At 39.9% G+C, this 144,179-nt stretch overlaps 2 protein-coding genes and 1 pseudogene across 5 annotated transcripts; 1 reads left to right on the top strand and 2 right to left on the bottom strand.

Annotated features, from left to right (window-relative positions):
* Positions 1-25,296: 25,296 nt before the first annotated feature.
* Positions 25,297-93,847, bottom strand: PDHX (pyruvate dehydrogenase complex component X). Its single transcript, XM_020963840.2, has 11 exons — positions 93,687-93,847; positions 83,610-83,690; positions 73,449-73,549; positions 58,799-58,998; positions 53,306-53,404; positions 45,440-45,632; positions 44,699-44,846; positions 35,052-35,110; positions 31,012-31,170; positions 29,185-29,249; positions 25,297-28,162 (listed from the first exon to the last, which is right to left on the bottom strand). The coding sequence occupies exons 1-11, from the start codon at positions 93,832-93,834 to the stop codon at positions 27,904-27,906; spliced, it is 1,512 nt and encodes a 503-aa protein (XP_020819499.1). The 5' UTR covers positions 93,835-93,847; the 3' UTR covers positions 25,297-27,903.
* Positions 37,767-41,704, bottom strand: LOC144455335 (malate dehydrogenase, mitochondrial pseudogene; annotated as a pseudogene).
* Positions 93,848-93,948: 101 nt separating the features above from the next.
* Positions 93,949-128,160, top strand: APIP (APAF1 interacting protein). 4 transcript variants are annotated; one of them, XM_078148337.1, is made up of 8 exons: positions 94,280-94,598; positions 112,160-112,260; positions 114,615-114,726; positions 118,489-118,537; positions 121,047-121,164; positions 122,114-122,249; positions 125,347-125,514; positions 127,659-128,160. In XM_078148337.1, exons 3-8 carry the CDS (start codon positions 114,671-114,673, stop codon positions 127,756-127,758), a joined length of 627 nt encoding a protein of 208 aa, XP_078004463.1. In that variant the 5' UTR covers positions 94,280-94,598; positions 112,160-112,260; positions 114,615-114,670; the 3' UTR covers positions 127,759-128,160. The 4 variants fall into 4 exon arrangements, with proteins under 4 accessions (XP_020819500.1, XP_078004463.1, XP_020819502.1 ...); XM_020963841.2 differs by lacking the exons at positions 94,280-94,598; positions 114,615-114,726 and adding an exon at positions 93,949-94,091; XM_020963843.2 differs by lacking the exon at positions 114,615-114,726.
* Positions 128,161-144,179: the final 16,019 nt, after the last annotated feature.

Genomic DNA, 144,179 nt, shown 5'->3' with positions numbered 1-144,179 from the left:
CATTTCCTCTACCATGGTGATTCCAAGAAAAAAAAGAATCTCTTACTTTAAAGACCTCCAAAGAGGGAAACTCGGTTGCTTCTCACTAATAGCATTATTGGCATTTATACTAATACTTCTAATACTAACACTCTAATACTTAATACTGATATTGAGGGAATGCTTTCTTATACCTTATATCTAGCCTAAATCTTTTTCCACAATAATTAGTCCTGCTTTCTTTTCCAGGCCAAAGGAGATGACTAATAAAATCTTGTTTTTCAGTTGTTTTTTGGTCATGTCCAACTTTTTGCAAACCCATTTGGGATTTTCTTTGCAAAGATACTGGAGCAGCTTGCCATTTCCTTCTCCAGCTCATTCTACAGAGGAGGAAACTGAGGCAGACAAGATTAAGTGACTTTCCCAGGGTCACATATCTAGTGTCTGAGGTTGGATTTGAACTCAGGTCTTCCTGATTCCAGGCCTGGCGAGCTAGCTGCCCAAATGAATCTCACCATCTCTGCAAGAGAATGCTTACTATTCACCGAAAACAGCCACAAGTAAAAAATAGGAGATCTCTCAGTCCTCCTGAGTTGATTAATCCCTGTTCCAGACCATCTTTTAAATTACATTTTGTTTTGTTTTCCAATTAACAAACATTTATTTCCTTTTCTCCTCCTGGGGAAAAATAAAAGAAAGAAAAACTAACCCACTGGCCATGTGCAAAAATGTATCTCTCTTTCCACAAATTTAATCTATCACCTTTTTGTCAGGAAGTAGGGGTGGAAGGACGCACAATAAATCATCATCAGTCCTCTGGAATCATGGTTGATCATTTGCTGATCAGAATTCTTAAGTCTTTCAAATTTGTCTAGTTTTATACTGTTGTGATAGAACAAATTATCAAAATGAGTTAACACACGTAAAGTGGTTTGCGAACCTTAAAGAGCTACATAGATGCTAACTATGAATTAATAATAATACATTCTTCTTGGTTCTGATACTTCACTCTGGATCCATTCATAAAAGTCTTTCCAGGATTTTCTGAAACTACCCTCTCTTTTTCATCACTGCAGCATTATATTATGTTCACGTATCATAATTTGTTCCACCATTCCCCAATTGATGAGCACTCCCTTAGCTTCTAGGTCTTTGTCACCACAAGAAGAGCTTTTGCCTTCTTTGCCAATTTGCTGGATGTGAGGTGAAACTTCCAAATTGTTTTGATTTGCATGTTTTTTATTATTCATAATTTAGAACAATTTTTACATGGGTCTATTTTGCAATTATTCTTTTGAGAACTGCTTATTCAGATCTTTTGACCATTTGCTCACTGGGAAATGACACACAGTCTTAGACACTTGTATTAGTTCTCTTAGTTGTTGTTGTTTGTCCTTTGTCTTCAAAGAGGACCAGTGACATTGCGGGGCAGTATCTGAGACTTCAGTGAGGCAGAGTTGCACAAAGTCATCAGCCTCACTCTTCCAGAGTCATCGAAGTCCAGCATCAGGACAAGAGTTGGGACAAATGGTGATGGATGCAGTGGATGACCTTGGCATCTTCGATGTGCTTTCACAGCACTGTTTCAGCTGCCTTTCTGGCCACTGGAATAAATTGTTCTCATCCTCCCATTCCACTGGGGAAAGTCTTCATACACTTGGGGTAGGCACTCCCTACTCAATGACTGGGTTTAGCCCATCTGCCAAAACGGTGTGGCCACTGCCACACGCTGCCAGGGTACAGCTGCTGCATGTGCCGCAGCTTCTTGGAGCCACAGGTGAGAGTTGAAAGCCAGATGGGCACCAAAGGTGAATGAGCAGCCCTGAAAAGGGGTTTGCAACCCCTCACACCAGAGGTTCTAGTCCTCCCCGAACACCCATACACCCCAATTTCTTTGTATATCTTGGATGAATGAGATATTTCATGAGGATTTTCCCCAAGTAGCCATTTCCTTTTCTCACCCTAGTTGCTTGATTTTGTGTCTGCAAAAGGTTATTTTCATACAATCAAAAATTATTTTATCTTGTGTGATTGCCCCTGTTCTTTGTTTGATTAAGGATTCTCCCACTTGCCATGTCTGTGAAAGGGATCTCTAGGCTGGTTCCCTTATAATTTTTAAATTTTATTTTATGGTAAAGGTGGCCTTCAAATATTCCAGTCCCTATACTTTTTGAATTTATTGTGGCATGTGGTGTAAGATATTGGCCTAGATCCAATTTCTATAAAGTTACTTCCCATTTTTCTTAATCAGGAATCGAATTCAAGTCTTCTTGACTGCAATTCTAGTAAATAAACTATTCTCAGATGGGAACACAATGTCCCTTTTTCTTGAACCAAGTATGCATCATTAAAACTATGAAGTATCTTTTCCCCCAACAAAGCCATTTCTATCGCTATCCAACTTTGTAGCTCTGGCAAGACCATGAGTCACCCTCTTTGATTTTCTCAACTTAACAAAGGGGCTAAGTTTAATGCTATCTCTTGTTTGATTAAATTTGTTTGTTCAGAAACATGACTCAGATAGAGGCAGAGCCTCCCAAATGTTTGTTCAGTGTTTTTTTTTTCTCTACCCTAGCTCATGAGCCCCACTGCTTCAGGATTACATGATTCATAGTTTCCAAGGAATACTTGATCCACAATTCTTCAGAATTATAAACTGCACCTGCCACTGTTCATTTTCTTTCTTTCTTTTCTATTCCATAAGTACGTTTTATTGATGCCTTCCAGCTTTCTACTGCAGTCATTTCTAGGAAAATCCCTTTTCCTTCCCCCTTCAAATTGAATTAAAAAAAAACTGTAGAACAAAAATGTGATGGAGTGGCTATCTCTGACAATGTAAAAAATATTCCACTCTAGTAGTCTCCCACCTTTCAGCTATGAAGAGGGAGGTTTATTTCTTCACCATCCATTCTCCAGACCATCACTGGTCTTTCAATTACTGTGAGTTTGGCTTCCTGTTGAGTATCTTCCTAGTTACATGCTTGTCATTATCTGTGTTGTTCTTCTGTTTTTTTATTTCCCCCTGAATCAGTTCATCCAGGCTTCTATGAATTGTTCATAGTCACCATTTTCTATAGCAATCATTTCCTTTTGACTTTTGTTTTATTTTTTCTTGGTGTCTCATGGAGTCATTAGCTTCCACTTGCCCAACTCTCATTTTTAAGGGATTATTTTCTTTAGCGAGCTTTGTACCTCTTTTTCTATTTGGCCAAATCTACTTTTTACTTTTCTTAATTAATCAATTAAGTTTTAATCTTCAACATTCACTTCCTCAAGATTTTGAGTTCCAAATTTTCTCATCACTTCCCTTCCCCCAATCTGCCCTTCCTTCTATCACACACACCCCTTCTCTCATTCCCTTTCCCCTTCTATTTTCCTTTAGGGCAGGATAGATCTCTACACCCCATTGCCTGCATATCTTATTTCTCAGTTGCATGCGAAAATAATTTTTAACATTCGTTTTTAAAACTGTGAGTTCCAAATTCTCTCCCTCCCTCCCTCCCCACCCATCCTCATTGAGAAAGCAGGCAATTTGATATAGGTTATACATGTGTAGTCATGCAAAACACTTCCATAAGTCATGTTGTGAAAAACTATATTTCCCTCCATCCTATTCCACCTCCCCATTTATTCTATTCAGTACTTTGACCCTGTCCCTCCTCAAAAATGTTTGTTTCTGATTACCCCCTCCCCCAATCTGCCCTCCCTTCTATCATCTCCCCCCCCATAGTATCCGTTTCTCTCCTATTCTCCTATAGGGTAAGATAGATTTCCATACCCACTTGAGGTGTATGTTATTCCCTCCTTAAGCCAAATCCAATGAGATTAAGATTCACTCATTCCCCGTCACCTCCCTGCTCTTCTCCTCCACTGTAAAAGCTTTTTCTTGCCTCCTTTATGTGAGATAATTAACCCCATTCTACCTCTCTCTTTCTCCTTTTCCCAGTATAATCCTCTCTCAACCCTTAATTTTATTTTTTAGGAAAAAAAAAGAAAAAAATTTATTGTTTAGATATCATCAAATCTACTTTTTAAAGCAGTTCTTCTCTTCAGTGGATTTATGTGCCTCTTTTACCAAGCTGTTGGCTCTCTTTTCATAATTTTCTTACATCACTCTCATTTCTTTTCCCAATTTTCCCTTTATCTCTCTTATATGATTTTTAAAATTCTTTTTGAGCGCTTCCAGGAATTCTTGTTGGGTTTATACATGATTCACATTTTTCTTTGAGGTTTTCCTTGTAGCTGCTTTGACATCATTGTCTTCTTCTGGGTTTGTATCTTGATCTTCCCTGTCACCATAGTAATTTGTTATGGTCAGGTTCTTTTGTTGTTGTTGTTTGCTCATCTCCCCAGACTTTTAAAAAAAATTTTAATTAATTTATTTTGAATTATCAACAATCACTTCCATAAGCTTTTGAGTTTTAAATTTTTCTCCCCCTCCCTCCCTCCCTCCCTCCCCAAGATGGCGTGCAATCTGATATAAGCTATATACATACATTCCTATTAAACATATTTTCCCATTATTGACGTTGTAAGAATTAGAAACAATAGGAGGAACCACCACAAAGAGGAAACAAAACACAACAGAAAAAAAAATAGCAAATAGTATGTTTCCATTTGCATTCAAACTCCATAGTTCTTTCATCTTTGTGGATAGCATTCTCTATCATAAGGCCTTTGGAGATGTCTTAGATCCTTGTATTGCTGAGAAGGGTTAAGTCTATCAATATTAGTAATTGCACAATGTGGCTTTTACTGTGTACAACAGTACAATGTTCTCCTGATTCTACTCACGACGCTCACCATACAAGTCTTTCCAGGTTTTTCTGAAGTCTGCCTGTTCATTATTTCTTACAGCACAATAGTATTCCATTACATTTATATACCACAACTTGTTCAGCCATTCCCCAATTGACGGGCAACCTCTCAATTTTCAATTCTTTGCCACCACAAAAAGAGTTGCTATAAATGTTTTTGTACATGTGGGTCCTTTCCCAGATGATTTCTTGATTTTAACTCTCACGTAAAAGTTGGGCTCTGCTCCTGGGACAGAGGGGACATTGTCCCAAGCTTCAGTTTTTTCACACTGCTGTTTTCAGAGGTAGTTCTGGAGGTGTGTAAGTTTTTTGGTGCTTCCAAGGTGATATGATCTAAAGAGAGATGTAGTCATTGCTATCCTGGCCTGTGCTCTGGTCTTTACAAGAAAGGGCTTCTTCTTTCTTATAGCTGGCCCTGGACCTGTGACCAGGTACCCTCTTCTCCTACAGGAACAAACATTAATGCTTCTTTCTGCCTTGGAACTGAGACCAGGATCTCCCCTGTGAGTGACCACAAGCCCTGGAACCATGTGGCCACTAGCGCTATCGCTGCTTTTGGTCCTAAGACCGCAACCCAGAACTGTGCATGAGCAATGTAACAGGGTCCTGAACCCAGCACCAGAAAAGGATCCCCTGCAATCTCCTTCTGATAACCCCACCAGCACCAGCACCAGCACCAGCACACCATCACCATCATCATCCATGGGCATTGCTGCTGCTGCCAAGGCAGCCTCTCGCAAGGCATAACCTGTGCTGCATGCACTGTAGCTATCATTTCTCATTTACACAGCACAGGTTTTTATTTTTTTTAGCCACTCTTCACCTGATGGACTCTTACTTTGTTTCCAGTTCTCTGACATCACTTAAAAAAAAAGTGCTGCTCTGGTGACATTGCCATATATGGAACCTTTATTTCTGCCTTGGATCTTCTGGAGTAATTTCTAGTAACTGTTGCTCATTTTCTTGACCTGATACACACTGGGCACCAGTATCCCCAGTGAGAGGGGCCCTCCTTCCCCTATCTCTGCTTTCCTTAAGGATACAGGTTTGCTGGGAAGCTCACACACCTTGTCAAGGCTTCTTTGGCTTTCAAGCTGAGCTGGTCACTGGAACAGAGTCTTGACTCCCACAGTGGCACAAGCTAGCTGTCAGGCTGCAATGGGGGCCATTGTGCATTCTAGGTCTAAATCACTTGGTGAGGGATTAGAACCAATATAATAAATGGAGCTCATTTTGTGATCTGATGCGACAGGAAGGTTCTGAAGGAAGAATAACAGGGAACGTATTCAGGAAGCCATCCCATTTTTGTAGACTGTCTCCTACAATGACTTTCAGGCATCTCACAATTAAGTGCTGAGCATCTCCAAACTTAGCAAATACGGTCTGCTCATTAGTCCCAAACTGAAGCATTTCTATCTTACTAGAACCGACCAGAGTTTGTGCTCTCCTGCTCAGGCTTTGAAATTCCATAGTCACCTCCACAAGCAGAGGCACGCTGGAGCCAGCTCTTACTGGTTTTTGAGAACCACTTGTTAGATTTTCGGTGTGAGTGCTGACCCTTCAAAACTCAACCAATCCTATAAGTGAGGGCTTCATTTATTGTTGGATTGATTGTCTAGACTAAGGAAAGTGACGGGAAAAAAAATGTTTAATAATGCAGATTAAACTTAAAAGAGCTCTGTCTACATTTCCCTCAAGAGAACTGGTCATTAAACATTTGCCAGCACACCCTCATCCTAATGAGGGATTAGAGACAAACATTTGTGGGTGAAAACAAGATCACAGGTATAATTTCCTAGCACTTTCTGCTGCTCAAAGACCTCTCCACACCACGGTTCACAGAAGCCCGAGTTCCCTTAAAATCAGCATATAAGTGCCAGCTATTACTATTATCATTACTGCTACTACTACTACTACTACTACTATTACTGTTACTACCATCACTACTACTACTACTACTACTGCTACTGCTGCTGCTGCTGCTGCTGCTACTACCACTTCATCCTCAGGACCAAACACAGGGTCTTGCTCTAAAGGGATTAATAAAAGCTTATTGCTGAGTTTGACTGTCCACACTGTTTCAACTATCTCAAATCAAGGACTATAACCAGTAACAAATATTTCCATTTTGAAACCTAATACATGGAGATTTTTGGTACAGCAGAGTGAAAAATGAAATTACTTGGGAGCCTGAAGATCTGGGTTTGAATCTCATGATTACTACCTGTGTGACCCTAAGCATAACACATAACCCCCCTGGGCTTCAGTCTCCATATCTGTAAAACAAAATAGCTGGACTTGGTAGCCTCTGCTCTCCCTTTCAGCTGTAGATCGAGGATCTTTTGACTTTTTGTCTTGATTTGGAGTTAGAAGCCCTGTGTTCAAATCCCAAATCTGCCACTTTTTACCTGTGAGATTTCAGGTGCCTCACTTCACCTTTCCTGGACTCTGTTTCCTCACCTGTAAAATAATGAGGTTAGACCAGATACTCTCAATGAATTCCATAAAAATAGAATTTGATTATGGCTGACCTCCAGGGTCTATTTCTTCTTTTTCAGCTGAAAAAGAGCCTGGCTCTGGTATGCTACAGAGTGGACACAGACGGCCTTGTTTGAACACAAGGTGTGTCCTTCGAATGATATGCTGTAAATGGAACCTGGATAAATTAAATCCATGTTTTACATGCACTGGAGGATCTCTTTTTGAGTGCCACCCTTGTCCCAAAGCTCACTGGTATAAGCCTCTCTTCTTATTGGTCAAGATGAATGCCCAGCTCTGAGTAATCCCCTCAAAATCCTTGTAAAACAACAACATAAACACTTTGCCAAGAGGAAAACCATCCCCTAGCTTGGGACTTCCAAGACAGTCTGACACAGTAGATAGACCCCAGAGTTGGAAACGGGAAGATGTGTTAGAATCCTACCTCGGTTATTATTTCCTGTGTGGTCCAGAGGGAGCCAAGGTAATTCTCTGAATCTCAGAGTCCTTTTCTGTAAAAGGGGAGGCAGGTAATAGCACCTAGCTCACAGGGATGCCATCAGGATAAAAAGATAACTTCCATAAAGCAGTCTTTAAACCTTACATTAGTGATTACTAATTATTATTACAGCACATAAATAGTAAGCTCTATTTAGGACACCAAGCATACTATAGAGAATCTAAAGATATGGGCAGAGAACTGTGGTCTGCAGAGGCAGAAAATTTCCCCTGTGAGTCAGTATCAACACAATGAATAGACCCCATCATTCCACCTAATCAGCCCACAGCCTCTCACATCCCGTTCTGCTTTTTTCTGTGGTCTCCCCTAGCTGAGGTTCTGCCCAATGGCAGAGGTACTGGATCTACTTTCCCTTCAGCAGCCCATGTCAGGCAAGTGTTCTACCCTGCCCTAGCTGGTGTCTGCTTGGCACGAGGGACCACAACCATTTCCACGTTCCCACCCACAGTTAATATTTAATCCACTTCAAACAAAGAAGCCAAGGATGATGGCACATGCCAGTAACCTCAGCTCCTGGAGAGGCTGAAGCTGGCTCTCTTGAGTTCAGGAGTTCTGAGTTATGATGGGTTAGGTTGGTTGGGTAGCTATACTAAGTTCAGCATCAACATGGTGACCACTAGAAGTGGGTAGCCACCAAGGTTGCTAAAGGAAGGGTGAACCTGTCCAGGTCTAAAATAGTGCAAGTCAAAGGTTCTGTGCCCATCAGTAATGAGATGGGGCTCAATGAATAGCCCTCACACTTCTTGAAGAGACCTAGTCTTTTAAAAAATAATTCCGTCAATAAAACCAAAGACCCCAGCTTCTGGGATAAGGACTCATTATTTGACAAAAACTTCTGGGAAAACTAGAAAAGAGTATGGCAGAAACTAGGCATAGAACAACATCTTATACCATATACCAAAATGAAGTCACAATGAGTACACGGTTTAGATACAAAGGCTGATACTAGAAGCAAACTGAGAGAGCAAGAAATAGTTTACCTGTCAGATTTATGGAGACTGGAAGAATTTATGACTAAACATGAGATAGAGAACACTATGAAATGCAAAATGGATAATTTTGATTACATCGAATTGAAAAGTTTTTGTACAAACAAAGCCAATGCAACCAAGATTAGGAGGGAAGCAGAAAACTGGGAATTTTTACAACCAATATTTCTGATAAGGGCTTCATTTCTAAAATATAGAGAGAACTAAGTCAAATTTATAAGAATACAAGTCATTCCCCAATCAATAAATGGTCAAAGGAAATGAACAGGCAGTTTTCAGACGAAGAAATTAAAGCTATCTATCGTCCTATGAAAAAATGCTCTAAATTACCGTTGATCAGAGAAATGCAAATAAAAACAACTCTAAGGTACCACCTCACACCTATTCAATTGGATAACATGACAAAACAGGAAAATAATAAATGTTGGAGAAGTTGTGGGAAAAGCGGAACACTAATGCATTGTTGGTGGAGTTATGAACTGATCCAACCATTTTGGAGAGCAATTTGGAACTATGCCCAAAGGGCTATAAAAATGTGTATATCCTTTGACCCAGCAATACCACTTCCAGGGCAGTATCCCAAAGAGATCATTAAAACGGGAAAAGGACTCACACATACAAAATATTTACAGCAGCTCTTTTTGTGGCGGCCAAGAGTTGGAAATTATGGGGATGTCCATCAATTGGGGAAGGGCTGAACAACTTGTGGTATATGACTGTAATGGAATACTACTATTGTGCTATAAGAAATGATAAGCAAGTGGACTTCAGAAAAACCTGGAAAGACTTGTATGGTCTGATGCTGAGTAAAGTGAGCAGAACCAGGAGAACATTGTACACAGTAACAGCCACACCGTGCAATGACTGACTTTGATAGAGTTGGCTCTTTTCAGCAATGCAAGGATCTAAGACATTTCCAAAATCTGCCAATATCCTAGTCAACTATGTAAGAGGATAAATTGATGGAAAATGCTATACACATCCAGAGAAAGAACTATGGAGTCTGAATGCAGATCGAAGCATACTGTTTGCTCTTTTGTTTTCCTTTTGTTTTGTTTCTTCTTTCTCGTGGTTCCTCCTATTGGTTCTAATTCTTTACAACATGACTAATGTGAAAATATGTTTAATAGGAATGTATATGTAGAGCCTCGATCATATTGCACGCCATCTTGGGGAGGGAGGAGGAGAAAATTTAAAACTCAAAAGCTTATGGAAGTGAATGTTGAAAACTAAAAATAAATGAATTGAAAAAATAATTCAATCCAGTAAATATTTAAGTGTCTACTAAGTGTCAGACTTTGTGCTAGGTGTTGGGAACAATTGTTTAGGATCAGATAGGAATGAGAACTACGTCTTTGATTTCACTATTAGGGAACTCCAGGATGAAGAAAATCCCCCCCCCCCAATTAATGCCAATTAGCATCTGCTCTGCAATTTATCCTCTTACATAGTTGACTAGGATATTGGCAGATTAGGTGACTTGTCTAGGTCTGACTCATGACTTGAACCCAGGTCTTCCTGACTCCAAGGCCAAGTCTCTACTCTGCCATATTTCCTCTCTTAGAATCAATTTATCTGTTTAGGACAAGCTCAGGTTATTCTTCCTTTCAAATGGATGTTGCTTATGACTTCATATCATGCCTTTCAATGATCATTATGCTAAAGATGGAAAGTGCAAAGTCTGAAGGTCATCATGGGAAAACAAAACACTGGACCTGGAGTCAGAGGACGTAGGCTCAAATTCCAGCTTTACCAAAGAGGAGAAAAGGAAGCAATGGTTAGTACTGATGGGTATGCCTTGAGGTGACAATGGCATGGTAGGTAGCAGATGAACCATCATCTCTATACCTTCCTATGTTCCATCACTCCATCCCAGGATCACGGGATTTACAACTGGAAGGGATGTCAGGGGCCATCCAATCCAAACATCATTTTGTGGTTGAGGAAATTGGGACCCAAAGAATGTAAGAGACCTTCCCACAGATAGGGTCTCCTTTTTCTCCTAGTCTGAGGTTGGGTCAAGCAAACTTTGGACTCAATATATTAGAAAGATCTGTGATCATAACTATGTCAGTACCTACCTCCAGAGGTACCAATTACAACCCATCCATGTCTTCTCCTCCTTCAGGAATTGTGCTCCATGAAATCCTCTACTGGAGGGATCCATGCAACATGTTGGGAAAGGCAGATTTCCTCTCTAAAGCAGAAAATGAACCTGGGGTCCACAGATTCACATGGATAGATTTTAGGGGGTCTTGGATGAGGAACAATTTCATCTTTATTGTAATATAATTGATTCCCTTTGTAGTTTTTGCATTTTACTTTATAGGTTTAAAAATATCATTTTGAGAAGGAATTCATAAGCTTCACCAGACTGTGACCCAGAGCACATGACCCACACATGAAGGTTAAGAAGTCCCTGCTGTGGAGTCCTTTACATTGTATGGAAACAAAAGAGCACACCAGCTTTCCATGAATGATTCCTCCCTCATACTGTATGACCTCTTCCAGTAGTATGACTTTTCCATTTGTGCAATTCTTCAATGATAATATGCTTCAGTCTTTCCACTGTCCTTTGGATGACCTTCATTTTCATTTCTTTGGAGACGATGGTACTCCATCTTCACAGCCACACAGACTCGATGGAGGAATATTGGTGTGATTAGCCTTTGTTTCAGGGAGAAATTATTCAAAGTACCATTCCCCAAAGAAATCCAGCCATTTCTCCCCATCTTCTTCTGGTCTCCCAGTTCATTTTCCATTGGCAATGACTGTCCAAGATATATGTACTGATAAGCCCACTTCATGGACTACATATCATCTTCTGGACAAAAGGCATTCTTCATCCACTTGGTCTTTTGTTTGTTTTCCCCCAATGTGGAGCATGAAGTTGAACACTTTTAAGACACTGTGGATTTAATTTAGAAAGCTATGAAATGTTAGGATGCAACAAGTACAATGTCTTCCATTGTCATTTAGAGGATGCTCTCCATCTACTGGGAATCCCTTTCCCACTGGAACTTCGTGCTGGACAACCTCCATGACCATGGGAAGACTTCTGATATAAATAGATATCTTTTTGTGTCTTGTTGATATTATCATTATTATCATTAATAATAACAGCTAGCCTTTCTATAGTGCTTCAAGGTTTGTAAAGCACTTTACAAATATCATCTTGCTTTATCTTCACAATAACCCTGGAAGGCAAGTGATTTTATTATTTTCGTCTTATAAATGAGGAAACCAAGGCTGAGACAGTTTAAGTGATTTGCTCAGAGTCACACATAAGTGTCAGAGGCTGGATTTGAACCAGGGTCTTTCTGAGTCAAAGGCCAACACTAGCCACTAGGTGCCAAAGCGATTCCATTGTGGCATGTTTCAAGAACTCTCTGGGTATTTTAACAAATGCACAGATCTCTCCCTGAAGAAATAGCTTTAAGGAGGCATTTTGCTCCATAAGCCAAATGCTGCCCTCCCCCCCATAATAAACAATCAAGAATATGAGATTCCAGCGGGCTTTGCAGTCAGTTTCGTGAGCAGAAAGATGCGATCTGCTGTAGGATTTGTTTCTTTTAAGCCCCAACCCATTTCTGTTAATCCTACTGATCAGTAGAAGGTTGCAAATGATTTTTTTTTTTTTTGCAGAGATGCAAAATGTGAGAGGGAGGCTAAAAGGTGATGCAGAGCTGTGCTCAGCCACTCCCCAGAACCCTTCTCTGACACAGAGAACTCCCACTGTGGGAAAAGATGAGGAGGGAAAAAAAAAAATTTTTTGGTTCCTTTGCTCCAGGACTTCTTACCCAAGGCTAAAAGCCGCATTAGTGTCAAACCAGTTGTCCTCGAAATATTAGGTGAGTCACTGCTCTTACCATAACATGCTCAGGTTCCCACCCATCATGAAAGGAAAACCAGCTCTGCAAATGTCTTTCAAAATCATGACACTGGGGGACAATTTACACCCAGGAAAGCTTTTCTTGCCTTAATCTGTGGGTGAAGCCCAAGCTTTAGAACACCTCATAAAATAAAAAAAGAAAAGAAAAAGCCATGTCAAAGGAAATGTGTTTGAAAAGAACAGAAGGAAGGGCCAAAAGAATCTCAGACAAGCAGCACAGCTTTGAAAGCTGCGTGTTGCGGTAGCCCAGTGGTGCAGTAGATAAAGCACTGGGTGTGGAGTCAGAAAGACCTGAGTTCTAATTCGGCTTCAGACACTTACTAGCTGTGTGACACTGGGCAAGTCACTTAACCCCAATTGCCTGGAAAGGAACAAAGAAAGTTACATGTTGAATTTATTACATACTTTGAAAAAAGGAAAATAGATACTAGAGATTCATGATTTTATGTATCATCCTCTTCTGTGTATGTGGTGGTGCTTGTTTTATTTGGAGTTTAAGGTCAGAATTCTTAATAAAAGAGAATGTTACTCTAGTGAAGGTTGAACATAAAATCTGATCTTTTGCCTCTTGTAAACTAGCAAAGGCAAACTGAAGTATAATTTTCTCACTTTATTTTTCTTGCCTTTTTGTGACATGACTAACGTGGATACATGTTTTGTCTGATTTCACATGTTTAACTGATGTCATATTGCTTGCCTTCTCAGAGGTGGGAGCTAAAGGGAAGGAGAGAATTTGGAACTCAAAGTTAAAAAAAAAGAATGCCAAAAAAAATCAAAAAGGAAAAATAAAAATAATCTCTGCCACCTAATAATTTAAACTGCTATTTTCTCCAAGTCAGACGGTAACAAGTGACTTAGATGCTTTGATGGGTTCAATTTAATCAAATAGTGCAAACAATGCACTCAATAGTGCCAGTTCTCCCCATCCTTTTCTTTAAATCCCAGATTCAGCACATGTACAGAATGCAACCAGTACGACTACACACACAGAGCAAGTCTGCTAATCATTCATTATTTTCCTTACACTTTGGTATGATGTGAATGAGTAGGGAGGCCGCTTGAATGCTTGTCAGGAGTTCCTGAAAACATTCCACTACTTTAAATTATATTTGCCTGAAAGGACTGTACCCATTGACCAAAACATTATTTTTGTTTCATCTGGATTGCATTTGGTCATGTAATTGATATTAGCCATCCCACAGATAGAGTTTTAACCCATTAAATAGCTCCTGGAATCTATAAGGTTATTTGATTTGGAGGGAAAAAAGAAATCTTGGCAATCATGTGATATGAAAGAAGAAAGAAGGAAAGGGAAAGGAAAAAGAGAAAGCGAGGGAGGGAGGGAGGGAAGGAAGGAAGGAAGGAAGGGAGAGAAGGAGGGAGGGAGAAAGGGAGGGAGGAAAGGAAGAAAAGGAAGGAAGGGAAGGAAGTTAAGGAAGGGAAGAAAGAAAAAGAAAGAAAGAAAGAAAGAAAGAAAGAAAGAAAGAAAGAAAGAAAGAAAGAAAGAAAGAAAGAAAGAAAGAAAGAAAGAAAGAAAGAAAGAAAGAAAGATGTGCAACAAGTAACAACGGAAGCAACTGAACTTTCAGTTGGAACCTGGGCTCAATACTAGCTGTGCCATTTCCACATGGTGGCCTCAGAAGTCATTTCATGTCACTGAACCTCAGTTCCCTATCTATAAAATTACAGGTGAAGTTTAGGTTCCCTTCCAGTCCTAAACCCTATGATCCAAGCCATCTTTACTGGCTGATAGCTTTTCACAGAGAATCTGCTGACTGAACAGAATCTGAATTAGAGTGTGTATTCTTAATCCTTTATTCTGTTGATATGTAGGTCATCTAATTTTCTTGCATCACTCTCATTTCTTTTCCCAGTTTTTCCTCTATCATTCTTATCTCTTTAATGCTGCCAGAAATTCTGGTTGGGCTTGTGTCCAATTAGCATTTTTCATCGAGGCTTTGCTTGTAGTTGTTTTCACATTGTTGCCTTCTGAGTTTGTGTCTTGATCTTCCCTGCCTCTGTAGTAGCTTTTTATAGTCAAGTTTTTGTCGTTGTTGTTTGCTCATTTCCCAGCCTATTTCTTGACTCTGAAATTTATGGGCTTTGCTCAATTGGTGGGGGAGAGGACACTACCCCAAGCTTCAGGCTTTCTTGTTTTGCTGTTTTCAGAGCTAGTTCTGAGGGTCTATCTTCATTTCTTCTAAAGCAGGGGTTCTTAGCATAGCAGATTTCAGGGGTTCTATGAAGTTATATTGCAAAAAAATTTACAGCTTTATTTTTACCAACTTTTGCCTTCCTCTATAATCACATGTATTTTGTTTTAAATACTGAAACCATTATTCTGAGAAAGGGTCCATCAGTTTCGTCAGACTCCAAAGGTTTCCACGCAGGGGTGGGGGTGTGCTTCAGTGAGCTCTAACTAGACTGAGCCAACTGTTAAAATTTCATTGTGAGCATTTATACCTTGGAATTCCCAAACAGGACAAATCAGGGATTAATTTATTATTCTGTTGATTGTCTAGACTTAAGACAGTGACAAAGAAAATGTTAGTGAGGCAGATTAAGCTTAAACAGGCATCCTACACACATTTCCTAAAAGAAGCTCCTTGCTAATTCAGCATTGCATAGAACTCAACAAACATTGACTTGGTATTCAGGGTTAACTGCTCAGAATATTAAAAAGAAAACCTGACTTTCACATATTTACATATCAAGAAAGAGACACAGTTTCCTTCCAGCTTAGGAAGCCGGTAGTGTGGGCATGATTAGAATTGCATAGAAAAAATGAAAAAGACAAAAAGAAGATGGTACCCATCCTGCTCCTTTTTTGTGGATGATAAGGGGCCCTTGTAGAAGATCTCCACAATAGCTCACTTTTGCACAAGTGCACACACGCATACATGCTCATACACTTGTGTTAACCCTTCATATGACAAATGCACTTCTTTGATACTTGACTGGACCTGAGTTTGTGTGAGTCCTTCTTCCTACAATGCCTGTCCACATCAGTTCATGCTGTACAGTTCTTGGTCACGTCTTCCTGTAACAAGCTCCCTCTAACTCTCAAACGTTTTGCTCCTTGTCCCACCACCGCTACCCAAAACATCACATGTGACTCCATGGGCTGGAGAATTAAGATGCATTAACTGAAATAAGCAGAGGAGCTAACCCGTAAGCCTTAGGGGTCCTTCTCTTGCTTTTGAAAGGGATGCCCTGGCCAAGATGACTTTGCTTGCATCAAGTCAGGTAAAAGGCTTTCTCTATACAGCTATCACCACCACCTCCACCTCCATCTGGGGGCTACTGTTGGAATAATAAGGCCGCTGCAGAACACAGAGAATACAGACACGGGTTTCAGCTGTATATTAGAAATAAAGTAAGCTTAGTGTTTCCTAAGAGTCTTGGACAAAATAATAACAAGTAACACTTTTATATGGTAATTACTATGTGCCAGGCACTATGCTAAGCACTTTATAAATAATTCCTTTGATCCTCATAACTATGGAAGGTGGGTGCTATTATTATCCCTATTTTATATATGAGGAAACTGAGGCAGACAGAGGCTAAGTGACTTGTCAGGGGTCACAGAGTGAGAAAGCGTCTGACACACTTCCAAAAAACTCATGATGAAAAATGATCCATCCAAAGAAAGAACTATAGAGTCTGAATGAAGATTGAAGCACACTGTGTTCTCTTTTTTTAAACACTTCTTCTTTCTTATGGTTTTTCCCTTTAGTTCTAATTCTTCCTTACAACATAAATAATGTGGAAACATGTTTAATAGGATTGTACATATACGGCCTATATCAGATTGCACGCCATCTTAGGGAGGGAGGATGGGAAGGCGGGGAGAAAATTTAGAACTCAAAATCTTGTAAAAGTGGATGTTGAAAACTAAGAATAAATAACTATAGGAAAGAGAGAGAGAGAGAGAGAGAGAGAGAGAGAGAGAGAGAGAGAGAGAGAGAGAGAGAGAGGAGGGAGGGAGGGAGGGAGGGAGGGAGGGAGGGAGGGAGGAGAGAGAGAGAGAGAGGAGAGAGAGAGAGAGAGGGAGAGAGAGAGAGAGAGAGAGAGAGAGAGAGAGAGAGAGAGAGAGAAACAAAGAAACAAAGAAAGAAAGTGTCTGCGGCTTGATTTGATTTGAACTCAGGTACTCCTGACTTTAGGCCTGGTGCTCTATCCACTGCACCGCCTAGCTGAACGGTCTGTGCAGTGAAATCATCAGTTAGGATGATGGGATTACAGATTTACAGCCATGAGGCCCTTTGGAGAACATCTGATCTAAAGCCCCCGTTTTAAAGATGAGGAAACAGAGGTCATAAATGACAGGCCTAGCAAGGACTTGACTCCATTCCACACTACCTCGGGAGACTTTAGGTTGTAAACAGCAATCACTGACAAGTGCCTTGAGGTTGGCTGAGCACTTGACACATGTTCTGTGTGTAGTACCAGCAGTACTGTCCCCAGGTTTCGAGAGGAATCCGGAGCTCCAATCTGACTGGCCTGTGGTCACACATCTAGAAAGTCTGGGGATTTTGGTTTTGTTTGGAGCTATGATTTCACTAGTAATGGGAATTCCATCAACGAGGAAAACTCCTATCAATGCATCATAGTCTTAGAGAATTACCTAGAGCAACTGGCATCTCCATTTCCTTTCATCTCCCTCTGCTCTCAGCCATTGGTTTCCGAACTCATCATTCAGCTGGCACTGCTCTCTCCAACATTCCCCAGGACATCTTCGTTGCCTCATCTCAGTCCTTACTCTTGACCTCTCTGAAGATCTGGCCCTGTTGATTACCTTCTCCCTTCTGTCTACTCTTCTCTCTTGGCTCTCCTCCTGCCTGTCTGAGCACTTCTCTCAGTATCCTCTGCTGGGTACTCATCTACTCGGTGCCCACTAATCTAGGTGTTCTTCTCTTCTCCCTCTCCGTTATTTTTCATAGTGATTTCATCAGTTCCCATAGATTAAATCATTACATCTACACAGATGATTGTTAGCTCTATCTCTCTAACTCCATCCTCTCTTCTGATGCCTGGTCTTGCATTTCCAATTGCCTACTGGACATCTAGAACTTGATGTCCCACAGTAACAGAACTCATTATCTCTCCTCCACAAACCCTCCCCCCTTTCTAACTTTCCTCTTACTGTTGAGGGCACCACCATCCTCCCAGTCACCCAGGCTCAAAACCTAGGCATCTTCCTTGACTCCTCACTCTTTCACCCCCCATATCCAATCTGTTGGCCAATTCTATCATTTCCACCTTCCTGATATCTCTCGTATACTTTCTCTTCTCTCTTCTGACACTGCCACCACCATGCTGCAGGCCTTCATCACCTCACGCCTGGACTACTGCAACAGCCCCAAGTCTCTTCCCACCCCAATCTATCCTCTACTCAGCTGTCAAATAGGTGTTTCTAACACACAGGTTTGACCATGCCCATCGCTTTACTCAATAAATTCCACTGGCTCCCTGTTAACTCCAGAATCAAATACGAAATCCCTGGTTTCTCAGGCTCTTCCTAACTTGGCCCCTTCCTACATCTCCAGTCTTTCCCGCCTTCACTGCCCTCCTTGTTCTTCATACAAGACTCTGTATGTTTGCCCCATGCATCTTCACTGAATGCCCCCATCCCAGTAATGCTCTTCCTCCTCATCTCTGCCATCTCAGCTGAGGTATCACCTCATGCAAGTCTTTTCCAGCCCTTAATTCCTGTGTCTTCTTTCCGAGATTATCTTCAGGTAATCTACCCATCTCTTACCCATTCATGGCTGCTTGTATGTTGTTCCCGCCTTTATACTGTGAGCTCCTGGAGAACCTGGACTTGTTGTCTCTAATGCTCAGCACTGGGCTTGGCATACAGTAGGCATTCAATAAATGCTTGGGGACTTGACTCTGACTGGCTGCAGCAAAGGGGGATCTTTGGCTTCCCAAATGAAAAGGTAGCTACTTTGGGTTTTTCTTGATTTGGGTAAGATTTGGAGCAACTATCTCTAGGGGAAATCCTCTGTCGGGTGTTTTTCTACCTGAAGGCTATTGAGCCACTAGTTGTGGCATTCTGTTCTGTTTTGGTTGTTTTGGAGACCTCACATACACATATACAAGTCAGAACACCCTGCATGAACATTTCAGGGTGACATAGCTACCTTCAGTAAACACAAAATCCCTTGACTTCTTTTTTTACAGCAATGATCTATGCATACTATTACTCCATAGACGGGAATATAAGGCTCTCACACAGGTGTGGTGCAAAGACTACTGGGACTGAATTCAGGGGACTCATTTGAGTCAGGCCACTGACATTACTGACCAGCCATGTGACCTCAACAAAGACCTCTGCAGCCTTGGTTTCTTCTGTGGAGTGGGCAGGACAGCCCCTTATGGCTCACATTCTAGAATTCCACAGTGTTCTCAGATCTGCTCAACTCCAGTGGCCCGTCACACCATTTCTGTTCTTCATAAGACAGAAAGAAGTCATGCTCTCCTGGTAACATACTCAAATATTCCAACAGATCTGTGACTTTTATCAATGTGGGTAATCCTCCAACGGTGCAGATGCTGCCTACTCAGGCCTTCTTATCCTGGGCAATTCCTGTCTACGTCCTCCACAGAGGATCTTCCCAATGTGACAAAGCCTTCCTCGAGATCTCCTGTTGATAATGTAGGGTTTGGCATTATTAGTCACATCCTTTTCCCTGTCTATTCCAACGACTGCCTCCACAGCATGGCCCTTCTTACCATCAGCACAGTCTATTTCAACAACATCCTCACTGTGGGTCTTCCCAGGTTTCACAGCCCTCCTTTATGCTATAGCCAGAAAAATCTTACTTAGGTACAGGATCTGATTGCCACTCCTTCTGTCAGAACCTCTTAGCCTGATCCACAGGACTGAAACGCTTTAGTCTGTATAGCCAAGTTCTCTAAATTCCAACCCACCTCCCTTTCCCACCTTCTCTCACTATTCCCACTACGCTCACAGTTTAGTCATCATCCCCTTCACATATATCCTGCACTGTCCCCCTCCAAGTTTTGTTACTGTTGGTTTTTTTGGCAATTGGGGTTAAATGACTTGCCCAGGGTCACACAGCTAGTAAGTATCAAGTGTTTGGTCTGAGGCCAGATTTGAACTCAGGTCCTCCTGACTTCAGGGCTGGTGCTCTATCCACTGTGCCACTTAGCTGCCCCACACCTCCAAGCTTTTGCTCATGACCTTATCCCTCCCAACCTCTTGACAACATCTCTTAAAATCTCATCCATTCCTTAAGGCTTAGTTCAGATGCTACCTCCTTCAATAATTAAATCTAACCTAGCAAGCATTTATTAAAATGCCTCCAAAGTGCAAAGCACTGGCTATTGGAGACACAAGAAGAACAAAAGCCATTTCTACCTTCAAGGACCTCATGTTGTTCCCAAGAATACAAGTGGGCACATAAGTCAATCTGATATAATTTAAGGAAAGAGCGTTAACAACTGGGGGCCGAGCTATATACCCTAAGCCACATTCGGAGTTCTAAGAGGCGGAGGTGAACGGGGAGAACAAAGCCGGTGTGGGGAGCAGTTTGGGCAAGTGTGGAGATGGAATGGCAAATATGGGGAGCAACCCTAAGCAAGCCAGCTGGAGTAAAATGGAGAGGGCAAGACTGAGAGTAACAGGAAATACACCCTGTGTTTCCAGGAGACTCTTCCGATGGCTCTGTGGAGGACTGAAGAGGGAACAAACAGAAGCAGGACCTCCCATTCAGAATCTGAAGTCCAGGTAGGAGGTGATGAGCTCCTGAGTCAGGCTGGTGGTTGGGCGAGTGAAGAGAAGGAGCCAGATGCAAAGTGGGCGAAACCACCACCATCTCAACCACCCTCAGACCCTGATGGAGACAGCCCAGGCCCCCAAACCTTGCCTAATTTTTCTATTTGTATCCCCCATGCTTAGCACAGTGCTTTGAACTTAGTGCTTAATAAATGCTTCATTTGTTCAAGAGGTGTGGAGAACGATCATAGATTTAGTGCTGGAAGCAGCCTTAGAAATCATCTTGTACAAGAGCACAGGAGCAATCACTGATTAGAAAGACAGTAGACATCATTATTCCTGTGCGCTTGGAAAGACAAAACATACCTACTAAGTTATGAATTCTGAATACTGGGATGACATCTTATTCAATTTTTGTAGCTCCCCTCCTTTCACCTCCTCGTCTAACATAATGCATGGATCACACAATTTTAATTAAGGTTTCTTAATCCCAGTTGATACAACCAACTAAATTTAGGAAATAAATCAAATTGCTATTAAAGATTAAACTTGGGCCTCACAAGTAGATTCAGAACTTGCTAATCTATTATCCTATTTTAACCTAGAAGCTAAGTGCCACATTTATTTTCTTATGACCCACCCTAAGCCTTCTCTCCTTCAGACTGCCCTCCATCCTCTCACACCAGTTTTTCCCAGGCTTCTCATCACCCTCAGTCATCCATGGTCAAGGATTGTAGATCAGCAATTCCCAAACCAATTTGTGAGGCTCCAAGTCCTTTTTTTTTGACCCTATAATTCTTAGGCACTTATCACTTGTCCCCAGGTTCTGCCTTCAAAGATATTTTCCTCATGATGTCCTTGTATGGGGAAATCACCACGTAAGACAATGAGAAAATCCCCAGCCAAGGCCACAAGGTTTAGCTGTAGTCTTGCCCCTTAAAGGGAATTTCCCATCACATAGGCCTCTGATGGGGGGCAGCGAGGAACAAAGAGGGAAAGAGGGGGACCAACCCCAACTTCATAGTCCTTCTCCTGGCCTGAAAGGTATCAAAATCTGCCCTCATAAGGGGACCACAGGTCACTTAGGCCCGGGACAGTGGTCCTTGTATCTACCATACCCTCCTGGTTAATGGAGGCCCATCATATACTCCAAGGGTTAGAAATCTGTGTCATAGCTGCAGGTCGTTAGGTCATTAGCATAGGGCTCACGATGACTGTACCAGTGAAAGGGTTAGTTCTCGGTATCTTTGTAATACATAGGATTGCAATACACTGCATGGGGTTAATAAGTTTCAGGTGCATTCATTTCTTCCCTCTCATAATTCAAACCAAACCCTACTTGGCTTTTCAGGATTAAATAACTGCTTCTAGTATTTTGTACCAGCTTTATGTACTCTAACTTCTTCTTCTTTTTTTTTTTTGGTGAGGCAATTGGGGTTAAATGACTTGCCCAGAATCACATGGCTAGTAAGTGTTATGTGTCTGAGGCCGGATTTGAACTCAGGTCCTCCTGACTGCAAGGCCAGTACTCTATCCACTGCACCACCCAGCTGCCCCCTACTCTAACTTCTTAATGGCCTTTCAAAACAGGGCACCCAGAATGGAACACAATTCTTAACAAGCATTGATGATGGATCTACAAAGTGCCAACAGTGCGCTAGGTAGTAAAGCTGCAAAGACAAAAATGAAATAGTCCCTGACCTCATGGAAATTCCATTCTACAGTACTCCAAATGTGATCTTCACAGAGGAGCCTAGAGCAGAATCAGCATCTTGTTCTGGGCAGTGACTTTCTAAATGGTGCCTAATATTGCATTAGCTTTCTCTCTCTGTATTTTTTTTTAACAGCCAAGTCATTGCTGACTTATATGGAATCTGCAATCCACTAAAGCCCTCAGTTCACACGAGAAGTTGTCTAAACATGCCTCTCTCCTTCTGTACTTAAGTTGTTACTCATTCCTGTAGCAAATGGATATCATCATGTGATGGTCAATCTTCTGGTGAGGACAGGACTTTATATTTCATCCCTCTTAAATGTCATCTTATTAGATTGAGCCAACAAGCATCATTAAGCACTTACTCTGTGCCAGGCACTGTGCCAAATGCTGGTGTCACAAACAAAGGCAAAATGTAGTCCCTATCCTGAAGGAGCTTCCATTTTAATGGTGGAGACAACATGCATGAAGTGTGCACATACAAGATAAACCCATGGGGGCAGCTAGGTGGCACAGTGGATAGAGCACTGGCCCTGAAGTCAGGAGGACCTGAGTTCAAATCCCATCTCAGACCAGACATTTGACACTTACTAGCTGTGTGACCCTGGGCAAGTCACTTAACCCCCTTTGCCTTGCCCCCCCCCCCCCAAAGATATACCCAGGAAGGCCACCTTAGGAAAGGACCTGGGGAGGGATTGGGGGGAAGGCTTATGGCCAAGGGCTCTGGCGGAAGGCAGGATTTGAGATGCATCTTGAAAGGGAACGCAATGGGCAGAGGTGGGGACAGAGTGAAAAGGCCTGGAGTCAGGAGCAGTGCCAGGTGTGAATTACAGGAAGAAGGCTGGTCTTTGGAGATCACAGAATACATGTCAAGAAGTTAAGTATAAGAAAAGTGAAAAGATAGGAAGGCGTGAGGCTGTGAAGAGCTTTAAATGCCAAACAGGGCATTTTGTTACTTGGTCCTGGAGCTCACAAGAAGCCGCTGCAGCTTTCTGAGTGTGGGCAGCTGGGGTGATACAGTCACCTGTGCTTTAGGAAGATAATCTGGCAGCAAGGGAAGGATGGATCAGAGTAGGGGAAGAGATTTGAAGCAAGAGAGTCCAACTAGCAGGCTACAGCACTAGTCTGAGCAAGAGGTGACACTGGGATGGCAGGCAGGGCTTGGCAACAGACAGGACATGGGGACATGAGCGAACGAGAGACGTGGAGGATGACGTCAAGGTTGGGATGAAGGTGGTGCCCTTCCCTCTTAGTTCTAGTGTCTTTCTGTTCCTTCCCATATATTCTCCAAACAGTTTGCTTTGCACAGACAGGCACACCTTGTTTAATCGTGCTTCACAGATATCGTGTTTTTTATAAATTGAAGATCTGAAGCAACCCTGCATCGAGCAAGTCTATCAGCGTCCTTCTTCCAACATCTCATATAATGTCTGTCACATTTTGGTAATTCTCACAATATTTCAAACTTTATCATTATTATTCTATCTGTGATGGCGATTTGTGATCAGTGATCTTTTTTTTTTTTTAAATATGCAGTTGGGGTTAAGTGACTTGCCCAGTGTCACACAGCTAGTGTCAAGTGTTTGGTCTGAGGCTGGATTTGAACTCAGGTGCTCCTGACTTAAGGGCCGGTGCTCTATCCACTGTGCCACATAGCTGCCCCCATGATCAGCGATCTTTAAGGTTTCTATTTTCATCGTTCTGGGGTACCATGAACTGCGCCCATATAAGATGGCAAACTTAATTGATAAATGCTGGTTGTGCTCCAACCGCCCCACCCATTGCCTGTTTCTGTCTCTCTCCTTTTCCTCTGGCCTCCCCATCCTTAGACGCACAACATTACTGAGGCCAGTTAATAACCCTAAAATGGCCTCAAAAGGAAGAGGTAATCAATGTGATAAACTTCATTGTTGTCTTATTTTAAGAAATTGCCACAGCCACACCCAAACTTCGGCATCCACCCCCGATCAGTCAGCAGCCATCATCATCATCAAGGCAAGACCCTCCACCAGGTAGGTACATCTTTTTTTAAACAATACTACTGCACACTTAATAGACTACAATATAGTGTAAATTGTTCAGTCATGTCTGACTGTTTGTGATCCCATTTAGGGTTTTCCTGACAAAGATACTGGAGTGGTTTGCCATTTCCTTCTCCAGCTCATTTTTCAGATGAGGAAACTGAGTGAGGCAAACAGAGTGAAGTGACTTGCCCAGGGTCACACAGCTAGTAAGTCTCTGAGGCCAGACTTGAACTCAGGAAGATGAGTCAGGCCAAGCATGCTATTCCTGCACCACCTAGCTGGGAAAGCAAAAAATTCTTTTGACTTGCTTTTTTGCGATATTCACCTTATTATTGTGGTCTGAAACAATATCTCTGAAGTATGCCTGTATTTGTTTGCATGTTGTTTCCCCTATTAGACTGTAAGATTCTTGAGGGCAGGAACTGTACTTTGCCTTTCTGTATCTCCAGCACATAGCACACTGTAGGTGCTTAGTAAATGTTTGTTGATTGATTGCCCTCAATGGTAATATGGAAATTTGTTACGAGGGAAAGGTCAGGGGAAAAGATAAGTTGTTTGGGACGTGTTAAATTTGAGATGCCTACAGGACATGAAGTTTCAGATGGCCAAGAAACAGCTGGTGATGCGAGATGAGCTCAGGAGAGAGTCCAGGGGTAAATACGCAGAGCTGGGATTTGTCTACATAGCGACAATATTTGAACCTACGGGAGTTAAACAGTACAGTGTCAAGGGAGATCTCTGTTCAAAGGGATATGTGAAGAACTGCATCTTGGTTCCAGGGCCGTACCTGATTTTATGTGAGACTAAATGAATAATGACCTAATTACAAATTGGCCTATATTTTACTGCTGTCTTCTGCTGTCACACACACACACACACACACACACACACACACACACACACACACACACACACACACACACACACACACACCCTCTTTCAGTGGTTGTCACTGAGAGCCTTATTCTCTAGCACCAAGACCAAGAAAATACATTCATGCTTCAATTCATACCAGTCAAATGCATTATTCAGACTGGGAAATTCCCATTTACCCATTCAATTAGGGTCTGACAAAGCAGCATATTTGTCCATTTTATGCACTGTGTGGAGGTGAACGAGGTTGCTAAGATAGGCATTAATAATGACAACGCTTATCACTTTAATGGACTGTAACCATTTTGACACCGAAAATCTAGCCATACCAAATCCCTTCTACCCTAAATTTAGAAACTTGTAAAAGACTAATGATATTTAATCGAGTAAAATAACTTTACTGAAAGGTTGGGGTTTTTTTCCAACAAGTTTAAAGATTTCCAAAACAAATTCTTTGTAGTATTTTTTGAGAATCCTTTTCTACCCAAGCAGTTCTACATTTAAGTAGTTAATTCTTACCTGTTAACTCCTTGCCCTTCCATTTCTTCACCTCACCTAAGCTTAAGTCCACCACACTGCAAAGCATGATGAGGACAATCTATCTGAATTAGGGATTTAAAAGCCTGGTATATTTTCTATGGTTGGTGTCTGCAAGGCTCTTCAGAATATTAATCCATAGCACCACCTATCTTTCAAAAGAATGGTTCATTTTCAAGACAGAATCAAATCTGATGTCAAAAATGAGCTCATTCTTATTGTCTTGCAAAAAGTATCTACAACAGAAGACCTACCTAAATTGACACTGACATTTTGAATTGGATGTGAACTACTGATCTGAATCTGACCAAAATCTGTAAAGTGTAAGCTCTAATGGGGCAGACACTGTTTTTAACTCTTAAGTGCTTTATGTGGATCTCTAATAGGTACTTAAAAACTATTTGTTACATAAAGCCTCTCACTGGTGTAATTCACAGAGGTCCCGACATATGCCATTTCACATCTTCTCATATCTATCAGAAGGAGATAAGGGGCAGATGGCATCTTTCCCATTTCACATAAGAGCAAACTGAGGTACAACAGGGTTAGGTGTCTTATCTAAGTCACCAAATTCATGAGAGGATAAAATTGACTTCTCCTCATCCCCCAGGCCAGTGCTTAAGGATTTATGGCTGGCATCCCAGCTGACTCAGGCCTAAGAACTGGAAAAACAAATTATTTCATTGAAAATTGTCTGGAAAGTAATGAGTTAATCTAATTAGCATAAACTGCCTATTTTGTTATTTTCGGTTTCTGACAAATTAAAGATGTCTACAGAATCATGCTTCCAAGCATCTTGGGCTTCCCTTTCTTTAGTGCACTCTTTATATTCTATAATGTCTTAATTTATTCTTTTTACAAGAGTGTTCTTCTCCCCCTAAATGCCCTGTGCTGGGGGCCAGGGACCCTCTCTTATAAGTCTTAGAATCTGAGTGCTTGGTAGGATCTCATTAAGATTCTTATTAAGTGAATGGATGTTTTTACAACTCTCTTACTAAACTGTAAAACATTATAAGAGATACGCTACAGACTGTTTCTCTTGGGGATCCCTATCAAGGTAATACAAAAAGATCTTTGGAGATTTTTTTCTTTGTTACAATCTTGCAGCAACTCATTTAAATTATATGCTTCTTATGAGGGAGAGTCATTTTGGCCAACTACTGGGATGTATTTGAAACCTGGCCATAAATGGTGAATGACTTAATACTGATAACTTGGTAGAACAGGCATAGTCCTCACTCTTCTAATCTGTCCTGTTTTGTTAAAACCCACAATTTTATAATTCTTATCAGATGTTAAACTCATCTACAAAAACAGTCTGAGAGCCCTCTTCATTTTGTTCCTGCCTAGGAATGTTGAATGCCTAGTCCACCTCATGATGCCAATAACTTCTAACCTCCATTTTATACATGCATTTATTTTCCAAAAATATACTGGTTATTCAGTCAAGAACAATTCAAACACACAAAGTAATGTTTTGTGTTTAAAATGAAGAATCTTTTTAAAAAAACTTTGAGCGAGAGATTGTGGTGTATTTTAATATGTGGCGACTTAGCATCAGAGTAAGCACTTTAAGATTCATCCACTATTTCTAAGTTTCTACCAGAAGGTAAAGGTGTTCTAGCTATGGTTTTCCATCCAAACACATCTTGTGACTTTTTGGTCTTTGTTTAGTAGAAATATATCTTTTTCCCCCCTTTCTCAAGAAACTCACAGTTATCAATGTCAACACCAGAACAATAAAACTGATAGAAACCACCTTGGGAAAGGTATGGCTTTATATATAGAAATGACCTGACAATGTGGCCACAATCCATCAAGAGATGCAACCCTAATTGCCTGGTGGTTTGTCCTTAGCCAGAATGCTTCTCTCTGTATTAAATCGTTTAGGAATACTGCCAGAGCAGCCCTTGTAAAACTGAACCTCGGCTGTCAAATTGCTGAGCTATCTCAACCAAGACTGGCCCTGCTTTCAAGGTTAAAAGTTAGTCTCGGTCTTCCAATGTTTTCTTTTTTGGATATTCAGGCTCTCCGACATTCTCTGGACACCCTTCTAAACATATGATTTAAGTTACATCTAGTTAAGTAGAACCCTTTTGTACAGCACCAAAGTAGTTTTAAAAGAAGCCAAATAACTAGATGTGCTCTTCCTTTGATTAGTCTTTAAAATAGGTTATCTTTAAAACATAGAAATGAAGACAACAAAGTCCAGGTTCTTTCACCCCAAATAAATTAAATACTCTGTCCACCTTATACTAAACATTCAAATTGTTATCCTTACAGACCGCCACCTCTCTTTTAGTCACAGCCTGCACGATCAGCTGGTCATTTTGACACTAGTAGAGCCGGGCAGGATTCTCTAGGTTTGCTTTAAAACGTTCAAGAAACTTGGTAGCCAGTTCGTCGTCCACCACTCGGCTGTCACTGGACATGGAGACGGTCACAAGGTCGTGCTGCTGTAGCCTGACATTCCCTTCCTCATCTTCAGAGAGTCTCAGCTGAGGTCGGGATCGGCCCACAGCCAAAATGCAGGACTGAGGAGGATTGATCACAGCTCGAAACTCATCGACACCAAACATCCCCAAGTTAGAAACACTGCAAGAAAAATAAAAGGCATAAAGGCACTGAGCGGGAAAATCCTCAAGCAAATGACTTTTCTGACCATATAGCAAGAATGTGCTATTGAACCCTAAAGTAAACATTAATTTCAGATACCAAGAAACATACACCCAAACAAACATAACGGTTTTTGTGAACTCAATGACAACAGCAAAAAGGTCTGAAAAACTTAAGTGTTAACATTTTTCTCCAAGGTAAGGCCACAATTAGAAATAAGCGCATAGAATTGTTTGCCAGTCTTTTAAGATTATTTGCACATCTGACATAATTCCTTAATGGTCTTTCAGTTGCAAGCGGGAAAGGATCACGTTTTAGCTAAACTTTTTATCTCCCCCAGCACCAAGCAGAGAAGACAATTAAATACATTCTTGCTGAACTGAAGAAAACAAGTGTGTGTGTACTAATTTCTTATAAAAATAGCATGGTGCAGAATTTGGATTTTTTTTTTCAAATCATTGATATTTAGCAACAGCTATGTTACTTCCAGAGGTTCGGTTCCCATCCACATTCGTTTATAAGTACTAATGGGCTCTTACTAGCTTTCTTGCAACTTTTGGTGCTGTTTAGTTGTTTCAGTTGTATCCAATTCTTCGTGAGCCCTTTTGGGGTTTTCTTGGCAAAGATACTGGAGTGGTTTGCCATTTCCTTCTCCAGCTCATCTGACAAATGAGGAAACTGAGGTAAACAGGACAAAGTGACTTGCTGAGGGTCACACAGCTACTATATTCTGAGGCCAGATTTGAACTCAGGAAGATGAATCTTCCTGACTCCAGGCCTGGCACTCTATCCACTGAGCCACCCTGCTGCCTTTTTATTGTGACTAGGGGCTTAGAAAGGTACATTCTAACCAGTCAGAAGAATGTTTCCTTTCTATATTTCTGTTGCTTAAATATAGAGAAACATAAGGATGTTTAGGTAAATAAATAAAACAAATCTACACCAAGTATGTAAGTCTTAGGTGTAGCTGACAGTGATTATAATTAATGTTTCCACTTTACCTAAAAGACCCTCCTTGATATTCTTCTGGTAACAATTTTCCATCTCTTGCTTTCTTTGCCAGAGCCTTAAAAAAACAAAAATAAAATAAAATAAAATATTAGCACCAAAAATATTCCGGATAGTTACAATTGCCAACTGAAGATTCAGCCCACAAAAGGTATGCAATTTTGCTAATTAAGTCAGGTCGTTAATTTTTCATGATGTGCTATATATTTCTTAATTTAAACACAATTAGGAGGGAAAAAAAAAAGTAGAGCCTAGCAGATTTCCCAGACTAAAAAAGTGACTTTAAGAGCCTAAGGGCAACATTCCTTTCTGATGTTTTTTTTCTCCCTTTGTTTTAGCAGAGCTAGGATAACACTTCATATTTTTTAATTTCCAGTCCGATGTTACTTTAATTATGCTAAAGTGCCTCCCTGTTCCAGTGTTCTGCATATTATTATTTCCCATGATGTTTCAGTGTTGTTTATAAGCAAAGCAATTTCCTGTTTTGAATGCAAAATGTGTTCTTGTGAACAACAGCAGCCCCCTTAGAGACTCGACTCCAGTCCCCCTCCGTCACTTGCGGCCGCCATGACCTTGGCTCCTCGTCTCTCTGGGCCTCCATCTCCTAATCTGTAAAACGAGGGGGCTGGACCAGACAACCTCTGAAGTGCCTTCTGGCTCTAATGTTATCAAGTCTATGAAATCCCAGACATCATTTCAAGTTTATTTTTCGGTGTTGCCTTAAAATGTTGAAAAGGTGGGAGCGAAGAAAGAAAACCCCACCTTCAGAAGGGCGGCAGCTCTATTTCCTCCAGGCTTCCATTTCCTTTGCACTGAAAATTAGCGACATTCTTGGCTCCACATTTCCCAGTGTCTCAGACACAAGACACAGGGGCAGGGAGGCTGGTCCACAACCAACCTGACAGACATCAAATACTCAGCGGCCAAATTTTGGGAGGTGTGGAAGAGTGCAAAATTATCAATCACAGTTGAAAAGGTCTGGAGTTTAATTTACTGTAATTTATCATAAACAGAATGAACAGGATACCACAGATATTCACTAATTAACAAAAAGAAGCCACAGGTTATTTTTTTAAACTTAATCTCCCCTTCCCACCATCAACATGTCATCACGAATTGCTGCCAAACAAAACAAATCACAAATATATACTTGTTGCTTAACAAAGGTATTTGGATCTAAAACCTCAAATGAAAGGAGATGGGTTTAGACTTGAAATAGTCCTTGAAAATCAGGACAGAGAAAGACAAACTAGAAACATGTTTTCCCACCTTAGGCAAGAACACTAGTCACATGATTTGATCAAATATATCAAATGGACTTAACAAGGAATTTCTTTAACGGCGAATGATCTCATCTTTTCCTGACTACCATGAACAGACTACGAGGAACAGGAACTACTTAAGAGTCTGAAAGAAAGCAGCAGAATTCTCCGAGGATTTCAGTGGAGGCAGCCAGGGGCGCGGTGGATAAAGAGCCGGCCTTGGTGCCAGGGCATCACCTGACACACACCAGCTTCCACGACCCTGGGGCGTCTCTTCTTCACTTCGCAGGGCTCCAGACACGTGGAGGTGCTGGTCAGCATGGGGGGAGGGTCTGTCCTCCCCTGGAAGCTCCCCTATCAATGAGGTCCCCAGTCCAGGCCTTCTCCCTATACTTTTGCTCTCTCTGTAGTCAAGGGTCCTGAGTTCTGGAAAGCTCTGATTCACAGAGGGGTATCTAGCAGCATGGACTTATACTCCAAGGTGGTAGGCACTGAATACACATTTCCAGAAGAACACCGTGCTGATGGAATCAAGCAACAAGACAGCGTCAGCCGTACCTTTACAGAAAGAGCAATTTCCTGTATTCCTTTGGCAGCAGCATCTTTTAAGATGGGTGTAATGAGACCTCTGTCTGTTGCCACTGCGACCGAGATGTCAATGGAGGACAACTGTTTTGGGCCCTCTCCATCCCAACTCACATTCACATCTGGCATTTGCTGAAAGATAGAAGTAGAAGAATATTAAACAGAGTAAAGTTTGACAGCAGTGAATGACTCAAAAGACCCAAAATGCATGAAAACATTCTCCATGGCAATTAACCATGCCAGGCTGAGGCTCCTGACTTAAACGCATTAGATGAACACAAGAAAAATGGTGACAACATTTTCACTGTCTAACTGTATGACTGGAGGCCAGTCACGTCATCTCTGAGACTCAAATTTCCTTTTAAATGGGGATAACACTTTTACTAACCTCCAACTAGGCAGATATGTAAGAACAAAAAAACACATTTTTAATGGAAGATGGAGAATACTAGAATAAAATGGTAAAGTTATGCTATAAAAATGAATTTTATATGTCCATAAAGCAGAACTCATACTTAGGATGCAGAAAGCAAAATAAGCCTCCCTAGTTCATGAAAATGAATTAATGTAGATAATGTGAAAGTTTAACTAAAGAAAACTTTAAAAAATAAAGGAAAAAAAAACACTGCTGATGGATATCAGTTGGAAACCATCTAAGAAAACATTGACTTCTAAAAGCATTAATCTGTGTCACTGCTGTAAATTCTATCATTTTCAAAATTTGGCAGAATGCTTTGGTGGTAGGAGAAGCACCACCCCTGACTACACGCTGCTCTACTTGACGGGGCCCTGAAATGGGAATGGGAATGTCATCTAGCAATACATTTTATCTTTTTTTCTCATTGACGTGAAAAACTGTTTTTAAAAGAATACAGTATGGAAATGGGGCATTCTGCCTAAATCAGGGGTTCTTCACCTTTATCAGTGTGGTGAAACGATTTTATTGCCTACTTTTATAACAGGAGGAAATGCTAAATAAAAAGTATCATTGTTTTGCCCTGTTCAAGTTCACAAATGCTCTTTAGTCTCTCCACGGATGCGCTGGAAGTCTGGAAGCCCCAGGTCCAAACCAACCTGCTTTGATGCAAACTCCATTTCTTCAATGGCAGGGGAGGGATGAGGGTGGAGTAGGGGGTAGAGGGGGAAGAAAGAAGAGGAAAGAGGGAGGGAGGAGATGCTTCCAATGCTTCTAAGCTACTGCACTGGGCATGTTCATTCTATTCTATATACTCTCCTCATGCAATCTGATGGCCCCGGGATAGTAACAGGACACCATATTTCATTAGTCTTTGATTCTTCAGAATTGCTCTGAAACACATTAGCAGGACTAAAATAAAGCAGTGTATTTTATTTTATTGGGGGGAGGGCAATCAGGGTTAAGTGACTTGTCCAGGGTCACTCAGCTAGTAAGTGTCTGAGGCCAGATTTGAACTCAGGTACTCCTGATTCCAGAGCCAGTGTTCTATTCACTGTGCCACCTAGCTGCCTCAAGGAATATATTTTAAAAGGTTTGCCAGCACCCCCAATCCCCCGAACTGTTAACCCTTAGAATCACATACAAAACCAGCCCACATCACAAACACACATCTAAAGCAACGGGTGGTGGAGTCCCTTGACTCTAGGTTTGATTCTCAGCTCTGGATGACTTAGGCCAGTCAGTTCACTGTTCCAGAGATCACTCATAAAATGGCCAAGATCATCTCAAAGAGTCCTGCCAGTTCTAAATCTTAGGATCCTATTTAGGTTAAACATGGGTGAATGAAGTACTTCTAGCAGCTTATGCTCACAAAGACAGGAAGTCCAATGCTCTTCACCAGGGCAAATGGCACCCACCCCATCACATGATCCTCAGGCTTGAGGCGGCCCTTTGGGACTCCTCGGCTTCAAGGCTGACAGTGCTGTTTATTTTAACCAGGTTTCACATGTTTACAATTTTTTAGAAGAGAAGAGGACTTCTGCTTAGGATAGACGGAAAGAGATGTGAAAACTTCCTTAAGTCATTATATCCCTACTGAGCTCTAGAATACAATTTACAAACCTGAGTTTTAGGAAACGATTTAATTAGAAAATAATTATAAACTTGAACACCTTAAGTATAGCCAGTAACATATCGGTTTAAAATTATAACTCCTGAATTCTGCCCCTAGCTATACCAATGACTCACTAAATGACCTTTTATTTAGGATTATAATAATTCCCAATACACAATAGTTTAGTAAAAAGCTATTTAAACCAAAGTTACTATATAATCTTATTTCTGCCTTAGGTCAAAAGATCAAAGGAGTTTAAATCTAAAGTCATTCAAAGAGCAAATAAGAAATCAATTTGCAATCACTTTTATATCACCACTGTGCATAAAAATATCAAGCAAGAAAGTAGAAAACTAATCACATGGCCCAACTATTTATTATAGTCTCATAATTTATAGCACAAGCGTAGGGCATAATTACATGTTTAAAACCCACACATGAGAAAAAAGAACCGTGTCGTTAAATCTTCATAGAAGCATTCCTAAATTATAAACTTTCATTTCTTTTTCCGAGGTGAGGGTGGTAAGACAATTGTACTGTCTTACATTTAGATCTATTTTGAGAACTCTATTTATTACAATATCGGGAACTTTAAGCAGAGTTAAAATTGCTTGAAACCAAGCAAACGAGACTACAAATAAGCATGTGTCAATATAGGGAGTTACTTCTAAAGTACAAAATATCCAAAAGACATAAAAGTAAAGAAGTACTTTTCTATACAGTGCTATTAATAATACTTTTAACTTAAATTTATAAGATGGTTATAATAGATATTCCTTAAGAATAAGGCCGGGGGGGGGGGCAGGCAGCTAGGTAGCACAGTGGATAGAGCTCCAGCCTTGAAGTCAGGAGGACCTGAGTTCAAATCTGGTCTCAGACACACAATACACAACATGTACTAACTGTGTGACCCTGGGCAAGTCACTTAACCCCAACTGCCTAGCAAAAAGCAAAACAACAACAACAAAAAACCCCAAAAAGCAAGAATAAGGCCTGGGTATTTAAAGTTCATAACTGGAGTTGAGAAACAAAATGCTGGTTGACAGCAAGGAAAGTATAGTATAAGAATGAGATTTTCCATATTGGATTTAAGTAGTTGCTATTAATGAGTTGTTCAAAAAAATACTCTCAAGATATACCTCTGTTCTATTGGTTGAAAAGGAAGACAATTCCCAGAAAACCAAAAAGGCAAATGGAATAGAGTTTACTGGCTTTTTTTTTTTCAAATGCCCATCAGAACTAGCTAAGGAATGATTATATTCCAGTTCTAGGAAGTTAATTTACAGCGTGCTCTGTTAGATAATTTGAGTGGTAATCATTTCCCCCATAATGGTTAAAAGCACCTAGGGGCAGGTTAAATAAAAAAAGTCTATCTACAAGTTCTTAGGAGATATTTCTAGTCTTTAAATAGCTTTTCAAACTACTCCAGGAAAAATACGTACTTTTAACAAAATACAAATAGTGTTGTAAAATACCAAAATTGAAAGAAACATCTACTAGAATACGTTGGTCCCAAATGTAATCTCTTTATGTTGCTAGTAAAAGAAGAGTAAACACTAATATGTATTCAAGAACTTTTGGAGAACAAGGTTTTTTGGAAGATCATACAGATACCCACATGATAGCCTATATTCCTTCAGGAAACAAACAAAAAAGAATTCCAAGTATAAATATAACAAATAAGCATCATTATAAAAAAGCAGACAATGGGGAGAGAGTTTGAAACGGCTTAAAAAGGACTGGATGGAGGCTGTTAGTCCTAGCTCTACTATCTGTAAGACCCTGGACCACTTCTCCTTGGGGTTTGAAGCTATGACATTTAAGAAAATAGTGACTCTGACTTCCAAACTCCCTCCCCAACAAACCCTCGTGAAGGCAAACTTCGTTACACACGTGTGTATACTGCATGTGGGTTACACAAAGCACACTCCCCAGAAATGAAGCCAACAGATAAATCCCAGGTGTCTGGGCTTTGTTACTTACTTTAAGGGTTACAGCTATCGCCTTGATAATAAAATCATTTACTGATACTTTAATATCATCTGAAACAAAAAAGAATATTAAGATCAAGACCACTGCTTACATAACTTGAAGAAGTAATACAATTATGGCTCTCAACTTGACAATTATAAATTGTTTTCTTGTACTCTGATAACGTGTACTTGATAAAATAGAAATTCCATAAAGTGTGACACAGAATGGACAGAATATAACTTCCTAGGATGCAAATTAACATTAAGCTATATCTTGGTTATCACTTAGGAGAAAAAAAAAATAAGTGCCCAGCAAGCACACTTGTAACCAAATTCTTTCAGACGCTTCCATCAAAGACAAGAACTCATACGAGTCTGAGTGGGGTCCTAGAAGTACTATAGTTGACCACTAAAAGCCTACCTATGGAACAAACCAGGGAACAGAAAACAATGTCTGAAGAGATGAAGCAACATTGGCATAGGTCCTAGTGCAAGGAGGGTGTTTTTCTAATTTTATGGTGAAAACACAGAGATCCTTCCGGTGAACATAATGTCTCCTGACAAGGCTTTTTTGTTTAGGCCCATATAAAAACAGTCGTAAAAGCGGATCCCTGCTCACCTGTACAAGCTTTGTCTTTCCTTTTCCCAATGGGAAAGAGGACGGCAAACAAGGCAGGACTTCAAGGTGTTTCTGGGAAGTCTGACATCTAAGCAATGACCAAAGTGCAGCTCAGCGTCAACTGTGTGTCTTGGAAAGCAGCATTCTGCTGACTCTGTGCCCCACTGGACACCCCTGTTTCTACAGGGGGCAGGCGACCATAGGGAAAGCACAAGAACTTCCATTAGCTGCTCCTAGAGGGCCATGTAACTTCACAATGACCTTCCCAAGGTATCTCCTTCCCAAAGAGAGGTAGGAGATTTTTAACTGAGATGAGATGAATTCTCAGGAAGCTACACTGTGCCACCACTATTTCAGTAACTGCTAACTGTCATGGAATACAGTAAGCAGAGCTGGCTCTGGAATCAGGAAGAACTCGCTTCAAGGCCCCTCTCTGACACATGCTGTCTGTGTGGCCTTGGGAAGGTCATTTAACCTTCCAGTGTCTCGTCAAACAATTCTCTAAAACTTAAGCTGCAGAGAAGGTGCTGAACGGAACTGGGAGAGGAACCTCCTTACCCAGCACTTCCTAGACTAGCGAAGTCCTAAGCCCCAACAGAAAACAACCCTAATCTTTAGGCTTTAAAAAGGCAAACAGAAATATATCTCAGTGCTGATGAGCTTAAAAATCAACTGTGAAAGACTTGGCTATTATCAAGAAAATGATCCAAGACAATTCCAAAGGACTCATGATGAAAAATGCTAGACAGCTACCTTCAGAGACAGAGCTGATGGACTCAGAGTGTACATATTTTTTTCTTTTTCTTCCAGAATATGGCTGATGAGAAAACATGCTTTGTATGACTTCATTTGTATAATGAGTATCATATTTCTTGCCTTCTCAACAGAAGGGGGAAGGAGTATACATAGGGAGAGAATTTGGAACTGATAACAGAAGTTTAAAAAACAAACAAAACCCTACTATTTCTACTGGATCCAAGTCTTTATTTCTATCCTTTACACATATTCTATCACAAAATTTGTATGTGGCCAGGACTTATTCAAAGGCTCATCCTATTAACTTCTTGGTACATTTGCAGAGAAACAATAGAGACTTCCCAGGCAAATTTCCTAACACTAAGTTACTTTTTCCCAGTTTCCCCAAAACTAGCAATCCAAATATCCCACTACATGTCTAAGAAAATAGTTGTGAATGAAGCAAAGACTCACTAACTTTAAACAAAAATGAACAAATTCATATTTTAGAGAACCTAAAAAATACTGAGGGAACAAGACTATTAGAGATGATGAGCACAGAAATTCTACTCCTGTAACAGCAAAAAGTAAATAGCCACCATCAATCTCATAGGAAACTGCCATTTTAAAATGAAGTTCTATCAACAAGATTTCATAATTTCTACAACAATCTAAGCTTCAGTGTACATAGTTGTTTTTGGAAGATTCCTAGCTCCTAGAAAATGACAGTTTCTAAAATAATTTCTAATAATACTTCAAATTCATGTGGAAAAGGAAATAAACATTCACAGAGTGGGCTGCCTTGGGAGGTGGGGGGCTTCCCTTCATTCAAAGAGCTGGGAGGGCCCTCCAAAGTCACTTAATCCATGACTGCACCTCTTAGAGTACTACATAAATGTGAATAATGATTTTTAAAAAACTGAATAACTAAGAACTCAGCAAGTTTTCCCTAGCCACAATAAAATTTTCTGAGTAAAACTCAGAAAAAAAAGAAGGCACTTTTGACAGGCCCCTATTCTTTCAGAGCCATGAGTAGTCACTTTCATGAGTGTCATTTCCTGCACTGATTCCAACAGTTTTACATCTGGTTCTCTGAACCTTTAGCAGCTCTCAGGCTGACCTTATCAGTGACGCTGAAGATTCTTGCTCCAAACCCTACTTATAAAAAGTTTAACCTAGATCTTGATTATACTAGCTACTGGTGAGAATGAGACAATATTCCTAGAACTCAATTCTGCAGCAGATACCAAGTTTGTAGGAAAGCCCTCCCCTACCAGGTATTAACAGCTGCCACATGAGATATGCATAGTTAAGCAAAGGCCTTCATGAGGCTCTAAATTAGACCGCCCAACATACAACGAAAGCTTACAACAAAGACCACTCTCTACCACACCATAAGACTGCAGTATAAGCAAATTAGACAAGGAAATTTTTCCCTGAGACAAATACATTTTTTATTCAAGTTGGCATAATTACACAGATTATTTACAAATTGAAAATGCAAATGCTTCAAACCACCCTCTGCTTTTTCCTACTGCACCTATAATTCTCTTCAAATCCTTCTCTCTGGTTGTCACTTCTGCAAAATATAGAGATCTACTGTGTCCTAAAAATACACAGCTTTCTCTATTTACATAAAATTAGGTGAACTGAGTTAGGTGAATAATAGGATGCTTTGTAGTATCTAAAACACATGCAAGAAGTACACATCCCCACTGCAGAGCACAAACATTAAGTACCTATTTAGGTCACCTCAGTAAAACAAATTCAGGAATGGAGTTATCCATATATTTCCAGTTTATTTCTCTACCTTCCACCAAGAAAATTTGTCATCTTTGACCGAGTTTATTGCACTTTAGGAGCAGAGCCCCCTTGGCCAAAAGGATCACCCAACTTGGTCCCACTGACAGGCTGACAGATGTCCAGTTAGATGGCCCTTGGTCAGACAAACAAGGTATCATCAGCCTGCATGGTGAAGTCACAAACAGAGGACTTTTCATCAGGCCCTGGGGTCCTGCCCTTGACATGGACGAGTGATGTGACCACTGGCAGTCACCAACCCCCGAAAAGGCTCACTGCACTCATCACTAACAGGAAGAAAATGACACCGGCACATACTGCACAGAGCTGGTATGCTCTATGAAGGTGTGACTATTACTGTCACACACTCCCTACGAGCAGTTTTTAGAAGGCAGTCTTTAGTTCACTGCTGGCCCACTATGACTGGCTGCCATCACCACTGTGGTGCCCATGAAATCTGAGGGAAGGGGCAGGGAGGTACTTGACTGGATCAATACCGGCTCTCATTCTCTTCTTTCAAGGTTACGCTTTGTGTGTTCTTTGACTCAGTCTTCCCATAAGGTGCGAAAGCTTCTATTTCCCAGCCCAACTTCCTCCTTTCATACAGTAAACCACAAGCCCGTCAACAGCCTTATTTTTTTTTAAAGGATAGTTTTGAAGAAAGTGAACAATCAGAAAGGAAGGATCTAATGTAGTCAAAATGAATTCTAATCTGGTAGAAAAAAGAGAGCCACTTCTTTCTATACCCACCCAAAAATCCCCTTGCAGTCCTCCAACGTTCTTCAAGCCAATAACACAGCCGGGAGTTTTCTAACTGCTTTAAGACACCGAGATACCGAAGCTGGCTTTGTTTGGTTATTACACAAAAGACATTCACGAAGTCATAAAACTTCTTCAGCGAGAGTTCAGTAGTTCCCATTTGTTTATATAACCTTTTACTTATAGGAAGCTGGGAACAAAAATCCACTTCTGAAGTCTCTGTTCTTGCCTTACAACAAAAGGAATTCATAAAGATACTAAATAAGAAATATGAAGCCTGTGAATTTTCAAATTGCCTTTCTGAGATGGCAGGGACAGGCACTGCACGAAAAATGTTTAAGACGGCACCGGTGGGGAATCTGCAGCCTTCGAGCCACATGTGGCCTTCTGGGTCTTTAAGTAGAGCCTTTTGACTGAAACCAAACAAGATTTGTTCTGTAAAATTTGGAGTCAGTCAAAACACCGCAGTTAAGGACCTAGAAGGCCATGGGTTCCCCACCCCTGAGTACAGAACATTTGCAACTGGACTTGAAAAATGAAGAATAGCCTTTCCAATACACAGCAAGTTGACCAGACTTTTATTAAGAAAATAAGACAGTGTTCCAATAGTTTTATAAAGATTTATCAAATTAAACTGAACAACTGGGGCAGCTAGGTGGCGCAGTGGATAGAGCACCAGCTCTGAAATCAGGAGGACCTGAGTTCAAATCTGGCCTCAGACCAAACACTTGACACTTACTAGCTGTGTGACCCTGGGAAAGCCACTTAACCCCAATTGCCAAAAAAAGGAAAAAAAAATTAAACTGAACAAATCACTGCATAGCATGACTTGAATAGGATTAGTCCTTTATATGGAAAGCAATGATATAATAATGCCATTTTTTAAAAAAACGTCAAAGAGTAAACTCTTATAAGCTAGAAACTCTTACTCAGCCTGGGGGAATATGAATGAACATGAAGTACATTAATAATTATGTTATTATATATCATATATCATATAAGATAATTTTATATCAAATACAGTCTTACGATCAACAAATTATAAACATCTGTTCAAAGCAACTGATTAGCTCATATTCGAGCATTCCTAGAAACACTCAATTAGAGAATTCTCAGCTAGATCTGAGATCTCCTCCATTTAGATGTCCTTTCCAGTGACATGGCACATAGCCCATCCATGCCCAACCTTCCCGGGCTGGGTCTTCCTGCCACTCTTCTGACATATTCAAGATAGCAGAAGGGCACCAGGCTGTCCACCTGTCATACCTCGCACGTGCCATGTGGCCAGTTCACTTTTTTTTTTTTTTAACAGTCACACATTTTGCTGATGAACTTTTTTGAAGTTCCTCCTTGCTGGTTTTATGGCCGGTCACACCCACAATGGGCCTTTCTTCAATTGCCCTCTCTGTGATTTTCAATTCTCCTGAAGGTACGCTCTAATCCATGCAACAATTACAACTCAATAATGGTAGGAAGAAGCTGGACTCATGCTTCTGAGAGAAGTTTGGGGTTATTAAAGGATCTCTGCAATTTCCTGAAGGCAATCCAGCCCACTCTCCTGTTTCCCATTTAGTTCTGTGCCTAAATTGCTGGGCATGTCTGTCCCACATCAACACATCACGGACAAAGCTATATAGGTTGTCCATTCAGACAGGAAAGGACACGTTACTAATAGATGAGTCAGCATTGATCAGACTTTTGATGGCTTCCTTTCTTTTCTTTAATAGATGACGTGCCAACATACCAACTAACAATGTGAAGGGGTGATAATACGCTAATATAACCCACCTCTGAGCTCAAGGAGGACACATTGCATACGAAATAGCTTTCAAGTGAGACGATGACTGAATAAATTAAGGAAATAGATTCCTCTTTTCACATTATAGTTTTTTCATTTCATGCTCTTCACAAAATCCTCTTCTTTCTTGATGGACGCTTTCAGATCTGGAATGACCTCAGTAACCATCTTCTCCCCAAAAGAGGAGAGCTTGACGACATGCCACCCTCCTTCCTGTTCACTGCATCCACATTAAAGAAAACTAGTCTGGCACCAGCACAGGCCACTGAAGGGGAGCAGAACCTGCTGCAGGTGAGGATCCTTCCTACCACGATTTTCAGCTGATCTTCCAGAAAATCCACTGTCGGTGTGCACCGAGAGACTGGAGGATGACAGTCTTCCCTGCACAGCCACCAACGACAGGCACACTGACTCAAGCTGGATGGAAGCCCTCAGTTCTGTATGAAAAGCACTTGTTCTGATGATATCAATGTTGTTGGGGTTGCACACACCCTGTTTCTTTAAAACTTGAGATGACAGGGATGATAGAGTTGACCAGGTTTGCAAGATACAGACCATGGCTTCTGGGCAATGCTTTGCCCAGGCAGCAGCCAGCGTAGCAACAACTGTAGTGTTGCCATTGAACAGTCATCTTGAGTCGTCTCTGGCTTCCTGGAGCTCCTGCAGGAATCACGACGACTTCACAGCCTTTCAAGTAATCTGGCTCAGGTCCCATATAACCAACCTTTTACGGTAAGCTCTGGACTCAAGATGGCTCAGCTCAACCACTACACAAGGAGTGTGAGGATGTCAGAGAGTGATAGGAGACTCCACAAAGGGCTATTTTTCAGAAGCAGCGAAAGGGCTGTTCAATTGTTCTAGAAGCACCTAGCACAGCTACATTTGCATTATTCTGTGCAGAGGGGCTGAGGCCACGGGGGAGGACCAGCGCCGGGACAGCAGAAGAAGGACAACAGCATTAAGGGTTGGATAGAGGGTGTGGGAATAATGTGGTCCAGGAGGGCAGCCTGTGACTCCAATGACTTCCCATTGTCCCAGAGGTCCACAGACCTCTGATGTCTTTCAATGATGCTTTTTGAGGTCATTATTGAGGTCTTCAAGTAAATTGCTCTCCTACTTCTGCTCAATTTGCTCTGTATCAGTTCAAACAAGTTTTTCCTAAGTTTCTATGAATTCTTATTTCCAATGGAATATTATTGTACAGTAAGAAATTAAGTTCTCACATCACAATTTTTTCAACCATTCCAGAATTAATGGGATCTTACTTTCCTCCTTGTTCTTTACTATTACAAAAAGTATTGTTCTATTTTGCTTCTATGTGACCTTTCTTTCTTTGACTTTTTGAGGGTTATATACCTAGTAGTGCTATCAATGGGTCAAATGATCTATACACTTTCATGGCGTTTAAGAACAACTTGACCAATTGGCAGTTCTGCCAAGAGTCTATTCGTGTGTCTGTCTTCTCATAGCCTCTCCAACATTTTTTTCCTCTTCTATCACCTTTGCCAATCCAATGGATTATAAGGTGAAAATTGAGCTGTTTTCATTTGCATTTCTATTCTCAGTGCCTTATAGCATCCTTTCTTCATAAGGTGGCTGGTGACTTGCAAATCCTTCTTTGGAAAACTACCTATTCAGAGCTTTTTATTACTACACCATTTCATTCCCAAAAGGAAAATTTATAAGCAAGCAGTTATGGAGGGAAGTGGAATACAAGATGTCACCAAAGAAATGTAAGATTGGAAAAGAACAGGGGCTGGTCATGTGACAAGAGGAGGGTTCCGCTGATGGATGCTGTGAGCTCTACTTGTGCCTCTGCAACATAGGGAGAAACAAAGCAAGACCTCTGGCATGTTCAGTAGTCCCCCTGGCAAACTCATGGAAGTGAGACAGATGGACAGGCAGGTTAAGACAACTTCACTGGGACTTCTTTAAACTCAAGTCTCCTAGCCCCAGTTTATTGTGTGTAGTCTCACAACTGATACAATATCATCTTTTACTATGCTTTCCTGGAAATATTTTCAGCAGTGTTTCATAATTAGTATATTAAGCTGTTGTGTCCCTTGGCTGCCTATTATCTCTCCACTAGGCAAGGAAGTCAAGTGTTTGTTAACTCAGGAGGGTTTTTGTCACTTTGAGACTCATTACGGTAACTGATTTACAATGGTTAAATTTCCTTGTGAAATTATTAAAAATTACCTTCCTTCCATCCATTTCCCATTTTTCAATGTCAATAACTTGTTTTAACAGGCCAGATTTTTTCCTCGTTTTTATTTTTTTATTTAGATCTAACAAGTTCATCATCTGAGTATATACAAATACTTGATTCAGTAATTACTCCCATATCAGGAATGAGCTACTAATTGCCTGTTATATAAAATCAACCCTCTGTGTGTGTGTGTGTGTGTGTGTGTGTGTGTCTATGTGTGAAATTATTCTGTGCTCGCCACATCCTGGGTCTGTCACACACTTTCTCAACGAAAATTTTCATGATGCACAGGCATGAATTTTCTGTAAAGTCTAAAAAACCTTTAGTTCCTGATTAGTTATTCTTAAGCCATATTTTGTAATATACTTTTTGTAATTCTTACCCATCTGACACTTGCACTGAAGTCATCAAGGATCAAAGTACATGGAAGTATATTTGAACTCAGGAAGAGCTGAGTTCAAAACTGGCCTCGGACATTAGCTGTGTGACTGTGGGCAAGTCATTTCACCATGTTCTGCTTCAGTGTCCTCAACTATAAAATGCAGTTAATAACAGCAATTCTCCTAGGGTTGTTGTGAGGATAAAATGAGATGACATTTATACAATTCCTTCCTTTCTTCCTTCCTGTTGTTTCTGGTTTCCTCTGAACATACAATACAATGAATTATTTTAGCTGATTCTCCAAGAAGAACCTGTGAGCTATTTTGCTGTCTTTCCATTTTGCTGCAACTTCTTTTGTGTTCTGGTTCCACTCATAGTGAGACTGTTAAGACTTGGTATGATTCAGTTTCTACATTAGCCTGTCCTTCTGCTGGTCCCTGGACAAAGAATCACACATTTAGAGTACCAAGAGCTAAATTAATGTTTAAATGACCAATTAATAATAATGAATTAATGTCTCCAGATTATCTAAAACTGAGAGAATTTTTGCATCCTCTGCCTTGCTCTTTGCTAAAAAATATATTTCAAATAACTACAGCAAAATGAAGCATGATAAATGTGTAAGGGGGCAGGAGGAGAGAGCTGGGGTGGACTGGAGGTTAGAGAAAGCAACAATGAAAAGATAAGATATTCCAAGGTAAAAACTGTTCAAAAATTGACGCTCCTAATTATGACAATGAATTGTCTTCTGAATCAAAAAGGATTAAATCTTCTTCAATCTGGTTTTAGTTTTCATTATCTTTGAATTCCCTGAAAAACAGATAATCCATAGGAGCTTACTATGTGTTGCACTGATTTTTTAATATTACTTTTATATCGTGGCAGAGGAAGAAAGATGATAAATTGGAGAGAAGGAGAAAGCATCAAGTGATTTAAAGGTTCCAGAACCAGGGTAAGTTCCTTTCTCTAGAATCCAAGGATTTGATGTATTTCTTCCTCTAAGTGAGATAAAATGTCATGCAACTTCATTTATTTCTTAACTTTAATATAAATATAATTCCATCACCCAGAACACTGGAAAGAGTTGGGATATGAATTCAAATCCCACTCCAACATTCATTACCTCTGTGACTTGTGGCAAGACACTGAACCATCACGGGTTGCCATTTCTTCAAATGTAAACCAGGGGTTGTTCTTTCTAATTCTAAATCTATGGCGTTATGACTTCAAATCATCTTCTAAATGTTAAAGTTATATATGTATATATGACAGAGAATTTGAACTTCACAAATAATATGATTTCATAAGAGAGAAATTAGATATGCTCGCTGAATTACCCAAAGTCACTTTACTAACCTTTGATGAGACTTTGTCTTAGTTTTAAGACAGCTCCAAGATCACAGTCAGCAGTAGCATATGCATGAGGTATAGTACTTTTAGATTCAGTCAGCCTCTTGGCAATTACTCTTCTAACATTGCTGGCAGGGATTTCAGTGAATGTGCCCTGAAAATAAACAGTAATCTATCTGTTAAACCATGGGTGGCAGAAGAATGAAAAAGTACCCAACTGGGATCTTGTCCCATTTACCTTAACTTATAACATTAATTGAAAGTTAATGTAGAAAGTAGACCATTTAAGAGGGATGAGGTAACCTCTTGTTTCTATGAGAAAAAGTAGAAAGATATACAGTAGGCTAATAAAACAAATTAATAAAAATAAGAGAAAATGAATTGCATCTTAACTATGTACTAGCATGACCAGAATAGACAACAGGGAAAATCAAACTTGCAAGAAGTTAGTTTTGTATTACTGGACTGGAGATTACAAAGAATACGTGGAATTTCTGTGTCAAACAGGATTACAGTTCAGTGTGTCAATTTCTATGCAGAAAATAGCTTAAGACTTTTAAAAAACTGTATGCACTATATTATTATATAATTATTATTTAAAAAACTGATTTCTTTATAATTAATGCTTAAGAAACATACATGGCAACACAGTTAATTTCCATTTTGTAATATTTCAATCTGTTTTGGTTTTTAATTCTTCGTGGCACATCATTCCTAAAAATGCAAAATTTGCACAGAAGGTATTACCACTGCATTAGGCTGCCCTGGAGTAGAAACTGGTGGAATCATTGGCCTTGGATAAGATGGTGGCCCAGTAGCTGGAGGAGCTGGAGGAGCCTGAGGAGGTGAAGGCACTGCAGTTGTAGTAGAAGGTGCTGGAGAAGGTCTTGATTCAGCAAGTTTGCCTGATTTTTTTTGGTGCACAAGTTTAAGGGCATCTCTAGAGATAAGAGAGATTTCAAGGACACTTATTGGCAACAATGCATGGATAACATTTCACATAGGGGAAAAATTCTGACTAAAAGAACAGCTAAAGGTAATTATCAAAATACCTTTATTCCCTACCCCTCCCCCATTTCAAGGAATTGCACCTGTCCACTCTCCCTCTCCCAACTTGAAAAGTCCCTAATCTTTCCTCTAATTAGAAATCAAGATTACCTAATTTTGTATCCTGGTTAATTGTTGTCATTTAATTAACCGATCTTATTTAATTGTTTTTAATACAGAAAAGTTTGCTCTCCCTGTATTCGGGGTCCAGCCTTAACCTGAGAAGGTATATTTGTGATTTGTTATGCAATTGGCATGCACTGCTTAATAAATCGATATGCTCAGAAACTCAAACTTTTGTCTCCTCAGTCATTTCATCTTTCACCCCCACATATGTTTGCACTCAACATAAAGTTATAAAAGAGAATACTTCAATTCAGCATGATAACCTGCAATGCATAAGAAGGTTATTACATTAATCTTAATTACATATTTTATGATGTATATACTTTTACCAGATATTTAAGTTCTCAAGACATTTTAAGTCTGGAGTAGCTTTAGCACAAATCTTGATTTTTTTTTTAGCTGACATTAAAATGATTTCCAGTTGACTCGAGAAATTTAGTATATAAAACAAGACATATTTTTAAGTAGTCTACTGATGCTCTAGTAAGATGTGGGGTGGGGAGAAGAAAGACAAATAACTTATTCTGAGTTTCAGATGCTTTAGAAAGAATATGGACACACACAACTAAGTTTAAGAAATTCATATGAGTGTTTCCTTAACGCTTTTATTTTTTCTACTGTTTCAAAATCAGAAATGAATCACATGTAAAGATGAGAACATGGAGCTGCCTGAAAAATGAAACTACTATAATTTAAGAGGAGCTCTTGGGTTCCTAAATGACAAAAGACTGAAAACAAAATGTTCTGTCCCCCAAAATCCAAAATAGCTCATCTAAGGTGGAAGAGGGGGATAAATTGTGTTTGAGTAGAATAGGTTAGTTAAGCAGAGGTGAGTGTCAGGCACAACAGGATCTCAAAAAAAATTTAAAAGCCTAGCCAAGCTTAATTTTAAGAAATACAGCTCCTGACAAAGTTATTCTATATTTAACATATAAACAGAAAAAGTAACAGTTAATGGTTTTAAGTGCAGTATACTCAGAGTTCTTGGGTGTAGGGGAAAGAAAGTTTTACAGAACTTCCATTTCCATATTACTTCCACTTCCATTTCCAATATTTCATATTCAATTCAGAGTTGATTGACAATTTTTAAAATTAAAAATTAGACAATCTCTTGGTGGTTTATCAATTTAGTCCCATTCTCTCCATTAAGATTTTAGGATGTAGCAGCAGTTAGGCTAAAGAGTCCCTATGATGGATTTTGTATTTTGTCAAAGCAGTCATCAACATGATCAATGTTTTGAGATTTTTTTCCTTGTGTATACAGATTTGTGTTTTTATTTTTTCACATTAATTCCACAGAAGTCATACTCCAATGTTATCTCATGGCACAGAAGTCAGCCTAGATTCTTAAAAACCATGTCAGCAGGCTTCAAGATAACATGGCAGGATCATCAAAGCTAGAACGATTTCTTGTAGGGACCCTGTCTAAGGATGGAGTAAAAAGTGCTGACCAAAGGTGAAGAGATGGCTAAGACCAATAATTTAAAAGTTATATAGCAAAACGTGGTTTAAGATCAAGAAATGAAAGAGTACAAAGTCAAGTTAACTGGTCAGAAGGTTCAAGACAGTACTTCGTGAGTACCTTCTTCAATAAGATGGTAAAAAGCAAGGGACAAAGTCAACCTTCAGAAATGAACCGGATCCAAAACGACCACTTTAAATGACCAGTTGGCACTGTGAATGATGGTAACTCCAATCCAACTTAAAAAAAAAAAAAGAGTCTCCATCATAGGAGAGATGCAAAGATAAATAAGATAATGATTACCATCAAGGAGCTCTAATACCCATCTACTTGAGAGGATAACATGTATGCAAAGTATTACCAATCAAAATGCAGTTAAGTGCTATTTAGAATAACAGAGGGAGAAAAAAAATCACTTTTAACTTCTGAGCAAGGAATAGAGATCAAGGAAGTTTTCATGGAGGAAGTGACATTTGATCCTGCAATTAAAAGATGGGTTTCTACTTCAATACATGAGCTAGAAGGAAAAGGATATTCTAAGTATGATAGGCTAAGCACTGGGGATAAAAAGAAAAGCAACAATCCCTACCCTCAAGGAGCTCACAGTCAAACAGATGAGACAACAGGTGAACAACTATGTAGAAACAAGATATAACACAGGACAGATTGGAAATAATCAATAGAGGGAAAAGACTAGCATTAAAGGAGATTAGGAAAGGCTTCTTGCAAAAGATGACATTTTAACAGGTACTTTAAAGAAGCCAGGAAAAGCAGGAGGTGAAAATGAGGACAGAGAGCTGAGAGATGGAGTATCTTGTACAAGGCACAGAAAGGAGGCCAGTGTCACTGGACTGCAGATGATATAGGAGTGAGTAAACAGCAAAAAGACAGGAAGTGTGTGTGTGTGTGTGTGTAGGTTATGAAAAGCTTTAAATGCCAAACATGATTTTGTTTCATCTTGAAGGTGACAGGGAAGTATTATTGGAGTTTGATGAGGACAGGGCTTGGAGGTTACATGGAGCGTTTTATTACAGGGCCAGACTCACACTTTAGGAACTCACACTACACACTCTGACAACAGAATGCAGGGTGGAGTGGTGTGGGAAGAGACGTGAGACAGAAACCAATCACTAGACTACTGTGACAGTCTAAGCACAGGACTACTAGTGGTCATGTCAGACATGACGGGAGTATATAAGACATGTCAAGAAGGTATATACTACAAATCTGTAAACAGACTGAATAAGGAAGAAAGAGGGAGGGAACTGAAGTTAACACCTAGGCTGCAAGCCTGGGCAACTGGGAGGATGATGGTACTACTGACAGCAATGGAGAAGTAGGAAAGAGGAGAGTTTGTGGGGGAAAGGTGAGTTCGGAAATAATGATAAAGTGATTTATTTAGAGGACAGCAAACAGTTCACTTTGCCTAAAACATAGAGTACATGAGTGGGAGTAATGACAGCTTAAGGTACTAAATAAGTGGTTGCTGAATTGAATAAAGCACTTGAGTTTGCAAAATAGCTTCTACATTGTGAGATAGGTCTAGAACAGTAGGTAGGTGCCACACTATGGATGGGCTTTGAATGCCAGGCTAAGGTAAGTATATTTTATTTGGTTGGCAAGAAACAGTCGAGCTTGTTTTCTTAAGTGATGAGTGATATGAAATATCAATTCACCAGGAAGATTAATCTTTTAGTAGTGTAAAACATGACCTAAAAAGAGAAAACTACAGGCAGAGAATCTTGTTAGGAAGCCACTGCAATAGTCAGGTTAGGAGCAATCAGGGCCTGAAGGAGGGTGATAGCAGAACGAATAGTAAGGAGGTCAAAGTGACACAGCCTGGGGACTATCGGATATACACGGCAAGAATGGGTGGCTTTTAACCAGGTGTCTGAAAGAATCATGATGCCTGTCATAGAAATGGGAACATCTGGATGAGATGCAGTTTTAAGGAAAAAGATGAGGAAGTCGTCTGGAGTTTGACTGACTCCAGGATGTTACAGTTAAAAGAAAGAGAACAAGAGGATTTTGTAATGAAATTATATAAAATGTTATTAAACAATGGTAGTGAAACAATGGTCATAGTTCTACAAAGTAAGTGACAACTGGAATAAGAAAAAAGTAAACCACATAAGAGAAAAAAAGGGAAAGGGATGAATTTTAGATAAGGATGACCAGAAAGGATTTTCAGGAGAAAAAGTCCAGGTCTTTCCAAAATTCTCAATAAAGGATCCACAAAACAAGCTGGAGGCCTTTCGCTATCTCAGGGGTCAGTCCTTGGCCAGTTTATCTGTTGTCTCCCAGGGCTCTGGTGAAGGACTTAAATGGGCACACTGCTTTGTTAACTGATTCTCAGACCACTTTTTTCTTTCAATGTACGACCAGTTTGTTTTACTTTTTCTTAAATTCTCGTCATAAGGAACGGCTCCCTGGGAGGAGGCAGGGAATGGACACAAGAAGAAATCTAGTTCCTGATGACAGATGGCTCCTCAAAAGAGGGGACCCTATGGACTTCTGGGACAATGAAACAACAACTGCTGCTTTTTCGCAAAATGAACAGTAGTAAATCACAAAGTATGAAGCAGCCTGATTTCAGCTCCTCATTATTATTCTAAACATTACCTATGGAATTTTGTGTTCCATTAACACATACTTTGTTAAAAGTAGCCAACAACAACAAAAATACTAGGTGCATTATTATTTTTACTAAAATTTTATTATTCTTTTCACCATTGCTTTCCCATTCCCTTCCCCTAAAACTCTCTTTTGTAACAAAGGAGTATGGTTAAAAAACAAAAAAAGTCACCACATCCACATAACCATTTTTAATGCGTGTGTATACACACCTACTTTCAGACCTATCATCAGTGTTCCCTATGGAGGGTGACATGTGTTTCCCCACTAACTCTCTAACCCAAGACTGATTTTTGCAATGAGCCCATATTCTGGTATCTCTCGATATTCTTCTCCTTTACAGTGTGAGGATCACTGGGCAGACTGTTCTCCTGGTCTGGCTTACTGACCTCTGTCACCTTCTACTTTTTTCAAATGTGCCGAGTTTTCGGGCACGATGCTATTCTATAACATTCACATGCCACAATCCGCTCAACTACTCTCCAATTTATGGTCAGCCATTTTATTTCCAGTTTTTTGAATTTTTAATACCAAAGCAAAGTATTTCTATAAACACTTACTTAACATGAGGGACTCTGACTTGTCTTTGATCTCCTGGGATTATGTGCCCTGTAGAGGTATTGCCCAATCCAAGAGTATCCACAATGCTGTGACTTTTCTAGCATTATGCCAAAGAGCTTTCCAGAAAGGCAAACCAATTCACAATTCCACCAACAGGCCTGCAGCCTACCTGATTGGTCACTTGCACGAAGTTTGCTGAGAGTACAGAACAGCTACATCTTTTAAAAAATGTGCCCTAGGATATTCTGGGAGTGCTTTCCTCCAAAGCCTGAAAATCCATCATCATTAGAATCAGAAAATGGCTACTACTGATGGGACATCAGGCCATATGTTTAGTGTTGGACTTTACATGGAATTACAGGCATAAGAATGTTTTAAATGTTTCATCTTAAATATTATAACTGATGCACAATGAAACAATTCACAAAATCTTTTCTTAGTGACATTTCATGATCTGAATGACACCCTGCTTTACTCAGAAAAGGAATGTTAGAGAATGAGATGATAAAAAACGACTAGCCAACACTAATTCTGTTTGTTCAAGGGGAGCTGGACAATTAGAACCAAACATGGGGCACGAGAGGTCAGTCACCTGAAGCATGAATTCATTCGCTTTACTACATGACTTGTAAATGCATCACCAAGACTTCTATTAAAGCTCTCTTAGTAATAAGGAACTCAGGTACTACTGAGGCACTACATTCCACACTAAGAGGCTTTCCTAAGAGGTGTGTAACACTTTTGAAACCTCTAGGACACAAATGGCATAGTAAGACTTTGTATCCTCAAACTGCCCCTCAAAAATAACAGAAACATGGAAAATAAACCACAAAGTCTACTGTGCTTTTTGACATAAGAAGTAAAACTCAAAGAGAAAATGAATAAACGGAATAAGACCTCCGACAGATATTTTTAAAAGTATTGTTTCTTTCAAATAAGGGGGAGGGAAGCTAGAGTCCAGGAAAATGTCCAGTGAAATAAAATCAGAAGTTACATGAAAAATAATGCCAGAAACTGCAGAGGACATGTTCAGAGATACACAATCAAAGCCACAACTACTACTCACTGTCCACACATGACCTGCTTGGAAGATTTAGGATCACAGACTCTAACGCAGATTTATTAAGCAAAGAATGGATACATAACTGCTTAGAGCTGAAGAAATACCTTCATTAACACACTAAAGCATATTATGTAGCCACATCTGGCAAAGAACTAGCAGCTAGACAGGCCAGCTTGAAAGAGAAGCACTTTTACTCAGCAAATTTGATTGGCAATTTAACTGTTACCAGGCAAAGCTGCAAATAAATAGGGCTGCTACTACAAACCAAGGGAATGCCTTTATACGTGCAGTGTGCAAAGTACTAACATTTGGCCATTAACCTGTACGTAGACAGTGATCACTATCCGTAGCCTCTTGCTCAACAAGTAGGCCAATAATAGGCTCAATGTTTTAACTCTACCAAGTACTCATCTCTAATAACTTAAATTACTCTAGAAGAGCTAGTCCCCTCTGCATTCTGCTCTCATCTGCCACACACTGACAGTTATCTGCTCCATAAAACTAAGCCCAGCATCATTCCATCTAAGATGGAAATCCAACAAGACTGGAAAGGTGGCTCTTATCCATCTGAAATGTCCTCTCCTGTCCCCCGCACTGCTCCCACAGTATGTGTGTATCTACAGCTAAACTCGAAAGCATGGGCATAATCTCCCCCAGACATACAAAATACACAGGGCACAGTGGGGAGGAAAGTCAACGTATGCATGGCTTCAATCCCCCACCATTGATCACAGTCCCTTTTTCTCTGGTTTACAGTTCTCTTTCCTTTCCCACCTTTGAACAGTACTGGGGTGACACTGCTCAAATGCATACGCTGCCAGACTTTCTTTAAACTGATTCTACTCTTTACTGGTTGTCTTTGCTTTACCAGACGATCCTGCTCATAATCATCTACCATTCTTCTTCATCAGACCTTACAAATGAGTTTATATTTTAATTCAGCATCGCCTTTGGCAGCTCTTTCTATTTAAAAACTTAGATGTTTGCTGCTTAAGCTGGTTTCTAGGCTGTATTGTTCCTGTTGTAGGGATGAGTTTAGCATGGATTAAAGTTCTGAGCAAAATTAGTACAGGTAGTGCCAGTGTCCCTTCTGCTGTCCATTTCTGACTGTTAATTGCTTTAATTCAGGACTAAGTTGCTTTGCTGTATATCTTACCTCTTTTTCATTCTTAAATATCACAGTATCAATATTCTGGTTGTATAGTAACTCTCCAAGCAGACTTTCTTCAATTAAAGCTATTTTGTTATTTTCTCTGGACATTTTAAGACTTAAATATCCCTGAAGAGTTAATAGGGCACATTTGTTAAGATGAAATATACAATAATTCAAGAGAAAAAAAAATTCAAGATGATGCAGGACACAAACGGCTTCACGTAATTACTTCACAATTTCTGATATTAACTTAATATATATAAACCATAAATTTCACTATTCAGCATCATCATCTGTAATAATTTCACTAAAACCAAACACTTGGAGACAACCAAAATCATACTATTTTGTGGGTATCAGACATACTTGCACACACACACCTATTCTAGATTTAAAGAACAATCCTTGGACTATAACAAATATAATTAAAATATAAAAGGCAATAGAGTTTCAAGGTGATTCCACTGATAACTTCCAATTGCATTACTATCTTCAGTGGACTCCTGCTTTTAGCATAAAAGATCATGAGAACTAGATGCTCCATAATTACATAAAATACATACGTACTCTTTAGTAAATATTCCCCGAGGTCCTGTAGGAGTACCCTGGCTGGCATCAATGTTATTCATCTCCAAAATGTTTCGAGCAGCAGGACTTAGCCGGAACCTGAATAAGAAAACGCAGGTAACATAATGCAAAAATTCACAGTTATTTCAAATAAAATGATCTAGATCTGAGCTGTCAAACTCGGACAGAACCAATGCCCTGCCGGTTGACTTAGAAAACCACAAATCAGCATTATCTGCGTTGTATTGTATTTTTATTTATTTTGTGGAGTTTAATGATTATAGTTTTAATGATTCACAAAACCAGTTTGTAACCATACATAAAGTTTAAATTTCAAACTGTTTCAGGATATTCAAAATAATCTCTGTTACTCTCATGTATTTTATAGACAAAATATCTTTGTAAAACATTTAACTAATCACTGGGTTAACATATTTGTTAAATAATGGTAAATAAATTTATAAATAAAACCAAAGACTTCTTTTTCCAATTCTCACTTAGATGATTTAAATATTGCAAGGGAGATATGCACACACTACCTACTGCCTAACAATAAATAAAGCTTTTACATTTTACAACCACCTCAAAAAGTAGGAGCTGAGAGCATCATCCTGATTCTACAGAAAAGGAAACTGAGGCAAGAACAGGTCACGTAACTAATTGGTGGTGGAGCCCCAGCCAATGGCACTTTTACATCCACGTAATACCATTAATACCTAAAAGTTCTCCCATATCTGAAACACTCTTCCTTCTTATCAGTGCTACTTAGAATCCCTAGCTATCTTCAAAGCTCAATTCAAGTACCACCTTCTAAAGGAGGCCTTTCCAGATACCTCTCCAACTACTAGTGATCTCCCTCCCTCCAGATTATCTTGTCACACACAGAGGTTTTTGTTTTTCTGATGTGTGCATGCATGCATGTGGGGGTAAAGGGGGGGGGGCGCGGCTACATGTTGTTTCCCTGACAAAATGTAGGCTCTTTGGGGACAGGGACTGTTTTCATCTCTTCTTTGATATCTCAATGGCTAACAGAAGGCTTAGAAAATAACAGACATTTAACACTGCTAGATTAATAAAGCACCTTACATATATTATCTCATTTGCTACTGAAAATAACCCTATAAGTTTAATGCTTCACATATTATCCTCATTTTTACAGATAAGGAAACTGAGGCTGAGAAGGTAAAATGACTTTCCACTGGTCACACAGCTAGGAACTGCCTAAAGCGGAACTCAAATCAAATCAAGTTCACTTTGACAAAATCCAGCACTTTATTTGCCAGAAATCAGAGGAGAGAACACAGTTATTTGTATTGTTAGATACTGTACGAAACTTTTTATGATCTGACAAGCAGAGGAGAAGCTTTGTTGGAAGAGAGCCTAATTATGGCAGCCTTTTGCTTTATAGAATCAAATATATTTTTATACTCAAACAATAAGCTCACTAGGGTTCGCTATACTTTTTCAGTTGTGTGACTATAAAGATGTGATTTGCTGTAGCATATTATTTATGAAAGTCGATCTATTCCTTCCTCAAAACTTCATCAAGGGGTGTGTGTGTGTGTGTGTGTGTGTGTGTGTGTGTGTGTGTAGATTATTCTCCTACTTTGTAGAGATGATAACGTAGACAATTGGGTTGTTAGTAAATATATTCCTGAGTGCCATAACTGGGCCAAAGTCAGACATCTTTCAATGTCCTCAAAATTGTTTTGCCTCCAGCATAAACTTCCTCTGTGTACACTTGAGTTAATTTAAGTTTTCCTCTCATCTTTGTTTTCTTTAATGTCTTTTCTTGAAAAAAAAATATTGCTGCTTTTTACTCTTACATCATATTTTTTGTTAAATATTTCCTCTCCACTTCATGCTAGCTTCCCCTACTGAGAATTTTCTTTATAATACTCTATTTTTTCATTGGTATTAGTGCTTCTAATTTGATGTTCATTTTTATTTTTGCTTTAACAACTTGGTTGTGTGAATGGAAACAGAGCAAAACTAACCTAGAAACTGACTGCATTTGCCAGCACATGTGGTATTTCATGCCTAGACTTCCACAATGGAAGCATTTTCCCAACATATCTCTTGGGCCTAACTTGGCAATTCCAAGGACAAACATCCAGTTTTCCTTTTACTATTCTTTCCTTTGACATTTTTATATTAGTTGTGTATACAGCTTTCCTGGCTCTACTTGCTTCAATCTTCATCAACAGTTTTTGCCGTTGCGAGCAGTGCAGTACTGTGACATGCTCAGCGGCTCTGCTGCTATTTCTACTTCCTTCTGTAGCACACTAGGGACAAGGCTGCTAGACTGCACAACTGTGGCTTCTCTATTGACAGTGACAGAAGAAACAGGCAGAGAAACCTCGACATATCTTTTCCAATTCTGTTAGTCGTCCTTCCAGTATCACCCTTGAGAGGATCTTTTCTGTAAGCCTGTTCCTCCCTCCACTACCTTTCACTGTTGTATGAAATGACGCTGCTCATAATCTTCCACTCTTTTATGCACAAATGATTTACAAACTAACCTATTTTGTCCTTAACAGCCACATATTGTTCTACTTTTTGCTGGCTAAGATATTTTCTAAGAATTTTTGGTTTCCTCATCATAGAAACTTAAAGTATTATATAATCAAAAGTTATTTTTACTGATAATAATGACATCAGTTAAAAACCTCCACAGGAGCAGGAAATGTCTTTTTACCTTTCCTTGTATCCCTAACACTTAGCACAGTGCTTGGTATACGGCACGTACTTAATAAATGTTCACTGACAGATACAGTGATACTCTATGTTGATATCTGTTCTTTCACCCATTGCCCATATTTGTTGTTATTAGCAGTTGGTATAAACATGTCAGGCTGTAGTTACCTCAGTGGCACACTCTATTTTTTCATTGGTAATAGTGCTTCTAATTTGATGCTCATTTTTATTTTGCTTTAACAACTTGGTTGTTTGAATGGAAACAGAAAGCTGATTCATAAATGACTCCCACTTCCTATCTGTTAAATCACACACAAAAAAATTGAAGTTTATATTTTATTTTGGTGCCAACCCAGATCAGCATCTCCGAACTATTTTCTTGAAAAAGTAATCATGAAAAAGAGGCATGAGGTTTCTATGAAGTTTGCAAGCCTTTGGGCCTACCTACTGCTTACTCCTGAACTGCTTCTCAACAAATATTATGCTGTCCTCCCCTATATCCACTTTTGCATTGAAATTCCTGAGTATTAAATCATATGTTGATTAATTTATGGGATCTTATCTACCTTTTCATCCTCTGAAACAGATGCTGGTTCTTAAGCTGCAATCATCTTCATGGCAGTCTTTTGGTAAATGCTTATCATCAGCATTAGAAGACAAGATGACCAAGTGACCCAGGAAGTGATCTTTCTTGTTGCATTTGGACATACAATTAAACCAACTCATTCCTTCACCTATCCAAGAAGAATTTATGGGCCATCCGTCAATTTACCTGCAACTTCTGAATTTTTTTTGTTTCACTTATAAAGAAAATGTCAACACTGATATGACTCAGTTCTGCCAGTATGTCTACTTGGTCAATGGAAAAGGATTTGACATTTCTAGTAACAGCAGCTCTCATGTTTAAAGAAGCAAATTTTGTGATTCTTGGTACCCTGAAGCCCTTCTTTTGCCACTGTGTGCCACCATCAGTGTCAAGGCAGAGGGGGCCAAAAAAAATGACTGAATGCCATTTTGTGCATTTCTTTGTCTTGTGGGTTGCCATGAACAAAGAATTCATTACCAAAGAGCCAGCTTCCTGGGGATGAGCCTCTCCACATTTTACAAGGCTAAGCCTTAAAAAGCAAATCTCATCTGTTGCTGGGACCTTACTTGAAGTCTTTCCAACATGGTAGAACCTGCCAGATATTACATACTGCTGGCAGAGCCTTCAAAAAATCAAGGGTATCCCACTGCCTTAATGAGACATTGGTGTAGGTGACTGGGAGGTGAAGAGAACAAACAGCAGTATTCCTAAGATACCAAATATGGATCAAAACTCTTCTAATAGTAAATAAGATAGGAAAACATGAAAATAAAGAGGTCTACTATATATGGTACAATTCTAAGTGGATCCTTGGTTAGAAAAAAAAAACAAAAACACTAGTAACCTTTACCTTATGGAGGTCCTTCAAATAGAAGGGATAAACCTAGTAAGAGATATTAAAAATGTTTTGTTAATTCTCCATTTGATGATTAAATTAGCAACTCATGAAATTTTGTTAACAGAAAATAACCATACAAGAATGTCCAAGGAACATCCATAAAAACATATCTTTACGAAAGAGTCTAATGAAGAGAGGGCAGTAAAACAGAGGGGAAAGAATCATGGATTTGTAGTCAAAACATTTGATTTGCAACTCAACCTTGCCACTTATTTACATGTGTGATACCAGAACAGTCACTGCCCTTTGTAAGTCTCTGTTTCTTCACCTAGATGATTCCTGCGGTCCCTTACTATGGTGAAATGCTACGAGCCTAGGATTTTGAAAACTCACAGAACAGCTATCTAGAACAAGCATACTTTCCTTTGCGCCAGAAATTCAAACACAGGAATTAATTAAATTAAAATAAGGAATCACAAAACCAGTTGGTCTGTTTTTTAAAGCTGCCTTCATTTTGTGTCAGTTGGCCAGGCCTGTGATAATGCAAGCCCAAACCCATTGTCTAGAGCTTCTCAAAGGAGAAAACAATAATAGGACACAGTGATAAAAGCACCAAATTTGAAGTTGGAAGATCCAGGTTCAAATCCTGCCTTTGTTGTTCACTACCCATGTGGCCTAGAGGAAGTCATGGCACCTCTCTGGGAATCAATTTCTTCATCCGTGGAATGACAATTGGACTACATGGTCTCTGAGGTTCTTTCCATCTCTAAATCTTATGATTCTCAAGGGATACATTCTGGAAGTGGCAGAAGACCCAGACACAGCCACATGTTCTAGAGTCTATCTCCAGGATCAAATGAGATAACACATGAAAACTGCTTTTTTAACCTTAAATATGCTGCATAAATGCCAGCTGTTATTGTTATTATTAATTTCCTACTCTTATCACAAGGTGACTTCTGGATGCAAAAACTGCTTTCCCAGCCCATTCACTGGGATCCTCTTTTGGGGAAATGTGGAGAGCAAGGGAAGGGAGAACGATGAGATGGGAAGTCCAGACAAGGAAGTAAGTTAGAAGAATGCTATTCTCACCTCCAGGAGAGAGAGAATGATGGCCATCCCTGCCTCCTCTGCAGCTGTTTCTTCATCTATAAAATGACAGTCACACTAGGTGATGTCCAGTGTCCTTAGGCATTTTAAATCCTAGAATAGCTAGGAATGGCTCTGACAGATCAAACATGGTCTCAGAATCCAAACGTCCAGGTAAGTTTAGTGCCTGGCTCTGTGACTAGCTCGGTGAGCTAAGGAGAGAAAAGGCCCTGTCCAGATGCCGAGTGCAACTTAAAAGCCCATCTAAGAATGGCATACTCACAACAGTTTCCGAGCTGGTTGGGCCTTTGTGGCAGAAGCAGGAACCACAGCTTCAGCTACAAGAGGTGCAGACACAGGTGGAGCTGGGGGTGGTTGAGGACTCACATCTTTGGGAATTTCAACCTGCTTCCAATCAGCTCCTTCCTCCACCATCAACCCAATTAGTGATCCTAACTGAATGCCTTTACTCCCTTCTTCGACCTTTATTTTGAAAGGAAAAAAAAAAGTAAGCTAAATAATTATGAAAGGATGAAAAGTGTGCTGCAAGATTTGCCGCACTTAAACTGGCATCAGGTCACCAGGATGCCTTTTACTCTGAAAACAATAATTTAATTCATACTAACACAATTTCTAGAAAGGGTAAATCATTCAATTTTCCTACAGCTCTATTCATGCCTGTTTCTTCATCTATAAAATGAGCAGGTTAGACTATATATCCTTTCAAAAATTTAATTGTTCTTCACTTTCAAGTAACATGAATCTATTTTCTCTGCTTCTCACCTTTCCGTCACCCTACCACACCTCCCATAGGGGATGGGGGCAGAAACCTTGTCATAGAGAGCAAAGTCAAACAAAAAAAATTCCCACACTGACCACATCCGAAAATGTGTGTCTCATTCTTCATCTTGAATCTATTCACCTCCCTGTTAAGAGGTGGGTTCCCATCATTACTCTCCTGGAGCTGGCACAGCAGAGGCAGCAGTGTCTTCAGCCTCCCTGGCCATCATTCCCTTCCAGGTGCTACATGCCCCTATTCCAATGTAATCTCTTTGAGAGATTACCCATACTGTCTCTCTTTTGAACCTGTATCCAGTGTTTAGCACAAAGCCTATGAAATTGAAAGTGCCTAACAAATGCTTTTAAATTCATTCATTCAATCAGTCTTGGAGGTCTTCTAGTGCAATCTCCCATGAACTACAAGAAAGCTTAAAACAAGAACTTCAACAAAATGGTTATAGGTTCACAGATTTAAAATCCAAAGACATCTGGTGAAAAAACCAAGTCATACACTTACAAACAATTTTCAAAGGAAGAAATCCAAGCTGCTAATAGCCATCTGAAAAAAATGCTCCACATCATTAACAATTGGAGAAGTACAAATTAAAACAATTCTGGGGGCTGGAGCTGCACTAGTGCAGTAAGTTTTCAGCAGCTACTAGTATGCATGCTCTTTGACCCAGTGGTGCCACTAGTAGGCCTCTACCCTAAAGAGACCCACGAAAAGAAACCAGATCCAGCCCTCAGGATGAATGCATGCTCAACTGCCTGGGCAGTGGTCAGGTCCCTCCCCACATGCCTGTTTGCTGTGACACAGCTGGAGTTGTTCCTGGGTCCCTGTCGCTCAATCCTCACCCCAGAAAACAGTAAGAAAATATTTATAGCAGGGCTTTTTGTAGTTGCAAAGAACTGGAACTAAGGAGATGCTCATCAGCTGGGGAAATGGCTGAAAAAATGCTACCACATGATATAATGGAACATTACTGTGCTCTAAGAAATGAGAAAAGGGATGATTTTGGAGAAACTTACTAAGTGTGAACTGATGCACAATGATGTGAACAGAATTAGGAGAACAATTCACACAATAACAATACTGAAAACACAAAAAAAGACTTGAAAACTCGTATCCGTGCTATCACCAACAACAATTCCAGAGGAGTAATGATAAATACAGAGCTCTTGACAGAGAGGTGGATGGATTCAAGATGCAGAATCAAACATATATTTTTGGATATGGTCAGTGTGGGTATTTCTTTTGGTTAACTTTGCTTTCTGTTGCAAGGTTTCTAACCCCATTCTCTAAAGGAGGAGTGGTAGAGGGAAAGAAAGGCAGAGAATATAAATTCATGTTACTTAAAAGTGAAAAATAATTACATTTTTAAAGGATATCTATCTAGCCCAACCTCCTCATGTTATAGATGCAAAAACAGAGAGCCAGGAAATTAACTGACTTACTCAAGATCATATAGAGATTACATTTCAGAACTAACATTCAAGTACAAGTCTTCGTAATCCCACACTACAGCTTTTTCCACTGCTCCAGAATGCCTCGTCATTTAATATATTTAAATGTTTACTACAGATCCCTGCACCAAGTGCTGGTGAAACATAAAGTTTAGATAAGATGGGGTACCTGCCCTCATGGGAAGTGAAAGTGGAGTTAGTCTGGGAGAAGCATAAACATAAATACACACACACACACACACACACACACACACACACACACATACATATACATATATACATACATTTATAATACAAATTTTACAAATTTTATATAATATAAATATTGTATTTATAATACAAATATTACAAATAAGTTGCTAAGTACTGAGTAACAAAGAATTTCAGAGATGGAAGAGACCTCAGTGGCCACTTAGTTATGAGACAGATTATTTTAAATGGAACCCTATTTTATTCCAACCAACATTAATCAGTTTAGTGTGATTCCATAGGGGTAGTGATTGCTAGCAATCATTGCATTATACTTATCTACCAACATACATTTAGTCAGTGATAGGTTCTTTCTCACAATAGGCTTTAAACTACAAGCTATAAGTTCACTGACTTGTCATAAAGTACACTTGCTCAATCATGTCATGTTGACTAGAGGACCTCCATCTTCTCGGCCTGATGACTGTGTTACCGAGGCCAGAATGGGTGAGAGGACCTTTGGATCTAACCGTCATGACCAAACGCTGCATGGCAGAGAAGACTTCATGGTAACGGAAAGTCCTCCAACTTACTTTGTTTACCTCCAGACCATCGCCTGTCGCCCAACATGAGGAGGCGCCCATCCTATGACCGCCCATGCAGATTCATCATCTCCAAAACTTTTGGCCAGTCTGGAGAGTCAAGGTATAGGCCTAGCAACCAATGAGATTCTGCATCTTACTCTGCTTCGTTTGTATCATCCTGCTAATCAAGCACTAGAAAACTAAGGCCCTAGAAACAGGGGTTATCTCAGATCATGAGGAAGATCTGAAGTCCCACTCACTCAAGGGGGTCCAGTCCCTTTAAGAAATGGCTACTGGCTTGGAGTTCTGCCTCAGTTTCTTTTATTGTAGACTGTCCAGATTGGACAATTTTGAACCCCATATATGGAGAGAGGGGGAAAAAAAACTCTCCTCAACTATCTCCAATGAAAAGCAAATAACTCTTTATGGAGTAATCCTTCTACTAGTCGAATATCTGTAATTGTTAAAAAAAAAAGTTTTCTTCACATACTAATCCAAAAATCTGTCTCATAATAAGCTTTCAGTTATATTCTGGTACAATCCAGGACAGGTCTAATCTCTCCTCCTTGTGACCAGCTTTCAAATAGTTGAAGACTCTCAATGTGTCTTAGCTCTCTTCTTATGATATCTAGTAAGCATAAATCAGCTAGGACACACATACTACATGGCACACTAACTACTGATATTAATTTGAACTGCATATAAGGTAATTAATATGTAATGAAATCTGTCCTACTTACTGAAACAAAATCAAAGTGATATGATTTACATATATAACATGTTACATATTCTTTTCTCAAAAAGGAAACTGGCTGAACTAACTACTAGATAAAACTACAACTCTATGAAATTTTATTGGCATTCTAATGAGCAGAGTATACACTTCTGTATCATATCTTAAGAAATAAATCAAGAGGGGCAGCTAGGTGGCACAGTGGATAGAGCACCAGCCCTGGATTCAGGAGGACCTGAGTTCAAATCCGGCCTCAGACACATAAATCACTTACTATCTGTGTGACCCTAGGCAAGTCACTTAACCCCACTGCCTAATCGAAAGAAAGAAAGAAAGAAAGAAAGAAAGAAAGAAAGAAAGAAACAAACAAACAAACAAACAAACAAACAAAGAAACAAAGAAAGAAACAAAGAAAGAAAGATAGCAAGCAAGATCACTAATTCCAGACTGAGTGGAAATGGAGGTAATGTTAACATTCAATGACTAGATAGAAGTTTATCTTTCCTAAGCAAATCCTTTCTCTTCAAGGGGAATACAGCATGACACTGATAAGATTGGAGGGTTCAAGTTTGAAATGCTTATGAGAAAAAAAATCATTTTAACTTGATCTGAAGTCTCCATAAATAACAATTTGATATTAAGACCTGGACTGAAATCTTAGTCTGCCACCTAATGGCTGGGTATATATAATCCTTCAGGGACTGAGTTTTCTAATCTGTAATGAGAAGCTTGAACTGCAAAAAAAAAAAAATCTCTGAGCCTAGTCTGAGTTGTTATAGGCATGAGGGGGATGGGGAGAGAAAAGGAAATTTTTTTCCTCTTCAAAAATATTCTCTAATTTGTAGTTTTCATCAATGTAAATTGTTCTTACCTTTTAATTAGGCCAAATAAAGTTTTGCATACAAATTTCATTTAGTAGACAATAATATTATGCAATAAATTTCAAACCTGGTCTACCCAACCCAATTTTTGCTTACATTTTCCCATAATCAGCAAAACTGCTACAGCATGTCAGTGCAATCACATTTGAATATGACTCAACTTTGAGTATTTAGAAATGTTAACTGGATAGAGATTTTTGCTTATTATGGGAAATTAAGCAAATGTGGGTTAGGGAGGAACGTCACTAATTTTAATAGTCAACCTAAATCCATGAAATATATGGAGTAGCCTTAAAATTATAAAACATTATTTCTTAAGTTAAGAAACTTTGAAAGATTTCTGGTCCCTGGCAAAGTTGAGTAAAATGATGTTTTATGCAAAGGAAAACTGGAAAAGAAATAGTTATATATTTTTGAAAGTTAGAACCTATTTTTAACTAAGTAATTTTTTAAAAATCTGAGTAGGGTTAATTAGCATTACAGGATGTTAATAACTTCAGACTTAATATAATTCCCACTGACAATCACACTTCTTTAATTGTATCTTACAATATAAAATTATTCTAACATTCTTACTTTTGCAAAGTCTGCTAACTTTTCTTTATTGTGACTTAAGTTGTGGCAAGTTCAAGTCTATTACTATTTTAAGATTGTTCTTTTCTTGTTAAAATGATTAATTACTTGTTCATGAATTATAAAACATTTTTAAGTCAAAAAGCAAACCACTGCCTAATAAAGTTAAATTTCAACTAAAAACTCATTAAACAATAGGAAATCCAAACAAAGTTAACTCTTTTCAAGTCTGAACTAGGAATGAGGTCAATTAAAAATAAACATCCAACTGGGTCAAAAACATTTTCTTTTTTGGCTAGTATGAACAGTTCTCTGAATATACATATATCCTCTATAGTGTACGTGTTCTCTGAATATGAAAGTTCTCTGAAATCTGGGTCAAACTAAGTAAAATATGAGACTAAATGACCTTGCCAAATCCTCTTTTACTACTCAAATAAGAATAAATACATTTGTCTCTCATTTATTTTCAATTTTCTCCTAAATGATGTCCTATAGAGATTAGGCATCAACTAAAGCATTTTAAATTTCAGTTTCCAAGAAATCTAAAAGTCAAATAAAATTTATATCTGACTGCTTAAAGTCTTCCACAAAGAAAGCAAATAACAATAGATCCAAATATAACATAGAACTTCATCTCAACCCCACTAGAAAACGTAATTTATAGAAATAATTATCCAAAGTATCACCACAGAGTTCCATTTTCAAAACATAGTAAAGTCAGTGTGACTACAAATATCAAGATTATTTGTCACTAGGAAGAATGAAAAGAAACCACTATTGGGCCTATAAAGAAAATGCCAATGAGGGCATCATGGCTGCATTATTACCTCATATTATTAAGGCTACAGAATTTTTTTTTTTACAGATCTGTAGACAGCTCTTTTCCTCACTGTTTTCTGTCTTTTTTCATTCCTAATTCTGAGTTGGGTTTGCTCTTGTTTTTCTTTAATTAGACTTGTTAATAGTTTATCAATTTTTTAATCTATAAAAAAACTACATTTACCTTTTTGATTGTTTTCTTATTTTCCACTTTACTGACTTCTCCTCTGGTCTTTGTTACTTCTTATTGTCTTCTTTCTGGTGGTTTGCCTCTTTACTAAGCACTCACATTTCATTAATTTTCTCTTTCTTTTATTGACATAAATATTCAGGGCATGGATTTGGGTAAAGCTTTGGTTTCACCCCAGATATTTTAATATGTAGCACCTGTGTTGTCATTGTCTTAAATGTATTCTGTTATTTTCATAATCTCTCACATATTCATTATCTGCCTCCTTTGCTCCCATTAAACTGCTACTGGAGGAAATCATTGACTTTGATGACTGAGTCCACCCAATCTCAACTGGGCCCTCAATGAAGCCGGGCAAATGTTCTGTCACTGCCTAAATGATTTGCTATGCTTATCTCCACAGTAGCTATTTCAAATCCTGTCTCTTCTCAAGCTGCCCTTGGCACCCCCCCTCCCGCCCTGCTCTGAGCAGAGGATCTTGTCTCACTGAATTCAGAACACAAGCTGAGGGAGCTAGCTCCCTTTTCTCTCCTCCTCCTCCTCTCACCTCCTTTAGACCTACTCCTTTGCTCTCCCCTCCTTAACTCCAGTCTCAGATGGAGAGGCAGGCCTCTCCTTCCCAAGGCAAACCTCTCTCCACACACTCTCTATCTCATTCGCTCTCATCCTACTATCAATCCCAATCTCTCTCTTAACTTCAGTCTCTGTCTATCTACTCGCTCCTTCCCTGCTACCTTCAAACCCTCACTTGGCTCTACCAGCCCCACTAGCTGTTGTCCTCCATCTCCCATTCCCTTCTTGGCTTAACTCCTTGAGAAAGCCATCTATACCCTGTGCTCCAACTTTTCCTTCCATTCACTTTGAAATCCTCTGCAAAATGCCTCCCAACCCATCACTCAATTGAAACTGCTCTCTGTGGAGCGATTGATGATCTCTTAATTGCTAAAACTAACAGTCTTTTTCTGAGTCTTCAGCTTTTCTAATCTCTCTAGAGCATTTCTTGGAGGGGAAGCACTCAGGGTGAAGTGACTTGCCCACGGTCACACAGCTATTACGTGTCTGAGGCTAGATTTGAACTCAGGTCCTCCTGATACTCTATTCACTGTGCCACCTACCTGCCCCTCTCTAGGGCGTATGACATTGTGACTCAACTCTCCTCCTGGACACTCTTCCTACTCCAAGTTTTCATGGGGCTTACTGCTCTCTCCTGGCTCTCCCCCATTTGTCCAACTGATCCTTCTCAGTGTCCTTTCCCGGTGCTCACCTCTGCCACGTACTCGAAGCATGGATGTCCTCCAAGGCTCTGGCCTGGCTGCCCTTTTTTCCCCTTACACTGTTTCACTTTGTAACTATCAGCGCCCCCCCCCCCAGGGCTTCCACTCTTCCTGCTACACACAATTCCCCGGTCTGCACGTCCAGCCCTTATCTCTTTGCTGAGCTAGTCACACATTTCCACTTTCTCCTTGGACAGTTCAAGCTGGATGCCTCAAATGCTTAACTCAAATCCAACATGTATAAAACAAAACTCATCTTTTCCCCCAAACCCTCCCTCTTCCCGATTGCTGTTGAGGGTACCACCACTCCCAAATCACTCAGGCCTTCCCTGCTCACTCACCCCACCCACCCACTCCACTGTCAAACCCTGTTATTTCTACCATCACATCATCTCTTGTCCCTATTACGCCTTCCTCTCCACTCCTGCAGCCACAGCCCTGTATCTCTCCCCTGGACTACAGCAAGTCTTGTTTTCCCACTTGAGTCTCTGTCCTCTCTAAATCCAGCCTCCACTCCTGAGGCCATGATTCTAGCCATGAATACAACTTCTGAAAAGATCCTATTTTGTTCTCCCTTTTCTATCAAAATTATGTAGATTTTACATTTCGTTATCATAAAAGCATATGATTTTTTAAAAAGCATACAGAATAACATGAAGTTCTATTTATGTATGCAGTTTTCACCAAGGCAAGGAAGTAGCTCCATAGACTGCTAAAAATAGTTAAAAGCTGATCTCTCCATTGTTTCACTCTTTTCACAGCGTTAGGAAACAAGATGAATGGGCGCCATCTACTCGCAGACATTCTTGGCGATTCAAAATGCAACACCAGCAGCTAGGTGAAAAGGCCATCAATTCACAAATACTTTTATATGCAAATGAGGTAAGACTTCAGACTAGCCAGGGTTCATGTTCACATGGTAATACAAATCGCCTGACGTTTTCATTGTACATTAGGAAAATCAAAGTCACAGAGTATCTGATTTTAGTAGAGACATTTAAACAATCTATTAGTTGTCTCCACTGTTGGGAGGAGATTCAGCCTAGAAGCCTCATGGACAGTGCCAGCTTCCAGCTGCTCCTGTTTGCAGAAGAAACAGTGCTGATTCTATCAAGCCCTGAAAAATGGCCAAGCTTCTAGAAATCTAGAATCACTCTAGATACAAGCGGGAAAAGCCAGCTGGATCATACCAAGATTTTTCTGGTGTACTTCTACAGTGGCAAGTCACGGAACAAAAAATCTCAGAAAATTTGAAATTAAGGATCCCCTAAAGAACAACAAAGAAGCACGAGTGACGACAATTTGCTGCAAACATAAAATTACAAAGGAAAAGCAAGTAGCCTAGGACCAAGAAAGATGGGCTGGCCTTGTCTCCACAGGAATAATGACCTGTGTGCTACACTGGGATCCACGTGGTATCAGGAAGAAAAAAGGAATGTCTCCAGCACGACGGAAGGAAGGACTGTGATGAAGAAATGGCAGGAGATGAGCGAGAGTCACACAGGACAGGCAGATGTGGTGCGGCAGAGCGTGCTTGCAGCCTTGGAGGGAGAACCCACGCCAACTCGGTCATTAGGTGTAGACACATTAATAAAATCTATTTACTCCTAAACCACTGGGCTGTGAAATGGAAGGTCACACAATGCTGGGAGTGGCTGCTGGCACCTTGGAAAATGGGGGAATTAATGTGAGTGTGAAAGATGGGCCAAAAACAAAAACCACAAAGAGGCCAATCGTTTGAAGGGAAAACACCATCCCAGGGCTGTACTACAAGAATCACAGGACTTCGGAGCTAGAAGAAACTTTAACATGCACCTGACTAGTTTGAATCCTTTATTTTCTAGAATAACACACACTGGGCTCTAAAGTATGGTCAGTCGAACAAATGTAGATGGACAAAGCAGTTCACCTAAAATTTAGCTGCCATTGGGCAGTTCTATAAAATCTGAGGGTAACCATGATAAATGACAGCTTAGTTGCAAAAGGCCCAACTCAAGAGCTAAAGGCACAAAATGGAGACTTCCTAGGCAGTCACTAGCTTGGGTGACTTGAGGAGAACAGTGTACCACAAGCTGATGTTTGTGATATAATGTTGTTATTAAAAATGCTGACAGGCTGTCTGGATTCAACAACCGTAACAAAACACAAACCCTAACACTCATCTTTCTGCCATATGTTGGTACCATTTGGAAATCTATATTTTAAAAAAACAATTTAGAAAAAGAAAACATCTGTAGTTTCAAACCTTTCCAAGTATAAAGACCTCTTTTTAATGACAAGTCTATACATACATTTGAAAAATGTATCCATGTTTATAAAAACTACACATATATTTTAAAAATCTCACAAATGTGAGATTATTTATTCCATCTCCAAGTGCATTTATTATATGGTCAACCTGCATATTTTCTTAAGAGCTAAATAAAAACCAAAATGACAATATGTGGAGCCCATATGGGAATCATGGATACTCTGGAGTAACTCCATAGCACCAAAGGATCCGCAGCTCATTGGCTAGGAACCAATACTGGAGAGTATTAAAAAAAAAAATCTACCATAACAGAGAGATATGTTAACCCGGTCATGTCACTCTACTGGTACAGACAGCAGTCCACCTATGTCTACAAAAATGTGAGAAGAATAATGTCCATTAAGACTGGAAAGACAGGTTGAGGCAAGGTTGGAAAGAGCTTTAAAAGCTAAACAGAGGAGTTTATATTTTTCCTATAAGCAACAGGAAAGTAATGGAGTTGGATGAATATGTGAGTCAAAGACTCCGAGATGCATTTAAAGAAAATTACTTTGGCAGCAGTGTGTAGGATGGAGTGGGGACAGGTTAGAGGCAGGGAGGCTAAATAGCAGGCTATTCCAATAATCTAGGAGAGGGGCTGAACAGAGGTGGTACCTCTGCAGAGAAAAGGTCAGACGCCAGAGATGCTGTGAAGACAGACACAGCAAGCTGTGGCAACTGATGAGCTATGCAGGCTGAGGGTAAGTGAGGAGTCCAGGATAATGCAGGGATTATAAACCTAAAATGATTCTTCTAGTGGTGGTGCCTTTTATAGAAATAGGGAAATTTGCAAGAGGGGAGGATTTAGGAGGAAAGGTGAGTTTAGTTTGGGACCTACTACATTTAAGATGTCTTCATGGTAACAAGTTTGAAATGTCCACTAGGCAACTGGTGATCAGGGACTGAAGCTGAGAAAAGAGACTGGAGCCAGACACTCACAGAACGAATGAGATTACTGAAAGAGTATATAAGGAGAAGAGGGGCCCAAGATACAACCTGTGGCAGCAACTTAATTAGCCTGGCACCAGCCAGGGCTGTCCCAACGCTTCAGCTGGGCTGGCTCACCTGCCCCAGAGGGCCAGATGGTTGTAGTTGGTGGGTATGAAAAAGAGACAATTTACAATGTGCAGTGGTACTTGGGTATGTTAAAAAACCTTCTCATGTATGGTTATTTATTATCATGAAACCTGACCTGGATATGGCCTGAAGAAGGCAAGGGCCAAAACACCAGCAGGTTGGAATGGTCAGTGTCTGATGACAAATTATGTCCATTTTTTTCAGTCAATATTTTATTTAATTTAAATATCAGGTTGGAGCTATCACACAGAGAGTTGACTTTAAAAGACTCCTACTTCACTAACACGTAGTTACTCTCTGTCCAGAAGGCAATGAGGTAGTGCCAAGGCCTCTATCAGAAGTGAGCCTGGCAAATGTTCCTGCAGGGTGACAGGGCACCCTACCTGAGAGTTAAGGAGAGCCAAGTTCAAATCCTGCTTCAGGTACTTGCTAGCTGTGTGACCCTAGGGCAAATTATTTCACCTGTTTACCTCAGTTTCCTCATCTGTAAAATGGAGATAAAAGCATCTACCTCACAAGGTTGTTGTGAACATCAAATGACATACTTGTAAAACACTCCGCAAACCTCAAAGCACTCTATGAATGCTCTTTACTGTTGTTATTATTATATATGCTTAATCCTCACCATTTCAGGTACCCTTGTTCTCATCTTGTAGATAACAGTCATGAGAAAGAGGCATGAGCCTTCCAAATAATCGAGAAGTTTTCTATTTATTAATCCCAAACAAGCCTTTCCATCATCTGTTTTGCCTTCAATACTCACATCAGAGGCACCAAGTAACAAGGTACATTCACTTGGTTTAGAGGATCTTTTCACATTCCTAACAAAAATTTTTCTCTTCTTCTTCATTCTCTAGAACAGATATTGGTACATAAGCTGCAAAGTGTTCCTCGAGGCCACGGTCATCGTGAACAACGTAGGTGAGGGGAAGCAAGCCATGAAGGATGATGTACTCCCTTTGGATGCAAGGTGAAACCCATTTCTTTATTTACTTCTCAAAGAAGAACCTGCCAGTTTTCTTCTACTTGATTATATAACTTTTCTCTGTCTCACTATTTAAAGTGATGCTTATAAATGATTTAAAAATGGGTTGCTTCTTAGCTATCTTAGTCTTCTTTTCAAACAGATGGCTATTTTAAAATTTGTATGCATATCCTGATGAGTTACAGTCCAAGAATTTATCAGCTGGAAACTAAACCTCTCAATAGGTAGCTAAGGTGGTCCTTGAGCAGCAGGCATGATCAAAATAACTATACGGGCAAAGTTTCAGCTCCACAAGAAATGGTTATATGGCATTAGGATTTATAAAGTTTCTTGGCTTCTCAAAAAACCACTAGAAGTGGTGGCTATGTAATCTGAAGAAAAGCAATCAACAAGTAGTTACTGAACACCTACTGTGTCAGACACTGTGCTAGAAAAAGGGAGCAAATTAATTGTCCTTATTCTCTATCTCCTACAAGAAAAGAACCAAAAGAAATGGGAACAAACTTAAGGAAAAGATTTTGGACAAAAATCTCAATGGGAAGGACAGTTAAAATACCAAGCCAGGTTACTAAGGTAGTCAAAACTTCAAACAACTCATTTGGATTTTTAAAATACTGTTTAATGTAGAGGCAAGAACTGGACTAGAGGATATAATTTTTTTCCAATATTTTCCAAACTAGGATTCTTCTGAATAAATACAGAATCCGTTTATTTTCTTTTCTCATATAATGACAGTTCAATATCACTTCCCATAAGACCTGGGGATTTAAGGGTGTAAGAACTTCCCCTCTCTGATAGCTGCACCACATTTTCCTCATCAAGTGTTTCTTCTAGTCTTATCTGAGAGGCAACGCCAACAGGCTGGCCACATTATTCAAATGCCCAACATACATTTGCCTAAAAGATTATTTTATGGAGAACTCACACGAAGCAAGCACTCACACACAGGTCGGAAGAAGGGATACAAGGACACTCTCAAGGTTTCTCTGAAGAACTACGGAATTGACGTAAAACACGGAAGACACTGGCACAGAACTGGCCAGGACAGAGCGCCCACTTCAAAGAGGGTTCTGTACTCTAGGAGCAAAACAATTGCAGTAGCTCAAAAGAAACCCAAGATGCACAAATTCAGACACATCTCCACTTCAAATGTTCACATGGACTATCTGTGACCGACCTGTGGCAGCGCCCACGACTCCTATGGGTCTGATCAGCCACAGTCAGATGCACCGTGCCTTAATCCCAACACATGACATCATTTTGGTCCTCTTCCAGCAACAAGGACAACAACCAATTAGAAAGCCTCTCCTGAACGGCGTTTCTATACAAGCCACTCTGCACACAAACAGCCACTTACAGCCCTGCTAGTGGTGCATGAGACATTTAAAACAATGGAATGACCCTCTAAAACCTGTCACTCTCCTATATATTACCTTCCTAATTACACAGCACCCATCTGCATCATAAAACAAGCCATTACTACTGTCTAAGCACCTTTTAAAAACATCAATAGCCCAGTGTGACACAAATGGGGAACCTTTTAATTCCATCAGGATCATTTTAGAAAGAGAAATAATGGGATTTCCATGGGATACAACAAAGCTCTTAAGCACAATAGGGACATGAATTCAATGCTGAAAATGTCTGCTTTATTTATAACAAGTTAATGCAAGGGCATGTGACATACAAACCCAAAGTAACATAACTTTAAAATCACTCATGTGCCTACACACACACACACACACACACACACACACACACACCTGTACACCACAATGACTCTGTGATCTCATCAAAGCACTCCCTCAGAGAAAAACTGTGGACAGCCCTTTAAAGAGAATTCAAAGATATTTAAATAGTTATGTTTAAGGATAATTTATTTTAAGGGCATCATGCTCACTTGAACATATACATCTTGACATGTTTGCAATTTTGAAAGTCTCATTACATTAGTCAGATTTTATGTGAAAAGGCATATGACAGATACATAAATGTATGTATGTATGTATGTGTGTATTCCTATGTATATGGACCTCAAGTAAAGTGGACTCAACTAGCATTTATTAAGTGCTTACTATATGCCAGGCACAGTGCCTCTATGTGTATATGCCTACAAAGAAAATGTTCAAAGTGGATTTTCTCCTCTAATTATGCCAGTTGCTTGGGGGTAGGCATTAAAATAAATCTACACTTGCTGCAAACACACCGATGATGGCAAGTGGCAAGAGAAGTCAGTTTGTTGTTTTAATCTTGCCACGCACTGTCTAAAAAAGTAGACAACTCACACAGGGATAATAAATAGATAACTGTATAGAAACAATGAGACAAAGAGCTACTATCTCTACCCAATACAAGCAACTGGGTACTCTGGATCTTGACAAAATGATTTTCAAAAGGGGGAAAAAAACAGAAATAGGAAAGCTTTCTTTTTTTTTTGGGGGGGGGGGTAAGGTGGAAGTAGAAATACAGAACCCATGCCTCCCTAACTTCTCACCCAGGTTGGAAGTTCAGTGGCCACTCAAAGGCCCAACTTCCTGTCGAATGGCACAGGGGCCCTGACGTGCTCCACTTCTGGCTGGGTCCAATTTGTAGCCTGGTAACCCTGGTATTAAATTTAGAGCAGATACCAGATCAACTTTAGCATAATGCAGCTCAGAACTCCTCAGCTCAAGAGACTCAACAGCCTCAGTCCGCCCAGAAGAAAACATTCATGCTAACCTACTGCCAAGAAAGTCAACTGTTGTCATCAACATTTAAGCTGTTGGCACCTTCATCTAAAGATTTTAACATACACAGTAGCTGCATGCCTTTGATTTTCAGATAAATATATTGGACTTCATTCCAACTGAAAAAAAAATCAGACTAAAATAAAAGCTTGAAAGAGGTTTTTCTCTTGTCAATAAAGTATAATTTTAAAAAAGTACAATAAACTTCCCAATGATTAGAAACTAAATTTCTGCATTATTTGCACAACATAAACATAGCTAAGACAAATGTGAATATACATTTACACTATACATTTTAAAGCATTTTAAATGATAAATTAAGCAATATACTTATAAAAGTTCTATATCAACAAATGACAACTTACCACTATTTTAGCCAAAATACCATCTTCTCCTGAATCCAATGTGACCACAGCCTTGTCCGTTTCTATTTCACATAAGGCATCTCCAGCACTCACTGCTTCACCTAGAAACAAGATGGGGTTTGTTTGAAGGGGTTTTTTTGAGGTCTTAAGATGTATCTTTTTGAGTACGCAAATGGGTATATCCTTAGAACAAGAGCAACCATTGCTTCCATTTTTCTTCAAGCCATTAGAATTAATTCATGAACAGAAATATTCCAAAATTCATAGCAAGTACTGGTGGAAAGATATGAAAGAGAAATCTAGAAATATATTAGGTAAAAGTAACAATGTCATAGAGGCATTTTATAGGAAGGATATTCTTTTTTTTTTTAATAATTAATTTATTTTTAGCTTTCAACATTCACTTCCATACGATTTTAAGTTTTAAATTTTCTCCCCCCTCCTCAAGATGGCATGCAATATGATAGAGGCTCTACATATACATTCATATTAAGCGTATTTTCACATTAGTTGTGATGTGTACAAGAATTAGAACTAATGGGAGGAACCATAAGAAAGAAGAAATAAAACAAAACAAAAGGAAAGCAAGTAGTATGCTTCCATCTGCATTCAGACTCCGTAGTTCTTTCTCTGGATGTAGATAGCATTTTCCATTATGGATCTTTTGGAAATGTCTTAGATCCTTGCATTGCTTAGGAGCGCTAAGTCTATCAAAGTCAGTCATTGCTGTATGGCTGTTACTGTGTACAATGTTCTCCTGCTTCTGCTCATTTCATTCAACATCACTTCACGTAAGTCTTTCCAGGTTTTTCTGAATTCCGCTTGCTCATCATTTTTTATAGCACAATAGTATTCCATTATATTCATATACCACAACTTGTTCAGCCATTCTCCAATTGATGGGCATCCCCTCAATTTCCAATTCTTTGCCACCACAGAAAGTGCTGCTATAAATATTTTTGTACCTGTGGGTCCTTTTTCCATTTTAATGATCTCTTTGGGATACAGCCTTAGAAGTGGTATTGCTGGGACAAAGGGTACACACAATTTTATAGCCCTTTGGGTACAGTTCCAAATTGCTCTCCAGAATGGCTGGATCAGTTTACAACTCTACCAATAATGTGTTAAGTGTTCCAATTTTCCCACATCTTCTCCAACATTTATCATTTGCCTGTTTTGTCATGTTGGCCAATCTGATAGGTATGATGTGGTACCTCAGAGTCATTCTGATTTGCATTTCTCCAATCAATAGTGATTTCAAGCATTTTTTCATATGACTATAGATAGCTTTAATTTCTTAAGAAGGACAATCTTATAAGACACTTACTGACTTAATCAATAACCATTTACAAAACATATACTAGATGCCAGGGACTGTGGCTACAAAGACAAAAAATAAAACGGCACCTGCCCTGAAGAAGCCAACATTCTATCAAGGGGAAAGATACACAAGTGTGTAAGTATATACTGGTACCTAGGAAGGGGCAAGAAAAAGTCAGGTAGAACAAGGTTTCTTAACCTGAAATTCACAAACTTTTTCTTTAAAATATTTTGATAACTATATTTCAATATAATTGGTTTCCTTTGTAATCACAATTAATACAATAAAATATATTTATGCATTTTAAAACATTTTTCAGAGAATGGGTTTCTAGGCTTCTCCAGGCTGCTCAAGGGGTCCATTAAGTTGAAAGTAGCATTTACTCTTCCCTTTGAAGGAAAAGAGCAATTCCAAAAGGCAAAGGAGTGGATTTCTATCACCGGAAACATCCTGTGAAAGGGTACCAAGGCAGAAGATGGAATGCTATGTGTAGGGAACAGCAAGAAGGCCAACTTGGCTGGAGGGGGCAATGCATAACAAGCTTAAAAATGGAGGCTGAAGTCATATCTCCAAGGGTTTTAAACACGAAACTTGGAAAGCTGGAGGGGAGGCTCTAAGACCAAGGTTTAGAGGATGGCGTGGAGAGGAGAGAGACTGGCGATAAGCAGAGCAGTTAGGAGGCCATTCTAAGTCAAGACGAGATGTGAGGAAGGCCTCAAGTAGGCCTCAACAAGCCTTAGTAATTGGATGGGGAGCTGAAGGGAGGGAAATGAGATGTCAAGGGTGACTCCAAAACTGCGGTACTTGGTGATGGGGATGAGGGCGAGGCCCTCAACAGAAAGAATGTAAGCTCAGAAGAGAGGTGAATTTTGGCACAAATACACTGAGTTCAGTTTTACTCTAGTGAGTTCGAGATTCTCTGAGACATGCAATTAAAAATATCCAGCAGACAGCTGGAGAGTAATTTGTACATGTGTGTACACTTACACAGTGTGTGTATATAAAAGGTAACTTTATTATCTACAAAGGATCTTTAGAATCAAGAAAACATGTGTTTTCAGCTCAAACTGTTTTCAAAACTACAAAACATCTGAGGGAACTACAGTCTCAGAGCACATAATGTCATATATTATGGTTGATTTATTTTAGTAACAGAAGCAAATTTCAAATAGGAAGGATTTTATCCCTTTGTAAATATTTCTGTGTGAGAATCTCATCCAGAGATGTGGGGAGGAAACTTTTGATATGAAAACCCATATAATAATGAGGAAGGTCAGCAAAAGAGATGAAACGTGAGAACATGTGAAAACAGGGCCTTTCTTCTCCAACGCTTCTCAACCTGACACTTTAATATCTTGTGATGCTGGGCACATACATCACTTTCCATCTGTGACTCTCAATTTCTTCGTCCACAAAATGAAGGTGCTGGACCAGAAGACCATTAAGTTATATTCCAAATCTCAAATTCATGATCCTATTCACAAATTTTAAAACTTCAATGATATCATTATTTTTTTAAAATGAGAAGTAATGCTCCATGAGAGAAAAAAGGCTTTGGGATTCAAGGACAGTGAACTCGTTTGCTAAATTTCCATTCACCTTTCATTTTATCAAAATAAAGGTCTAAGTGTTTGTAGCAAGCACACTGATGCAGAACAGCAGTTACAGTCATCAGAATAACACTGATGACCCTTGCTGGCTTTATCAAAAACTTCTATGAAGAAGTTTCCACTCTGACCTTTATGGGGTTTTTTCCCCTCTAAAACAACAGCCTCTTTTTTGCTATTTGTTTGTTGGATAAATTCTAAAATCAAGAGCAGCTTACATTTAAGACTTAGATCTTTGAGAAATTATCAAATCAATTAATCCTTAAGTTTCTTTAAAACTGTGTTGCTTACTGCATGTATTTGTTCTGTGTATATGTCTGGACACAGTTTTTCTTCATTTTACTAATTACCATTTCAACATCCTCATATGGATCACCCAGGACCGAGCTGTGAAAAGAGTCCGACTGCGGTCATTGTACTATCATAAGCGAAAAAGATGTAACACCACAGAAACACAGAAAAATCTGTCCCATTTCCTGTGTGCTCCTTCACCTATAAAAAAAGCCTTTCAGCTTTTATGGTCTGGCTTAGTGGGGGTCTCTTGCCTAGATTTCTGAAAAAGTATTATTATAAATGACCAATGAAACATGCTAAGAAAATACACTAACATAAGAAATCACAATTTCTTAGGGTTAATTCAAAAAGCCATATCTCAATAATTCAATGCAAAGCATAACCACTTTCTCAAATAAAGAAGAAAAAATAGGTACACAAATCCTATATTTTTTTGGTACAGGATCTGTAACTTTAGCGGTATAGAAAACTGCAAGTTAGGACACTCCCACTACATCCAGCAGATTCTCAATGACCCTAGACTTTATCATCTAAGGCAGTTTCTGGGGGTCCTGGGAAGTTGATTAACTTGCCTGGGATCATGGCCAGTATGTAGGAAAGGCAAAACTTGAACTCAGAATCCAGCTCTCCATTCACTAGGCATTGCTGCCTCTTGGGTCACTTTTTAAAGAGCTTAAGCTCTTCCAATACAGATTAAAAGTAATTTACGCTCTAATGAACACTACACTGTCACCAAAAGGGGAACTTCCTTTACAGAAACAGATGGCAAACAGCCCGAGCCTTCTCCCCGAGTCTGACTGTTGCACATTTCCCTCTAGCCTCCTGAGAGGATCTCCCCAACAAAGATGAGACGCCTTGTCTAGTTACTCTAACATTTCACAGACACAAGTACACACTTGGGCTCGTGATCTGCTACTTTATTACATGATTGGCCCACTTCCTCTTCTAGTCAAACTGTCCACAGTGCAGCATACCAACCCACAAGTCCACCATGCACCTCTTCACCACTCTCTGGGTCAGAGGTTCTTAGCCAGGGAGTCCATGAGCTTGTTCTCCCCCCCTAACGTGCTGATAACTCCAGGTAAACATAATCTCTTTTATTTTATGCACTTTAAATACAATTTTGAGCATGGGTCTGTCCACAGACTTCACCAAACTGACCATGAGGTCCAGAACACAAATAAGGTTAAAAACTTCTGCTTTGGGTCATCTACAACCTTGATTCTTTGGAGATCATAGCCATCCACAATTATTACAGCCATATCTGTAATGATCACTGTGAGAATATTATCATCACTAAAATGATAACCTCTTAAAAATACAAAACCCAAAAGTATGAGGTATATCGCAAAGAAGAAAAACCAAAGCCAAGAGGAAGTTATCAAACTGCTACAAACATTTATTCCTCCTGAATCTGTCAATGGGGTGTCTCAATTAATCACTGTCCACATTATTCTGTCAATACCAAGGATTTCTCAATGGGAGGTCAGGACATGTCATGTGATACATCCTCAAATGCTCCATCTTGGAGAAATGTCTGTCATTAGAAATGAGGAAAAATAAAATAAAAATCATTCAACAGAAAGAAACATTTCGATGTCATTTCTTCCTGTAAAACTAAAAGCACTTCATGTAAGCACTTCAGCAGCAAAGTCCATCATATAAGACCACGGGACAGATGTGACCACTTTTCATTACTGTAAAAAATCACCCTGAAGAAACACTTCTGCTGATCTGAAATCTCAAAGATGAATATGTGATTTCACTCTCAGGACAATTCAAAACTGTGATGCCATCTTCGTTTGCTAGGTCTTCTTCAGTCATGTCCAACTCCCATTTGGGGTTCTGTTGACAAAAGGCACAATCTACAACCTACAAAGCATTTCTTCATTCACTTTCCAATGTGGATTTGTTCTGTTCAACACAGGTGTAAAATTCTGACTCGGTATAGTGATCAAAATATAGCAAAATTGGACTGCAACTATAATACCTGCTACTCAAGGATTTATACCTAGTCTTTAAAAAGAAAAGAGAGCTATCACTTTATTTTAGAGGCAGCCAGGTGGTGCAGGGTACACAGCTCTAGATATGGAGTCAGAAAACTCTGCTCTATGTGACACTGAGCAAGTCACTTCACCCTGTCTGCCTCAGTTTCCTCATCTCTAAAATAAGGAAATGGCAAACCACTCCAGTACCTTTGCCAAGAAAACCCCAAATGGGGTCACAAAGAGTCAGACACAACTGAAATTGATGGGGTGCTTGGGCCCCAATTTCTCCCTAGCCTCAGAAACACTATCCCTGGCAGTTTCCCTCCAGCCCAAGGACACTGTGCCTAACAACTACTCATGAGTGGGCCCCAGCAAGACACTCTGGTACAGTTACACAAAGCTGGGTGAGAGAGTGATGCGCTGCTCAGGCCCCAGCCCTAGCTTCGTGTCTCTGGAAGCCTCCCAATTTCTTAGTAGGCTCCTGTCCTGTGAGAAAATTTTCTCTTGTCAGAGAGCATTCTCTAATCAGGACAGAGAGAGGGACGCTTGGCCCAGGGATTTTTGTCCCTGGCTGACCCAAAGACTCTTCCTCCTACCAGATCCCCAAGGTCCATGCATCTAACAACTCCCTCAATGTCTGGTATACTCCCTACACTGTCCCATCCACAGTTCCCAAAGACCTTTAGATTATCTCATCAGTGTCCCTGGCATTCCTTTCCCATGCCCTTTTCCATATAAACCCCAGCTCCATCCTCAGTCTCTCACAGGTTCCTTAAGAATCCTTGTCCGCTGAAAAGCGTAACAATAAATTTTTGCCAACTTGACTCAAAGAATGCTTGAGTCTGTGAATTCATTCCAGACAATCTCGTTCTGTATTACAGTCTTCAAGGGGTCTCTGAACCTCTCAGACTGCAACAAAATGACTGAATACTACCACCACCATACTACATTTATAAAACCCTGAACACGCAGAAACATATACTTTCAATACATATCATATGCACTTAACAAACGTTTGAACTAAAACGAATGCATGTGTGCATAAACATGCATATATTTATATGCATGTTTTATATGTATTGATGTGAAGTATTATATATTTTATATATGAAGAAAATATACTCCTCACCTATGGAAGAAACCCCCCTCCAAAAAAAAATAACTGTATAAACAATAAATCCATACACTAATAGCATCCTTCAGGTGGGCCTAAAAGCATGATTCCAACAGGAAAAAGGGAATACTACTACTTTAAACTATCAGCAAAACTTCTACCAAGTGGCACTGCCTTACAAAGAGATGAGACTTTTTAAGGGCAACATTCAGAAGAAAGTATTGGTGATTAAGATATCTGTAAAACCTCCAAATTAAGACAAAACACCACACTTCATATGTGAAAATGGACCAGAATTCTGGATTTGGAACTAGAAGAGGTTTTGGAGATCACCTGGGCTTCATTTCCCAGGTGAGGAAACATGGCCCAAGGGCACACAAACAGTAGTGAGCAGCAGAGTTAGGAGGTGACCCCATTTCTTCTCTACAACAAATCTAGCCACTGGCTTTTCCATTATACCACACTGCCTGAGGAGGTGATAAATCTACAAACTCTTTTAATATTCTCCGTGTTCTCATATATATAAATAATTTGTCAAGTGACAGTGGGCTACAAGGAGACAAATGTGAGTCCAAGGAATCTTCTTTGGCAATATCTAATTAGGCCTGGAAATTTGGTGAAATTAATCTTCTTACAATTATCTCTAAAAGACTGTTCTGTGATTGAACCATGACTTGAGAACTGAGAATAATACCAGGCCAGCACATCTAATACAAAAATAACCAGAACTCTATAATTCATCAAAAATGAGAAACCTAGAAATAGAATCTGAGAGAGTATATTATGTATGAAGGTGAAATGTTCTTAGACACAAACTCACAAAAGCTTAATTGCCCCCAAGCCACTTACTCAGTCGTCTGAGGTTGGTGGCCTGGATCAGTGGAAGGCCCCACGAGGAGGGGGCTACCACAGCTGCTCTTCAGAAGATGTGATGACAAGCAGCAGTATTGCAGACATGGGAAGGGAAGGTCACCTGCCTCATGTGCCAGTGCCCTCATGATGATGCCAATGGTGATCTCTGGGCACACGCAACCAGCAAGGATTTATGAAGCAACTGCTAAGGACAAGAAACTGCCAAGTACAGGGATTAAAAAAAGACGGAAGACAAAACAATCCTTGCCCTGAAGAAACTTACATTCTAAAACAAGGGTCCTTAATATTGCTTGTATCACAGAATGCTTGGGCAATCTGCTGAAGCCAATGTACTCCTCAGAACGAGGTTTTAAAATGCATAACATGAAATACTTAGGATTCTATGGGAAACCAAAATACAGCTATCAAAATATTAGGGAAAAAACCAAGCTCACACACTCCAATTAAAAACCTCTGTTCTAAAATGGAAGGCAATGTGTATGTGTGCATTTAGAGAGAGAGAATAAATAAATAAATGCATAAAAATACAAAATAGATACAAAGTAGGGAAGGAAGGCACTGTCAACTGGAAAAGGGGGAATCAGGAAAGTATTCATGCCAAAGGAAATGCTTGGGCTAATGAAGAAGGAGTTTAGTAGCGACTCTGTGAGATGGTAATAACAATAAATAATGGTAATCATAACTAACATTTACATAGCATTTCCTATGTGCCAGGCATTCTGCTAAGTGCCTTACAATATTATCTTATTTGCTCCTCACAACAATCCTGGGAGGTAGGTGCTGTTATCATTCCCATTTTATAGATGGAGAAACTGAGTCAAAAAGAAGTTAAGTGACTTGCCCAGGGTCACCCAGCTAGTAAATGTCTGACTCCAGGCACTGTGCCATCCCCTAGATGCCAATATTAGTGAAACAGTGAAAAGGGAATACATTTCTGACCCAGGAACAGCCAGCGTATCAAGATTTGGAGGTGGGAGATGGAACAGAGAGAAAGCCAGTCCAAATACAGCCACTGGAGTTTATGTAGCAGAGGAGTAAAACAGTCACACATTCCCTTATGGAAAATGATGATGGAAACCAAATGGAAGATGCAGTGAAGCAGAAAGAGACCAAATATGAAGTCAATGCAATAGTCTAGGAGAGGGATGATGAGGGCCTGAACCTCACACCCATCAGACTGGCTAACATGATAGAAAAGAAAGATGACAAAGGCTGGAAAAACAGGTACACTAATGAACTGCTGGTGGAGTTGTGAACTGATCCAACCATTTCAGAGAACAATTTGGATCCATACCCAAAGGGCTACAAAACTGCATATATCCTCTGACCCAGCAATACCACTACTAGGTCCGTATTCCAAAGAAATTTAAGGAAAAAGGAAAAGGACTTATACTCATGAAAATATTTATAGCAGCTCTTTTGGTAGGGGCAAAGAATTGGAAATTGAGGGGATGACCATCAATTAGAAAATGGCTGAATAAGTTGTGGTATGTGACTGTGATGGAATGCTACTGTGCTCTATGAGATGAGGAGCAGGATGGTTTCAGAGAAACCCAGAAAGACTTACATGACCAAATGCAAAGTGAAGTGAGAAGAACCAAAAGATCACTGAACACAGCAAGCATCATTTTAAGTACGATCAACTGTGAAACTTCGTTACTTTGATCAAGCCAATGATCCAAGACAATTTTGAAGGACTCAAGATGAAAACTGCTCTCCACCTCCAGAGAAAGAACTGATGAACTGAGTGCAGATTGAAGCATATTTTCTTCCACTTTCTTTATTTTGCTTGCTTTTTTTTTCCCTTTCGCAACATGGCTAATATAGAAATATGTTTTGCAGGCTTCCTATGTTTAATGAGTTTCATATTTGTGGCCTTCTCAATGGATACAGGTGGGGCAGGTAAAAGGGAAAAGAAATCAGAACTGAAACTATTTTTTTTTCAAATTTAATATAACTTTTTTAAAAGAAAAAAGTGGTAGCTATGTAAATATTATGGTCATTGTACAAACAGTTATCCAGCTTCTGCTCACTTCCCTCTCTATCAAGTCACAAAAGTCCTCCCAGATTTCTCTGGTTTTTCCTTTTCATCCTCTAAACTTCCTTTTGTCTTCTAAGAGCATCACTATCTTCTAGTCCTCCTTAAGGACAAGGACCATTGCTTTTTTATCTTTGTATTCTCAGTACCCAACACATAACAAGAGCTTAATAAATGTGGACTAAAAGTAATCAAGAGTGGTTGCTCCCTACCTTTCCAGTCTCATCTCCTATGCGACCCCCTTTTCTGAATTTTCTGTTCCCATATACAATGCTCCCTCTCCCATCTCAGAGCTTTTGGTATCAGCGCTCTCTCCTGCCTAGAGGCCCTTCCACCTCCCCTCCTACCAAGCACAGCTTCTGCGCTGTCTCTCAGATGAGCTTTCAGTGACCTCTTCTGTTAATTCTCTCTCCCTTTTGAAGTGATTTTGATTATTCTAGTAAATCATCTGGGTATACTTTGTACCCTCCCAGTAGTCAATCAGTCAACACGAATTTAGAGCATCGACTCCTTGAGTAGGAATTGTTTTTCCTTTCTATCTTCGTATCTCAGACACCTAGCTAGTGCCTTACATAGAATAAATGCTTATTGTTGAATATAGATGTTACAGTGTGAATGAAAGGATCAAAAGGAAAAAACCTGAAAATGAGACTGGGAGTTGTCTTTTATATCATGAAACTAATATCTAAAGCCAAAGTCTAAAAACAGAAACACGTTCTTAGGATATCACTTTTCTATTCAAGAAAAAAAAACGTGAAATTAAGATGAGAAAATTTTTACTTGGTTTTTTATAAGCTAACCAAGTAAGTCAATTTACATCAGTTTAATTTACACCAACCATGACTGAAACTAATCATAAACCAAAAAAATCCAAAATGAATACACACACACACACACACACACACACACACACACACCCCACTTACCTTCCTTTTTCAACCATTTCACAATGTTTCCTTCTTCCATCGTGGGAGACAAGGAAGGCATTAAAATTTTAATAGGATCAACTGAAATAAAAAATGGGAAAGATTAGTAACTAAATGTGTACATCCTAAAACTTAGATTCAAATTCACATCTAATTCTCCCCATCTGAAGTTAAGGATTTAGTTAAGAAAGAGAACCTCATAATTCTAGAGGAGAAAAGAGGTGGAGACAGCTCTCAACAACACCAAGCAGCCAGTAAATAGCACACATACAGAAAAATTCTTCAGATTCTTCAAAAACCATTTTAGTACAGTGCCATACTCATAACAGGTGTTTAATTTTGAAATGAATAGTGTATAGGAAGGAGTATAGTAGACACAGAGTAAGGTTTAAAAATGAAGAAAACCTGGGTTCAAGTACTGCCTGACATGTACTGGCTAAATGACAGTGGGTAAGTCACTTAACCCTAAGTGCCCAGGCATCTTTCTAAAACTCTAAGTTGAGGAGCAGGTAAGATCTGCATGGGTAGAGGGAGCTACACTCTCTATACCAATGAAATGGATCCATCTCCATGAGGGCCTTCCTTGCTTTCTCGTGAAATGGCAAGAACATCTGAGAAGTACTGGGGCTGTTGATCTCTTACTCCCCACCCTTGACACATGACAAATTTATCTTCTTTTCCTATCATACATTTCCCAGATGGCAACACTTTAAAATTCCTCATTGTTTACACATTGCATCCTGCTCAGACGAACTATGTTCCTGTTTCCAGGAACATCAAGGGGGAATCAGAGGAACTCTAAATTCCTTAAAGGTAATCTTCCCTGCTCTCCTTCCTTGGTTTAATTCTGGGGCCAACTTGTACCTTTTCAGACTGTCTGTTCTAGGTACACAAAGTGATAGACTAATTATGGACTGATTCATTTAGAACTTAAAATTTCTCATAGAATTGATCATGTTATACTTTTAAAAAAGAAGACTAGCAGGAGACCAAAGGTATTGTTTTTTGTTTTTTTATTATTACTCACTTGGGTAAACCAAAGTCCGTGACAAAAACAAAACTAGAAATTGAGTCCGAATATATGTATGTATATATTCTTTTTCAGCATAGCTGTGTGTAAAAACAGAAAGCAGTATGGTATAAAGAGACTGTATGAGTCCAAAAGGAACTCACTCTGAGTCTGATTAGTTGGATGGCCTTGAGTAAATCCCTTAATCTCTGTTAGCTCAGTTTCATCATCTGTAAAACAGGGATAACATGGGCACAATGCTTAGGTAACAAGGCTGCTATGAAGAAGACACTCGGGAACTTTAAAGTGCTAGCAAAGTTATGACATGATTTTGATGAGTGAAAAACAAATGTTTCACAGTAAAATCCTGTTACATGGTAAAAGTCACTAAAACTTTGGGGAGTCTCAGTTTCCCCACCTATAAAATCAGGTGGTCAATCTTGATGACCTCCAAGGTCGTTTCCAGCTCTACTTCTAGGATGCCATGACCTGAAGATCTGGTTAGGTTTCCCTGCAGATATGGATCAACTGGGCACTTCCTCTTCAAAGTCCAACCACTTTCCGGCAGTATGCAAATGTTCTTGGTGGCCCCTCAATCACCTTTCAGCACAGTCTCTTTGTCTGCATTTCAGAAGTCTTTCATTTCTGCCTGCGGGAGTGTTTACTCCATGGCCACTCATGCCATTGACATCACAGACAGCGAATGCACAAGGAGGCCACAAGCAGCAGGGCAGGCAGCTGTTTCTGAAGAACCAGTTCTCACAGGAACTGTCAGTTCTCCACATTTATTCGACCATCATTTATTAAGTGCCTATTATGGCACCAGGGACACAAAAACACAAACAAAAGAGCCAAAGGGCCCTGCTGACACAGCCGGAAGAGAATATCTCTGACGACATTGGAGAGAGCCAGCCACGAGGACTCTGAGCTCTCCTCTTCTCTCATAAGCATTCCCAGGCCCAATGTCTATTTCCCGGCCATATCACCTGCCCTGCCAACTCCTGTCCCCCTAAATGTGCATGCAGCCTTCTATTAAAATGGAAGCTTCTGGAGAGCAGGGGCTGCCTGGCTCACCCAGGTATGGATCCTCAGTGCTTAGCACAGGGCCCACCACATGGCTAAGGTGCTTAATAAGTGAATTTTTAGTCATTCATTTCATTCCACCCAAACATCTTGATTTATAGATAACAAAACCAAGGGTCAGAGAGCTTAAGGGCCTAGCATAAGGTCACACAAGGATTAGAAAGTAGGTCCTTTCCTCTAAGCCAAGTGACCTTCCCACAGTACCACACTGCCCTGGAGGGACTTCCATTATATTGGGAGGGGGGGAGAAATAAACACAAAATATACACAGTTCAGTCTAGGGGGTGGAAAGAACTAGCAGCCAGGTGTGGGGATGGGTGGGGAAATGGAGATCAGATCCTGTCCCTCAGGAGGCAGTATCTGAGCTGACCTTTGAAGAAAGGATGGGGAGGCCCATAAGACAGAGCTGTGGAAAGGGCACATTCCAGGCATGGAGGACATCCTACGCAAGGGCACAGAGATGGAATTGATTTGCTACATATGCGAAACAGCAAGCACGCCAGGCTGCTTATAACCTGTAAGTGAATGAAGCAAAGTAATGTTCAAACACCCTAAAAAAAAGACAGACTAGAGCCAGAGAACAAAGAAGCTTTATCCTCAAGTCATTAGGGAACTGCTGAGTTTCTTTAACAAGTCAGCGCTAAGCTTTAAGAGAAGTGTATTAAAGAAGAAAGCAGTGGGAGTCAGAGGGAACAATTAGGAAGCCACGACAACCATCCAAGCATGAAGTGAAGAGGGCCTGATCAGGGAAAGAGGCATCAATGGAGGAACAGGGAAAATACAGGAGACACATCACGGCGGGAGAACTGATAAGGTCTCACAGCTGACTGGATGGGAGGGGTGAGAGAGACAGAGAGAGGGATCAGCTAAAGAAGGGTGACCAGGAACATGACAGAGTCTTCGCCCACAACAGGGAAATTGGAAAAAGGGTTTGGAGAGAAAGAAAATCAGTTCTGTTTTGGACAGAATGAGTTTGAGCTGTCTACGATTCAGGAAAGGCAGGAACTAGATACAAAGAAAGACAAGAAGTTGGGACCCTGCAGTACACAGGCACAGGGAGTGAGTCAAGGATGACGGCCCTTTAAAAGGAGACTAAAGAGAGGCACAGGCCTAGACCAAGCCCCCCCATCTGAAGAAGGGCAGAGTCAGAATTAGAATCCAGGTCATAAGATTTCAAAACTGGTAGATTTTTTTTCAATTAAGGCTGTGGTTTTTACATCTGCCTTCTAGTTTATGCCAAATATGTTCAAAGCTGATGCCCTCAACACCTCAACACCTAAGTCTCTCAAATATTTTCATAATTTTGTTTTACCTGCTATAACTTATACTTAAATGTTTCTGTCTCTGTAAGTCTCCCTAAGCCTTTCCTACTTCCATTACTGCTGACATTGAGAACTATATTGAGACTTTTAATTTACTACTGTTGAGTATATGGGTTTTCAATTTAACCATTCGTCAGTCCCAAATAATTTTCATTTTTATTTAATAAAAAAGAGCATAACCATTCCTCATGTGGCCATCCTTCATGGATGAACTGAAATTGCTTCTCTGAATTCACCAGCAATGAAAATTTTAAATCCCATAATAGATCATCATTGTCCTCCTTTTAAAACTGAAGAGTGTCAGAATTCAAAGAGAGGAAATGGAAAGATTGCCTTTTGATAAATTACATGAGTTTTTTTATAGTTAGTAAAATTGCCTAGAGAAAACACATCTGCCTAATACCTCTTAAGAACTGCATCTCAGAATTATAATGCCAGGTAAAAAGTAATCTGTTAACTACAGCAGGCCTCTCATATGAACTTTTTTTTTCAATTGGCTGATTATACAAAATTCTTTTGCCAAAATGTATTTTTCTAATATGAAAATTATGTAATCTTGGTACTAGCATTGTCAAAGCGCAACATATACTATTAATTTCTCTCCCTTAGCAGTACAAGTAAACCATATTCAGAGGAGATGAACTTTTCAGGCTTCCCTAGAGTTTAAATCATACTCAACATTATTTGGTTTCACTATTCAAAATAAAATTTGGTCCCCTTTCTCCACGCCATTAAGCAGTGCTTTTTAAGCTCCCTCCTGCTTAACTGTCACTGCTAAATGTGGCACCAATTACATCTTCCACTAATTGTTTTTGTTCAAACTTAGGGGGCATAGGGGGAGATGTGGTTTCTCCCTCCCATTCAATTATAATCCATACAAAGTTGGGGCTAGAGCAGAACATAAGGATTTCATCATCATTCTAAGTGTCTGGCTCCTTTTACACACAGCTAGCAAGAGAGATGGAACTGGACTTCAAGACAGCCAAAAGAAGATGCTCAAAAATATTCTTTAAAGTTGTATATAACCTACCTAATTTTGGTGTGCGGTAGCTTATGCATAAAGAAAACCACTGCCATCACTAATAAGGTTCAACAGCGAAGACATGAAAGCCAGAGGAGCTACCCAAACAGTGCTATTCAACTGTGTTATTCAACTGAAGGCCGTGTAGGACAGGTTTAACAGATGAAGTCTCTTTGCTGAGTCTGTGCTGTTGTTTCATCTGCCACAATGCTACAAGTACAGGCTGTAAGTCAAGAGGCTGAATGGCCATGGAGCTTTACAGCTTTGGGGATACTCCTGCATTCTTTCCAAAAGCTATCTGTGAATTTCCAAAGTGAGAGTTTCCAGTCAGTTTCAAATAGAACACCCAAACTTCATTTCCCCTAGAACAGATTTCTGTCCTCCAGACAATTAACACTCCAGGCCTAAGGGCTATATCTAATCTCTAAGGCTTGTGCTTAGTCACAATGACACCGAAGGGTTTCAAGACCAAAAAAGATTCCTATATTAACATCCTGTTAAAATATAAATGCAAAACAAACAACTTTGCAGTTAATGTGAAGCAGATCTAAGCTTCATTACTCTGACAAATATAATTAAGGAAATTCAGCAGCTGACATATGGTACTGCTTGTGTTTCATGCTTAAGTCTCAGTTTCTCGACTGTAATCCAAGAACACAAGAACCATGAAATGAAGACAGACCAATCCAAAAGTAAATCACCAAAGCTTTTTCAGCTTAGCTCCCATCTCACCATTAACTTGCATCTTCTACAATGATTATGGGAGAATGTAGCTCACTTAATCACCTACCTTCAACACAAGAACACATTAAATAAAACTGAATTGTTAAAATAACAATAAAAATAAACCCCTTCTGCCATCTGCAGGTTAGCTGAAAAAAAGCAGAAGTAAATGGAAATTTTTAAGTCAATGCTTTAAGAGCAAAGACCCCTAATACTCAAAAAAGTGAGCTCTTGAGGAAAGTAAATAAGGCAAACGGTTAACCTCTAGAGAAAACAATTGTTTGTTTGTTTTAATGTAAGTCTTCTCAGTTCAAAGAACTGTTTTAAAGTAGTACTCAGGATTTTCATGTACCAAATAAGAATCCACTGATAGCTTAACTTAAAGTATTACTAGAAAAGACTTATTCTTAAGATATCAAATCAAGGATGGCTATCTATCATCTATGTTTCTTGAGTGGGACTAAAACAGTTGTTATTAATAATTCCACATCAATCTTACAGAACTATAGTATGTTTGAGCCAAAAGAAAACCTGGAAACCTCAGTCCAATCAACCCATTTTAGAGATGAGAAACTGAAGCAAAGAGAAGTGACCTGGCCATCCTGCCAACAAGTGTCCAGAGCTGGACTGGAGCATCTATTTCTGACCCCCAGAGCCCCTCCCAGTCTACACCACTGAAGGAGAAGGGAATTGAAGAAAGGGAAGATGGTAAGAAGGGAGGGGAGAAGGACGGGTGGGGTGGAAGGAGATGGTGATTTCCTTAAACATCGGGGGCGGTAGGGGGTGTCATTGCTATTTTGTGTCCCCAAAGCTGCCTTGAGATTAGTCTTTTGTTAGTAAATATTAGTTGATGAGAAAAATCTGGGCTTTCTTCAGCATACTAGCTAAATGTACTAAACATACTAAATATACAGTGCTTTAATGTGTGTAAGGCGTTTTACATGTATTCTTCGATTTAATCCTCCCAACCCTGTGAAGTAGGCACTATTATTAATGACCCTTCTACAGATGAGGAAACTAAGGCTGAAAAAGGGTCAGGGGCTGGCCCAGGATTCAAAGTCCAGGCTTCCTCATGGGCCCTGACACCAAGCTGCCTGTACTACCGCTTGGGGTCCCCAGAGTCCCAGTCCTTGGCAGATAATCACAGGAGCAGCCTGGGGCACACATAGTCTCAAGCTCCATCAGGAAGTCTTTAAAGCAAGGTCTTCCAGGCCCCAATCCACAAAGACATCTATCTTCTGATACTAATCTTGGATCTACAGTAGATTCTTCTGAAATGTAGAAACTAGCAATTAGGCAGGCTCTGAGTAAACAAGAACATGCTTTTCTCTCCTTAGTCTTCCAGGTGAGGCCGTGTGGCACGGGTAGATCACTAGACCTGGAGTCAGGATGACCAGGCCTTAATCATGCCTCAGACTCAGCTGTGCACATGGGCCCAATTCAGGCAGCTGCCTCACCCGGAAAGCCGGAGGGAAGGCATGGGAGGGGGACTTTGACTCTGACTTCTAAGACCCCTTCCAGCTCCAAATTTATGATTAAACAGAGGAAATGAAGGCTGAGATGGCTACATAATCCAATATTAAATTTCTCTGGTTGACCTGGCTAAAATGGTGCATGTGTCTATGTATTATAATTTATACATGCATGTATCTATTAATCAAAATTGTATGTGTGTACATGTATTAATATTGGAGCCCAAGGAATTCAAATCTGAGTGGGGTGAGACTTCCCAGCAATGAATTCTACTTAGAGTTTGCAAGGCTCACACAAGCACGAAAGCAACCTCCTTCCATCAAAAAAGTGGATGCACACAATTAAAGTGTAGTCTAAGGAGTTCTTTCGGCCTTAAGGGGTTCTAGGATGATGGTGGCACAATTTCTGGTTAGCATTTTGTTCTCGTGAGAAGCAGGAATGCTCCCACAGATTTGACTGCAATATATAAGAATATCCCCTCCCAAAATTGTTCAGGAAGTTAATAACCATGCATACGAACTGCACTCAAGTAGCCAAAGTGCTGACCCACACTGGGGAAAAGGCTCTTCATGTTCCTATAGCAATGAAATCACAAGCCTGATTCTTATCCTTAATCATGTGGGGTAGTTTGAGAACATCTTAGAAGAATAAAAACACCCCCTTTATCGGTCAAACAAAGAGCACATCTGAGGCATATGTGTCTTTTACTGAATCCTAAGTTCAAGGACAGCCACTCTGGGAGCTTACAGAGAAAGAAACGCCAGAATCCATCCTATTAGCTCTGTCCACCAACACCAGTGTTTAATTTTTTCTAAAACAAATGATGCAGGTTGACTAAACTGGGTCCCTTCTTAAACAGGCCATGGAGAAAGAAGATGAAGACTGAGAAACTTAAGAGTGACCAACAGATCCATGAATACAGCCACTGTGTCTATCCTTACCTGACTAATGGGTTACATTTCCCAATCACCCTGTTTCAAAACACCAAGGTAAAAGGAGCAGGTTACATTTAAAATAATAACAATTATCCATTAACTTCTGGCTCCCTTCTTCCTATACTCATAAAATGAAATATAAAGGCCCACATAAGTCTCAAAGACGTTACCATAACCCCAAAGGTATTAACTTCAAAGTTAAGTTTCTATTACATCTTCATTTTAAGACTGCTGGCCTGGCACTCAGGAGGCCAACGTCTGAATCTTGACTCTGACACCTATTAACTATATAACCTCAAGTTCCTTTCTGTGCTTCAGTTTACTCATCAGTAAAATGGAAAGAATATTACCCTACCTACCCACAGGGTTGTTCAATTCAACAAGCATTTATTAAAAGCCTACAGGATGCCAAGGCCTGGGTTTTGTACTAGAGCCACAAAGATGGGTAACAAGAGCTGTGCCCCCCCCCCGCAAGGAGCTTACACAACCTACAGGAAAACAACACGCAAAAAGACAAGTAAAGAAGAAATGTGGTCTGGATCTAGGATTTTATTGGTGTAGGGACTCCCTACAAGTGAACCTCCTCTACCAAATGCAGATCAGCACCTGCTCTGAAAGTTATAGTCAAGAGTTACGTGGGGCCCTAACAAAGCTTAAATGATAGCCAGTATGCACCAAATGCTCAGATCTGTCAGTCTCCAAAGCCTGCTCTGTCCATTGCCCCAGCAGCCTCCAACTAGCTGCTGAGAAGACCATGCTTTGTGAGGCTTAAAATGCTAAAGAGGGGTAGCTGGGTGGCACAGAGGATAGAGCACCAGCCCTGGAGTCAGGTGGACCTGAGTTCAAATCTAGGCTGAGACACTTGACACTTAGTAGCTGTTTAACTCTGGGCAAGTCACTGAACCCTGATTGCCCCATAATAGTAAAAGTTCTGGGGCACAAGATATACAAAGTGAGTGAGTGATGAGTGAGTGAGTGAGTGAGTGAGTGAGTGTGTGTGTGTGTGTGTGTGTGTGTGTGTGTGTGTGTGTGTGAACTGACTGGACCGGACTGATGCTGGCTGAATCGAGCAGAATCATAACAATTTGCAGAACTGTTCTTCCACTATCCATTAGTGTCTTAACATCTTCCCTCCCCACCCCAACCCCTCATCGTTCTGTGGCAATGTCTACATCAGGAGCCAAGGACAAATAGGATGTAGATTCATGGTTCCACAAGACACCCAGCAAAAAAGCTACACCATTCATAAGAACTTCTTAAGCATCCCATGAAAGTGAGAAAAGGACTTCTAGCAACCAGTTTTGACCCTCTCTCTAGGTAAGCCATCACACCATTTTGAGGAAATGCCCAGGCCAACCATCTTTCCCTTTTCTCTGCCCCTCCCTGATCCAAGCCTTAGGCACCTTCTCACCCTGGAAGACCCCCCTGTCTTTCAGCTCCCTCTCCCCACATTGGCGAGTTCTTCCCAGAACCTCCATTTCGAGGAAGTACCCAGGCCAGCCACTTCTCTCTCCACCCCGATCCTTCCCATCTCCCCTTGATGTCCTTCTTCTTTGCTTACGTTTGTGCCCCAATTACATATAAAATATCTACCAGGCACCCTGGCACACAGTGCAAATTTCATAACTGGTGTCCTGGACAACGGCATTGATTCTAGAGGACCTAGGAAGCGTGCTGCTCACTTCCTGATGAACAGAGCGAGATAAACATTTTTTATACAAAGCCAAAGTGGAATGATTTGCTTGACTGCATACATTTTTAAAATAAGGACTGTTTTTCTTTTTTCCTTCTGAAACTGGGGCATCAGGGAACGACAGTAATAGCGTTAATAACAGCAGTAGGTTTTCTGTTTTTTTCTTAAATAGGAGTGGATGATGATGGTGGTGGTGGTGATGGTGGTCCTGCTGCTGGTGGTAGTAGCAGTAACTACCCTTTGGACTTCAAGTTCCTTGAGAGCAGGGACTGTCTTTCTTTTTATAATTTGCATCCCCAGCGCTTAGCAGAGTGCCTGGCACGTAGCAGGCCAATGGATTTATATAATGCTTTAAGATTTGCAAAGCACTTTACAAATGTAATCTCATTTGACCTTCACAACAACCCTACTATTGATGAGCATCCATACTGACCCATTCTACAGACAAGGAAACCGGGGCGCACAGACTGCGTAACTTGCCAGGGGTCACACGCTTAGACAAAGGGGGGAGGTAACATTTAAACTCAGGATTTCCGGACCCCTTCCGGTGAAACAGCAGGAAGGTCGTTAATAGCAGCGATTGGGAGCAGGGGGTGCGGGGCCTGGCCTCGGTGACCTCTATGGTCGCCTCCGGCTCCACGCCGCCCAGGCTGCGGTTCTCGGGTCAGCTTCGCCCTCAGGATGGGGAGAGGAGGCCGGCCCTCGCCCCCAGATCCGGGTGGCCTCAACCGGTCCGGCCCGGCCCGGCCCGCTCCGCCTCCCCCCCGGGGCCCTGCGCCGAGACCGGGCTGATCCATCCTGTTCTCCTCAGCACTCACCCCACAGCCACGCCGTGCCATGGAGCCCCCGGCAGCCCACGCCGCGGCCAAGCGAGGTCACGCCGGCCTCCGCCCACCCGCCACTCGCCGAGCCCAGGAGGTAGCGCAGCGCCCGGCGGCCGCAGCCGAGCCGCAAGGAGGCCGCCATCTTTGCGGGTGGGCGGGCGGGAGTCCTCCAGGGTCCTCAGAGCTGTCCGCCTCGCCGACTGAGCTCACGCCGGATTGGCCCGCTCACCGCGGAGTCCCGCCCCCCCAGACCCCGCCCCCCAAGCTGACCGCCGCTCTGCCTGATCTGTCAGGAAAGGTTCCTGTAGGAGGTCGTGCGGTGTGGCTGAGCTGAGCCGAGCCATGGCCACTTGCCGAGCTCCGGAGGGCCGCTGCTGCTCCGACAGCGGCCTAGTGCAGGTAGGAGGAGAAGCGGTCGAGCGTGGGCATTATTCTAATAACGGACCAAGGGAAGAGGAGGAGGACTGGTGGGGGGGAGGGGCTGTCTGGAGGCCGTTGCGAACGTGGAGGTTCTGCGCGTGCGCGCTCACTGCCCTTTCCCCTCCCGTGTGCCAGCTGTTCGCCTGAGCGTCACCCCGCGACCCCCAGCTTCCTCCCAGCACCTCCCACACAGCTGGATGACTTCCGACCTTCTCCTGTGTCCCAGAACTTGGAAAAAAAGAGGGGTGGGAGTCCATGCACAGCGGTCTTTGTGTGTTCTAGCTGAACCTTAGAAAAGGGGGAGTCAAAGAAGGAAAATTGGGGCCTCGGAGAGAGAAGTAGCCTGGGAAGAAGGAAAGAGAAGGATTTCGAGGACCAGGGTTCGAGCCCCATCCCTGCTAGTCACTGGCTCCCCCACCCTTCCTGGGTCTCTGTAAGAGGATGGGGTTGGATTCGATGGCGTCCAGTGCCCCCTTCCAGTTCTCGGTGTGTACGTGGTCCCATGACTGTGGTTTAAATGCTTCGTAAATACTTGTTGACTAACTGATCCCGCAGTGAACCAGAAGCATTTATTATGCACTTAATGCCACTCTGTGCCTGTGTAAATTTGGGCCAACTGCTTCTGGGCCTCGATTTCCTCTTATGTAAAGTGGGGGAGTTGACCTGATGACTTCTAAGGCCCTCACCTTCCAGTTCTGAATCTTATGATTTTATGACCTAATAAAATAGAGGCTCCCGAAGACAGATACTGTAATTGTTGAGGTTTAGAAGTTTGGTTTGGTTTGGTTTTTTTGGTCTTGGTATCTCCAGTGCCTGACACATAGTAGGCATCCAATGTTCTACTAAATTAACTTGAATCCCATGAAATGATGATGGTCTGTGCTCAAAACAGGGGAGAGAGAGAAGGAATGAACAATACGGTCTGTGCTCTTAGGAACTCTAATGGGAGAAAACAGCCATTCAGCTTTGTTGCTGTTCAGTCGTGGACCATAGCATGCAAATACTGTCCATGGAATTTTCTTGAAAAGATACTGGAGTGGCAAAGATACTAACCATTTTCCTCTCCAGTGGATTATGGCAAACAGGTAAAGTGACTTGCCCTGGGTCTCGCAGTTAGTAGCTGAGGCTAGATTTGAACTCAAATCTTCCTGACTCCAGGCATGGCACTCTCTCCATTGAGCCATTCAGCATTAAACAGCATTTATTATGTGCTAGGTGGGCACCATAAGGCAAAAAATGAAAGTTCCTGCTTTCAGAGGAAGAACTTGTTTTCTGTTTAATAGAATCAACATGCATGCAGTGATTTAAGGGGGAGAAACACTAGCAACTCTGGCAGTCTAGATAGGCTTCCTGTAGGAGGTGGCAGTGAGAATGAGTTTTGATTGAATGAAATAAGAAATTGTAAAAGATGGGAATGAGGAGGTAGTATGTTCTGGACAGGGGAAACAGCTTGTGCACAAGCCCAGAGAGGCAGGAGATAGAGTGTTGAGGAACAGCGAGCAGGCCAGTTTGTCGAGGCCAAGGAATACATGAGAGGGAGAAATGTGTGCTTTCTCCAGAGGGTTCAACAGCACATGCACAGGAGCAAACCCGGAGAATGATGTAAGTAACCCAGCTGGCCTTTGGAGATGAGTGAGTGTCAGCGGACAAGAGGGCAAGCAACACAAGGCAGCGTACAGTATCGAATTAAGTTGGATCGATTTAAATGTAGGGTTCTCAGGCCGCAGCAGGTGTTATACCCCAATTAGAGGTTGGGGTAAGAATGGAATTTAGGAGGGGTGGAGCAAAAGTAGAAATGGAAAAATGGGCGCTTAATAAATGCTTTCTAAATTGTGTTGGGGAGTAGAATAGAAGAAAGTTGTGAAGGTTGAGAAGGGGCCAGTCTATGAAGAACTTTAAATGCCAAACAAAGGACTTTGTTCATGATCCTGGAGGCAATAGGGAGCCACTATGGTTTCTTAGTGAGGGGTTACATAGTCAGACCTACACTTTTTGTAGAGAGAAATTAAAAGATTTGGCAAATGATTAGATATATAGGGTGAACACGAGAGAGGAGTTGAGATAACACCAAGGTATTGGAAGATTGGGAGGATGGTGGTGCCCTGGACTGTAACAGAGTAATTACGGATAAGGGGAAGAGTTTGAGGGGGAAAGGTCATGGGCTGTGTTTTGGACATGTTGAATTTGAGGGGCCTGTAGGACAGGCGGTTTGAAATGTCCTGGAGGCATTGTGAAAGCTGGAGCAGAACTGGGGAGAGAACTAGGCCTGGATAAGTATGGGAATGATCTATATAGAGCTTATGATCTCACCAAATGAGAGTATAGAGACAAGAGAAGAGGGCCCAGTACAGAACAGCCACACCCAGAGTGCCGTGGATTAGATCCAGCCAGAGAGGCTGGAGGAGCAGCCGCCTGTGTCACAGAAAATGAGAGGACGGTCAAAGGCTGCAAAGAGCTGAAGGAGGATGAGAAGGGAGAAAACCCCGTTGAATCTGGCACTTGCGAGATCATGGCTAACGCTGGTGAGAGCACTTTCAGTTGAGGGATGAGGGGGAAGCCAGACTGCCACGATCTGAGAAGAGGGAGTAGAGGCCCCAGCAGATCATCTCCTTCAGATTTTAACTTCAAAGCTGAGTTTAACTGGCAAGAAAAGGAGTGACAAAAGAATATGAGTGCAACTCAGAACTTGGACCTGTCAAGCCATTTCCCTGTCTAATGGGAACCCTGGGAGGAGAACCTGGTCACTCCCAAGCCCTTGCAGACCTCTTCCCATTCCAAGCCCTACCCACTTCCAAAGAGTTCTAATAGGGGAAGGAGGGGCCTCAGGTGACTCACTCACCCCATGGGCTAAAGTCCCTCTGTGATTGCAAAGGATCTTCAGAGATGCCTTGTGTGTTGCAGTAGTGCTTCTGCTTTGTAGAGCCTAGGGTCAGTGCACAGGCCTTCAGCTGGCTGCAGCTGCTTCAGGGAAACACCAGCTAAGCAGGCATTTCTTCCCCCTTTTGACTGCTCTGGCCACTTGGTCTTCTCGGGCTCTTTCTCATTATTGGGGGCAAGGAAGGAAAAAGAGTTTAAAAGCTCCCTTTTTAAAAGATGGCTCCTCTAGTTACCAGTCTTTATACGCTTGTCACATGCCTTTTTGTGGCAAGTGACAAGACTAGAGGGATACTTTTTTAGCCAAGAAGATACAAAACAATAAATGTTTATTAAATACCTAATATATGTTAGACCCTGTGCTCGGCAGTGGTGATACAAATAAAGATAGTCCCTGCCCCCAAGGAGCTTACAACCCAGTGAGGGAAGACATCACGTAAAAGGAAGCTGTACCAGGGTGGTGGGAAGAGGGGAAAGGTCCCTGCTGCAGGGGCATGTTGATGGTGGATTTGGATCCAAGGATTACAGTTTGTGGGAAAGGAAGAGTTGGCTGGACCTATGTGCCCTCTTTCAATGGAGGCTTTGTTGGTTTTGCTCCACCCTGCAATCAGAGGGGCAGCCGAGGGTACTTAGAGGTGTAAGTAACAATGCTGATATCTATGAAGATGAGTTACCTGGTGATGAGCTGGGAATGGGGAGAGGATTATGATGGTGAGGTTGAATCCAAGGATAAAGTCAGGTTTGAAAAGGAGTCCTCTGCAAAGTTTAATTGTTCCTTTCAGGGGATTTTTTTGTTTGTTTGATGAATAATGCCTATTATGATTGAATATTCAATAAGTGTTTGTTTAAAAAAGTTTCTTGAGTGCACACCCCAATGAAATGTGCAGCTGCATGTTTTAATTTGGATAGCACATGGGTTTTTGTTTTGTTTTCCCCATGTGGATGGTTAAATCAGTCTTTCAGGAAGAAGCTTAGTGTTCTAGGGTTTTGATGAAATTAGTGTGGTGTGACCTGCAAATAGCGCTATTTAGAGAACCTTGAAAAAATGAGACCTATTTGAAGAGGCACCCTGGTTGGCTGGGCTCTGTTGATTCAGGTCAAAGATAGGAGGCCAGTCAGAAAGCAAAAATATTTCTTAGCATGCTAAAGAAACTGCTGATTGCAGCTTCGGATTTCATTTTTATGATTTTTCAGGCCTACTTAGAATACACAGCCAATCAGCAACATTCTTAGGTAATTTAGGCTAGATAAGTTACACCTTTCACAGAAGAGAGAGTGGTAGAAAAAGGAGAATCATTCAATAGAGAAAAGGGAGACACTAGGGGAATGTTTGCCATTCAGCTGGCAAGGTTTGTTAACAGAATGAGAAGACATTTCCTGCTCAAGGGCAGGAGACAAGAGGAAATGTGAAAAAGAGGGTGTTTTAGACAAAACTGCAGGGTTGAGGTAGTCATTTAGACTACTTCAGGTGTATCTTATTTGAGGACAAGTAGTTGTCACAACAGTGAATGAGACCATCTGTTTTACATAGTTTGATGTGTTTTATTTCCCTTTACTTTCCACTGTTAGACCACCATGTTGTCATGGGATTTCTACATTGTTAGTCAAGAAGGCATGGAATGATTGTGGTTTCTATTGTCCCTGACACATGCCTTTTTTGAAAAATGTTGTAGGTGACCCTAAGGAACACATTAGGTGAGCAGGTCTGTTTACAACTTGCTTTGTCAATACTCAGCAGATTATTGAACAAAGTTATCAACATAGTGGCATCTGTTTTGTACCATATTTTGTAAGTGGAAGCCATCTTGCTTTAATAGACCCCTTAAAGCTATACTTTGTGCTGCTGAGTCAAATGCTCTTTTTTAAAATCAGAAAATGGAATCTCATATTCTCTCGTCATCTGTCAGTTATATGACCAAATCATTTACCACTCATTTATTAAGTGTCTACTACTCTGTTCTAGAGGTTAGGCATACAAGGCCAATATTGAAATGTTCCTTGCTTCAGGGAGCTTATTATAATCTCCTGGGGCATGTATGCAATAACATGTACAAAATTAGTATGATACAAGGTAAGGTAAATGGAAGGAGAGAAGAGTGACAGTTGGAGGGGGGAGGGGGACCGGGGCTGGGGAGGTGAAGTAATCATTGATTCTGTATCATCTTTTAATTGGTCCTTTAAAGTTCATTTTACCCTGTAACTGTCTAACTCATGGTTCTTTGTCTCTGAACCTAGTTCAGAATTCACTTGGCTTGTGATGAGGTAAGAAATCCAGTTCTCCTGCTAATCACCATTCTATTCTTGCCTCAAGGAAATCTGATATTCTTGGTGGGGTGGGACACTCCAAAACATTTTCACTAAGAAGATTTCCCTGTAGAGGATTGCACTGGAGACCGGTTCCCTTCCAGGAGTAGTGCCCATTATTGATGTCAGTATCCCTCCAGGGAAGCACTTTAACATGGCGATACTCTTAGGGAGTTGCCCACTTCCATTCCAGGAGGTGAAAGGGTGATAAAGAAACAGGAATACTGCATGTTGAAGAAGGGATGGGGGGAACGTGTCGCAAGTAACCATCATTGGTGAGTGGCATGGCTGGCAGTCACAAATAACTATAGTGACTGGCAATCCAGTAGAAGAATCTTCCCAGTCAGAAAAGGAAAAGGGAAAACCAAAATTATTAGTCTAAAAGATATATAATTGGTAACTGAACTGAGTCATGAAGATAAGGATTCTGAAACACAAAAGTGAGGGATGGCATTCCAGAAATGAGATTAAATGGAAAATTTGTGAAGGAGCACAGTAAAAATTATGACAGATAAAGGTAGGTGGGAGCTAAATTGTAGATGCTCTTACATCACCAAAGAGTTCAGTTCTTACCCTAGAACAGGAGTGGAGAAACTGCAGCCTCAAGGCCACATGTGGCCCTCTAGGTCCTCAAGTACAGCCCTTTGAATCCAAACTTCACAGAAGAAGAAAGTAAATGAGTTCTCTTTTGGACATTAGATTTGGGAAGAAAGCCATTGCTTTTCAGTTTGAGATGTGTTAAATGTGAGCTGTGTACAGGACATTGGGTGGAAAGTATCCATGCATCTATCTTTGATGTGGGCTTGGGATGCAGGAGAGAGACTCAGACCAGAAGAAAGAGGAATACCAGGAAAATGCAGAAAGGAAAGAGCAGGAGGGAGAGGGTGACTAACAGTGCCACATGCTTCAGAGAGGGTTGAAAGCACACCATCAGACCTAGCAAAGTAGTAGATCACTAATCACTTTGGTTTAAAAAAAAAAAAAGCAGGTTTGTTTGAATGATTGAATGATGAGGTTGGAAGCCAGATTATATAGACGGCTTAGATGAAAGAGTGGGGAAAAGAGGAAAATTAAGCTACATGTATACACAATTTTTTCTAGAAGTTTAGCTTAGAAAAGGGAGGATAAATAGTGTATGGTGGGATCTAGTGAAGGTTTTTGTTGTTGTTTTTAAAGATGGAAGAGACTTGAGCTTGCACGTAAGGCAACAGAGAGGAAACCAGCAAACGGCGAGTGACTGAAGGTTGGGTAGGGGAGGACAGTGAGGGCCCTCTGCTGGAGATGAGCGAGGCTTAGACAGGATCATAGGATGTGTAGAGAAGTTGGCCTTGGCACAGATATGGGCCACCAGAGCTCAAAGTGAAGGAAGGGAAAATTGGGAATGATGTTGAGGGGCTTTGAGATAAAAGGAAAGAAAGCTTATTTTAGCAGCTCCTTGGAGGATGGATTGGAGAAAAAGAGGAGCTGGAAACAGAGAGACCAGTTGAGCAATTGTAGTAGTTCAAATGATACATGATGGCAAGCCTGTGCTTCATGAGAGTATGGATGGATTCTTAACCTTTTAATATGTTCTGATTGCTATTTCAATATAATTGGTTTTCATTGTAATCTTATGTATTTAAAAAATTATTCTGAACAAAGATCAATACCAGAATTGCCAAAGAAGTCTGTGACACAAGGTCAAGGCCCCATGCCTTACAGTAAGGATCTGCCAACAAAGCCTACTTTGGTCCCCTGCCTATTTTTGTATGACCTGTGAACTAAGAAGCATTTTTACATTTTTAAATACAATACAACTTTATTTTCAAATGTAAATAAATTTTGTTGATGTGGCCCTGTTTTCCCTACTCTTCAGCAGCAGGGCAGATTTGGGGTGAGACCAAAGCCCCCAGTGACCAGAGGAAGATTATGGCTAACCTCTTTCATTGTGAGAAAAGTTAAAAGGCTGCAGGCCAGTGGTGGAGACCAGACCTGAGTATCTCCTTTTCCCAGAGTGGGAGGGAGGGGGAAGGGAACATGTCCAGCTCAAGCTGTACACCCCCACCCCCAGGGATGTTCTGTGAAAGAGGACAAGAGAGCCCCTGCAGTTAGTGGTAAGGTTGAGGGGGGAGCAGTGCTGTGGTTCCTGTGTGCCAGCTTGTAGAAAGAGGGGAGGGTCTGGGTCTTTTCCTTTGCTGTAGCCAGAACCTGTGACCCACCAGCAAAGACTGAGATATGATCAGCAGACCCCCCCTGCCCAAAGGGCATGGTTGCCCTCAGTGTAGCCCTGAAGCACATAAGTGGTGGGGGAGGGCCAGGATGAGGCTGGCCCAGTTCAGTTTGCCTTGATTTTGGGCACCCAGATCTTCTGGGCAGCCCTTTGCCCTTCACATATGAGTGATACCAGAAGTTAGAAAAGAGGGGCAGCTAGGTGGTGCAGTGGATAGAGCACTGGCCCTGAAGTCAAGAGGACCAGAAGTTAGAAAAGAACAGAAAGAAGGTGGTGCCATATGTCCAGGTGAGGTGGATGATCACAGGTGTTGGTAGTCACAGCTGGGCAGGTAGTAATACTGAGAGAAGTGCAATGAGATTAGCATAAACTGGATTAGCTGGATGGCTGTCATGTGCTGATTCTACCAGATGTAGTGCTGGGTCTAAAACAGACAGCCCCTAATAAAAGTACGTGACCACATGGACAGAGAAGTTCCCCATGGCATTCCTCTTGGGGGCCACTTTAATGCCCCACCACCAGCTCCAGGGCAGCATAGAGTGATGGAAGACATGCAAGAAAGTTACCTGTTGGGGGTTGGGAGCCTACAAAAATAGGCAGAAGGCCAGTTTGCTGACACCTGTTTTAGAGATATGTAGTAGAAGGAGAATAGATTAGATTTGACAACTGGTGGGATGTAGGGGTTAAGTGAGAAAGGATGACCTCAAGGTTAAAGAACCCGGGTGACTGATAGGATTATAATGCTCCCACAGAAATAGGCACATTTGTAGGAAGAGCCACTTTGGAGGAATGTGAGGAGAACTAGATAAATAGTTCTCTTTTCAACACATTGGATTTGAAATGTCGGTTGGAGATTGAGGTAGTATTTGGCAGGCAATTGGAGATTTGAGGCTAGAGATCAGGAGAGATGATGGCTGATAGAGACTTGGGCATGGTAGAGATATTGTCTCTTCTATACAAAATCCACAGAAGCCTACTCTTCGCCTTCTTTTGTTTTTATCAAATGTGCATTAAAGTTTGTTCTGTCCAGTCTGTAGTCTGATTGTATGTAGATAGCTAGTGTCATTTTAACAAAAAAAAAGTACATTGAACATATTAACTACCCAAATTTGAACCCAGAAGATAAGTGGTTTTAATACAGAAAATAAGAACTTTCAACTAAGAATAATAATTATGCCTTACGTTAAATTTTTTAATGGCATAGTATCTCATTTGATTCTCATGCTACCTCTCTGAGCTTGACACGACAAATATTATTAATGCCCTTTTGACAAGTTAGATGACTGGGATACAAAAGATTGTTTCCTGTCCAAAATCCACCCCGCAAATTCGTGGCAGAGCCAGGAGTGATAATAGTGGTTCACGTTTATGTACTTTTAAGCTTACAAATGGTTTTCCTCTCAATAACCCCATGTGGTATGTAATGAAGTACTAAAGCCTTCATTTCAGATAAGGAAACAGACTCTGAGAAGCTGGGGTTGGGGTTGTGTAACTGTTCTTGCTATACCTTCTTAGTAAGCCCCTGGTCTAAAAGCTAGTGGAGTTCATCTGATTCTGACTGAAAAAAAGGAACTCAGTAGTAGGGGCTTACGAGTTGCTGTGTTGGAAGCCACAACTCTTCAGGGAAAACCTTGGAACGTTGGAGGTGAGGGAGTAATAGTCAGCCGCCACTCTAGGCCCATGAATGAAAAGGAAAGATGGGAATGAAAGGACATGAATTCAGGTCTTTCATTTCAAATCTAGTGCCTTTTCTACTAATTTACATTGCTGCATCTGGGTCTCATCTGGGGGGCTCTTTCTTCGAAGCTACCATTCTAAACCCAAGGGAGTGGTGCCTTTCTAGCTATCCTTTTAAAATTAAAGAATTAGATCATAATTAGTCATGTAGGTTGAAAGCCGTGACTACCATTGTGATTATCAATCCGATATTCCTCCCAAATGCCTTTCCCTTACATGGCTTGCCCGTGGCGCTGGTAAGCACCAGACATAGGACCCGATCCTCAGTCTTCCTCATTTCAAATCTATCTACTCAGACATGCTGTATCTATAATACACTTCCACGCTTGACAGTCAGTAAATAACATTAAGCACCTACTGTGTACCAGGCACAGTGCTGGGCACTGAGGATACAAAAAGAAGCCAAAGATAGTCCCTGCCTTCGAGGAGATTGCAATATAACAGGGAAGACAACAAGCACACAGATATATTACACACATGTTATCTACAGGATAAATAGGCAATAATTATAAGAGAAAGTACTAGGATTCAATTCAGTAAATATTTATTAAGCACCTACTATGTACCAGGCACTGTGTTAAGCTCTGGGGAGCTATGTTAAGCCCTCCAGTAGCTTATAGTGGGGGAAGACCACACAAGGAAACTGAAAGGGGAGTGCTGAGGGGTGAGGCAGGAGGAATGACCCTGAGGTGTTTTGGAGTTCACACCAAGCAGGACTGCAGATGCAGAGTGGAGAGTAATGAGATGCAGAGTCCAGCAGATCCTGTCTTCTCTAAAGGAAAGCTTTGGGAAGAGTTGAGTGTTCCAACCTCCAGCTCTCTAATAAGAAGCCAGGAGAGGAGGCTGAGGAGTCGGGAAGTTCGGAATCCAAAGCTTGTGTAAAAGATTTCAGGTGACTCGATTATCCTGGGAAAGGCATCGTCTTCCAGAGCTCTATCCAAGCAGAGCTACTGACAAGAAGTAGAGACAAGAGGAGCTAGGAATAGCTTTCTATAGGAGGGGGGATTTTATTGGGAATTAAAGGAAGCCAGGGAAGGTGGTGGGTGGAGATGAGGAGGGAGAATGTTCCAGGCTAGGAGGCAGCTGGAGAGCTTGCCCAGAGCTGAGGGAGAGAACAGCCAGGAGGCCAGTGTGTTGAAGAGGGAGGTGTAAGAAGCCTGGAAAGGCAGGGAACAGTCTTAAAGATAGACCCAGTCTTTGGTCCTGATATCTTAAGTCATTAGACTCTATAACACGTATTTGTGTCACATTGGATTATATTCTACTGACAATGTAATCTTCTGTAAACTGTGCCTCACTAGAGAGAAACCACAAGGGGACGTAACTCTTAGGTAGCTCCTGTTGTGTCAGACAGCCCTAGACCACATAATCCCGGAGCTAGTTGACTTATCAAAGAACATTCTTGGGGCAGCGGGTGGCGCAGTGGAGAGAGCACCGGTCTTGGAGTTGGGAGGACCTGAGTTCACATCCACTCTCAGACCAGACACTTGACACTTACTAGCTGTGTGACCCTGGGCAACTCACTTAACCCCAATTGCCTAAAAAAAAAAAAAAACAACATTCTTGAGCTCTGTAGCATCACACTCAGCCATGTCAAGTTTCATGACATTTACCTGAAGCTGAAGTCTCAATGTCTCTGTGAACTCATATTTCATATATTCCTATTTAAGCACATTATCGTAAGAGAAACACTCTGGGGGGATGCCTTAGAGTGCCTACTAATTGCAGGGATCATGCCCTGCCCACAATAGAAACTTAATAAATGGTTATTGTATTGCTAGGCCCACTAGGAGGTACCATGCAGTATAAAAAAATAATTCCTTCCCTTCTAGTAGTTATGTGTTATTTGACAGAAGTATTTAAACCATAGGGGGAAGGCCATGTCTCACTTTTTGCACACATATCTGTTACAGGAGATTTTTTAAAATGACATTTGATGATTATCACAGTAATAAGGTAATATATGATAAATGCCAAATGAGATCTGTATGGATAATAAGTGCCACATTAGTTTCTAGCTGGCATCACTGGTGAAGTTTGAGCTGGACTTTGAAGAATAGGCAAGATTTTGATTTTGACAAGAGTATTCCAGATAGGGGCATAGCATTAGCAAAAATATAGAGGCAGAATGCACAAAGAATGCTCCAGCAACAGATAAATAAGCCAGTTTGGCAGAACCAGAGAGCTCACATAGGGGAGTGAGTAGTAGGAAAGAACACTAGAAAGACAGGTTAAAGCTGAGTGATGGAGGACTCTTGATGACTAGAATTAACAGAATTTGGTGTTTGGATGTGGGAATCAAAGGGAGAAGGGAGGAGTTTAAAAAATAAAAATTCTCCAAAGGTTTCAGGCTGTTGGAGGATAAGAATATTCATTAACAGGTGATTGGAACTGAATCATATCTAATGTTTATACAGTGCTTTGTAGTTTTTGAAGTATTTTCATGAGCAGAAGTAACAATAAAAAATGAAAACCGGTATTAGGCTTGTTTTTCATATAATTAAGCTAAAGGTCAGGAGGGTTTATGGATCACTGGTTTAGAAGAGTCAGGAACCTTCTAGGACCTTTATTTTACAGAAAGGAAACAGTGGCCCATGGAGTTTAGGTTCCCTTCACAAAGGCACATCACAAGTAAATACATAGCAAAGTCAGAGCTTACTTACACTGGGTTCTCTGGAACCAAGTCCTGTGCTCTTTTTATCGCAGCCTGCCTCATTCTAGAGAAGTAACTTCACAGAATTGGAGTGGTAGAAGAGACCTCCAGCAATGGACTAGACTCCATTTAGTCTGAATTTTGTGCCAAATGAATTCCCCTATAATGAGGATTCTTAACTTTTTTGTTATCAAGAGCATTTTAGGCAATCTGACGAATATTGTTTTTAATGCATATAATTCATAAGATTAGAAAGGAAACCAAATATATTGAAATGTGTTTACCAACTTTTTTTTTAAATGTTCCCAGACCCCAGCTTAAGAACTCTTTCCCTATAACATGCCCATAGTGTTAGAACCAGGAAGGACAAAAACCAAGATCTTCTGACATCCGTTGTGTTTCTCTTTTTACCATTTTTTGTTTACCTACCAGTTTAAACAATTTAAATGACCACATTTTCACCAGACATCTTTGTATTGGCTCTTTCTGTTCAGTGATTATTTTCCTTGGAAAATGTCATTTCATGCTATGACTGATTTGAGTCAAAATTCATCAACACAGCTGTATTATCAGTTCTTATTTCTGTATTGTCTAATGTCTACTAATTGCTATAATTGAAATGATTTGAAAAAATAAAAGGAAGAACAGCACCATTTTCTATAGTGTTTTAACTTGCTATGCAAATTGATAGCTTTCACAGATTTTGAAAACTGCAGAACTCTGCCAATTTGGTGGACCTTTAGTATATAATTAAAATATTTTGTTCCTAAAAATACTGCAAATTACATGAAATACAAATAACTTCAACAAGGTGTTATGTAAAGGAGCCAGTATGATTTTACTATAAATAATTATAATTCAGGAATTTTTATTCCATTAATTTCTCATTAATATTAATCCAATACTTTTGCAGCTTTTAAAAAGTTTCCACTTTCCTATTATCTCTAATATTATATTTAATTAATTTCATTCGTATTTTAAATCTACAGTTTATTTAAGCAGCTGTAAAAATCAGCCTGTTAATTTTTACTAATAAAAGACCTCTCTCTGAATAGTTCACTGCTTCATTGGATGACAACTGAAACTTCATTATAAAACATTTCTAAAAGGAGATGTTAAGTTTTCGTGTGTGTGTGTGTGTGTGTGTGTGTGTGTGTGTGTGTGTGTGTGTAGGAATTTTGCTCTAGCTGAAACATCATGGAAGTAAATTAGACTAATTATGAGTTTCCAGTACAATTTTCTAGGCATTTAATCCAGGAGTTTCCAGTACAATTTTCTAGGCATTTAATCCAGGAACCTGAAATGACTGTCACCATGTCAACCGTATCATTTATCTGGAGTTCACTTTAATAAGCATTTATTAAAGGCCTACTGTGTGCCAGGCACTATGTAAAGTGCTGGGCATACAAATATAAATAAGAAAAAGTCCTTGCCTTCAAGGAGCTGACAGTCCAATGGAGGAAGACTCCATACACATAAGAGGAAGCCGAAAAGAGGGGAGGGGAAGGAAGGTGGAGGAGCCAAAGGGGTCCTGAAGGAGTGCTGCCAGAGAAGTCCAAGGCCCCATCATCTACCTGGAGCTCATTGTTCAGTTCTGACTTTGTTATTGTTGTTATTAAAGGTTGTCACATTGGTTTTTGTTTTGAAAAGGAGGATAATATTGGCAGAAATGATCATGTAAAAAGTTAACTTTAGGTTTATTAGAATTTTTTTAAAAGTTTTGCAATTATTGTTAAGCATTTTTCACAGCCTTGGATGTGAAAAAAAAAATTATTAACCTGAGAAATGTTGATGTGGCAAGGAAGCATATTGTCATGAAAAGAGCCCTGCATTTAGAAGACCTGGATTCAAGTGCTGGGGTCTACATTTAGGAGCATTATGACCATGGACAAGTGGCTTGACTTCTCAGCCTTAATTTCCCCTTCTGTAAAATAGCTTTAATAATAGTTGGCAGTACTACCTCATCGATGGTTTTGAGAAAAATGTTTTGTCTGCTATGTGTAAATGTCAGCTGCTGTTACTGTTTTCACAGTAAGTGAATAACCATGTCTTTGCAGAAATTTACAATTTCATCTTCTCCAATTGTATTTTGAAATTGGGTTTCTATAATAGTGCTAAATTGTAAGAGTAACTGATGTTCTTTGAAAGTATTACTTAGAAATCATCATAGCACTGCCTAACTAGCAGGGACTGGAGATGCTGATGAAGCTTTCGTTTTTTCTCCCATCAATTTGTTCAGGAATATAAAACATCATTCACTAGATCTTAAAAATCCATATTTTATGGTTCTCTAGCATCATTAATTCCAAAGCACATGAATTACTTTCAGTCCAATTAAGGGTAAATTCATCTTTGGTAATTTGAAAAAAGATGAGCAAACCATTTCTGTAGAAATTTGTTATGTTACCATCATACATTTTAAATAGGCTGGAGAGCAAAAACATTTAGCTGCAGTATTTCAGCATGGTTTCTGTGTTAATTTTTTTAAGTAATTATGTTGTTTTCACTTTTAAGTATTTCCTTTCACAGGATGGATGTTTGAGGGGAAATTGAGCAAAGATTAAGCTAGATGAGCTTTAAGGCCCCTCTTAACTCTTAAGATTCTGTGTTTCAGTATTCTATTTTCACATATAAATTTTTCTTAGAGTATTATATATCTTTATTATATATATTTATACATATATATATATGCCTACTTCTGCCATCTGAGGAAAATGAGTTTTATTTTAAAAAATTTTTCATTATGACTAAAAATTAAACCTAATTTACAGAAAAGTACATTTTAAACAGTTTTTAAATGTCTGTGAAGTGCTTGACCCTTCTGCTTATACCTTTAATATAAAGCACCTTTTTTTATTAATTTATTTTGATTTATCAACAATCACTTCCAAATTCTTTTGAATTGAAAATTTTTTCCCCTTTCCTCCCCCCCACCCTCCCCAAGATGGCGCACAATCTGATATAGGCTTTACATTTACATTCCTATTAAACATATTTTCACATTAGTGAAGTTATAAGTAAGAATTAAAACCAATAGGAGGAACTATCAGAAAGATGACACAAAACTCAGCAGAAGGTAAAAATAAGTGATAGCGATTCAACTTCCATAATTCTTTCTTTGGATGTGGACAGCATTTTCCATCACGAAGCCTCTGGAGATGTCTTAGATCCTTGTAATGCTGAGAAGGGTTCGGTTTAACAATACTAGTCATCCCATAACGTGGCTGTTATTGTGTACAAAGTTCTCCTGGTTCTGCTCACTTCACTCAGCATCAGACCATACAAGTCTTCCCAGGTAGCACAATAGTATTCCATTACATTCATATACCACAACTTGCTCAGCCATTCCCCAACTGATGGGCATCCTCTCAATTTCCAATTCTTTGCCACCACAAAAAAGAGCTGCTATGAATATTTTTGTACATGTGGGTCCTTTTCCCATTTGTATGATCTCTTTGGGATATAGCCCTAGAAGTAAAGCACCTTTTCATTACCTCTCTATAAGTAAACACTTATTCACCCTAATGGGCCACATTATCCACAGCCCACAGCAAGGGAGTACTAGAGATCACACCTCAGAGCTGCTGGAATCTTTGCTATCCTCGTTCTTCAGTCTTCCTTGACTGGACTTTCTCACTGTGTGGTCCAGGGCCTCCTGGTCAGCCCATCCAGGAGGTCAAAACTGTTTTCATAATAATATTAAGACATTTTCATTTCTAATACAGTAAATATTGAGAGCTGTAACCTACATAAAGAAAAAGTTGGGTTTAGGGGAGGCAGGCCTTAATAATTTTTAGGTGTACAAAGGGGACCCAAGACCAGAAAGTTTGAGAACAATAAGATGTGCCTTCCTTAATTGATTCGCTAGACCTGACGTATTATTGCCTGTTTGATTCCTTTGGTGTCAATTTAGTGATATGTATTACAGATTTGTTCATTTAGTGTCACTGAATTCTCAGATTAAATACGTAGGTAAAAACTTTTTAAGCCCAGTTAGTAAGAAAATTCCTTTGGTTAATGTTAATGTTAGAAATTTGGGGATTCGACATTAAATGTAATATAGTATATGTGTATTAGGCATAATACAATGTCAGTCAAAAAACATTTATTAAGATCTTGATATATGCCAGGCACTGTGCTGTGAGCCATGTAGCAATGTGTAGAGTGCTGAGCTTTAAGTTAGGCAATCAGGGTTCAAATTCTGCCTTCAAAACTTACTAGCTTATGTGATCTATGCTCAAAACATCTAACCTCCCAGGTCATTGTCCATCTGTAAAATGATAGTATTTGTATGACTTACTTCACAGCGTTGTTGTGAGGAAAACACTTTTCAAACCTTCAAGGGTTGTTTGCATGTGAGTTGCTATTATTATTTTTTAAGAATGAAGGTAGTTTGGTTTTTATTTCCCAACAGTCTTTTGTATTGATGACTTTAGCTGTCCCTCACAACACTTGAATGAACTTATAACATCATTATTATTAACTATTAATGGAATGGTTACCTTTCAATGTGATACCTAGAATGTAAAAATAGTAGTTTATAGAAATGTTCTGAAAACATCAAGAGATCCTAATTTGCTCCCATACAAATGTTTCGTATTGGGGAAGCCAAAGGACATTGTAACTGTGAATTCCCTGAGGACCACTGACTGTGAAGTTCTTTTAAACCTTGATGCTTTCTATAAATGCTACTTAGTATTATTATTATTACAGGGTGAAACATGGACACTAATAAGTATATTACAAGATAGATTTAGGAGAGAGAGAGTTCCAGCATCTGGAGAGGCCTCAGGAAGGCTTCACAAAGAAGGTATCACCCGGACTGATTGACCCTTGAAGGAAGATACTTACAGAGATGACATGGGAAACTGTGACATGGTCCTACTGTTTCTGTCAAGAGCTTAGAATGAACCGAGGTGTGGAAAATATGGTCTAATCCCTATCCCTATCCCTATCCATCCATCCTGGAATTCAGTGTTGCAATTAATTAATTTTCCAAGCTACTGAACCACTTAATTTTAATCCTAAATTTTATTAACACTTCATTATTTTCTTAAAGCACAGAGGTCACAATTTGAATTTTTCTTATGACCTATAGTCAATGTAAATGAGTTCTCCTACTGACTTGAGCTATTTAGGTGTATAGCGTTGTTTGCTACTACACTAAATGACTCTAGAATGCCATTGTCATAATTTTCCTGACTCGTCAGTCCTTTCTCACTGTGAGACAGGTCCCACCCATGGCTTTCTTCCATACACATTCCTCCTTCAATCTACCATATCTGCCACATTTATTTAGGTTACAGATCTGCTTACCAAAATTGTTACTCCTGTGTGGGAAATTAAATTTCTAACTGAAGAATGAGTAAGAACATCTCCTAAAGAGCTCCACGGTCCATGGACTGTGAGGTTTATTTCCAGATATTTTTGAGAAGTCACCCTTATCAGTAAAAAAAAAAAGCACTCACCTTGACTATGCATATATTTATTTATAAATTGTATACAGTATAGTAATGTTGTACTGATAGTTATGCATATTATAAAACTTATGAAAAAGTAGACATTTTAAAAGGAAGAGATAAAAATGTGTGATATTAGAGTCAGTAGTGAACCACTAGGGTTTGAGTAGGGGAGCTACATGGTTAGACCAGCACTCTAGAAAAATCATTTTTGCAGCTGTGTGGAGGATGGATTAGAAAGAGGGTGAAATTTGGGGCAGCGGGGCTAATTAAGAAATAGTTTGAACCAAGGTGGTGGCTTGGAAGCAGAAAGAAAAGGACGGGTGGGAAAGATCTTGTGGAGGAAGAAGTTAATTGTCTTGGCTGGTTGGATGTGTAGGGTAAAGAGGGAGGAGGAGTCAAAATGAAACTGAGGTACATACTGCAGTGGCTCACTAGAATGGTGATGGTGCCGTAGACCAGTGGGATGAAACTCTAATACAAAAGGGGCCACTATGGGGCAGCTAGGTGGTGTAGTGGATAGAGCACTGGCCCTGAAGTTAGGAGGACCTGAGTTCAAATCCAGCCTCAGACCAAATATGAGACATTTAACTAGCTGTGTGACCCTGGGCAAGTCACTTAACCCCAATTGCCTAAAAAAATAATAATAATAATAATAATAACAAAAGGGGCCACTAAACTCTACATAAAGATAAAGTGCACCAGGAAGATTCAGTAAGGGAACTGTGAAGTATTGTACACTATTTTCTACATAACAGAACGTGATGGAATGATTATAAAAATAGTTTCTCCCTCTCCCTCTTTCTCCAAGGACAAGGAGCATCCAAGAAATCTGATTCCAGAGCTCTGTAGACAGTTTTACCATTTGGGCTGGGTCACTGGCACTGGAGGAGGAATTAGCTTGAAGCATGGGTAAGTTAATTGACTGATTTCAGTTTTGAAATCCAGCCATGTGCATATTCCACAAGGCACCCACCACATCACGTGCCCAGCAGAATCCCTTTTATGTGTATGCTATGCACATGTGGTTCCATAACAGAAAGAAATAACGCGCAAACAAAAGGGACACAGAGTATAAAAAATGCTGATTAAATTTCCAAGGAAGCTCTTTGTCCACTAGTTTCACATCAAGAACTCGATCTTTAATCCTTGGAGAACCAGAGTTGAAGAAGTTAATCTATCCTGTGGATATTCATAGAATGCCTCCTGTAGGCAAGGCTCTACTAAGTATTGTAGGGAATACTAAATGAAGCTAGATTTCCATCCAGTATAAAGAAGAAATTGTGAAAATTCAAGGTTCTTACATTTTCAGAATTATTTGGATGGCCATTCAAGGTAGTGAGTTTCCCATCTTAAGTAGACAAGCACAGTCTGGAGAATATTGTAGAAGGATTTGGTGGGTCAGGTTTAGGACTTGGGCGAAGCCTCTGCGGTAGCTCCCTCCTCAGTCTCTCTTATTAAGGGGTTCTCTTGACCATCTTCCCTCCAGGGCCGCATTTCCATCTATACTACCCTCGCCTTCACGTCCTTACTTCCTCTTCCCTCCACAAGTATCCCTTTGCAGTTGGGCTTCCATGCCTGCTGCCTGGCTGACACTGCTGATCTGATGATCTCTTTATTACTCAAGTCAATAGCCTTTTCTTGGTCATTAAGAATCTTCTTGGGGGCAGCTAGGTGGTGCAGTGGATAGAGCACCGGCCCTGAAGTCAGGAGCACCTGAGTTCAAATGCGACCTCAGACCAAACACTTGTGACCCTGGGAAAGTCACTTAACCCCAATTGCCTTAAAAAGAAAGAAAGAAAGAAAGAAAGAAAGAAAGAAAGAAAGAAAGAAAGAAAGAAAGAAAGAGAAGGGAAAAAAAAAGAATCTTCTTAACCCTTTGGTGACTGGACACTGACCTCCTCCTCCTTTTGGATGCACATCTTACAAGGTATTTGTGACATGTTCAGTCCTGGCTCTCTTCCACACTGTTTGACCAGCCTTTGCTTGAACACTGTCTACATCTCACCTCTCTTTCAAAGATGTGTCATTCTCCCAACCTCTTGGACCTTCCTCCACCCTCCCCACCCATCACTAAATGCTCATTGACTGAATAAGCCTGTGGTTTTACTGTGAATCTAATGGGACACACGTGACTTAACTCGGACGATATTTTGTAGTCCATGTTGTGGCATAGTCCACGGAGGGGCAGTTGTGACAATGTCACGGTAACAGATGTCCTGACTCGCCAGTATTGTTACATTATTAAATGGTATCCATCACATAATTTTAGAAAGCTGCCGTGTGTGTGTGTAGAAATGTGCTTTGCATTTGCCTAGTAAGACATCTCTTTTACCAAAACCCATTGAAACCAGTCTCTTCAAACTGCCTTTGGAAGAAATGCCCAGATACGCCTGAGGCACAGGTGAAATTTGTAGGAAGTAAGGTTTTTTGATGCATTATGAAGGAGTTTGCTTTCTGCCAGCAGAAGCCTCACTTCTCTTAATTTTCCGTGTCACCAGGGCCCTCCGTTGAACTCTCTCACAAACTCCTGCTACAGGAGGCTTTTAAATCTGAGCCCTTTTTTAGCACTTTAGTCAACCCGATGTCCCTGAGACTGGGCCGGTAAATGGTTGCACAGCTCCCCCTAGAGGTCGAAGTAGGAAACGAATCTCTAATTTTGCTACATCCCTTCACGGTACCTGCTAGAATGCAGACTTATGGGGCACAGTGATGATGTTTGTCAGCATTTGACATTAACCTTGCCATGAACCCCAAAGATGCTGATGTATTTGTCAACATTTTTAATCTGTATGACTTTCTTAGGCTTTTGGTTCAAATTCAGTCTTTTAAAATTTTGTGTTTGAAATAAATTGAAACTAACCTAACAGCCCAGTAGCACCGTGCTGACAAGCTAAACCAGCCTCTGAGCTTCTGATATTATTTATTGATTTTAAAATTTATAAACACTTTCCACTACTTACATGCCTTTTAAGAAAAAGTTCAAGCTCTTCCCTACTATATGGTAAGCACTAGCACTTTATAAACATCTCACAGCAAAAAGTCCCAAGAGTGTGACTCCCATGCACCGTGTTTTTAGAAGCAGCAGAAAAAGTGCTTTTGAAGACAAGGTTCCAGGAGAGACTGAACTGTAAAGGCAGTGACAGAGGAGCAGAGGGACCAAGTAAAAGCCAGGCTTTTATTCAGTAGTCAGCCTGCCCAGGCCACATTGTTAGCCATAGAATTTGAGAGTGAAAAGGGACCTTCCATTTTACTCCTCTTTACAGGCCCAGGGAAGAAAAGTGACTAGGGAAGCCTAGAAGTGGAGCTGGGATTCAAAACCATGTCCTTTGTCTCCAAGTCTAGTCATCTTTGTATTACAGCAGGTCACCTCATAAAGTAAGTAGTACTTTACATTTTCACAGTGCCTTCTTGATATTTATGCAAAGTTACCTGGAAATACAGTTATTGAAATGATTATCCCAAGCCCATATGCTAGCAGGCACTAAACCAGTGACTGAGCTAATTTAGGAATAAAGGGGTTTAAAAATAGCTATTAAATGCTCAGAAAATACATGAGGAAAGAGAAACCTCTGAGTATAAACAGATTATGACTTCAGACTTCTGTTACCCTGCCTGCTGTATTGTTTTTCCTTTAGTAATATCTTATTGCACAGAGGAAAACTACACTTTAGTTTTGGTGTTTTCCCCAACACTTGGCCAGTGGTTCCTTCTAAAATTAAAGTACTGTCACCTTTGTATTTTTATATGGAGTATTCTTAGTGTGAAGTTAAGTTTTTCTAAAACTATTTAACTAATCTTAGAAAATCAGAGTCTATAAATATATAGACAGCTTTCCATATGAGAAAGAACAGTAGTAATGTCAGATTTCACCTACTGAATAGCTTGAATGAACAGAATAATGATACCAAGATTTTTTTTTTACTTTGTGGGCTATTTACTCACAGACAGCTTCATTCTTTATTTGGGTCCGTTCCCAAAACTTCATGTATCTCACTTAGCAAGGAAAGACCTAGCGCATATCAGGTTATTGTCCTATAGATAGTATTTTAGAATTGCTTCCATGTCTTGTAAGGCGAAACAGGGAGGATCAAGGCAAAAGTATAAGCAAGTTAGAAGAACAGAGGAGAGAATTCACAGCTACAGATAGAGAAGAGTTCCTGATCAGAGAAGGGACAGAAAGGATCACAAGATAGAAAATGGACACTTTTTTTGTTCTTTTGTTTTTCTTTTTTTTTTAGTTTTCAGCATTCACTCTTAAAATTTTGAGTTCTAAACTTTTTTCTCCCACCTCTTTCCCTAAGACAGCATGCAATCTGATATAGTCTATACATGTGCAGTCACATTAAACATATTTCCACATTAGTCATGTTGTGAAAGAAGAATCAGAACAAAAGGGAAAGAAAAAACAAAAAAGAGAGAGAAAATAAAATGGTTCAATCTGCAGACTCCAGACACTTTTGACCATATAAATTGAAAACCTTCTGCACAAACAAAATCAATGCAGTTAAAAATTAGAATGGAAATAGTTTATTTGGAAAAAAAATAATCCTTCCAGCAACTTTCTCAGAAAAAAGTCAGATGAACTAGGTGTAAACTGAATTGATTTGAATTATATATGAACTTTGAAAGAATGAAATTCTTGCTTTCAGTGGCCATGTGAAAAAAAATGCTGCAAATCACTAATAGCAAGAAAAATAAAAAACACAGCTCAGGTTCACCTCCCACAAGGGGTGTGCTGGTAAGTATTTAACAGCTGACCGTTCGGGGAAGAAGACGTACCCACAGTGCACTTCTACATTTCACCTGCTTTATTAACGGCGTCTCCATTACTTTCTTAAGACCACACAACCAACAGAACAATAGAGCAAATCCTGACTTACATCATTTGACAGTTTCCAAGGCGTACACACTCACACTGATCATTTAACAGTTGTCTCTCCTGAGCTGGAATGAGCTGGCTCCACTGTACTCATGCCTCACCCTCATCGGATCGGCCAAGATGATGAGGAGAGAAAATAACAGTTGTTAACCAGCGTCTGTGTGGGGAGGTGCACTCCTGCACTCGTGGATCAGGTGTGCATCAGTCAGACCTCTCTGATAGGCAGTTTGGAGGTAGGCCCTTTGACCTTGTGTGGGAAGCCACTACTAGGCTTATACATCCAAAGACACTGAAGGAAAAGAAGCCACATGTATAAAAATATTTATAGACTGAAAAACCAAGGGGGTGCCCACTAATTATAGAATGGCTAAACAAATTATGATGTGTAAATGAAATATTGTTGTACCTTAAGAATTGGCAAAAAAAAAAGGTGATTTTTGAGAATCCTGGGAAGATTTGTATGAACTCACACAGAATGAAGAGGACAGAAACAACTTTACGAAAAGAAATAAGCTGGAAAAACTTAAGAAGTCTGATGAAAGCAGTGGCTAGCCGCATCTTTAGCACCCTGGTGATTTCCTGGGCTGCCTGCTACCTCAGAGGTGACAGTCTCCAGGTCCAGAAAGAAACAGATTTTCAACCATGACCACTGTGTGGATTTATTTTGTTTGATTTTATTTATTTGTTACAAGGGCTTTTTTTCCTTCTTCTTTTTAAATTGAGAGGTAAGGGCAGGGTTGGGGGAAGAATAAAGGAGCTAGCATTATTGCTAGCTAGTGATTGACAAAAGAAGAGAAAAAAAACTACCCCTTTGTATCAGAGGATGGAGTGTTGGTAGGAACCGTAGGCAGAGGTCACTCTCCTCTTTTTACGGATGAGAAAATGCGGGTCCTGAGAAGGGAAGTTTTTTGCCCAAAGTTAAACAGCTAATAAGTAGCAGAGCCAAAATTTGAACCCAGTCCTTTTGATGCCAGATTGAGTGATCTTTCTACTACAGCAGTGATTCCAGATTTTTTGGATTTCTTAGCTTTAAAAAAAATTAAGACACACACACAAAAGTAGTTATAGTATTAAATGCTTTAAATAAATTTGTATTTTTTGTTACTCAACAGCATCTGCATTGAAAACCACATATGTGAAACTCTGTCTATAGAACGTATGCCTGTCTGCTTACGGATTTGCAGTTTTCCTGGGAAAAAACTCCTGTGTTCCTTGTTCTACAGTCATCCAGCCACCAAGCATTTATTAAGAACCTGCTGTATGTCAGGGACAGGGCTAAGTGCTGGGGATACCCCCCCCCAAAAAAGAAAATAGTCCTCCCCCTCCAGGAGCTCCCATTGTAATGGGGAGATGGCATGCAAACGACTACATATACACAAGACACATACCGTGTCAACTGGTAGTCATCTCAGAGGGAAGACACTAAACATGGGAGGGACCAGGAGAGCCTTTCGCAGGTGGGAGTTGAGGGGTTTTGAAGGAAGCCAGATGTTAGGAACAACTATTCCTACATAGGAACTTTTAAATTTAGCTTCATTAATCGTTGAAGTGACTGTCACAGGTAGCCCCGATAGCTTTTTCCAAGTATTCCTAACACAGAGAACAAGTGTTCTTCCATAGTCAAAGCATTACCATGTTTTTTTTCCTAGAAAATGTTCTCCCTTCTCCAGGAAGCAGGAAATAGAGGAGTAGTTAAGCAGACCATTCACTAGAGGTCTCTGTACTTCATGTTTTTACACTTCAGGCCTTCTCAATACTAAAATTAAAGGAAAGATAATACGTTGTGTGAAATCCACTTATTGCTAAAGTTTCAAATGTGAATCACTTTTATTGAGCATACTATGACAACTGATCACTGAGTTTCTAAAATGTGGGATTTGAGCTACCTTTCAAAGACCTAAGGGAAAATATTCACACACACACACACACACACACAAAATAAGAACACATTTATTTAACATTTAAAAGTTAAAGGGCTTTTCTCACAATCGCACATGTTTAAACACAAGTACACAAGATTGCCTCAACTACAATATTGAGATTGTGAAATGGATTGGCATTTTTTCTTCAAAATGGTTTATCATTTTTTCTTAAAAATAGTTTATTTAGCATTGCAAGCAATTACATACCCAGGTATTTTATATGTAGAGAGTTTCAAGCTACAAAGAACATTAAACGTCAAGATTATGAAAAGATAAACTTTATGTACACAAAAGAAAAAAATGAGGTTATATGTAAATTTCTGATTCCTATTACAGCAATGAAATCTACATAGCTCCATCAGGAGTGCAAAAAGAACGAATTCAGGTAAGATAAAGGGATAATTCTTACCACAAATCTTTCCACTTTTTGCTAAAGAAGTTTTTTTTTTAAATAATTAATGGAGGTATCATTTTAAACCAAGGAAATTACCTTGGAACATAAAAGATCGATGGATTTCTCAGTGTGGGTACTCACTTTAACTAGCGTAATTAAATAACTATAGGTAATAATCCCTACATAGTTTAATAAATGGTCTTTGAGAGTTGCTGTAGCCAAAAAATTCTTCCCCCTGTGGCCATTCTGATGATGAGCCTCTCTAAACTTAGCCTGGTCTTCAGAGAGCTTTCTGTCACCAGACCAGTATGGCAAAGGCTTTCTATTTCCAGTTTGGCAGAGTCTGCCATATCTTGTGTTCTATTATATAACTCTTCAGAAGCCCTGTCATGGTATTAAGTCCTGACTTTGCCACTGGACTTCCATTTCTTCATCTTAAGAATGAAGGATTTATATAGCAAAGTATTCCTATTGCTTTTTTGTGTTAGGAAAAAGGTAGAAGCAAAGTAGATGGCTGTTAATTAGGGAATGGCTAAACAAATTATGGTATGTATGTGGAGTGTAGTATACATCTGTGCCATGAGAAGTGGCAGATTGAAGAATTCAAAAAAGCATGGAAAAATCTATATGAACTGATGCAGAGTACAGTAAGCAGAACCTGGAAAACAAACATACACAGTGACTACAACAGGGCAAATGGAAAGAAAACAAGACAAAGCCAAAATTAAATGTCATGTAATTATAATGACCAAGCTGGAGAAGAGTTAAGAATATATACTTCCCTGCCATCTTTGCGGGGAGGGGAAAGGGTGAATAATTTTTTTCTCCTCTTTTAAATTTTGTCATAAGAAATGTCTTGCTTTGTAAGGGGGAAGAAAGAAGATATAGTTACCAATAAAAATAAAATTAAAAGAGCATACAACAAATCAGTAATTGCCTTAATAATTGGTGGAAGGAGGGATCTACAACACTAGAGAGTCTGTGTTGAATTTATTAAGCATATATTAAATTTCATTATTTGCATATGAAATAGCAAGTCAGTATCTCTGTTTTGCAAAATCTTTTAAGAAATACGAGTAATTAAACTTTAATTTGGGTAGAGGACCACCTATGGGGCAGAAACTAAAAGTAATAAAATAAGAAAGTTGGTCTGATTGATTTCTAAGACTCCTCTCAGGTCTTTGAGTCCTTGCCTAAAAATTAAAAAGTAGCTATATTGAGTACTGTGTCCATGCCTAGTTGTGTGTTTTGTGGTGAGTATGCTTTATATATCATTACCATTTTGAAACTTCTTCCTTCCTTAGTAGACAAAAGGGAACATCTCATTTTGAGATCAGAATAATGATAGATCTGTGAATATACATTTGTGTTGCACTTTCTAGTGCCATTTTCAGCAATATAAGAGTTATGCTAGATTGTTTTCTCAAATAGCCTAAAATATCTAAGACCTGTGTTTAAGCCCATTACACCTCCTGCACGGTTATTCAGCCCATTGGCAATTGGCTTCTGCTTAAAGACAGCAATGAGTAAAATCCCTGCAAGCTTTACTTCTGATTTCTTTATAGAAGACATTTCTGTAATTAGAGGAATTGGTGTAGATGTTTAACAAGATTATTCCATCCTACTGAATCGAGAAGTAAAACCTGAACTCTAGTTGCAAAAAGAACAAATAAAACTTAATAGGTAAAAGTTCTCTCTGTCACATAATAGTAGCCCAGTCCACATGTATATACATGTTAACTCTGTACCCCAGGCCCCAGTAGAGGATCAATTTTTGACCATCTTGACCAAAAATAAGAAAGGAGGTTATTTCATCAATGGGATGTTTGTAGATGTCCTGATAAGTCCTTACTGAAAAACACACTTTCTTCAGAAGTGCTATGGTCCTGATAGCTCAAGCTTCAAGAATAGTTCTTTATGTAAAGTATGCCTTACTAAGGTTCACTGGGAGATGGCCAGTTTTTGAGTTCCAGTTCTGCCAGCTTCTATTATAAAAGAATAAAGAAATAGAATGTTTTCTTGTTTTCTTTGGATTTCTTAAATATAAATTCATCACACGTTCGCCTGAGTTTATTGACTCCCCTTGTGCAGTCTCTGCATATTTAGGATCACAGATCTCGAGCTGGATTTTAAAATTTGTCATTTCTCTTTGTCTCTATCTTCAGATAATCAGCAAGACTTCAGAGGCAGAGAGCAGACTGAAATTTTGGAAAGTCAGCTTTGCTTCATTTTAAGTAGAGATTTCCTAGTACTCATTTTTTTTTTGTTCATCGTTGTTGAAATAGAGATTCATAGATAAGGAAAAGTAGATTTGAGGTTAAATCTATAGACTATGGCTGGGAGGTTGGTGGACTAAATTCAGGAGTTAAATTTGATGAAAACAGAAGCATGATTACTTTTATTATATATACCTTTGAAATATATTATCATCACTTCCATATACAACAGAAATACTTCCCCAAAACAACAAAAATTTGAGTATTTTTTTTCCTTCCAACAGCCTGAAGATATGTTTGTTTGTGATATAAATGAGCAGGACATCAGTGGACCTCCACCATACAAGAATCTAAGGAAAAGCCAGTGTACGCCTCTCTTTATGAATGCCTACACTATGAGAGGTATGCAGGAAATGCTTTGACTCAAAGATTACTTGATCTGGGGAAGGAAAAAAAAGATTGATCTGTAATTTGGGCATTAGGTGTGAAGGCATAAACTTTCAAAAGATGTCTTTTGAATTTGCTCTCCATACCTTTTATGTGCAAAGGTAGACTCAAAGGATCCTCTGACCTGGTTATTCTAGGGAGCTATAATTTCACCTGGAAATATAATTGAAGCCCAGCTCCTCCTTTGAGGAGGTCCTTTAACCAGTTCTGCCAGAAGAAGCTCTCTCATAGAAGAGAATCAATCTCTGAGCTCATTGGTGACTTAAAGACTTATGAAATTTTGCAGGTTTTAGTCTTGGGAATTAAAATCGACTGTCAGATTTTGGTTATTATGAATTTCTGTGGACAACAGACCTGAGAAGGCTTAATCTGGAGGATAATTCGAAAATGCAGGTTTCTAATTAGAGCACTTTTCCAACCCTAGTGATAGAGTTATTCATAACATGGTTTACTGCAATAGTTGTGTGACATAAAGGATATGTTTCTATAGCTATTTTCAGGCAGCATTATTGCCTATTGATTATTTTTATGCTTGGGAAAAGGAATTAGAGTAGTGCCAAGAATATGACTTGATGCAGTCCTCAGCTGTTGACTGACAACTGTTGTGTAAAGAAAGTGAATTGTTTCCGGCTAAGGCCAGCACAAATTTTACCTCCTCCTTCGGCCCCGTCTATGGTCTATAGGAAGTAGGTCTTCAGGAATTGTCAGCTCAGTCCTCTCTGCTTCAGTATAGTGGCACCTACAACAAACAACTTTATTGGAGCAATTAATTTGTTAAAGAGAGTTTCTCATTCTTTGTTCAATGTGATGGAGAAAAAGCAACAATAACATAAAAACTGTTGATAGATGTAGAATAGAACTTTTGAGAAATTTTTTAACCAGAAATCTTTTGTTTTGCTTTAAGGAGCAGGAGCAGTGATCCATACTCATTCCAAGGCTGCTGTGATGGCCACCCTTCTCTTTCCAGGACGGGAGTTTAAAATTACACATCAGGAGATGATAAAAGGAATCAGAAAGTGTACCTCTGGAGGGTGTTACAGGTATTAACATCCTCCTGTATAGAAGGTTTAGCTTTCTTCTTCACCTTGATAAACAGAATACTTGTCACATAGTTTCACATAGAATCTTTGGGCTGGAAAGGACTTTCGTCATCACGCAGTCCAGGGTTTCTTGACCTTTTTCTTATGTCAAAAGACAGGGCAGGGGAAGCCTGTGTACCCACTCTCAGAAGAAGATTTGTGGCCTGAATTTGTAATTGATGGAAGGCACAAAGTTAGAGGTTAGTGAAAATAAATGTTTAGTTTTCCCATCCACATTCACAGACCCCCTGGCATCTGTCCACAGACCCGCCTGGTGAGGGTGGAGGGGGGGGTGGGTCAGAGTGGAGAGCAGATCATGAATCTCAGTTGAAAACCTCCAAACTAGTCTAATCCCCTCAGTGTACAGATTAGGAAAAACTAAAAGAAAGGCCTTTCATCAGGTCACATAGTGAGTTATAGAGTAGCTGGAACTCAAACCCCCATCTCCTATTATCCAATGTAGTACATTTTTAAATTAGATTATAGCTATTTCATTTGGTAAAATTATGTTAAAATAGATGCCATTCATCAAATGCCTGAAGATAAATTCTCAGTGGAGCTGAGTCAATGGGGATTTCTTTGCATTGAGCTAATGTTTCAATAGCACCCTCATGTTTATGAAGTCATTCAAAAAATCATGGATTTTTAAGTTTGAGGGAAACTTCAGGGTCATCTAGTCCAGCCTCCTCATTTTACAGATGAGGAAACTGAGACTAAGAGATTTGTCAGAAATCACAAAGGTAAACACAAAAGGTTAAGGTAAGTAGCGGTGCCAGGACTCCAGCTTAGATCCCCTTATTCCAGATCCACTTGTCTTCCCAGAAGAGGTTTTCTGCTTCTAAGATCTGTGACTTCACTGGGGTGGGAATGCCCTCCATGAGCACTGAGACAGTTCCTCATGCTTTATGAGGTAACATGAGTTTCTGTGAACAGAAAGTTCATCCCAGGGTGCCCAGCCTTCCAGTGATCAGCCTTTCTGACTGAGGATGGCAGACACACAGCCTGTGACTGTGGCCCATAGCAGAGCTTTTAACATTTGCTGCGATCTGCTGTATACTCTGACACTTGTACTCTGTTGATATAACCTTTCTGGAAGAACAACACCAATTAAGTTGTTCTTGGAAATAAGCTTACACCACTCCCTAGGTTTCTCCCATCCCTCCCTCCCCCCCCAAAAAAAAACCCTACCAAGGCACAGAATATCAGCAGATATTTTTTTTTAATGAGAGGAAGCAATGTTTATTTTTTGTTTGCTTGTTTAAATTATTTTATTTTTGGTTTTCAACATTTATAAGATTTTGAGTTCTAAATTTTCCCACCTCCCTCCACCCCACTCTCCCCAAGACAGCATGCAATCTAATATAGGTTATATACATGTATGATCATATTAAACACATTTCACATTAGTCATGTTGTAAAAGAAGAATCAGAACAAAAGGGAGAAACCATAAGAAAGAAAAAAATGAAAGAAAAAAAAGAAAATAGTATGTGTCGGTCTGCATTCAGACTCCATAGTTCTTTCTCTGGATGTGGATAGCATTTTCCATTGTGAATCTTTTGGAATTGTCTTAGATCCTTGCATTGCCAAGAAGAGCCAAGTCTGTCAAAGCTGGTCATCACGAAGTGCTGCTGTTACAGTGTACTGTGTTCTCCTGGTTCTGCTCGCTTCACTCAGCATCAGTCGGCAGATATTTCTTAACACTTGATGCATCTAATGACATTGAATGTCAGTAACAGAGGGACACATACACAATGCCATTGCAAGCTGGGCATTTCGTGATACAAGATTACATTTTTTATTACCGGTGCCTTTCCAGATTTCATTTCTTTATACCAAATATCCTTAAAAATTATCCTGACTTGAGGGTAGTTGAACTCCAGTGGTTTAATAAATTCACACAGCAAATTGTGAACACTAAGACCTTCATGTCTGTGTGTGTGTGTGTGTGTGTATAGTTTTTTGTGAAGCAGCAAAAACCTCAAGTTCTTAAATTGGAGAATGGTCTTTATTACCTGCCAGCCGCCATAGTGCCACTCTACAACCAACTTCATTTTTTTATTGAATGCCATATATGTGTTCAAAGCTATTTTCATAGGGTAGTTTAATTTTACTTTTTTGTTTATGCTTTTTTCAATGTCTATACCAATTGTTGACATTGGAGAGATAATATTCTCCTTATGGCATAATCTTCATAAGATAAATATTGAGTGACACAAGGTGTCTTTATTTCACAGGGTGGTTATGTGAAAAGAGTTTTTTAACCCTTAAAAGTCTTATATAAATGTGAGATTATTATTGCAGTGTAATCAGTGTAAGATTTAAGCATTTTACTCTTGCTTAGACACGTTAAGTGAGATACCTCCCTGCCCTTCAGGGACCTGGAAAGAGCATGATACATATGCTTCCACATAAAAGGATGATTGATAAGGAAGTAAACATAATTCAGAAGGAACAAAGAAGCAGGAGAGAGAGCCCGGGATGAGGCCAGGGGTACACAAATGGGGTCCCAGGGAGTCAGACAAAAATGAAAATGACTCAACACAAAGATGGAAAAGCTTAACGCTGCAAGCATTCATTTTTTATTTATCTCTCCAAGGTGCCTTGGATCCTACAAAAATTCAAGATGGGAGAAAATGTTGTATCGTCTCAAAATTTCTGCTTAATAAGTAGTTCCATCACTAATCCTTTCTGTGTTTCTGATCTCAGATTTATTATTTCCCGTCTTCACTTTAAAATACTGTACTCATCCGTGCTTCAAAGAAAATACCTGTACGATCTTGATTGTTTCTTTGCTGGGTTGTGGTGTACTCTACAAGTTTCTGACACTTAAAATCAGACTAGTGCCAAAATCCGAAGCCCATTTTGGTGCAGATGTTTGTGCAAGATCTGCAGAATGACATGCAACATCTTGCTTCCAGAGAGTTTGGCAGTGACTTCCCAAGGATGAAGACTCGGTGTCTCTCTGACTCAAACAACTTGTAAAGTAACGTTAGAATTTTTCTTAGTGAACGTAACTTGTTTAAATTGAGAAAAAATGTTGCCTATTTTTTCTTGTAGATACGATGATATGTTAGTGGTCCCCATTATTGAGAATACACCTGAGGAAAAGGACCTCAAAGAACGAATGGCCCAAGCAATGAATGAATATCCTGATTCCTGTGCTGTGTTAGTCAGGCGTCACGGGGTCTATGTCTGGGGAGAAACATGGGAGAAAGCTAAAACCATGTGAGTACAATCAAAAATAATTTGGGGAACTCACCAGGGAAAATATTTATATATGTATTCATGTATATATTTTAAAAAGGAAATCTGAAAACAGATGCTTTATATTCATGTGTAAGGTAAGTTCTCAGTTCATCTGTAAAGCCACCGAATTTAAGTTGCTTAAGTCCAGGCCAGGGGTAGTTACATCAGCCATTCTTCTAGGCTTAGCCATCCATTTCTGACATAGATCTTTCCTTCTTGGTCATTTGCCGAATGTTTAAGGTTTTATCAGCTAATTTATCTTTGAGATGTCTTTAACCAGTTCTAGATTTCAGACTTCATTTACGGAGTCAAACTTATTAATTACCCAAAAGACTTCAAGAAAAAAATTAATGAGCGCTTATATTAAAATATCCATTTACATATCACAGCATATGTGGATAATGAATTTCATGTGCAATATTTTAAGTAATTCATTATTCTTAGAGGTTTGCCTTTCATTAATCAAAAATTATCAGATTTGCTACATTCATTGAAGAACACTATGTGAAGACAATAGCAAAAACAAAGTATTTGGGAGGTAGTACTTGTCTTTTCTTGTGAAAAATATCTAAAGTTTGTGTACCTTTTTTCAAAAAAAAAAACAAGACATATTTCACTTAATACTTCCAAGGGTATATAATTTCATTGGTGTGCAGATCCTCCTTCCATAATCCCTTTTCATCTTAATAGATGATCTTTGTCAGTTGCTGTGGCCCCAAATCTGCTTACCCATGACCAACCATGATGATCTTCTCAAAACCTCGTCTGATCTTCAGATGATACTGATGAGGATATCACCATCACTGCTTTCCTGGGACTTTCTCCAAAGGTCACATTTGATCTTAGTAGGACCTACCAAAGCTTACATTCCAGTAGTGCATCCTTCCGGAAGAAATATCATGGGAAAAGCAAACAATTTTGAAAATTTTGAAATAACATTTAAAACTATATATAAATGTAAACACATGTTTATGTATATAAATATATGTGTTTAGGAGCCAGGGAAGGTTTCTTTGAGGTTTTTTGTTTGTCATTGTTGTTTTAGAGGGAGGGAATATTTTTTTTTAAAGCTCAGAATGGTTAACTCCACGTTATTGCATAAAATGGGAACAAACTAAATTTCAAACATTCGTCCTCATATCTCTGAGCCATGATTTGTCCTCCTCACTACCGAAAGGAATTGGAAGGTGAAGAGGCAAAGTGGTGGCAGATCAGAGATGTTTTGTGTGGGAAAAAAAAAGTCAAGGAGTGGAGAATTCCTATCTGAACTTGTTTAAATCGGCATTCCTTCTGCCATATTTCTGGTCCATGTATACATCATACCAGTAGGTGTTTGCCAGGTCTTTGAAGCTCCCATCCCCTGTACATTCTCTGTCCTTCAGTTATTCCATGATCTTTACCCCTTCGTGCCTCCTCATCTTGTGCTATTATTGTCCATGCCTTTCCATCTGTCCATCGAAGCTCCACCTAGAGTGATGGGGGCCTCTCTCTCTGGCCCTGCTCAGGTGCTCTATTGAAATAGCATGGCAGTAACCTTGGGTTCTTGGGCTCTGCCAGTAGAGTGCAATTTCTGGCCAGTCCTGCCAGACTCACAGGGTTTCAGGTACAGCCTCAGCAACAGGCTTTGTCTAAGCAGAGTTATCAAGCTCAAGGCCTGCTATGTGCTGTAAAACTCCCCAGTGCAGCCTGAATCAGATTAAATAGAATTGGGAAATGTTTAATGAAGCAAATAAAAAAAGTGAATACAACATAGATAATGTGAATTTGTTCTAAGTTGCTATGCTGCCTGTGAGGATCTGTTCTGTTTGAGTTTGACACACCTACTTTAGAGGACCAGCCTAGTGACATGTGGAGAAGGGATCACTAGAATGGGGGCCCCCAGGGCACATTGGCCACAGTGACGGATGAAACACACCCGTGTAGGCCGAGACAAAGGTACCGGTCCCAAAGCATGTTCCTGTTTCACATGTGGGGCCCGAGTACTGCCCAACGATCAGAAGGAAAAGATGTATTAGAAAGCAAGCCGAGGCAAACTGGAGGCTAAGAGGAGACACAAGTAGGTCACTAGTGCAAGGTTTCTCCAGATCCCTTGAGCTCCCTCTTTCCATGCTCTTCTTTTACAGGTGTGAATGTTATGACTACTTATTTGATATTGCAGTATCAATGAAGAAAGTAGGCCTGGACCCAACCCAGCATCCAGCCGGAGAAAATGGAATTCTGTAACCCAGGGTTTAATTTTATCCAGTGACGGAACTGAAGTCCAGATCATGAATTCGGGAGGAGGAGGAGGCTGTGTGTGCTGTTTTTGTAAATTTACTACATATTCATATCAGATGTATTTTGTTATTAATATATCACCAAATGCTACTCACAAAGTAGGAATTTGTTCTCAACTTAATTCAGCAAATGTTGATTATGTCTTCATATGATGTTTTACTAAAACATGCAATGTGCTAGCACAAATGGAAATGGAAATGTCATCCCACAAGGTTTCTGTGGGCCCTTTGTTTGCCTCTTCTACCTCGTGTGCTTCAAACAAACCCTCAATGGCCAGAGCTGCATGTGCTAATCACATTTACTGGCAGGGATTTCTTTCTCATAAAAATAGTCATAGAAGCTGGTCAATGTTTTTGTTTTTCTTGTGTTTTCTATTTATTTTCCACTTAATCATGGAAGGCTATTTTTTTCCATGTAAAATGACAATACTGTTGCTATTCTTAGCGTCATTGCCTTGCCATAGGGAGCCCCTAGCTTTCCTTGGTTTTTATGGACTATTTATAAATGCCAGGCCTTATAGACAACCTCTCCCTATTGCCCTCCACAAACTCTGAAGTCCAGGGAAGCGGGCCACCTTCCTGGTCCTTGCCGACCACACATCAGCTGCCAGGCTCTTTCCCCCACCCCAGGGATGTGCTCTCAGCTCTCCTTCTCCTCTGGGGATCCCTGATTTCCTTCAAAATTTCCTTCCTGCGTCATTGTCCTGATCCCAGCTGATATTGCCTGCTCCTCGTCTGCTCTGCTAGCTCCTTGGGGAGATGACCAGTTCTGCTTTCCCCTGTGGCATTCCAGCCTTTACCATATCGCCTTCCATCTACTAGGATTTTAATACATGCTGGTTGATTGATTCGTCCATGTAACCCAGAGCAGCTTCACGCTGGTTACAAAGATGTCTTCCATTTAATTGGAGAGGGAACTAGAAAGACCCTGTACTTAGTGCACAGACTTCCACAGTTAAAAAGACTAGTTATTTATTCAGCAAACATTAAGTCCTTCCTCTCTTAAGGAAGGAGAATATGACATCATACATACACCCAATCCTTAAAGAGATTTATTATAATCTGGGGGAAAATTGACCCCAACAACCATGACACAAAAGGGAGTGGGAGGGCAAGGGGGAGACTGGTGAATTGCAATGAGAAATGTTAAGAGGAAAAGCTAGCACTTTCTTCTCTTGGGGAGGTACAAGGGAAGGCTTCATGAAGGAGCCCCTGAAATGTAACTTGAAAAAAAAGGGACAGAGGAGTCCATTCCAGATTTGAAGGGCAGCTTCCCCAAGGGCAAATAGATCAGCCAGGAACCTCTAAGCGCTACAGCTGAGTCCCTGAGATTCTGATGGGACACACAACACATATGGAGAAGAAGCGAAAGGAGGGAGCATTTATTAAGTGCATGCTCCATGCCAGGCGCTGCACTAAGGCTTCACAGATATGGAATGGCAGTCTGACATGGGCATTTTCAGACCAGACTGACACACATCATCCAGAAACAATGATAGTGGATTGGGTTGGGAGGCCAGGATGTGAGGGAACAGGACCCTGTGTGGCAACAAGGCAGTATGAGGGGGTGGTTAGAGAGAAGTTAATGAAGTAAGGCATGGTCAGGGTACGAGTCTCTCCAGAGCTACAAAGTATCCGGTAAAGAGCCACGATGCGTTGTGGGGACTGTCTCCAGCTGTTGATGGGAAGAGTCTGCCCCTCAGATTTGAGGCCCACAGCCTCTTCTAACCCGTCAGTCTAGGTACACACACAGGCTATGTCCATCTGACATGGGGCTCTATTCTTTCCATCCAATTGTTAAGTAAATTTGTGGTGCTGCTGTTGAGTGTTAAATGGTTTATGAGGGTCTCACTTCATTATCAGCCTGAGTCTGAATCACTGGACCAGCCTGAGACAGGTCTAGCCCGTGGCAGCAGGGTAGCTATGAATCAACAGAGGGTCACCCCCAGCGTTACTGTACTCCATGACCCTAAATGCTTATTGTCGTGCAGCAGAACCTTTGCTGACATGTACGTACATACATGTAGGGAGAAGGGGAGGGAGGGGAGCTGGGAGAGAAGGATTACAAGGGAAGGTTCTGTCTTCCTTTACCAGTGTTAACACACCAGAAAGATGCCCAGAGCATCCTCAGCTACCTTTATAATGGGTTTGGGGTTTTTTCCCCCTTCTCTAGTTTCTGTTGGGGCTGTGGGTTGGGGAATGGTTGATTATATATGTAGGATTTAAACAGATAATGGTCCTACATGAGTTCAGCTTTTTCCCTTGACATTCCATTCACACCCCAGATTGGATAAGGGATTAACATTTTAGTTGAAGGGTGTGTCAATTTCTTGATGAGATAATGCATTGTTTCTCAACTGGCAATTGATTCTAGAGCCTTTGGGCCCTACCCACCTCCTTTTTATGAGGAAAGAGCTCAAAGAATATAGGTCTCATTAATTTATTACATGTGGATTGGAGGCTTACAAGTTTCTTGGGTTAGTATTCTTATAGACACCAAAGCATAGGCAACACAATTTCATTTCTTTCAAGTGCTCATTTAAACGTGGCCCATCCCTAATCCTAGAACAAGTTTTAATTCCCACACCAGAAGTATCTTTTTCTGTTGTTAACATTTTGGGGTGCTGAAGAGTTTGTTTTTATTTTTATTTTTTACTTCTGGAAATAGAACAGCAGGCCAGAAGCTTCTTGAAAGCAGGGACTCTTTATCTTTTTAACCCTGAATCTAACAATACCTTTCCTCCTAATGGAATTTAATATTTGTTGAACTGAAGTATGAATTGTTCTTTTAGTCCTAAAGACTGCTATCAGTCTTTCCTTATTTCAATCTTTACCTACATAGAAGTTATTTCATATTCCTAAAGCAACAGGCTTTGAGTATAGTATAGTCTTAACCATTACTCTAGAAGTCAGGAGATTTAGGTTCCAGTCTTTGGGCTTAATAGTAAGTATTAGTCACCAGCTGTGTGCAAGACACTGTGCTAGGTGATGGAGATACAGAGAAACGCAGAGGATAATCCTTGCCCTCGAGTCTAATCAGAAGACAACAAGCAGATAACTATGTACAAACAGCCTATATATACAGGAGAAATTGGAGATCACCAACAAAGTGAAGGAGTAGAATTAAGGGGAATTGAGAAAGGCTTCCTATAGGAGGTGAAATTTTTAGCAGGGATTTGAAGGAAGCCAGGAAACAGAAAGGAGAGAGAAGCTTTCATCTGTGAAGGGAGCCAATGAAAATGCCCAGTCAGGAGATGGAATGTATTGTTCAAGGAACAGCAAGGAGGTCTGTGTCACTGGAATGCAGAATATGTGTTGAGGTGTAAAACATGAAAAGACTGGGAGGGTGCTAATTAGGAAGGACTATGAACACCAGTTTTGAGTTGTTGGGTTTTTTTTTTAAATTCTAGGAGGAATCACTGGAGTTCATTGAAAGGGGTGACATGGTCACATCTATACTTTAAAATCACTTTGATAGCTGAATAAAAGGTGGACTCAAGTGTGGAGAGATTTGTGGCAGGGAGATTAACCATTAGAGTACTGCAGTAGACCAAGCATGAGGTAATAAGGGGCTGTACGAGGGTGATGGCAGTGTCAGAAAAGAGAAGAGGGTATAGACAAAAGACGTTATAAAGATAAAATCAACAGGCTTCAGCAACAGATTGGATATGGGAAATGAGAGAGGAATTGAAGATGACACATAGATTGCAAGCCTACTGGGAAAGTGGTGGTGCCATCAACAGTAAAAGGGAAGTCTGGTAGTGGCAGCAGAGTTGGGGATGGAGGGATAATGAGTTCAGTTTTGAACATGTTGAATTTAAGATGTTTAGAGGACATCCAGTTTGACATGTCCAATAGGTAGTTGGAGATGCAAGCATGGAGGTCAGCAGAGAAGCTAGGGCTGGATAAATAGACTTGAGAATCATAAGCACAGAGATGGTAAATTAATCCATGGGAGCTAATGAGGACCAAGCCCTGTGAGACACTCAGGGTTAATTGGGAGTGACTTGGATGAAGATCCAGCAAAGGAGACTGAGAAGAAGCCATCAGACAGGTAAAGGGGAAATCAGAAAAGAGTACTGTCGTGAAAACTAGAGAGAAGAAAATATGAAGAAGAGAGTGATTGACAACGCCAGAGGCTTCAGAGAGGTGAAGAAGAATGAGGATTGAGAAAAGATCCTTAGATTTAGCAATTAAGAGTTCATTGGTAACTTTAGAAGAAAACAATTTTAGTTGCATGATGAGGTCAACAACCAGACTATAGAGAGTTAAGAAGAAAGTAAGAGACAGCTGTTATAGAAGGCTTTCTCAAGGAGCTTTGCAACAAAAGGAAGGAGTACAGGACCATTAATGGTTAAAAATAGATCAAATGAGGGTTTCTTGAGTATGGGGGAGACATGGATATGTCTTGGGGCTGTAGGGAAGTAGATAATGCACAGGAGAGTGCAGATAAATGAGAGGATGAGTATGATGGGAACAATCCACTGGAGAAGGTGAGATGAAATGGTACAATTTGTGCATATTGGTAAAATTTACCTTGGCCAGAAGGACCACCTTGTCATGTTAAGACAGGTGAAGTCAAAAGATACTGGTAAAAAACATCTGGGTGTTGTGAGATAAGGGGAAGGGGAGATCTCTCAGGGAATGGCCTCAGTTTTTCAGTAAAATATGAGGCAAAGTCCTCAGCTGAGATGGTAGGGGCAAGGGGAATGATAAGAGGTTTGATGAGGGATGGAAAGGAAGAAGAGCCTCTAGAATGAGTGGCATAATGAAACAATTAGGTATAAAAGGATTGCCTTGCTGCAATGAGGTCTCAGTCCATAACATCCCAGACAAGTTATTATCCAACCTCCTTTTGAGGAATCAGTTCCCATTCCCATTCTTTATCCTCTCAGAGGGAACTACTTCTGAAGCAATCCATTTCATTATTTTAATCATTAGGAATTTTTTCCTAAACCAGCAGAATTCTGCTTCAGTAACTTCCACCCATTGCTTTAATCCTGCAGTCTGGGATCAAATAGCTCTCTTCCATACACACACACACACACACACACACACACACACACACACACACACAGTTCCCTTCATGAGTAAAAACCAGCGCATAGACCAAGAGAGCAGTGACCACACCTCCCCTTAGACAATACTACCTTGGAAGCATTGAAAACTTACAGACACCCCCACCACCACCCAGAACTAGCTCTGAAAACAGCAGCATGAAAAAACTGAAGCTTGTGACAATGCCTCCACTATCCCAGGAGCAGAGTCCAACATTAAAGTTAAAAATCAAGCAATGGACTGGGAAAATAAGCAAACAACAACAACAACAACAACAACAAAAGAACCTGACCATAAAAGATTACTATGGTGACAGGGAAGATCAAATCACAAACTCAGAAGAAAACAATATCAAAACAGCTACAAGCAAAGCCTCAGAGAAAAATGTGAATTGGACCCAAGCCCAACAAAAATTCCTGGAAGAACTCAAAAAAGGTTTTTAAAATTATATAAGAGAAGTAGGAAAAAAATTGGAGAAAAAAAAATGAGAGTAATGCAAAAAAAAAATATGAAACAGGTCAACAGCTTGGTAAAAGCGGCACAAAAATATATGTACTGAAGAAAATAACACTTTAAAAAAATGGAATTGACCAAATGATAAGAGAGGCACAAATAATCTATTGAAAAGAGGAACTCCTTAAAAAGCAAAATTGGCCAGATGGAAAAAGTGGTACAGAAGCTAACTGAGGAAAATAATTCCTGAAAAATTAATATTGGGCAAGAGGAAGCTAATGACTCCATGGGACATCAAGAAACAAAAGAATGAAAAATAGAGAAAAATGTAAAATATCTCATTGGAAAAATAACTGACCTGGAAAACAAATTGAGAGTTATTTAAGAATTATTGGTTCACATAAAACCCATGACAAAAAGAAAAGGAGCCTAGAAATCATATTTCAAGAAATTATCAAGGAAAACTCTCCTGGTATCCTAGAACCAGAGGGCAAAATAGAAATTGAAAGAATCTATTGATCACCTCCTGAAAGAGATTTCAAAATAACTCCCAGAAATAATATAACCAAGTTCTAGAGCTCCCAGGTCAAGGAGAAAATATTGCAAGCAGCCAGAAAGAAACAATTCAAATATTGTGGTGCCACAGTCAAAATCACACAAGATTTAGCAGCTTCCACATTAAAGGAGTAGAAGACTTGAAATATGATATTCTGGAAGGGAAAGGAGCTAGGATTACAACCAAGAATAACCTACCCAACAAACATGAGTATAACCCTTCAGCAGGAAAAATTGATATTTAATGAGAGGACTGTGGAGCATTCCTGAAGAAAAGACAAAAGCTGAATAAAAAATTGTCTTTCAAACACAAGACTCAAAAGAAGCATAAAATGGTAAATATGAAAGAGACATCGTAAGGGATTAAAAGGTTAAAATATTTACATTCCTATATAGGAAGATATGTATAACTCCTAAGAACTTTATCATTATTAGGGCAGAAGGAGTATGCATAGACAGAAAGCATAGATATGAGTTGACTATGTTAGGATGATTTTGAAAAAAGATAAAATTAAGGGGTAAAAAAGAGGGATACACTGGGAGAAGGTGGAAGGGGAAGGAAGAATGAAGGAAATGATCTCACATAAAAGAGCCACTCAAGGAAGAGCTTTTTTATAGTGGAGGGGAAATGGAGGGGGCTACTCTTGAACCTAATTCTCATCAGAATTGGCTTGAAAAGGGAAGAGCATACATACTCAGTTGGGTGTTGAAATATATTTTACCCTACAGGGAAGTAGGAGGGGAAAGGATAACAGAAGAGGGGGGTGATAATAGAAGGGAAGGTGAATTAAGGGAGGCAGAAACAAAACAGACTTTTTAGGAGCAACAGAGTAAGAAGAGAAAAAGGATAAAAAATGGAAAAATAGGATGGAAGGATACACAGCATTAGCGAACATAACTGTAACCAAAACAGTAACCATTACTGGGGCAGCTAGGTGGCAAAGTGAATAAAAAGCTGGCCTTGGAGTCAGGAACTTCCTAAGTTCAAATCCGACCTCAGACACTTAGTAGTTGTGTGATCCTGGGCAAGTCACTTAACCTTGTTTGCCTTGGTTTCTTTTATGTAAAATAGGTATAGTAATAGCACCTACCTCACCAGATTTTTGTGAGAATAAAATGAAATAGTATTTGTAAAGTACTTTATAAACCTCAAAGTGCTACATAAATTCTAGCTATTATTACTCATTGCTAGAGAAACACAAAATTTCATAGCTAAAAAAGACAAGATAATTTAGTACAGCTGCCTCTCATTTAATAGAGAAGAAAACTCTGCAATCTCAAAGGGGAAGTGACTCACCTTTTGTCATATGGCTAATGAGTCACAAGGCCAGAATGGAAACCCATCTTAATTTTTAGTCCATTATGCCCCACCAAGGGCAGTTAAGTGACAGAGCTCTGGGCCTGGAGTCAGGATTACTCATCTTCCTGAGTTTAAATCTGTCCTCAAACATTTACTAGCTAGCTGTGTGACCCTGAGCAAGTCACTTAACCACATTTGCCTCAGTTTACTCATCTGTAAAATGAGCTAGAGAAGAAAATGGCAAACCACTTCAGTATCATTGCCAAGAAAACCTCAAATGGGGCCATGAAGAGTCAGACATGACTGAAACAACTGAAGAACAACAGTTAATAATAATTGTGAATGTGAATAAGATAAACTCACTCATATAATGGAAGAGAATAGCAGAATGATTTAAAAACCAAAATCCAACAATACGTTGTTTAAAAGAAACACCCCTGGGCAGGATGCTTTAAGAATCCTTGCCCTCTGAAAAGCATAACAATAAATCTTTGCCACCTTGAATTAAAGAATGCTTGAGTCTGTGAATTAATTCCAGACGACCAGTCCTGAACTCCAGTCTTTGAGGGGTCACAACCTCTCAACCTCTCAGCCCGCAACATTTATGGCACCCAACATGGGGCTAGTCTGAAGTCTCAAGCCTTCTTTGACTCAAGTTCCTTAATCAGATGTGACCAGTATGCAATGGTGAAGAGATGCCTGATTTTCTTTGTAAGGAAATTTGGAAATGCATTCAACAGAATTGGAGTCATCAGACTGGTAATTATTGTTTTGCTTGGGAGACAAGTTCTATGGCCACTATACAGATTTGTCCCCTCTAGGCTCAGTGCCCTCCACTTCCAGATGACTGCTCAGACTGGGTACCAACATCTGTCCGAGACCTCAACCCATCACCCCTTGGACCTGGCATCGGCAAAGTTCCAGACACTGGATAGAGAACCGACTCCTTGACCAGAGGGACCCCAGGAGGCAGGGACAGCTCTACGCCCAAACCCAGCAGGAAGTAGTTTCAGAAGCTGAGACCTTTGTCCCTTACCCCAAAAGATTTTGGGTCCCATCTGCTTAAGGGGGGAATGTTGGGGTGCTTGGGTGCTTATGCTTGGGTGCTTATGTTTGGGTGCTTGTACTTGGGCCCCAATTTCTCCCTAGCCTCAGAAACACTGTCCCTTGATAATAATTTAAGATCAATTGAGCCCCAATAAGGGCCAAAAACCTAAATTAATCTTTTTCTCTCTGAGTGAACTAAAAACACCCCTTCCCGTGTCAGCAAATTCCAGGACCAGATAGAGCTGATCAGTATTCTTCCTGTTTGTTATCACTGGGCCCATGATGTCTGGGACCAGATAGTCTCTTGAATAATGGGACTTTTCTTATCTTGAGTTTCAATTGAGAGCTGACCACTCCTTAACCACTCCCTAATCCCACCCTGAATCCCCTCGTTAGCATATTTGACATATGTTTTATTGCATTTTATCCTATATAAACTTTACCTGTACCTCTCTAAGGTTGCAGGATCCTTTAAGAATCCTTGCCCGCTGAAAAGCATAACAATAAATCTTTGCCACCTTGAATTAAAAAAAAAAAAAGAAACTCCCCTGGAGGAAGATAGGATGGAGAGAAAGACATAGATAGTAATCATAACTGTGAATGTGAATGGGATGAACTCTCCCATAAAACAGAAGCAGATAGCAGAGTAGATTAAGAACCATAATCCTACAATATATTGTTTACAAGAAATATATTTGAAGCAGAGAGATAGATACAGAGTAAAGGTAAAAAGGCTGGAGCAGAATATATTATGCTTCAGTTGAAATGAAAAAGAAAAAGCAGGGGTAGCAATCCTGATGTCAGACAAAGCAAAAGCAAAAATAGATCTAATTAAAAGGTATAAGGAAGGAAATTACATCCTGCTGAAAGGTACCATAGACAATGAAGTAATATCATTACTAAACATATTAAAAGGTACCGTAGACAATGAAGTAATGTCATTACTAAACATATATGCACCAAGTGATATGGCATCCAAGTTCTTTGAGAAGTTAAGGGAGTTACAGGAAGAAATAGACAACAAAACTATACTAGTGGAGGACCTCAATCTTCCCCTCTCAGCATTAGTTCTACTTCTTCTTTGCATCATGACTAATGTGAAAATACACTTAATATGAATGCATAAGTAGAGCCTATATCAGATTGCATGCCATCTTGGGGAAGGGAGAAAAGAAGGAAGGGGAGGAAATTTAAAACTCAAAATCTTATGAAAATGAATGTTGAAAACTAAAAACAAATTAATTTTAAAACATTTTTAAAAAAGAAAAGAAACACCCCTGAAGCAGAGAGAAGCACACAGAGTAAAAAATAAGTGGCAGGAGCAGAATCTATTGTGCTTGAACTGAGATAAAAAAAAAAAAGGCAGAAGTAACAATCATGATCTCAGACAAATCAAAAACAAAAATGGACCTGATTAAAAGAGAGATGCATGGAAACTACATTTTGGTAAAAGATACCCTAGACAATGAAATACTATCAGTATGAAACATGTATGCACCAAATGGCATACCATTCAAATTCTTAAATGAAAACTTAAATGAGTTAAAGGAGAAAATAGACAGTAAAACTCCAATAGTGGAGGACCTCAACTTTCCCCTCTCAGAACTAGACAAACCTAACCATAAAATGAACAAGAAATAAGTTGAAATGAACAGAATTTTAGAAGCTAGATATAATAGACCTCTTCAGAAAACTGAATGGGAATAGAAAGAAGTATGCCTTGTTCTCAGCTGTACATGGCACTTTCACAAAAATTGACCATATATTAGGGCATAAAAATGTTAAAACCAAATTCAGAAAAGCAGAAATTATTAAATGCATCCTTTTCCAACCATAATGCAATTAAAAAAAACTATATTCAATAAAGTGCCATGAAAACATAGCTTAAAAATTAATTGTAAAGTAAATAATTTAATCATAAAGAATGAGTGGATCAAAGAACAAATTATGGAAAAAAAATTAGAGAATGACATTAATTAAAGGGAATGACAACAATGAGACAACATGCCAATATATATGGGATGCAGCCAAAGCAGCGCTTAGGGGAAAATTTATATCTCTAAATGTTTACATCAATTAAATGGAGAAAAAGCAGGGCAATGAATTGGGAATGCAGTTTAAAGAAACAAAACAAAACAAAAAGAACAAATTAAAAATCCCCACCAAATTGGAAATTCTAAAAATCAAAGGCGAGATTAATAAAATTGAAAGTAACAAAACCATTGAACTAATAAATAAAACTAGAAACTACTTTTATGAAAATCTTAATAGATAAACCACCAGTTAATTTGACTAGAAAAAAAGAAAGAAAAAGGCCAAATTACCAGCATCAAAAATAAAAAAGGTAAGTTCGCCACCAATGAAAAGTAGCTATTTTGCCCAATTATATGCCAATTAATCTAACAATCTAAGTGAAATGGATGAATACTTACAAAAATATAAATTGCCCAGATTAACAGAAGAAGAAATAGAATATTTAAAAAACTTTACCTTAGAAAAAGAAACTGAACAAGCTATCAATGAACTCCCTAAGAAAATATCCCCAGGACCAGATGGATTCACAAGTGAATTCTACCAAACATTTGAGAAACAATTCCACTACTATATAAGCTATTTGGAAAAATAGGCAAAGAAGGCATGCAACCAAATGGTTTTTTATGACATAAATAGGGTGCTGATACCTAAACCAGGAAGAGCAAAAACAGAGAAAGAAAACTATAGACCAATTTCCCTAATGAATATTGATTAAAATATTTAAATAAAATACTGGCAAGGAGATTATAGCAATATATCACAAAGATTATGCACTATGACCAGGTAGAATTGATGCCAGGAATGCAGGCCTGGTTCAATATTAGAGAAAGTATCAGTATAACTGACCATATCAATAACAAAAACAATAAAAATTATGTTTATCTCAATTTGATGTTGTTCAGTCATTTCATTCTTGTCTGACCTTTTCTGACCCCATTTGGGGTTTTCTTAGGAGAGATACTAGAGTAATTTTCCATTTCCTTCTCTAGTTCATTTTACAGATAAGGCAAATAAGGCAAACAGGGTTAAGTGACTTGCCCAAGCTCACAAGTGTCTGAGGCCAGATTTAAACTCAGGAAAATCAGTCTTCCTGACTCCAGGCCCAGCACTCTATCTATTGCACTATTTACCTGCACTACTGATTAACTCTATTAATTATATTGTTCTTTAAATTATCTCAATAAATGCGGAGAAAAGGCTTTTGATATTAAAAAAACACTACAATACATAGGAATAAATGGAGCTTTCCTTAAAATGATAAATAGGATTTACCTAAAACCATCAACAAATATTATCTGTAATGAGGATAAGCTAGAAACCTTCCCAGTACAATCAAGGGTGAAGCAAGTATGCTCATTTTCAACAATATTATACAATATTGTACTAGGAATGCTAGCTATAGCAATGAGAGGAAAAAGAAATTGAAAGAATTAGAATAGGCAATGAGGAAACAAAACTGTCACATTTTGCAAACAATATGATGATATATTTAGAAAATCCATTAAAAAACTAGTTGAAACAATTAACAGCTTTAATAAAGTCACAAGATATAAAATAATCCCACGTAAATCATTAGCATTTCTATACATTACCAACAAAATCCAGCAGGAAGAGACAGAAAGTGAAATATAATGATCCAAGATAATTCCAAAGGACTTATAATGAAAAATGCTATCCACCTCCAGAAAAAAGAACTTATGTAGTCTGAATGCAGATTAAAGCATATTTTTTCTACTTTCTTTTTTTTTCTGTTTTCTTTTTCAGAATGTCCAAAATGCAAATATGTTTTGCATGACATAACATGCATAATCATATCAAATTGTTTGTCTTCTGAAGAAAAAAAAGGTGATAGGGGAAGAAAGGAAGGAGGGAATTTAGAACTCAATTTTTTTAAATGAATGTTAAAAATTTTTTTATGTGTAATTGAAAAATATTTAATGAAATAAGTAAAAATATAGGGGTGGAGAGGACTGAGCTGGAGTGGTGGAGGGTCAATGTGAAAGATATAGAGATAGAAATGACAAGATTTGGCGATACTTTGGATTTTTGAGATGAGGAAGAATAAAGAGTCAAAAATGACTCTGAGGTTGCAAACCATACTACAGATACTACAGATGTCGTCGAGCAAGGGTAAAGGTACAAGGAGACCAGAAAGGTGAAGCGCCTTGAGTTCATGACATATGAAGATTGATTTAAGGAACTGGGGATGTTTAACTTAGAGAAGAGTCAAGGGGAGCAAGAGAGCTGTCAAGTATTTGAAGAGCTGTCATATAGAGGAAAGATTAGTCATGTTTTTGTTCTAAGCCCCAGAAGACTGAACCGGGAGCAAGGGGTGGAAGTAGCAAAGCAGCAAATTTAGGCTTATCATAAGGAAAAACTTCCTACCAATTAGAACTATCCAAAAGTGGAATGACTTTTTCAAAATATGGGTTCCCCCTCCTTGGAGGCTGCTTTGTTCTCAACACTACCTTTCTTCATTACCTCCTGAACACTCCCTCTGTCCCCTGTCCCTTGTTTATTTCTTCTAGAACACTTATTGCTCAAATGAGGACTAAGGTTCCTTCCAACTCTAAAATTCTATAATTCTTTGGCATAATGATGAAAAATAATTCTCAGAATGTTTTTGGAGACATCCAGCTAAAGCAAGGAAAGTCTCTGATGTGTTGGGTTGACTCTCTGGTGAACATATGCAGCGACAGATAAGGGTTTCTCAGGAGGATCAGGTGTGGGCAAGTTGCAATTCACAGCATTGAAGGGAACATCTTTATCAGTGAGATCACGGATCCATTTGAGTATATAACAGTACATGCCTAATAAATGCTTAAGGGATCTGAAGATGAGACCTCTCATTACCTTTAAGCACCAGAAAACTAAATCAGAATTAACTACACAACCTATATAGCCTTGAAAAGTAGTAGTGGTTCAATTTTGAATTCTTCACTCCAACATCTCTGTACCTCTATGACATTTCCCATTTTTCTATTGGCACTTTAATATACAAATATAAGGCATAATTCTACCATTCTGAAATTCTGAATTGTTGTTTTTTCTTTACTTATAATTAGTGAAATCATATAAAGCACCACTAACGTCAACTAATGGTCTGATCACACAACAGTATCCATGATCACATTTCTACTGCTTTTAAAAGTATTCTAGCATTAATGCTTGTTCTCTCCAATTTCCCAAATTTCAGCAATCACAGATTTTTCTTTTCTTTTTTCACTTTCTCTTTTTTCCCAAGAAGTAAGTGTCTTTCCCTACTTAATTTTTACTTGGCAATAATATTTTTTTTCTACGTCTCATGCAAGCTTGATACTTTTTTGTAGTTCAGCAGTATGTGTGTGAGTTGGCTTTGTGAAGGTTTGTTTCTTTTGCCCTGGGTAGTTTTGCAAGAATCATCATTTAACTCTTAGCATGAATCTGACTCAGAGCTGACAGGCTCCAAACCCTAACCTCTCCTGGCTGACCATTTTTAAATCATTAATTACCATTTAAAAAGTCATCAGGCAAAAAGTCACAGTAGGCAGAAATCTTATGTTGAAGTACCTGTTATCCATTGGAAGAAGTCCCACAACTATGCTGATTGAGTCTACCACAAGTTCACACTTACTACATGCCAGGCACTGTGCTAAGTGCTGAGGACTCGAATACCAAAATCAAGATAGTCCCTGCCCTCATGGAGCTTACGTTCTTATGGGTGAAGAAAACCCATATGGGGAGTGAGGACCAGGGAAAGGTGTTTTGTTAATCCAATCTCAACCTCCTTGTTGCCCATCAATTGTTTTCCTTTCTCCCTGATCTGTTCTATCACACTTCCCAAAATGGCTGTTCCAAATCACTGTTCTTCTCAAACACCTAAACTTCCCTCTTCCCTGCTGTCAGAGGACTTTGTCTTCTATGCCAATGAAAAAAGATTGAGTCTTCAAGACTCATGACCTTCCTCTTCTCCCCCATTCCTCACTTCAGATTACCTCAGCATCATCCCCAGTCCTCCATGAATTACAGAATGTGAGTTGAAGGAACCTCAGCTGCCTTCTAGTCTGACCCATACCAAAAACAAAAACAAAAAAAAATCCATACTATAACATACCCCACAAGTGACAATCTCTATTTAAAGACCTCTAAGAAGCTGGAGCCTACCATCCCTTTAAAGAGGTCATTCCACTTTTGGACAGCTCTGATTGATTATTTCCCTTATGATAAACCTAAATTTGCCTCTTTGCTCCTTCTACTCCTTTCTCCCGGGTCAACCTTCTGGGGCTTAGAACAAGAACATGACTTATCCTTCCTCTCTGTGACAAGCTTCCATATTCCCCTTGACTCTTTTCTAAGCTAAACATCTCTAGTTCCTTCAATCGGTCTTCATGTGTCATAGACTCAATGACCTTCACTATCCTGGTTGCGTTGCCTGGACACTCTTCTTAAATGGTGTTGTCTAGCATTAAACACAATATTCCAGATGAGGTCTGATGAGGGCACAGCACCACTGGGACTACCATTACCTCTCTATTCCTAGGAGTCATCCCCCTGTTAATGCAGCCCAAAATTGCATTAACTCTTCTGGCTGCTACATAACACTTGAATTTGTAGTCTATTAAATGCCTCCGAACTTTTTCAGAAAAACTGCTTATTAACTGAGCCGCTCCTATCTTATATTTGTGAAATTCATTTTCTATACCCAAATGCAAGGCTCTACATTTATCCCTGTAGAATTTTATCTTAATACATTCAGCCCAGTGCTCCATAAATCTCTCAAGATACTTGGATCCTCACTCTAACATCCACTGTGTTAACACTTCCTTCCAACTTTGTGTCATCTGTAAATTGGACAAGTGTATGCTGTGTGCCTTTGTATAAGTCATTGGTAAAAATGTTAAAGAGCACAGGGCCAAGCACAGATTGCTAGGGTATTCCATGGGAGCCCTCTTGCCATGTTGATGTTGAACCATTAACAATTACTCTTTGAGTCTGGCCATCCAACCACTCCTGAATCGATCTGATTTATTATCAACTCTAAAGCTATAGCATTCCATCTTCTTCACAAAAATATTTTGAGACCCTTCTTTCTGTACAGGTGGTTTATAGTATACTCTAGTGCCAAAAATCACTTTTTTTTCTCCATCCTTTGTCCTTCATCCAAATACTCAGTGTCATGTTTCCCCTTTTGGTTTCTGTATTTCCTCACATACCTTTTTCATATGTAATCTACCCCACCCTACATTGTACCTGCCCTGTTTCTTTTCATTAAGATTTACCCATCCAGACCTAGAGTACTATCATTGGTTTCAGCCCACTAAGTCTCAGTGAAACCAATGAGGCCAAATCTACTTCCTTGCATTGGGACCGCCAGTTCCTCTCCTTAGAGGAAGAAATTGCCCTTCTTGCCAGCATCATTTCTAGTACTTGTGTCCTTAACCCAATGCATTCTTGTCCTTTAGTAGAGTTTGTCCTTTTAATTGTCCCTTTTCTCTCCCTAATTTTTGACCTCTGTTTATTCACTGGCTCCTTCCCTACTGCCTTTAAACATGCTTAGATGCCAGTTCCCCTCATCCTTAAAAAGCCTTCAGTTAATCTACCGGCTCCTCTAGTTGTCATCCTATATCTTTGCTTTCCACAGCTAAAGTCCTTGAAAAGGCTATCTATGCTCTTTTCTCTTCTTTTTCACTTCCCACTCACTTCCCAAGCCCTTATAATCTAGCATACATCCCCACAACCGTATAGAAGCTGACCTATGCAAAGTCACCAAAAGTCTCTTTATTGCAAAACCCCAAGACCTTTTCTCAATCCTCATCTTCCCAGAACTTGTGCAGCATTTGATGCTATCAACTATCTGTTGTTTCTGGAGTTTCTCTCCTCCCAATATTTCTATGACACTGCACTGGCATGGTTATCTTCCTATAAGAATATTACTTCTCATT

Source organism: Phascolarctos cinereus, unplaced genomic scaffold, assembly GCF_003287225.1.
Source record: "Phascolarctos cinereus isolate Bilbo 61053 unplaced genomic scaffold, phaCin_HiC Scaffold_9;HRSCAF=440, whole genome shotgun sequence".
Taxonomy (NCBI): domain Eukaryota; kingdom Metazoa; phylum Chordata; class Mammalia; order Diprotodontia; family Phascolarctidae; genus Phascolarctos; species Phascolarctos cinereus.
The sequence above is the reverse complement of the archived record's forward strand: the minus strand, read 5'-3'. Positions and strand labels throughout refer to the sequence as shown.

Bases quoted from the DNA above. Each gene is read 5' to 3' on its own strand.
- APIP (XM_020963841.2), top strand. From the start codon at position 94,035: ATGGCCACTTGCCGAGCTCCGGAGGGCCGCTGCTGCTCCGACAGCGGC. The intron at 121,165-122,113 runs GTATGCAGGAAA...TTTTGCTTTAAG, and splicing joins GAATGCCTACACTATGAGAG to GAGCAGGAGCAGTGATCCAT. The intron at 122,250-125,346 runs GTATTAACATCC...TTTTTCTTGTAG, and splicing joins ACCTCTGGAGGGTGTTACAG to ATACGATGATATGTTAGTGG.
- PDHX (XM_020963840.2), bottom strand. From the start codon at position 93,834: ATGGCGGCCTCCTTGCGGCTCGGCTGCGGCCGCCGGGCGCTGCGCTAC. The intron at 31,171-35,051 runs GTAAGTAACAAA...TCTATCTTTCAG, and splicing joins CGATAGCTGTAACCCTTAAA to CAAATGCCAGATGTGAATGT. The intron at 28,163-29,184 runs GTAAAGTGGAAA...TTTTTCTTGCAG, and splicing joins TATCAAGGAGGGTCTTTTAG to TGTTTCTAACTTGGGGATGT.